Below are 144,179 nucleotides of genomic sequence, written 5' to 3'. Positions count from 1 at the left end.
AGAAATGGTGTCTATTAGACACATAAATCGAGTTAAATGGGTAATTTTGAAATGCGCATATTAGCTGTAAGCTAGGTGTATAGATGAAACTAAAGGAAATCAAAAGGTCGCCATATGGGAATGAACTAGGTGCTGGAGTGTTAATTAGATGAGAAAGTTTTTATTAGATAACAGAAGAGACTACTCTGACTAATGACATCAAATAAAGGCTAAATTACATTTTTATCAAAACTGTCAAGTTGAGAGATGAGCGTCAGAAAATATATTCCGGTTGATTGGAATAAACACTGTTATAGCTGTCTATCTCATGATAGTTCATAGTTCCTCGAGAGGGACTGACAGGGGAATAGAAGGAACGAAGGGGAAAATTAGGAATATCTCATAAGGGAACTATACACAAATAAATAAATACGAAAACATCATGTCTCACTATATGTGATTAAAAGATAAATAGCACTAATTAGATAATAGCATTTTCCCAAGGAGTAGATTCATTCAATCCTTTTTCACAACTGTCTAAGGTGAAGATCAAAAAGACTTCTAGTTTTTTCCTAATTTTGTGATCTTCTATCTGTCCAGATTTATTGATCTTTCCAGAACTGTCCAAGAGAGGTCATCCACTTTGTGTCCATGTTGTTTCCAATGTAGGACTAATGGGGCACTCTCTTTGTCATTGCGAATATTAGACATGTGTTCCAATATTCTTATTTTGACTTCTCTCCCTGTTTCGCCAACATATAGTAAAGGGCAAGGGCAACTAATCAAGTAGATACAATTAGCTGTTTTACAGTTGGTCATATCAGCAAGTTGGCAAATGCTGCGTTTCCATGGGAAGGAGTCGCCCACAATTGCTCTAGAGCAGGCTTTACAGTTACCACATCTATGATTGCCTTTGATCGGTTGATTCCCACATATTGATTTCTGACAAAAGTTGTCATTTTTAGGTAAAGAGGCTCTCACTAATTTGTTGGAAATATTTAGTTTTTTCCTAAAAGATAAGAGAGGGCGTTCCAATGGGGCTTGATTGGGGTTGCTGTTGAGGATGTTCCAATTAGAGATAATTATTTTTCTGATTTTTTCATTCAAATTGGAATGTTGGATTACACAGACCATAGGAGATGTGGACTTTTTGTTTTGTTTCTCAAACATACTGGTCCTGTTGTAATACTTGGCTCTTTTATAGGAATCTCTGACAAGTTTTTTAGGGTATCCTCGTAGAAGAAATTTCTGTTGTAAGATGTGGGCATGATATTCAAAATCATGTAAACTAGAACAGTTTCTACGGACCCGTAGAAACTGACTGAAAGGTATCCCTTGCTTTTGGCTGATAGGGTGGAAACTGTCAAAATGAAGTATTGTGTTTCTAGCTGTCGGTTTAGTGAATAGCGACATCTCAAGTTGAAAACTATTGTGGCCGATCCAGATGTCTAGAAATTCAACTTTGTTTCTGCTAATATGAATGGTAAATTTAAGGTTGGGATCACATAAGTTGATCCACTGGCTGAATTCTAGAAGAAATTCTTATTCACCTGTCCAGATAAAGAAGATGTCATCTATAAATCGTGACCAGGAGTGAATATTTTCAAAGAATGGCGCCATCTCATTGTAGATGTGAGTTTCCTCAAAGGAGCCTACATAGATGTTAGCCACACTAGGAGCGCAAGCGGCCCCCATGCTGACTCCTTTCTTTTGTTGGTACATCTGTCCGTCAAATTCAAAAAAGTTTTCTCGTAACACGATGTCCAAACACTGTAGAATGAAAGCAGAGTGTTCTGTCATGCCTTCCTTTTCGAATAGCTGGGCTACTGAGTGCCAAGCTTCTTTTTGGGGAATATTGGTATAAAGTGCTTCAATTTCCATCGTGACTAGTAGCTGGGTATTTGGATTAAAGGGAGTACCTTCCAATTTGGCAATGATGTGGCTGGTGTCTCAAATGTATGCTGGGAGTTGAGCTACCCTAGGGTTCAAGAATTTCTCTACGTATTAAGATAAAGGTTCTGTCAAGGCCCCTATTGTAGAAACTATGGGTCGCATCGGAGGATCTACCTTGTTTTTATGTATCTTTGGGACTCCATAGAATACAGGGGTCCTAGTCTTCACAGGGTTCAAATATTGAAATTCTTTTTGGCATATAATCCCTTTGTCCAAGGCCTCACTGCTTATTTGTGTTATCTCTCTTTTCACTCGTTGCTGCCAATTATTCCCTGTTCTTTGATAGTATTCGGGTTCATTCAGCATGGTCTGGATCTTGAATTTATACACTTCAGTGTCTAATAACACTATGCCCCCTCCTTTATCTCATGGTTTAACTGTAGTGTGCTTATCTTTTTGTAGTTTATGCAGGGCCTGCTGTTCTCCTTTGTTTAAGTTGAAATAGGGCTTGGGAATTGTAGGAAAGTACCATCTTGCCTGGCATGTTACCCCCATTTTTCACTGTATATATGTTGTTTTAGTTGTATGTGTCACTGGGACCCTGCCAGCCAGGGCCCCAGTGCTCATAAGTGTGCCTGAATGTGTTACCTGTGTTATGACTAACTGTCTCACTGAGGCTCTGCTAATCAGAACCTCAGTGGTTATGCTCTCTCATTTCTTTCAAATTGTCACTAACAGGCTAGTGACCAATTTTACCAATTTATATTGGCTTACTGGAACACCCTTATAATTCCCTAGTATATGGTACTGAGGTACCCAGGGTATTGGGGTTCCAGGAGATCCCTATGGGCTGCAGCATTTCTTTTGCCACCCATAGGGAGCTCTGACAATTCTTACACAGGCCTGCCACTGCAGCCTGAGTGAAATAACGTCCACGTTATTTCACAGCCATTTTACACTGCACTTAAGTAACTTATAAGTCACCTATATGTCTAACCTTTACCTGGTAAAGGTTGGGTGCTAAGTTATTTAGTGTGAGGACAAGCTGGCACTAGCCAAGGTGCCCCCACATTGTTCAGGGCCAATTCCCCGGACTTTGTGAGTGCGGGGACACCATTACACGCGTGGACTACATATAGGTCACTACCTATATATAGCTTCACAATGGTAACTCCGAATATGGCCATGTAACATGTCTATGATCATGGAATTGCCCCCTCTATACCATCCTGGCATAGTTGGCACAATCCTATGATCCCAGTGGTCCCGGGGTTCCACTGCAGCTGCTGCTGCTGCTGCTGCCAGCCCCTCAGACAGGCTTCTGCCCTCCTGGGGTCCAGCCAGGCCTGGCCCAGGATGGCAGAACAAAGGACTTCCTCTGAGAGAGGGTGTTACACCCTCTCCCTTTGGAAAATGGTGTGAAGGCAGGGGAGGAGTAGCCTCCCCCAGCCTCTGGAAATGCTTTCATGGGCACACATGGTGCCCATTTCTGCATAAGCCAGTCTACACCGGTTCAGGGACCCCTTAGCCCTGCTCTGGCGCGAAACTGGACAAAGGAAAGGGGAGTGACCACTCCCCTGACCTGTACCTCCCCTGGGAGGTGCCCAGAGCTCCTCCAGTGTGCTCCAGACCTCTGCCATCTTGGAAACAGAGGTGCTGCTGGCACACTGGACTGCTCTGAGTGGCCAGTGCCATCAGGTGACGTCAGAGACTACTTCTGATAGGCTCCTTCAGGTGTTGCTAGCCTAACCTCTCTCCTAGGTAGCCAAACCCTCTTTTCTGGCTATTTAGGGTCTCTGTCTCTTGGGATTCCTTAGATAACGAATGCAAGAGCTCATCCGAGTTCCTCTGCATCTCTCTCTTCACCTTCTGCCAAGGAATCGACTGCTGACCGTGCTGGAAGCCTGCAAAACTGCAACAAAGTAGCAAAGACGACTACTGCGACCTTGTAACGCTGATCCTGCCGCCTTCTCGACTGTTTTCCTGGTGGTGCATGCTGTGGGGGTAGTCTGCCTCCTCTCTGCACTAGAAGCTCCGAAGAAATCTCCCGTGGGTCGACGGAATCGTCCCCCTGCAACCGCAGGCACCAAAGAACTGCATCACCGGTATCTTGGGTCTCCTCTCAGCACGACGAGCGAGGTCCCTTCATCCAGCAACTCTGTCCAAGTGACTCCCACAGTCCAGTGACTCTTCAGTCCAAGTTTGGTGGAGGTAAGTCCTTGCCTCCCCACGCCAGACTGCATTGCTGGGAACTGCGACTTTTGCAGCTACTCCGGCCTCCGTACACTTCCGGCGGAAATCCTTTGTGCACAGTCCAGCCTGGGTCCACGGCACTCTAACCTGCATTGCACGACCTCCTAAGTTGTCCTCCGGCGACGTGGGACTCCTTTGTGTGACTTCGGGTGAGCACCGTTTCACACATCCTTGTAGTGCCTGTTTCTGGCACTTCTGCGGGTGCTGCCTGCTGCTGAGAGGGCTCCTTGTCTTGCTCGATGCCCCCTCTGTCCCCTGACACAATTGGCGACATCCTGGTCCCTCCTGGGCTACAGCAGCATCCAAAAACACTAACCGCACAATTTGCAGCTAGCAAGGCTTGTTGGCGGTCTTTTGGCAGGAAAACACTTCTGCACAACTCTCCACGGCGTGAGGGATCCGTCCTCCAAAGGGGAAGTCTCTAGTCCTTGTCGTTCCTGCAGAAACCTAAGCTTCTACTGTCCAGTAGCAGCTTCTTTGCACCCACAGCTGGCATTTCCTGGGCATCTGCCCATCTCCGACTTGCTTGTGACTTTTGGACTTGGTCCCCTTGTTCCACAGGTACCCCGACTGGAAATCCATCGTTGTTGCATTGTTGGTTTGTGTCTTTCCTGCAGAATTCCCCTATCACGACTTCTATGTCCTTTGGGGAACTTTAGTGCACTTTGCATTAATTTTTAGGGTCTTGGGGTGGTCTATTTTTCTAACCCTTACTATTTTCTAATAGTCCCAGCGACCCTCTACAAGGTCACATAGGTTTGGGGTCCATTCGTGGTTCGCATTCCACTTTTGGAGTATATGGTTTGTGTTGCCCCTATCCCTATGTGTCTCCATTGCATCCTATTGTAACTATACATTGTTTGCACTGTTTTCTAATACTATTACTGCATATTTTGGTATTGTGTACATATATCTTGTGTATATTTGCTATCCTCATACTGAGGGTACTCACTGAGATACTTTGGGCATATTGTCATAAAAATAAAGTACCTTTATTTTTAGTATATCTGTGTATTGTGTTTTCTTATGATATTGTGCATATGACACTAGTGGTACTGTAGGAGCTTCACTCGTCTCCTAGTTCAGCCTAAGCTGCTCTGCTAAGCTACCATTATCTATCAGACTATGCTGCTAGACACCCAATACACTAATAAGGGATAACTGGGCCTGGTGCAAGGTGTAAGTACCCCTTGGTACTCACTACAAGCCAGTCCAGCCTCCTACAGGAACAAATTTCAATAGAGATTGCATCTTGTCGGATACAATATTTTCAAAGATTTTGACTTCAGGGCCTACCATGTCTAAATAGGGTGTAAAGGTAGAGACCGGTTTAAGGCCTGATAGATTCAATTCTCTGGTATCGGTTTTGTTTTCAAAGTACCTGGTAAGTCTGATTCTCTGAAAAAAGGCATGAAGGTCAGAAAGGAGGTCAAATTTATTGATGGAAGTGGTGGGAATAAATGACAGACCTTTCTTAAGTAGGGATTCAGTGTCTAAATCTATAGGCGTGTCTCTTAAATTGAAAACAGGTATTGCTTTTAATCCCTCCCATATTGTTGCCTCCGTGTTTGTAGAATATGTGGTGGATTGTCTGCATTCTGGAATCTGCCTCTCTGATAGTTCCTGTATCTCGTTTGGGGTCTTCCTCCCCTGGATAAAAAAGGATTAGAATGACTGGGGCCTTCATTAGGGCCTGACCTTACACTGTATTGTTCGAACTGATTAGAGTTTCCTTCTCCTTCAGACTCAGGAGTATCGGAAAAGGTAACAATTTTTTTGTTGGTCCAAAATTGTCGATCTTGTTCTGGTACATTTTGTTGTTGGTTTACATAGTATTTCTCCGATAAATACGGATATGCTCGCTCTTTAGTAAACCATCTGATGTCCTTTCGTAGCTTGTCTGTCTTTCTCTTGACTAAATATAAGTTAAAGGATTCAAGCTCTTGGTTGATGGCCTCTATCTGTTTCTTTGCTTCTTGCAGTGAGTCTTGTGTTTTCAATTCATCTTCTAGAGACTGGATTTCTTTCATGAGGGCTTCCATCAGTTCTCTCGCAGTCTCTACTATTAGGATCATCCAATCTCGCGAACAACGGTTGGAGATTAGAGACCATTTTTCTAAAAATTGTCTGATCTTTACGAAGAGGTCTGGGATGTTTCTTACTCTTAGACCCGTTGGAATAATCCCTGCTCTAAGGTATTCTAAAATATAGTCAGCATGTAATTCTGTACGTTTAGCTTTTTTCTTTAATTCTAACAATTTGTACCAGCCTTCTTTAGGCTGGTTCATAGAAATCGATGTACCTGTTCCCGATCTAGGCTGATCCAATAGTTTAGCCAGATCTTCTTCACTGAATCCAAATGTTTTAATGGACTCCATATTGGGTCAAAGCAGATGGCAGGGGGAATTTTTTTCACACAGACTATGAAATGGAAAGAAGGAATGGTGGTATAAATCCCGTGTTAATAGTGAAAAGGCCTAGAGTACTAACACCATATGCTATCTTCGTAGATACTGAAATTGAGTATTTCATGCAAGTTGTGATAAAAGATATAGGGGGTGATTCCAACCCTGGCGGTCGGTGATAAAGCGGCGGCCAACCCGCCAACAGGCAGGCGGTAAAAAAAAATGAATTCTGACCCTGGCGGGAACCGCCAACACAGCCCGCCACTTTAACACTCCGAACGCCACGGCGGGACAGACAAACAGCGCGGCGGTCACCGCCAACAGGCAGGCGGCAGACAATGTACCGCCCACCCTATCACAACTCACCAATCCGCCACCTTTTCCGGGGCGGGAGCCCCGCCGATAAAAACACGGCGGAAACAGACTACGGACGGGAAAACGCTCACCTCTAAACACTCCACGAGGAATCTGGACAGCATGGAACCCGAATTGAACATCCTACCAGCTATTGTCTACCTGCTCATCTACCACGAGTACGAACGCCGGCGCAGACGACAACGTTGTGTACTGCACCTACGACACAGGGGAGGGGGGACGAGTAAAGGTTACGGGCACACACATACGCTACACGACCCACCCACCCACCCCCCCCAACCATCTACACACCAATGCAGAGCAACAACTCAGAGTGACACCCCCCAAACCCCCTGGAAAAATGCAAAGACAAAATAAAAATGATAATTAAAATTTATGTATAAAATAGGTTCATTGAAGTCATGGAAAATTATCTATATGAAATATAAAAATAAAAAATATGAACAGTGCGAAAGCTATATACATAGTCAATAAGTCCTGCTCAGTTTGTCAAAGTTCCACAGGCGGTGGGCCAATGTCCACAAACACATGGGCAAAGCCCACACAGGAGACCAGATTCCGTTGGAGAGAACACTGCTGGGGCATCAGATTAGAAAACTACAGGCACCTCAGGGGGAAGGGAAGGGGGGGCACCTCAGCCACATGAGTCCACGACGCCAGATCCACGAGGGGCCTCCATGCCCACTGTACCATCCTGGGGAGTGCAAAGCCACAGTCTCACAAGTCTCTACAGTGGGTGGATTGCCCACTGCGCCATCCTGGGGAGTGCAAAGCCACAGTCTCACAAGTCTCTACAGTGGGTGGATTGCCCACTGCTGCATCCTGGGGAGTGCAAAGCCACAGTCCATCGGATGGATACCCGACTCCACTGGTATTGGAGGAGGCAGGGTGCCCAGAGTGCAGCGTGAACACCAGCTCCACACAGAACCGGCACTGTCAATGGGCCAGCGGTGCTTGACAGGAAGGGCCCAGTGGAGCGGTGCTTGAGATGGCGGGGCCCAGCAGAGCGGTGCTTGAGACGGCGGGGCCCAGCGGAGCGGTGCCTGACAGGAAGGGCCCAGCAGAGCGGTGCTTGACAGGAAGGGCCCAGCGGAGCGGTGCTTGAGACTGCGGGGCCCAGCGGAGCGGTGCTTGACAGGAAGGGCCCAGCGGAGCGGTGCTTGACAGGAAGGGCCCAGCAGAGCGGTGCCTGACAGGAAGGGCCCAGCAGAGCGGTGCTTGAGACGGCGGGGCCCAGCGGAGCGGTGCTTGACAGGAAGGGCCCAGCGGAGCGGTGCTTGAGACGGCGGGGCCCAGCGGAGCGGTGCTTGACAGGAAGGGCCCAGCGGAGCGGTGCTTGACAGGAAGGGTCCAGCGGAGCGGTGCTTGACAGGAAGGGCCCAGCGGAGCAGTGCTTGAGACGGCGGGGCCCAGCGGAGCGGTGCTTGACACGGCGGGGCCCAGCGGAGCGGTGCTTGAGACGGCGGGGCCCAGCTTAGCGATGCCTGACAGGAAGGGCCCAGCGGAGCGGTGCTTGACAGGAAGGGCCCAGCGGAGCGGTGCTTGAGACGGCGGGGCCCAGCGGAGCGGTGCTTGACAGGAAGGGCCCAGCGGAGCGGTGCTTGACAGGAAGGGCCCAGCGGAGCGGTGCTTGAGACGGCGGGGCCCAGCGGAGCGGTGCTTGACAGGAAGGGCCCAGCGGAGCGGTGCTTGACAGGAAGGACCCTGTTCAGCGGTGCCTGTCTTCACGGCGGGGCCCTGTTCAGCAGTGCCTGTCTTCACGGCGGGGCCCTGTTCAGCGGTGCCTTTCTTCACGGCGGGCCCTGTTCAGCGGTGCCTGTCTTCACGGTGGGGCCCTGTTCAGCGGTGCCTTTCTTCACGGTGGGGCCCTGTTCAGCGGTGCCTGTCTTCACGGTGGGGCCCTGTTCAGCGGTGCCTGTCTTCACGGCGGGGCCCTGTTCAGCGGTGCTTGTCCTGTCTTTCAAGGGAGCCAGACCTGGCCAGGACTCCCTGCTTAGTCGCCCTCCGACCGTACGTTTGCTGGCCCCTCCTGTGATGGAGTCCTGGGCCCGTGGGTGTCCTCCGTCACTCCCGGTATGGGGCTGGTGGGGCCCTCCTGGTCCGCGCGCCTGCTGGCTGACTTCTCCGCCCTGCTGCCCTTGCCCTCCTTCGATGAGGCTCTCTGGCCCTTGCCTCCCCTTGATTTTGTGGCAGGTGACGGCCCACGACTACGCTCCTTGGTGGCAGCCGTGTCAGCCTTCTCGCGCCGGCCCTTTGTCTTTCGGGTTCTCTTCCCAGGGGGTGGGCTGGCTGTCCCCATGCTGCTGGCTGATGTATCTGCACTGGGAAAAGGTGGACTCCAATACCCGTGCACAATGTTCGCCCTCGATGCAGGGCTGGTGGTGGCTGAGGTGCTCTTAGGACTCTTACCAGATGGAGGGGGTGGGTCAGTGCTTGGAAAGAGGTCAAGGTTGGAAAGGAAAATCAATTTGGAAAGACAGGGACGGGTAGGTGTAGTGGTAATGGGAGTGGAGGAAGAGGATGTGGTTGTAGGAGAGTCAGGTGTGCTGTCTTTGGGTGCAGGTGCTCGTGACGTAGGCTGTCGTGAGGTGGATGGCTGTTGGGTGGGTGGCTGCCTGCGTTTGTGTGTTTTGGAAGAGGGGGTGACAGACACACTGGGAGAGGACAGAGGGGACGTGTAAATGGCAGTGGGGTTGGTGACTGCACATTGCGGACTGTAATGGAGGGTGTGCTGGTGATGGAAGTACTGGCTGATGGTGGTGTGCATGCAGGTGTGAGTGGAGACGTCACAGGGAGGGAGGAGGGAGACGAGGAGGAGGGGGACACAGAGGTGGTAGTGACTGTTGCCATGTCTGCATCTGGATGTTGCTTGGGTGAATGCTTGTGGGATCTGTGGTGCTTATGTCTGGATGAGCTGCCCTTGGGTGTTGAGGTGTGTGCAGGCTGGTCAGATGGTGTGGATGGGATAGGCTGAGGAACAGGAGACTGGGACTGGGTGGAGGGAGTTAGAAGAGGGAGGCTGGAAACAGGGACAATGGCTGCCGTCAGTGCTGAGGCCAGAGCATTGAACGATCGTTGATGGGCAGCCTGACCCGAATGAATGCCCTCCAAGTATGCATTGCTCCGATGCACCTCCCTTTCTACACCCTGGATGGCATTCAAAAGGGAAGACTGCCCAACAATGAGTGTCCTCAGGAGGTCAATGACCTCCTCACTGAGGGCAGCAGGGGTAACTGGGGCAGGGCCTGAGGTGCCTGGGGCGAAGGAGATGCCCGCCTTCTTGGGCGAGCGGGCACGGAGCGAAGGCTGAGGGGCTGCTGGGAGGGCGGGGCTGGTGCGCTGGGTGGCGGCTGTACCTGTTGTGGCGGGGGGCACGGATGTTGCCGCCACCGCAAGGGAGCTCCCTTCCGAGGACGTGTCGGTGTCGCTGACGTCTCCACGGGTCCCCGTTGTGGAGCTCCCTTCGCCCTCCGTATCACTGGTGACCTCGGTGTCTGTAGCATGGCCCACCGGGGCCATGTGAGTTGCAGCTCCCTCGTGCTCCGATGCCAATTCTCCTCCGCCTGATGATGCTAATGCACACATGCACAAGAAGATAAAGAACAAGGGTGGGGGGAGAAATAAAGACAGGTTGAGTGCATGCATTGTCAACACCGTTGTCGGAGAGGACAGACAAAGGAGCCTCCTGCACTACGCCGCGCAATCGGGGTACACTTCTCAGTACTTGTGACTAGGCCTACAGGTCTATGGACAACAAATGCACACATGGATGATGCTGGACCATGGATAGCTGTACTTGGCACCCTACAGAGGTGGGGGGCGGGGCACAGGGCCATGCCTAAAGGAGGGGACTAGACTACAGAAAGCGCCCTGGCATAAAGTCACCCACAGCCCTCCTTCCCAACCCAGACACCTCCACTACGCGCAAAGATAGCAGAATGTGCTGATACTCACCCCCTTGTGTCTGCCATGATGTCCTCACGCGCCCATCCAAATCGGGGTATGCCACTGCCAGGATCCGGGACTTCAGGGGGGTCAAGGTACGACTGGCACCCCTCCTACATTGGGAGGCCATCCCCAGCAGTGACTCGGCGGTCTTCCTGGTCCCGCGGCGGATGTCCTCCCACCTCTTTCGGCAGTGGGTGCCCCGTCTGTTGTGGACCCCCAGGGCCCAGACGTCCTTGGCGATGGCACGCCAAATGTCGATCTTCTGATGGGCGCTGACCTATTTGACATGTACAGGGTGGGAAAGGAAATATTATCAGTTTTCTGCATGTTAGATGTGATTGGCCCCCCCTCCCCAACCTTGCCATGTGGCACATGCTCTCATCTGTCGTGCGTTGCACTCCTCATTCGCTCCCCTCCCCACCATCTTACATCCACCCTACTCAACACAGGCATAGCCCATTCAACGTCCACCCAGTGTACTTACCTGTTGGTCTGGAGGACCGTAGAGTAGCGCATACTGGGGGAGGACCCCATCCACAAGTTTCTCCAACTCTTCAGAAGTGAAGGCAGGGGCCCTTTCCCCAGTCGCAGCAGCCATTGTATCTTCCAGACCGAGGTCACAGCAGCACTTGCAGTATAGGTCCTCTCCTGTGGATGATCAGGTCTCGAGTGATTAAGCAGATAGAAAATGGCGGTCACGCCCGCGGCGGTGCGTACCGCCGCGGTGCGTACCGCAACCGCCGGCGCACATCGTCATTGGCTAATGAAACCCATAGGGTTCAATGTTAACCAATGCGCCTTCGCACCGCGGTCTTCGAACGCCTACCGCCACGGTGTGCCACGCCAGCGCATTGACCTCACATCCCACTGTCACACTTCTCAGGTCAGGCAGCCGCCATTTCAAGGGCCCACATGGCTTAATTTCTACTGCGTCACACAGGCCTAGGCCTTGCATTGCCACTCATACAAGCCTTTCACTGCATAGCGATTCATTTACTGAGCAAGCTGTGTAAACGAACCTGTGGGTTGCTTGACTCTGTACTCCATGTTGTCATTCCTAGGCACCGTCCGCTGGGACTTGCGAGGAGAAGGATGAATCCTCCTGTGTACCGACCGCTGGTGGAATTGTCGACAATGGAAGAACGACATATTATACTTCGATAACGACTTGACAGAGCCACTATTCATTAACTGTGTGCCCAACTGGAGCCAGACCTGATGTCCCCCATCCGCCAACCCACGGGGATTCCCCCTCTGGTGCAGGTTCTGTCAGTACTCCATTTTTTAGCAAGTGGGTCTTTTCAGACAACAGTGGCCATGTCATCAGGGATGTCTCAGCCTATGTTTTCTAAGGTTTTGTCCAGAGTGTTGTCTGCCCTGATGAAATACATGCGGAGCTACATTGTTTTCCCTGAGGAGGATGATTTGGCTACAGTGAAGGGTGATTTCTATGCCCTTGGACATATCCCCAACATCATTGGTGCCATTGATGGGACCCATGTGGCTCTGGTTCCCCCCAAAGACAGTGAGCAGGTGTACAGAAACAGAAAAAGTTATCATTCGATGAATGTCCAGGTGGTCTGTTTGGCTGACCAGTACATCTCCCATGTAAATGCCAAGTTCCCTGGGTCAGTGCATGACGCGTATGTCATGCGAAATAGCAGCATCCCGTATGTGATGGAACAGCTACAGAGACACCGTGTGTGGCTAATTGGTGACTCTGGTTACCCCAACCTGTCGTGGCTACTGACCCCAGTGAGGAATCCCCGGACCAGGGCAGAGGAACGGTACAATGAGGCCCATGGGCGAACTAGGAGGATAATAGAAAGGACCTTCGGGGTCCTGAAGGCCAGGTTTAGGTGCCTGCATATGACAGGTGGATCCCTAATGTACTCACCAAAGAAGGTGTGCCATATCATCGTGGCCTGCTGTATGCTTCACAATCTTGCATTGCGACGCCAGGTGCCTTTCCTGCAGGAGGATGCTCCAGATGGTGGTGTTGTAGCAGCTGTGGAGCCTGTGGAGAGTGAAGAGGAGGAAGACGACGGGGACGACACGGACAACAGGGACACAGTTATACAACAGTATTTTCAGTAGCACACAGGAAAGAATCACCCACGCCATTTTACATTTACTTCAGGCCTCCTGCATCTCTACTTTCTGTGTCCCAACCATTTCCTCTTAACTGAATTGTGACTTTCCATTCACTTTTCAGGGCTGTTTGACCAACTGCGTGACTTCTGCTTTGTTTGCCCATGGACTACACCTTGTTGTCATTGGTATGTTGTCATCACAATGTCACACTACATAATAGCACCGTTATGTGTGATACATAATAGTAAAATATAAGCAGACTCCTGTTATTGTACGTGCAATAAGTGATTTATTTCAATTGCTACATATAGGTCCATGATAGTAAAACGGTGATGGGTGGGGGTGGAGTAATGTCCATGGCAGAGTCCCGTTCTCAGTCGCACAGGTGCATTGTCCATATGCCTGTGGAAGGATGGAGCAGGGGCAGTTTAAGGTTGGACAGGGTGACAATGTGGGACAGTGGGATGACATCAGGGGGTATCTTGAGCTGCCGGGGGTCTTGGCATCCTACTCTGTCTTCTTGTGTGATCTCAGGTTCCGCTTGCGGGGTGGTTGTTCTTCAGCAGGAGGTGAGGTTCTGGGGGCCTGTCATTGTGTGGGGGCCTCCTGTCCACTAGCGCCGGCGGAGGTGGTAGGCTGTTCCTGGTCCAGGCTAGTGACAGGGGCCCTTTGTGGTGCCACATGGTCCCGCAATGTGGTGACTATCTGGTTGAGGGCCAGGACTATGGTCCCCATTGCGGAACCAATGTTCCTCAGTTCATCTCTGAACCCCATGTACCGTTCCTCCTGCTGTGCCTGGATCTCCTGGAACCTGGCCAGTACCGTCGCCATCGTCTCCTGGGAGTGGTGGTATGCTCCCATGATGGTGGTGAGGGCCTCTTGGAGAGTCGGTTCCCTTGGCCTGTCCCCCCCCTGTCGCACAGCAGCCCTCCCAGTTCCCCTGTTTCCCTGGGCCTCTGTCCCCTGGACGGTGTGCCCACTACCACTGCCCCCAGGTCCCTGTTGTTGTTGGGGTGGTGGGTCAACCTGGGTGCCCTGTAGTGGCGGACACACCGCTGATTGACGTGTCCTGGAGACAGAGGCATGGGCCCGCTGGGTGGGAGCTGTGCTGGTGTTCCCAGAGGGGGTTAGGTCTGCTGTAGCCTGTGGCTGTGTGTGGGGAACCGACTGTCCAGAGGTCCCCGATGGGCCGGGCTGGTCATCTGGGTCCAGGTCAACAGAGCTGCTGTCATCACTGGGGGCCTCTTCTGGGGGTGGGATGGACATCTCTGTACCCTCCGTGGCAGTGTGGTGGCGTTCGGGTCCTGCAGGGGTATAAGGGTATGGTTATTGGTTCTGTGTGTGGCATTTCGTGTGATGGGTGGGTGTCCGTGTACCCAAGTGCAGGCATTCCCTTGTGGGGGCTTTTGTGAGGGTGGCTTGTGGGGGTGATGTGTGTGTGCAGTGGGCATGCTTTGGTGATGGGTGTCCATGCTTTGTGGCCGCATGCAGGTCTAGGTGTTGGGATGGGTGAGTTGTGATGGTGGTACATTTGGAAGGAGTTGGTGTGATGGGGGTGGGGGTGAGGGTGGGGGTATGTGCTGGCATGCAGATGGGGTGGGGGTGGGAAGTAGTAGTTAAGATTTGACTTACCAGAGTCCATTTCTCCGCGTACTCCTGCGAGGCCCTCAGGATGCAGGATGTGCAAGACTTCCTCCTCCCATGCTGTGAATTCTGGGGGAGTAGGTGGGGGTCCACCGCCAGTCTTCTGCACCGCTATGTTGTGCCTTGATACCATGGAACGCACCTTCCCCCGTAGGTCGTTCCATCTCTTCCTGATGTCCTCCCGATTGCGTGGATGCTGTCCCACCGCGTTGACCCTGTCGACTATCCTTTGCCATAGCTCCATCTTCCTAGCAATTGTGGTGTGCTGCACCTGTGCCCGAAGAGCTGGGGCTCTACACGTACTATTTCCTCCACCATGACCCTGAGTTCTGCGTCAGAGAACCTGGGGTGTCTTTGGGGTGCCATGGGGTGGTGTGGATGAGGTGAGGAATGTTGTATGTGTTGTGGAGTGTGATGTGTGTGGTGGTGTATGGTGTTTTGTGCGTTGTAATTGTGTGGGTGATGTTGTGTTTAGCCTCTGTGTTATGGTCTACTCTAAGCTGTGCAGTGTCTCTCTGTCCTTGATTCGCAATTGTTGACGTAAGGGTTTGTGGGTGATGTGGGTGTGTGTTTTATATTGTATTGGGTGTGTGGGAGTGGTGTTAGTATGTGTATCAGGTGTGTGTATTTCAAATTGTCCAATGTGGTTGTGTTTTGTAAGGGTGTGTGTATTTTGAGCGCGGCGGTGTGTACCGCCAATGGAATACCGCGGTTGAAAGACCGCCGCGTGGATTCGTGGGTCGTAATGGCATGGGCGTATTTCTGTTGGCGTGGCGGTGGAGGTTTGGTCATCGCCATTTTTTCGCTGACCTTTGGTGTGGCGGACTTGTGTGGATGTCGGGTTTTTGGCGGTTTGCCAGTTGCGGGTCAGAATGACCGTGGCGGTTTACCGCGACCGCGGCGGTGTTGTGGCGGCCTTCTGACCGGCGGTAAGCGCCTTTTACCGCCGAGGTCAGAATGACCCCCATAGTTTCCAGGGTGACTTCGGGGGCTAGCAGACAAGGGGTATATAGTATTAATTCATGACTACAATAGACATAAGTAATAATAAAAAAATATATGACAAACAACTGGAATAAACCAGACCCCAACGACAAAGTGTCGTAACCATAGGAGAATAGCTATTGAGGGGTTCCCTAATAAGATGAGCGTAGCTCAAACAGGGAAATAATCAATGTAGAAAAAACTACTAAACGAGCTACAATAATGGGCCTGAACTCAGTGCTGGAAGACCCTGTTGGTAGTCAAGTATGCCTAGAGTAAAAGGCTTAGAAGCCTTTACAAGGTAATTTCTGTAATTTTCTGCCACATCTCCACTGACATTTGAGCAGGAGCTCCTTTTTCTGATCCTTGAGTGGCCTATTCACTCCTCTTTCTTCCCTTCAGACTCTATCAAAACACAGTACACCAGCTAGGGCCCTGAATGGTACTCCATTGCAACATGATCAAAAGTCGCAACCATAACAAAAAATGACTCCAGTATCCTTTAAACTTTGCGCCTGAAATGTATGTTTGTTTTTTCTTTCCACATTGGGCCTTAAGCTGTAGTTTGGCCTTTCCTGCCACTGTTCCCTTCACACTTTCATAACACCAGGTGGCTCTACTGATGCTCTTACTGGCCCTTCCTAATCGCATGACACAAATTTGTGTAATTGGGACTAGCGGTAACTCGAGCAAACTTTAATCCCTTAACCCAGTGATTTCCCCCCTTTTTGTTTTTCCTCTAATGGCATACTAATGTCCAGGGTAGGCGCTAGGCATGGACAGAATGGGCAGCTGCTCAGAGCCCCACGCTCAGCCCACCAACATGGGGACTCACACCAGTGTTCCCCTTGTCCTGGGCCTTGCACCTATGGTACAGCACTGCATTGCGAGGGCCAGGGGAGGAGCACCACTCTTCTGGGCCGTGCAGGCATGTGTAGCGCTGCGATGAATAAGGTAGAGGGCCCACCTCCCTTGGCCCTCAAAGCAGGAGTATACTACAGCAGCACTACTATTGCTGCAAGGCCCATAAGCATCCAGCAGGTTTGGCCTTCAATTTATATCAATCCTACCTACTCAAAGGCACTGCGTGATGGCAATTGTGGTCCCACAGCACTTAAACTACTTGAAAGATATTCAACACTCACGATTTCAGCCCTTTATGAGTTGTGAAAGGAATGCTTGTCAGTGGCAAGCAGGGAATGTGGTACAGCACAGGAGGGGTCCTAAACCATGCAGGTTCAGGAGCACCTTCAGTTATTAAAATGCAAACAGCCTTGAGTGAGGTAGTGAAATACTTTTTTACATTTATTTTGCAGTTTTTATATAGGGCAAACTCTACCTGAAGGTATTGGAATGCTTTATATGAGCACCAGATAGATTATACAAGGATGTATTTCAAGGGCCACTGGAAATATGCAGCAAGGGAAGACCAAAATATGAGGCAAGGTTTACTAAATTATGCAGCAATAAAATGAAAAGTATGTAGTATAGTGCAACATATTTTGAGATAGTATCAGTTCATTAGTTTGTCATTTTTAACAAACTCATTTTGAGTTTGCCTCCCCCATTCTGCTTGTAGGCCACCGAAATCATCTGCGGCGTACCCCAGGGTTCGTCCCTCAGCCTGACCCTCTTCAACGTCTACATGGCTCCGCTCGCTAACATCGCCCGATCCCACAACCTTAACATCATCTCATACGCCGACGACACCCGGCTGATCCTCTCTCTCACCAAGGACTCTGCCAAGACCAATCTCCACAAAGGAATGAAGGCCATCGCCGAATGGATGAAGAGCAGCTGCCTCAGACTCAATTCTGACAAGACCGAAGTCCTCATCTTCGGCTCCACGCCTCCGCATGGGATGACTCCTGGCGGCCTGCCACTCTCGAAGCCGCTCCGACTCCCACCGACAATGCATGCAACGTAGGATTCATCTTGGACTTCTCATTATCCATGACCCAGCAAGTCAATGCCATCTCCTCCTCCTGCTTCAACACACTCTGCATGCTCCAAAAGATCTACAAATGCATCCCCAAGGAAACCAGAAGAACAGTGACCCAAGCCCTCGTAAGCAGCAAACTGGACTACGGCAATGCCCTCTGCGCAGAAACCATGGCCAAACTCCAGAAGAGGCTGCAACGTATCCAGATCACCTTTGCACGCCTCATCCTGGACATCCCCCGCCACTGCCACATCACAGGCCACCTGAGAAACCTGCACTGGCTCCCAGTCAACAAGAGAATCACATTCAAACTCCTCACTCACGCTCACAAAGCACTGCACACCGGACCAGAATACCTCAACAGACGGCTCTCCTTCTACACCCGACCCGACATCTCCGCTTCGCCGACCTCACCCTCGCAACTGTCCCACGCGTACGCAGAACTGCAACCAGTGGTAAAAACACTGCAAGCCTAACTCACTAACCAGCCCATTTTGTTAGGCCTTACAGAGCTGGACTATAGTTGCAAGGCCCAGGGGAGTGAGGCCAGGCCTCTAGTGTTGTGCCTGGTCAGTATGTTATTACCATGGTCAGCACTTTCATGTCTACAAGAGAGCAAAACAGCAACATCTTAACAGGACTTCTTAGGATATAAAAACAAGAAATCCTTGCCTCATCAACAAAGTAAAAAAAATCTAATTGGATGTGTGTAAAACAGAGACAAATTGTGTAGCGCTAAGGTCTGCACATTGGGTGTAAGCACTCCTCTGGTGGACCTCAATTGATTTCAAGGGGCACCAGCCTCCAAGGAGGATAGACATTTTACTATGCTGCAATGTAATAGAGACAAACATCATGCTGATTAAAACAGTGCAGTGCTTTTAGTGAGAGGAAATAGTGACAGTATCATACAATAATGGACCACCAATTTATTTAGTTATTTTTTATATTTGTACTGGGATCTCACCCAGCGGTGGGTCATAGCTGGGAACACTTGATGACAAGAAACAATCCCTAATTTCTAAAAGTCAAAAACAGGCTCCACCTTACCCACGCCTTCCTAGGGCTTCCTCCTCAGTACGGAAGTCAACTTTCGATAATTACATAGCAGAGCATTTAACTATTCTTGTGATTTTACCAAGAACATGTTTATATGGAGGTTACCAATAAATCACTGAGTTCATTTTGGAGTTTTCATCCAATTACACAATTTTTAAAATTAGACCCCCTATTCTCTTGAATAGATAAAGCATATGAAACAAGCAGTCCTATGTTGAACTATTGGTTCTCCTACTTTACCAAATTGTTGGCTTTTGGGCAAATCATGTTCTTCATCGACCCTTTCAGTATTATCTGCCTGTCATTATCTCCTTGGCTGACTGGACTTTATCTTAAAGTAAGGATTTTAGGGTGAGTGTAGCACCCCTGATGGTAAACATTTTAATAACGTTGCTGTGTAGGTCACTTCTTGTGATATAAGTTCAACTTCCCAGTTACCATGTTAGCAAATGCTGCCCCTCATGCAGCTCTGCACAGTGGTTGCTTCCAGAGTCAGTGTTGGGGCATCCTTCTGGGCAGTGCTGCTCCAGGTTTCCAAGAAAACTCTGTGTTTTACATCACCTATTGATTAGCCTGCTTGCCTTCATCAGTCTCTTGGCAATCAGAAAAAAGTTGAACATTTGATATCCTGCAGGATGCAGGACAAACATCTAAAATGAAGAACACTCCTGCACTATTCTTTGGTCGGCTTTGTAGCACTGGACCACAGGTGGGGGGTCCAGGGGAAAGGAGACTTCTCCTGGCCCCTGCAGCACTGGATCATGACTGTGAGACCCAGGAGTTTGGTGTGGCAGGGGTGCCATAGGCCCTGATGAAGAACTATAAATGGGCCTTTCTCACCCCCTCCCCTGGCAGGGCATAAATTACATCCATAAATTGTTAAATTGGGCCCATACCACCCCTGGGCTCCAGTGCTATTATACCTCCTGCACTATTCTTAGCTATGCCCCTGAGAAGGGCTCATGCTCCTGGGTCTCACAGCCATGGTGTTGTGATGCAAGCCTTTCATCCCCCCACAACTCCTGTAGGCCTTGCAGCAGAGAACCAGGCTGTGATCCCAGGAGAATGGAGCCTGTGGTGTATCAATGGTGCAATGACCCATGGCTGACTGGTTAGTAAAATACAGCCATAATTTGGGTGCAGTGGACCCATAACCCAACAAGGCTATGGTCCTACTGCACTTGCTACACAACTGATAGCTATCCCTTCAGAGGGACCTGGACATTGCAACCATAGACCAGTGCTGCAAGCCCCATGGCAGCAGGCTTCCTTCCATGGGACTCTCAATACTGTATGGCTGTAAGGCCTAGGGGATATGGGCCTTTCCTGTGTTTTGCAGCTCTCGATCATGGCTGTGTACTGCATAGGAGAAAATACCAATTACATAATAATGTTCACTTGGGCCAAGATGCAAATAAATTGTGTGGCTCCGCAAAACACAGTCACAATCTGGGTGCATTGGGTCCCTAACATCCATAAGCCCTACTGCCAGTGTACCTGCTGCACTACTGACAGCTACACCCAGAGAGCACCCCCCATGGGCTTCACAGCCATGGTCCAGGGCGGCTAAACTCATGGGGAAGGTGGGGGAGGAGAGGGATGAATCCTCCCCCGAGTGTCTAACCATGGCTGAGGGGTCAAGGGCAGGGAGGGCCTCTCCCACGGGCCTTAAAGCTCTGGAACATGACTGTGTGGCCCATGAAACAGGGGCAATTAGCACAGCAAGTGTGCAATGGGTCCTGGTGAAAAATAAAAGTGTCTCCTTACCCTCATCCACTAGCTCCACAGTAAAATAAAGCCAACATTTGGGAACACTGGGCACTAAGTATCCTGGGCCTGGTGCCACTGCACCTGATGCATTACTTATTTCTATGCCCCTGACTGTGCCCCAGGACCAGAATACCTTAACAGCCTCATACACTTTCACCAACCTACCAGACACGTACGCTCTGCCTCACTCCTGCAAGTTTCCTGCATCTGCAAAAGAAAAACTAGAAGTCGCTCATTCTCCTACATCGCACCCAAAACATGCAGAAACCTCCCTCAACAAATCAGAGCCTCCTCCTCACTTCTTGAGTTCCACAAAAAGCAGAAGCCCATTAAGGATTAAGGAAGGGAGCCCACCATCCACAGGCCTCACAGCATTGAACCATGGCTACGAGGCCCAGAGAAGAGGGTCTCTCCCCAAGGGCTTGCAATGGTACACCATATCTATGAGGTGTGGGGTAGGGGCCTCCACTCCCATAAGCCTCACACCATGATCTTATGCTGAGAGGCCCAGAAGAGGGTACACAGAATATGTAAGCCCTCTTTCATGTGCCTTGCAACAATGACCTAGCCCTGGACCATCCCACTATGATCCAAAGCTTTAAGGCACAGTGAAGAGTTGTCCCATTCCCTGGGCCTCACATCCAGGGTCTGATGCTGAAGGACACAGCTCGGGAGAGTCTCCTTCCCTGTGGGCTCACAGTTATGGTTCTCAGCCATCGCTGCAAGATCCAAGTAGGGTGGCCAATATTCCATTATCACTTCACAGGTCAAATTTGTGCCTTTGGAGACACCTGCACATTTGGAGACATATTGGCCCATATTTATACTTTTTGACGCAAAACTGCGCCAACGCAGTTTTGGAGTTAGTTTTGCGTCGAAATTGCGTCAAAAAAACCGACGCAATTCCGGCGCAAACGGAGTATAAATATGCCCCATTGTTTGTGTAGAGATATCTGAAGATGTTTGTTGGAGAGCAGAGGAACTATGAGGCGCAGACAAAATTAGGGGGTTCACCACAATCCCCCCTTTAAAGCAGGCCATAATCAAGATAACTCAACTGGAGATTAAGTTTATCAAGTGTGAGTACCCACTGTCTCATGACCTGGTGCAGTGAGTACATTTCAGCTATGGAACTAAAATATTTCACATCTAATCTCAGGTTTATGGTGAAAAAACACTGTGTTGTACAGCGGGGTAGGGCTCACAACAGACTGACAATTCCCTGGAAGGGACAGCCCACTGACTTTCCATCAGAATCACTTTGACCCCAGTTGTAGTCTATCGGACTAGTTGCAAATGTGTATCTAGGAGACACAGCTTTTAATCCTGGCCTCCCATTTGGCCACATTGTGTTCTCTTGGGTAATCACTTTTCTGAACTTAGTGCTCTGCTGCTCCCTTTTTAGTATTTTGTTTCAATGTGAAAAAGGCTAGACTGATTTTAGAAAACTGGACTCAATATTACCTTGGAAGAGAGAGGTGTCTAGTCACATGGTATAGTCACCTAAAAACAGTAAAGTTGTAAATATTTTTCCTTTGTACCAAATAGCAGTGCCTTGCACTCAAGGGTCTACTACTTTAACCAACTGATTGATACTGGGCAAATAATGCTATCACTGTGCCTTGTTCACTGATCTGACAATCTGGCAGTACTTTGAAACAGACTTAATGTAAGAAATAGGCGTACTCCCCGAGCAGGTCCTGAGCATGAATGGAGGAGGGCAAAGGATGTGGTGTTACAGCCAGAGCCGCCAACTTGGAACTCAGGAACCAGGTTCAGTCTCAGTGTCAGAACAACATCCTGTGATACTGGGCATATCACTTTGGGGGTGATTCTAGACCAGCTCTTCGGGGCACAGGTGCAGCACACCACAATTGCCAGGAAGATGGAGCTATGGCAAAGGATAGTGGACAGGGTTAACGCGGTGGGACAGCATCCACGCAATCGGGAGGACATCAGGAAGAGATGGAACGACCTACGGGGGAAGGTGCGTTCCATGGTATCAAGGCACAACATTGCGGTGCAGAAGACTGGCGGCGGACCCCCACCTACTCCCCCAGAATTTACCGCCTGGGAGGAGGAAATCTTGCACATCCTGCATCCTGAGGGCCTCGCAGGAGTAGGCGGAGGAATGGACTCTGGTAAGGCAAATCTTCACTACTGCTTCCCACCCCCACCCCACCTGCATGTCAAATCATACCCCCACCCTCACCCCCTCCCCCATCACACCAACCCCTAGCAAAAGGCTCACCATCACAACCCACCCATCCCAACACCAAGCCCTGCATGCGACCACAAAGTATGGACACCCATCACCAAAGCATGCCCACTGCACACACACATCACCCCCACAAGCCACACTCACAAAAGCCCCCACAAGGAAATGCCTGCACATGGGTACATGGACACCCACCCATCACACGAAATGCCACACACAGAAGCAATAACCATACCTTTATACCCCTGCAGGACCCGAACGCCACCACACCGCCACGGAGGGTCCAGAGATGTCCATCCCACCCCCAGAAGAGGCCCCCAGCGATGACAGCAGCTCTGTCTCCCTGGAGCCAGATGACCAGCCCGGCCCATCGGGGACCTCTGGACAGTCGGTTCCCCACAGACAGCCACAGGCTACACCAGACCCAACCCCCTCTGGGAACACCAGCACAGCTCCCACCCAGCGGGCCCATGCCTTTGTCTCCAGGGCACGTAAATCAGCAGTGTGTCCACCACTACAGGGCAACCAGGTTGACCCACCACCCCAACAACAACAGGGACCTGGGGGCAGTGGTAGTGGGCACACCGTCCAGGGGACAGAGGCCCAGGAACACAGGGGAACTGGGAGGGCTGCTGTGCGACAGGGGGGGGACAGGCCCGGGGAACCGACTCTCTAAGAGGCCCTCTCCACCATCATGGGAGCATACCACCGCTTCCAGGAGACGATGGCGACGGTACTGGCCCAGTTCCAGGAGATCCAGGAACTGCAGGAGGAACGGTACATGGGGTTCCGGGAGGAACTGAGGAACATCGGTTCCGCAATGGGGACCATCGTCGTGGCCCTTACCCAGATCGTCACCACATTGCGGGACCATGTGGCACCCCAAAGGGCCCCTGTCACTAGCCCAGGCCAGGAACAGCCTACCACCTCCGCCGGCGCTAGTGGACAGGAGGCCCCCACACAACGACAGGCCACCAGAACCCCACCTCCTGCAGAAGATGAACCACCCCGCAAGCGGAACCTGAGATCTCACAAGAAGACAGAGTAGGATTGCAAGACCCCCGCCAGCCTAAGATACCCCTGATGTCATCCCACTGTCCCACATTGTCACCCTGTCCAACCTTGAACTGCCCTTGCTCCATCCTTCCACAGGCATATGGACAATGCACCTGTGCGACTGAGAACTGGACTCTGCCATGGACATTACTCCACCCCCACCCATCCCCGCTTCCCAATCATTTACCTATATGTAGCACTTAAAATAAATCACTTATTCCACTTAAAAAAACAGGAGTCTGCTTGTATTCTTAACAAATGTATTACACATAACGGTGAAATAATGGCCAGTTACCTTGTGATGACAACATACCAATTTCAATAAGCATTAGTCCATGGGCAAACAAAGCAGAAGTCAGGCAGTGGGTCATACAGCTCTGAAAAGGGAAGGGAAAGTCACAAATCAGTGAACAGGAACTGGGGGGAAACACAGACAGTGGAGACGCATGAGGCCTCAAGTAAATGTAAATTGGGGTGGCTGTTCCTTACCTGTGTGCTACTGAAAGTATTGTTGTATGACTGTATCCCTGTTGTCCGTGTCGTCCCCGTCGTCTTCCTCCTCTTCACTCTCCACAGGCTCCACAGCTGCTACAATACCACCATCTGGACCATCCTCCTGCAGAAAAGGCACCTGGCGTCGCAATGCAAGATTGTGAAGCATACAGCAGGCCACGATGATCTGGCACACCTTCTTTGGTGAGTACATGAGGGATCCCCCTGTCATATGCAGGCACCTAAACCTGGCCTTCAGGACCCCGAAGGTCCTTTCTATGATCCTCCTAGATCACCCATGGGCCTCATTGTACCGTTCCTCTGCCCTGGTCCGGGGATTCCTCACTGGGGTCAGTAGCCACGACAGGTTGGGGTAACCAGAGTCACCAATTAGCCACACACGGTGTCTCTGTAGCTGTTCCATCACATAAGGGATGCTGCTATTTCGCATGACATACGCGTCATGCACTGACCCAGGGAACTTGGCATTTACATGGGAGATGTACTGGTCAGCCAAACAGACCACCTGGACATTCATCGAATGATAACTTTTTCTGTTTCTGTACACCTGCTCACTGTCTTTGGGGGGAACCAAAGCCACATGGGTCCCATCAATGGCACCAATGATGTTGGGGATATGTCCAAGGGCATAGAAATCACCCTTCACTGTAGCCAATTCGCCCACCTCAGGGAAAATAATGTAGCTCTGCATGTATTTCATCAGGGCAGACAACACTCTGGACAAAACCTTAGAAAACATAGGCTGAGACATCCCAGATGACATGGCCACTGTTGTCAGAAAAGACCCACTTGCCAAAAAATGGAGTACTGACAGAACCTGCACCAGAGGGGGAATCCCCGTGGGTTGGCAGATGGGGGACATCAGGTCTGGCTCCAGCTGGGCACATAGTTCATGTATAGTTGCTCTGTCAAGCCGGTATGTAAGTATGATATGTCGTTCTTCCATTGTCGACAGGTCAACCAGCGGGCGGTACACGGGAGGATTCACCCTTCTCCTCGCAAGTCCCAGCGGACGGTGCCTAGGAAGGACAACATGGAGCACAGAGTCAAGCAACCCACAGGTACGTTCACACAGCTTGCACAGTACACGAATCGCTATGCATGGAACGACTTGTATGAGTGGCTATGCAAGGCCTAGGCCTGTGTGACGCAGTAGAAATCATGCCATGTGGGCCCTTGAAATGGCGGCTGCCTGACCTGTGAAGTGTGACAGTGGGATGTGAGGTCACTGCGCTGGCGTGGCACACCGTGGCGGTAGGCGGTCGAAGACCGCGGCGCAAAGCAGCATTGGTTAACATTGAACCCTATGGGTCTCAGGAGCCAATGACGATGTGCGCCGGCGGTCGCGGTACGCACCGCCGCGGTACACACCGCCGCGGGCGTGACCGCCATTTTCTATCTGATTAATCACTCGAGACCTGATCATCCACAGGAGAGGACCTATACTGCAAGTGCTGCTGTGACCTCGGTCTGGGAGATACAATGGCTGCTGTGACTGGGGAAAGGGCCCCTGCCTTCACTGCCGAAGAATTGGAGGAACTTGTTGATGGGGTCCTCCCCCAGTATGCGCTACTCTACGGTCCTCCAGACCAACAGGTTAGTACACAGGGTGCACGTTGAATGGGCTATGCCTGTGTTGAGTGGGGTGTATGTAAGATGGTGGGGAGGGGAGCGAATGAGGACTGCAACGCACGAAAGATGAGAGCATGCGCCACATGGCAAGGTTGGGGAGGGGGGGGCCACTCACATTGACCAGGCAGAAAACTGATGCGATTTCTTTTACCACCCTGTACATGTCACATAGGTCAGCGCCCATCAGAAGATCGACATTTGGCGTGCCATCGCCAAGGACGTCTGGGTCCTGGGGGTCCACAACAGACGGGGCACCCACTGCCGAAAGAGGTGGGAGGACATCCGCCGCGGGACCAGAAAGACCACCGAGTCTCTGCTGGGGATGGCCTCCCAACGTAGGAGGGGTGCCAGCCGCCAATTGACCCCCCTGATGTCCCGGATCCTGGCGGTGGCCTACCCCGATTTGGATGGGCACGTGAGGACATCACAGCAGACACAAGGGGGTGAGTATCAGCACATTCTGCTATCTTTGCACACAGGGAAGGTGTCTGGGTGGGGGAGGAGGGCTGTGGCTATCTCCAGGCCAGGGCGCATTCTGTAGGCTAGGCCCCTCCGTTAGACACGGCCCTGTGCCCCCGCCCCCCACCTCTGTAGGGTGCCAAGTACAGCTATGCATGGTCCGGCCTCACCCATGTGTGCATTTGTCATCCATAGACCCGTAGGACTAGTCACAATACCTGAGTAGTGTACCCCCATTGCGCGGCCTAGTTCAGGGGGCTTCTGTGTCTGTCCTCTCCGACAACGGTGTTGCCAATGCATGCACTCAACCTGTCTTCATTTCTCCACCCCCCCCCATTTTATTTGTCTTCCTGTTCATGTGTGCATTAGCATCATCTGGCGGAGGAGAAGTGGCATTGGAGCACGAGGGAGCTGCATCTCACATGGCCCCGGAGGGCCATACAACAGACTCCGAGTACACCAGTGAGACGGAGGGCGAGTGGAGCTCCACAACGGGGACCCGTGGAGATGTCAGCGACACCGACACGTCCTCGGAAGGGAGCTCCCTAGCGGTGGCGGCAACATCCGTGCCCACCGCCATGACAGGTACAGCCGCCACCCAGCGCACCAGCCCCGCCCTCCCAGCAGCCCCTCAGCCTTCGCTCAGTGCCCGCTCGCCCAGGAAGGCGGGCATCTCCTTCGCCCCAGGCACCTCAGGCCCTGCCCCAGTTACCCCTGCTGCCCTCAGTGAGGAGGTCATTGACCTCCTCAGGACACTCATTGTTGGGCAGTCTACCCTCTTGAATGCCATCCAGGGTGTAGAAAGGGAGGTGCATCGGAGCAATGCATACCTGGAGGACATTCATTCGGGTCAGGCTGCCCATCAGCGATCGTTCAACGCTCTGGCCTCAGCACTGACGGCAGCCATTGTCCCTGTCTCCAGCCTCCCTCTTCTGACTCCCTAACCCAGTCCCAGTCTCCTGTTCCTCTGCCTATCCCATCCACACCATCAGACCAGCCTGCACACACCTCTACACCCAAGGGCAGCTCATCCAGACATAAGCACCACAGATCCCACAAGCATTCACCCAAGCAACATCCAGATGCAGACAGGCCAACAGTCACTACCACCTCTGTGTCCCCCACCTCCTCACTCCCCCCTCCCTCCCTGTGACGTCTCCACTCACACCTGCATGCACACCACCATCAGCCAGTACTTCCATCACCAGCACACCCTCCATTACAGTCCGCACACGTGCAGTCACCACCCCCACTGCCATTTACACGTCCCCTGTGTCCTCTCCCAGTGTGTCTGTCACCCCCTCTACCAAAGCACACAAACGCAGGCAGCCACCCACCCAACAGCCATCCACCTCACGACAGCCTCCGTCACAAGCACCTGCACCCAAAGACAGCACACTTGACTCTCCTACAACCACATCCTCTTCCTCCACTCCCAAACCCACTACACCTACCCGTCCCTGTCCTCCCCAAGTCCTTTTCCTTTCCAACCTTGAACTCGTTCCAATCACTGACCCACCCCCTCCATCTGGTAAGAACAAAAAAAGCACCTCTGCCACCACCAGCCCTGCATCTACTGTGACCATAGTGCAGGGCTATTGGAGTCCACCAGATCCTAGGGCAGGAACATCGGCCAGCAGCAAGGGGACAGGCAGCCCCCCCCCTGGGAAGAGGACAAAGAAGAAAAAGGCCCGGCGCGACAAGCCTGAGACGGCTGCCACCAAGGACAGTAGCCTTGCCCCGTCACCTGCCACATCATCAAAGGGAGGCAAGGGCCACAGAGCTCCAGTGAAGGAGGGCAAGGGCAGCAGGGCGGAGAAGTCAGGCAGCAGGCGAGCTGCCCAGGAGGGCCCCACCAGCCCCATCCCGGGTGTGACGGACGACACCCACGGGCCCAGGACTCCATCACAGGAGGGCGCCGCGACCGCAAGTTCGGATGGTGAATGAGCGGGAAGTCTTGCCCAGGTCTGGCTCCTTAGACACACAGGACAAGCACCGCTGAACGGGCCCCGCCGGGGCAAGAACCGCTGAACGGGCCCCGGCGGGACAAGAACCGCTGAACAGGGCCCCGCCGGGAGGAGCACCGCTGAACAGGGCCCCGCCGGGCCAAGAACCGCTGAACGGGCCCTGCCGGGACAAGAACCGCTGAACAGGGCCCCGCCGGGAGGAGCATCGCTGAACAGGGCCCCGCCGGGGCAAGAACCGCTGAACGGGCCCCACCGGGACAAGAACCGCTGGACGGGCCCCGCCGGGACAAGAACCGCTGAACAGGGCCCCGCCGGGAGGAGCACCGCTGAACAGGGCCCCGCCGGGGCAAGAACCGCTGAATGGGCCCCGCCGGGACAAAAACCGTTGAACGGGCCCCGCCGGGAGGAGCACCGCTGAACAGGGCTCCGCCGGGGCAAGAACCGCTGAACGGGCCCCGCCGGGATAAGAACCGCTGAACGGGCCACGCCGGGAGGAGCACCGCTGAACAGGGCCCCGCCGGGGCAAGAACCGCTGAACGGGCCCCGCCGGGACAAGAACCGCTGAACGGGCCCCGCCATCTCAAGCACCGCTCCGCTGGGCCCTTCATCTTAAGCCCCGCTCCGCTGGGCCCCGCCGTCTCAAGCACCGCTCCGCTGGGCCCTTCCTGTCAAGCACCGCTCCGCTGGGCCCCGCCGTCTCAAGCACCGCTCCGCTGTGCCCTTAATCTCAAGCACCGCTCAGCTGGGCCCTTCCTGTCAAGCACCGCTCCACTGGGCCCTTCCTGTCAAGCACCGCTCCGCTGGGCCCCGCCGTCTCAAGCACCGCTCCGCTGGGCCCTTCATCTCAAGCCCTGCTCCGCTGGGCCCTTCATCTCAAGCACCGCTCCGCTGGGCCCTTCCTGTCAAGCACCGCTCCGCTGGGCCCTTCCTGTCAAGCACCGCTCCGCTGGGCCCCGCCGTCTCAAGCACCGCTCTGCTGTGCCCTTAATCTCAAGCACCGCTCCGCTGGGCCCTTCCTGTCAAGCACCGCTCCGCTGGGCCCCGCCGTCTGAAGCACCGCTCTGCTGGGCCCTTCATCTCAAGCCCCGCTCCGCTGGGCCCTTCATCTCAAGCACCGCTCTGCTGGGCCCTTCCTGTCAAGCACCGCTCCGCTTGTCCCCGCCGTCTCAAGCACCGCTCCGCTGGGCCCTTCATCTCAAGCCCCGCTCCGCTGGGCCCTTCATCTCAAGCACCGCTCCGCTGGGCCCTTCATCTCAAGCACCGCTCCGCTGGGCCCTTCCTGTCAAGCACCGCTCCGCTGGGCCCTTCCTGTCAAGCACCGCTCCGCTGGGCCCCGCTGTCTCAAGCACCGCTCCGCTGGGCCCTTCATCTCAAGCCCCGCTCCGCTGGGCCCTTCATCTCAAGCACCGCTCCGCTGGGCCCTTCCTGTCAAGCACCGCTCCGCTGGGCCCTTCCTGTCAAGCACCGCTCCTCTGGGCCCTTCCTGTCAAGCACCGCTCCGCTGGGCCCCGCCGTCTCAAGCACCGCTCCGCTGGGCCCTTCATCTCAAGCCCTGCTCCGCTGTGCCCTTAATCTCAAGCACCGCTCCGCTGGGCCCTTCCTGTCAAGCACCGCTCCGCTGGGCCCCGCCGTCTCAAGCACTGCTCCGCTGGGCCCTTCATCTCAAGCCCCGCTCCGCTGGGCCCTTCATCTTAAGCACCGCTCCGCTGGGCCCTTCCTGTCAAGCACCGCTCCGCTGGGCCCTTCCTGTCAAGCACCGCTCCGCTGGGCCCTTCCTGTCAAGCACCGCTCCGCTGGGCCCCGCCGTCTCAAGCACCGCTCCGCTGGGCCCTTCATCTCAAGCACCGCTCCGCTGGGCCCTTCCTGTCAAGCACCGCTCCGCTGGGCCCTTCCTGTCAAGCACCGCTCCGCTGGGCCCCGCCGTCTCAAGCACCGCTCCGCTGGGCCCTTCATCTCAAGCCCCGCTCCGCTGGGCCCTTCATCTCAAGTACCGCTCCGCTGGGCCCTTCATCTCAAGCACCGCTCCGCTGGGCCCTTCCTGTCAAGCACCGCTCCGCTGGGCCCTTCCTGTCAAGCACCGCTCCGCTGGGCCCCGCCGTCTCAAGCACTGCTCCGCTGGGCCCTTCATCTCAAGCACCGCTCCGCTGGGCCCTTCCTGTCAAGCACCGCTCCGCTCAGCCCTTCCTGTCAAGCACCGCTCCGCTGGGCCCTTCATCTCAAGCACCGCTGGCCCATTGACAGTGCCGGTTCTGTGTCGAGCAGGGCTTCAGGGAGCACTCGGGGCACCATGCCTCCTCCAATCACAGTGGAGTCGGTAATCCATCTGATGGACTGTGGCTTTGCACCCCCCAGGATGGGACAGTGGGCATGGAGGCCCCTCGTGGATCTGGCGTCGTGGACTCATGTGGCTGAGGTGCCCCCCTTTCCCTTCCCCCTGAGGTGCCTGTAGTTTTATCATCTGATGCCCCTGCAGTGTTCTCTCCAATGGTATCTGGTCTCCTGTGTGGGCTTTTCCCATGTGTTTGTGCACATTGGCCTACGGACTATGGAACTTTGACGGAATGTGCCGGACTTTTTGCCTATGGATATCTTGTTGACTATGTTCATTCCTTATTTTTGTATCTTTTAAATGGCATATTTGCCATTCCTTCAATGGAGCTATTTATACATATATTTTATCGAACATTTAAATTGTGTCTTTGCATTATTCCGGGGGGTTTGTGTGGTGTCACTCTGACTTGTTGCTTGGCATTGGGGTGTAGGTATTTGTGGTGGGGGGAAGGGTGTATGGCGCATGTGTGTGCCCGTAAGCTTTTCTCCTCCCCCCTCCCCTGTGTCGTAGGTGCAGTACTCACCGTTGTCGTCTGCGCCGGCGTTCGTACTCCTGGTAGATGAGCAGGTAGACAATAGCTGGTAGGATGTGTAATTCGGGCTCCATGCTGTCCTCCTTCCTCGTGGAGTGTGTATAGGTGAGCGTTTTCCCGTTCGTAGTCTGTTTCCGCCGTGTTTTTATCGGCGGGGCTCCCGCCCCGGAAAAGGTGGCGGATTGGTGAGTTGTGATAGGGTGGGCGGTACATTGTCTGCCGCCTGCCTGTTGGCGGTGACCGCCGCGCTGTTTGTCGGTCCCGCCGTGGCGGTCGGAGTGTTAATGTGGCGGCCTGTGTTGGCGGTTCCCGCCAGAGTTGGAATACCATTTTTTTTACCACCGGCCTGTTTGCGGGTTGGCCGCTGCTTTATCACCGACCGCCAGGGTCAGAATGACCGCCTTGATTCATTCCCTACATTTAACTCTTGATACTCATTGTGCACGACCATTTCTTGGCATTTGCATGGTGGCATCCGAATCGGCAAGACGCACGATTCATTCCTTGCATTTAACTCTTGATACTCATTGTGGGCGACCATTTCTTGGCACTTGCATGGTGGCATTCGAATCGCCAAGACGAGCGATTCATTCCATGCATTTAAATCTTGATACTCATTGTGTGCGACCATTTCTTGGCATTTGCATGGTGGCATTAGAATCGGCAAGACACGCAATTCATTCCCGCATTTAAACCTTGATGTTCAGATCGCTTACAGAGTGCACGATCATTTTATGGTATTTGCATATTCTTGTTGGTATCAGCAGTGTGCGCTATTCGTTCACGCATTTAAACCTTGATGTTCAGATCGCTGGCATTTGCATATACATGTTGGAATCGGCAGTGTACGCAATTCGTACCCGCATTTAAACCTTGATGTTCAGATCGCTGGCATTTGCATATACTTTTTGGAATCGGCAGTGTGCGTGATTCATTTCCTGCATTTAAACCTAGGTGTTCAGATCGCTTACAGTGTGCGCAATCATTTCATGGCAATTAAAACCATGATGTGTAGTGTTTTCCTGAAGTGCACACAATTATCCAGGGCCTTTGAACTTTCTACAAAGGTGCTAAAGTCAAGATATTCCATTCTTTGTCCAAATTAAGGCCTAGTACAGTTCCTATTGTTTTCCAGGGAATGTTTCATATTACTTTTTGTTCTCATGTAAAGATGTAATGTTTATTCTGAAACATTATTCTAGAAGGTTCTTATATTCATAGACAGTGTGTAACTATTCATGAAAAGTTCATATGAAACATTGTATTAACCATTCTTGATTCCTTTCCAGGTACCCAGACTTCTTGAGTTCTAGTTTTAGTCCTTTCTTAAGTTATTCATGGTTACAGTTTGACAACGCTTAGAACCATAGTCTAGTTAAAGTCAATCCTGATTTTGTGTTGTTTAACCTTTTGCTTCCTACAGGTCTCCTTCCCAGCTGTTCCCTACCTAATCCCCTTTTCCCACGCCTGGACTCTCTCAGGCTCTGTGATATTTCTGTCTAGTGGTGGACATGTTGGGAGCGTACGCATGCCCTGAGGATCTGGTCTCCATGACAGAAGCACTCCAACACCAATAGTGTTAGTGGGCATCTACTACTGGGCAGGGTCCTGTGGGTTTCAGGTGTTCAGCTAATGGCATTAGGCATTGTACCCCATGGCCTGGTGACTAGCAATGTAACTGGTAGTGCATGGCCGAGTGCATTGGGCTGCCCTGTGTGTTGTGTACGCCAACAGTAGTGTTGTTGCTGGCATTGACTAAGTGTATCCTCTGCCCCCCCCTTTTGTTTTGTCACCCTGTCCTTGTGTGCATTAGCATCATCTTGTGGAGGAGCAGAGGCACCGGCGACGGAGGGAGCTGCATCCCACATGGGCCTGGAGGCCGAATCCAATGGGATGGAGGGCGAGGGGAGCACAACTACGGAGACAGGAGGGGACACAACTGACAGCGACTCCTCTGATGGAAGCTTCCTGGTGGTGGTGGACACCTCTGTACCCACCCCAACAACAGGTACAGCCACCACCCCCGTACCAGCACCGCCGAACCAAGCTGCCCCTCAGCGTGTTTCCTGTGCCCGCTCACCCAGGAGGTTGGGCATCTTCTTTGCCCCAGGCACCTCAGGCCCTGTCCCAATCAGCCCTGCTGCTCTCAGTAAGGAGGCTATTGACCTCCTGAGATCCCTCACTGTAGGGCAGTCAACCATACCGAATGCCATCCGGGGTGTAGCAGGGCATTTGCAACAAACAAATGCATACCTGGAGGGCATTAACTCTGGCGTGGCGGCCCAACAGACAGCATTCCAGGCTCTGGCCTCCGCACTGATGGCAGCCATTGTCCCTGTCTCCAGCCTCCCCTCTCCAACTTCCTCTACCCAGTCCCAATTCCCTCAACCCCAGCCTATCCCAAGCACTCCTTCAGACCAGCAATCACCCAAATCAACACACAGAAGTGGCTCAGCCAAACACAAGTACCACACTTCATCTCACAGGCACTCACACAAGCACCATCCCCATGCAGGCACACCAACATCCGCTGCCTCCACTGGGTCCCCCTCCTCCTGGTCGTCCACCTGCCTGCATGCACTACATCCTCATCCACTACGTCCATCACCAGCACGCCTATCACTACACGGCCCTCACTGCCAGTCACCACCCCCACATCCATGCACACGTCGTCAGTGTCCTCTCCCACTGTGTCTGTGACCCCTCATCACAAAGTACACAAACGCAAGCACACACCCACTCAACAGGCATCCACCTCACAACAGCATCCAGCCCATGTACCTGCACCCAAACACAGCAGACTGACACCTCCTACAACCACTCTCTCTTCCTTCACTCCCAAACCTTCACCCTCTTTCCCCCAGTGTCCCTAATAAGCTTTTCCTCACCAACATTGACCTATTCCCTACCCCTCCCCCCCGTCCTTCACCTCAGGCCAGGGTGGCCAGAACCCAGCCCAGCACCTCAGCCACCCAGTCCACGGCCACTGTGGTTTCTGCAGCTGTGAGAGGCTCCAAGGAGGCACCCGCCAGCCCAGCCAGTGTGACAGCAACATCTACCAAGGCCAAGAAGGGTCCGCCACCTGGCAAGGGCAAGAAGGGGACAGCAGCTAGCAAGGGGAAGGAGGCACAACCAGCCAGGAAATTCAAGTCAAAGACTCCAGCTGGCAGAAGCAAGGAGAAACCACCATCTGCCAAGGGCTAGAAGAAGACCAGAATACCAGTCATGGCACTTCAGCCATCAAAGTCTGCAGGTGAAGGCCTAGAGGCTACCACCACAACTGCCAGCAATGCCATCTGCACTGCGGCCAGCACTGACACCTGCCCCGCCGCCAGAAGCACCACTGCCAGCAGCAGCAGCCCCAGCGGGCAGGCGTCCGAGGCTGCAGGTGAAGGCCTAGAGGTCACCACCACAACTGCCAGCACCGCCACCTGCACCGCGACCAGCACCGCCACCTGCACCGCGGCCAGCACCGCCACCTGCCCCGCCGCAAGCAGCACCACTGCCAGGGCTGCAAGGCTGCAGGTGAAGGCCTGGAGGCTACCACCACAACTGCCAGCAACGCTACCTGCAGCGCAACTGGCATATACTGAGCAGCCATCACCGCCAGAAAACAGTGTGTAGTGGTGACTACATGGGCTGCAGTGCGTCCTGGCCCCTGCAGAAGCTGTTGTTGTGACACTCAGGTCAGAGACTGTGACCTTGCACTCCAAAACATCTGCATCACAGGGTACAATGCCCCCGCTAGACCCAGTGGAAGAAGGCATCCACTCAGTCCCTCCTTGCCAGGATGTAGCACACTGGGCACAAGGTCCCCTCCAGAAGCAGTGGAGAAGCTATCCACTTCAGAAACTGTGGCTTTGCACTCCCCAGGACCAAGCAGTAGGCAAACCACCCACTTGAGAGACTTGAGAGACTGTGGCTTTGCTCTCCCCAGGACCAAGCAGTGGGCAAACCACCCACTTGAGAGACTTGGGCCTTGCACTCCCCAGGACCGAGCACTGGGCAAACCACCCACTTGAGAGACTGTGGCTTTGCACTCCCCAGGACCAAGCATTGGGTAAACCACCCACTTGAGAGACTTGAGAGACTGTGGCTTTGCACTCCCCAGGAGCAAGCAGTGGGCATGGAGCCCCCTCCAGGAGCAGTGGCGTTGTCCCATCTTCCGGCTGAGGTGTCCCCCATTCCCCTTCCCCCTGAGGTGCCTGTGTGTTTTTGACCTGATGCCCCTGCAGTATTCTCTCTGTATTGAGGCAGGAGTCAAGTGTGGCCTTGGACTATGTGTTTTGGCCCAGTGGGCCACAGACATTTTTTGAGTTGGCATTGTATTGTTTTACATACTGTTTTATCTTTGAACGTATTTCTACGTATTACTGATATTAGACTCATTTTACTCCATTCCCTTTCTCCTTGCGTTATTCCAGAGGGTTACAGGGTGTATCTGTAATGTTGTTGCATGTGTTTGTGTGTATGGTGTTGGCGGTGGGGGTGTTGCGTGTTGTGTGTGTGTGCCACTCTCTTTTGCCTCCCCCCTCCCTTGTGTGCTAGGTGCAGTACTCACCGTGGTCGTTGTCGCTGGCGTTCATGTTCCTGGTATATGAGAAGATACACCAGGATGGGAAACACCTGCAGCTCGGGCTCTGGTTCTTCCTTGAGTGTCGAGAGGTGAGTGGTTTCCCTTCTGTGTACTGTTTCTGTGGTGCTTTTGATGGCGTTGGTACCGCCCCGTAAAAAGCTGGCGGATGGGCGTGTTGTAATGCAGTGGGCGATACATTGTCTTCCGCCTGACTGTTGGCGGTTACTGCGGCGGTGTTTGTTGCTACCGCTGTGGCAGTCGGAGTGTTAAAGTGGCTGTTTGTGTTGGCGGTTTCCGGCGTGGTCATGATTCCATTTTTTTTTACCGCCGGCCTGTTGGCGGTGTTACCGCCGTTTTATCACCGACCGCCAGGGTTGGAATGAGGGCCTTAGTTTCCTGTGGATTAGAGAACATGTTCATTTTTTTGATTCCCTAGCAACTCATTGGTTTAGAGTGTGAAACCGAGCCGTTTCTTTCAAGTCTCGTGAACATCACTCTCATGACACAGATGTAATTCCGGGGCGAATTCATGTCATCATCATTTATTTATATCTTGGGAAATGCAAAGACAGTGTCTGCTGCAAAGCATGCCTCTACCGTCTATTGTAATTCCTTCTCAACCTATTCCTCATCACACTGTGCTTGGAACTGCGAGACTACTGTAGAACGCCAAGCTTCTGATAAGCCATACTATTTCCACTTTAAATGAACAAAGTTCTGGCGAATACATTCCAAGACATAACAAAAGGGAAAATGTTTTATTCGATAGTGGCCCGGGGCGTTCTCATCCGTCTGACCTCGCTTTATGAACTACAAATGACCTCGCCGAAAAACTACAGAGACCTTTCGTCGCCGTGGGCTTTCTCATGGTCCCAGCTATTCCTTCAGGTACTAACTGCTCTTTTTACAGGCATAAGAAAAAGAAGAGAGAGAGAAGAGAAACACTTAGCGGATGACCAAAGTCCCCCGCAGGCCCAGTTATTTCTTAGTTCTACCAGCGCTCTATTAATAACGGACAACATCTTCATTAAACGATGCACTTTGCCGCTCCCGGTTAGGCCTCAGTTTTCGGTACAGATCATTACAAGCATTCCCAAGAGATCTGATTCAAAAGCATTGTCTTCACAACAGAGAGAAGGGCTATCTCTTCGTCCTTGCGCACGCCGTATGCTGCGCCGCTCCAGAGCCTGGCAAGGACCTCATAACCTACAAGTGAAGAAGGCAACAAAGCGGGGTCTCAATTTTTTTCCTGTAAGATAAAAGCCTCTCCGATTCGAAGTTCTTAATGCAGATAAAAAAGGTCCTCCGCCTGCCTCGAATTTCAGGGAGCCGACTTATTTTTAGGAAATTATCCCAGCATTTCAGGGCGCAGTAAACTAAACTAATGTGTTAGAGATTGCTTTAGCATCCGTGCTTAGCCGGAGAGCTGTTCAGAGGTCAACGAAATCCTGCACTTTAAGAAGAAAAGACACTGCCCTTCTTAAGTTTTAAAGGCTTGTTGAATTACTTGTATTTCCTTTAAGTGCCACATGCCAAAGGATCAAAACATACTCTTTTTCAGTTTTTCTTTCTGTTTTCCACAAAAAAGAAAGTCTTATTGTCATAGACTGGAGTATTGTAGCTAGGAATCGAGTGGGGTAAAGTCGACTGTAGTAGTGTTTCGTACAGTGTAGCACAGTGTTATCTGGTGTAGTGTCTCATCTCGTATAGTGGAACTAAGTACTATAGACTGGAGCAGGGATTTGTACAGTGGAATGGCATGTCGAGCAGTAGAGTAACGTGTTATAGACTGTCATAGAGTGAAGTAGAGTGTTTTAAAGTGGAGTAGGGTGAAGCAGAGTGTCACAGAGTGGAGTATCATCGAGTGGAGTGTCATAAAGTACTGTGGAGGAGAGTATCATAGAGTGAAGTGCCATGTCATTTAGAGAGAAGTTGTGTGGCATGTCATTGAGTCTCATATAGTGTAGTACAGCGGCAAAGAGTGGAGCAGAGTGACACAGAGTGGCAAAGAGTGTAGTACAGTGTTATAGAGTGGAGTAGAATACAGTGGCATAGAGTGTCAGACAGTGGAGCAGCACAGAGCGGAGTACAGTACAGTGACATAAATTGGGATAAAGTGTGGTAGGTAGAGTGGAGTATAATGGATCAAAGAATGCCAGGGCACACCATAAGCAGTCCGAAAATCCATTCCAAAGTGGAAAGAAGAGTTAATACCCTGTTCACTTCTTCCTCCTGTCGTTTTGATAGGTACTTCTCCATATCTCTTGCATAAAACTTCTTAATATAATCACCACAATGCCTGTTTCTAGCACTGATTACTAACACTACATGGCCCATGGCCACCATACTAAGGTGGTCATTACAACTCTGGCGGTCGGTGTTAAAGCAGCGGTAAAACCGCCAACTGGCCGGTGGAAAAAAAATTGAATCACGAACGTGGCAGAATCCGCCAACATAGACAGCCACTTTAACACTCCGACCACCACGGCGGTACAAACAAACACTGCGGCGGTTACCGCCAACAGACAGGCGGAGGACAATGTACCGCCCACACTATTACAACCCACCAATCCGCCACCTTTTCCGGGGCGGATTCACCGCAAACAAAAACACGGCGGAAACAGGACTTCGAAGGGAAAACACTCACCTCTTCACACTTCAGGGCGCCATGGAACCCGAGCTTCAGATTCTGCCAGCCTTTATCTTCCTGCTCCTCTACCAGGAGCACGAATGCCGGCGGCGAAGACGACGGTGAGTACTGCACCTACGACACAGGGGAGGGGGAGGGAAAAAACAGTGACACACTCACGCAACATGCAACACCCCTACCCCCACTCTCACCCACTACAACACACGCTAATACATATTGATACATAACAGCTACACCCCCCAACTCCCCTGGAAGAATGCAAGGACAAAAGGAAATGATTCGAATAATTGTGATATATTCAATTACATACATCAAAAATATTTACAAATATATACATTTATACCATATACAATTATATACACGAAGAACACAAGTCCAAGGGATTCCACCATCATAGTCTGTGGATCACTGGGCCCAAACAGCATGGGCGAGGCCCACACTCAATACCAGACTCCAAACAGAGAGAACACTGCAGGGGCATCAGTTAGAAATAAAACAGGCACCTCAGGGGGAAGGGAATGGGGGCACCTCAGCCGGTTGAGTGCACGACGCCAGATCCACAAGGGGGCTCCATGCCCACAGTTCAATCCTGGGGAGTGCAAAGCCACAGTCTCTCAAGTCTCTCCAGTGGGTGGTTTGCCCACTGCTTTATCCTGGGGAGTGCAAAGCCACAGTCTCTCAAGTCTCTCCAGTGGGTGGTTTGCCCACTGCTTTATCCGGAGGAGTGCAAAGCCACAGTCTCTCAAGTGGATGCCTTTCTCAACTGGTTCTGGAGGGGGCTTTGTGCCCAGAGTGCTTCATCCTGCCAAGGACAGAGGTAGTGGATGTGATACTCCACTGGTTCTGGAGGGGGCTTTGTGCCCAGAGTGCTTCATCCTGCCAAGGACAGAGGTAGTGGATGTGACACTCCACTGGCTCTGATACTCCACTGGTTCTGGAGGGGGCTTTGTGCCCAGAGTGCTTCATCTTGCCAAGGACTGAGGTAGTGGATGCCTTTCTCCACTGGTTCTGGAGGGGGCTTTGTGCCCAGAGTGCTTCATCCTGCCCGTATCGGACTCAGTAGCGTCAGAATCATTGGCGCTCACTGACCTGCAGTGCTGCTGGCGGCGGTGTCCTGGGCAGCGGTTCAGCTGGTGGCGGTCCTGTCTTGGGCAGCGGGGCTGCTGGCGGTCATCTCCTGGGCAGCGGGGCTGCTGCTGGCGGTCCTGTCTTTGTCAGCGGGCTGCTGGCGGTCGTCTCCTGGGCAGCGGGGCTGCTGCTGGCGGTCCTGTCTTTGGCAGCCGGGCTGCTGGCGGTCATCTCCTGGGCAGCGGGGCTGCTGCTGGCGGTCCTGTCTTTGGCAGTGGGGCTGCTGGGGGTCGTCTCCTGGCCAGCGGGGCTGCTGCTGGCAGTCCTGTCTTTGGCAGCTGGGCTGCTGGCGGTCCTGTCTTTGACAGCGGGGCTGCTGGCGGTCGTCTCCTGGGCAGCGGGGCTGCTGCTGGTGGTCTTGTCTTTGGCAGCTGGGCTGCTGCCGGTCATATCCTGGGCAGCGGGCTGCTGGCGGTCTTGTCTGCCGTGCTGATCTTCCCAGACTTGCTGGTTTTACTGTGCCCCTTCCCCAGCTTGGATGGAGTCGCAGCTGTCTCCACACTCCCAACTGTACCCCTGGGAGTGGCTTTGGTGGCTGATTTCTTTCCCCTCTCCCGCCGGGCACTGTCCAACTTTTTATGCTTGACAGGTGGGGGACTGTCCGTGCTGTGGCTCCTTGCCACATTGGCTGCCCTGCCTCCTGGTGCACTCCATAATCTGGTTACTACTGGCACCACTGGTCCCGCCAATGTTGTGGCTGAGGTGCTAGGTTGGGACCTGGAGAGTCAGGCCCTAGGATACTGAAGGGGTGGGGGAGGTGAGGGAAAGAGGTCAAGGTTGGACAGGAAAAGTTTCCTAGGAAACTGGAGGGGGTTTGGGAGTGGAGGAAGAGGTTGTGGTTGTAGGAGGTGTACGTTTGCTGACTTTGGGTGAAGGTGCATGGGCTGGAGGCTGTCGTGAGGTGGATGTCTGTTGGGTGGGTGTGTGGCTCCCTTTGTGTACCTTGGGAGGTGGCCTCACAGACACAGTGGGAGAGGACACAGGGGATGTGTGAATGGTAGTGGGGGTGGTGACTGCACGTGAGCGGGTGTGTTGGTGGGTGTGCTGGTGATGGACATAGTGGCTGAGGATGTAGTGCATGCAGGTGTGAGTGGGGACGAGACTGTGAGAGAGGAGGGAGACGAGGAGGAGGGGGACACAGTGGAGGCTGTGGATGTTGTTGTGTCTGCATGTGTGTGATGCTTGCGTGAGTGCCTATGAGATGTGTGGTGCTTATGTTTGCCAGAGCTTCCCTTGTGTGTTGAGGTGTGTGCATGCTGGTCTGATGGTGTGCTTGGGATAGGCTGAGGTACAGGGGTGTGGGTCTGGGTGGAGGAAGTTGGAGGGGGGAGGCTAGAGACAGGGACGATGGCTGCCATCAGTGCTGAGGCCAGAGTCTGAAAAGCTTGCTGAAGGGCTGCCTGACCAGAGTGAATGCGCTCCAGGTATGCATTGGTTTGTTACAACTGCCTCTCTACACCCTGGATGGCATTCAAAATGGTAGACTGCCCAACAGTGAGGGACCTGGGGAGGTCAATAGCCTCCTCACTGAGGGCAGCAGAGGTGACTGGGGTAGGGGCTGAGGTGCCTGGGGCGAAGGTGATGCCCACCCTCCTGGGTGAGCGGGCCCGGGGCAAACGCTGAGGGGCTGCTGGCAGGGCAGTGCTGGTAGGGGGGGTGGCAGCTGTACCTGTAGATGTGGGTGGCACAGATGGGGCCGCCACCGCAAGGGAGCTCCCATCAGAGGAGGAGTCTGTATCACTGATGTCAGCTCCTGTCCCCGCCGTGGAGCTCCCCTCGCCCTCTGTTCAGACTCCGTAGTGTCGCCCTCCAGGGCCATGTGGGATGCAGCTCCATCCTGCTCCGGTGCCACTGCTCCTCCGCCTGATGATGCTAATGTACACAAGAACAGGGAGACCACAAAAAGGGGGGGGGGAGACAGAAGAAAGACATGTTCAGTGCATGCAATACAGCTACCGTTGGCGGTCACAACAGACACAGAGCCCCCTGCACTACGCCATGCACTTGGGGTCCACTATTCAATCCCTGGGACATGGCTTACAAGGCTATGGCCGATTTCTGCACACATGGATGTCACAAGAGCCTGACTAGGTGTAGTTGGCACTGTACACAGATGGGGTGGGGTGCCACAGGGCCTGCCTGAAGAAGGGAACTTAACTACCAAACTCGCCCTGGCCTAGGGGAACCCACAGCCCACCTCCCCCACCCAGACACCTATAATGCACGCTGAATCAGCAGAATGAGAGTGTACTCACCCCCTTGTTGCTGCTGTGATGCCCTCAAGCGCCCATCCAACTCCGGGTACGCCACCGCCAGGATCCTGAACATCAGGGGGGTCATTGTGCGGCGGGCACCCCTCCCATGTTGGGAGGCCATCCCCAGCTGGGCCTCTGCTGTCTTCTTGCTCCAGCAGCGAATGTCCTCCCATCTTTTCCGGCAGTGGGTGCTCCGTCTGTGGTAGACCCCCAGGGACCGGAATTCCTTGGTGATGGCATGCCAGATGTCCTTCTTCTGGTGGGCGCTGACCTACAGGAATTGTACAGGGGAAAAAGAGAAGTAATTATCAACTGCACCGTCACAGTTATTGGCCCGCATCCCTACCCTTGCCATGACGCACATGCACTCACCGTCATTTCATGCACGCCTCATTCTCACTCCCCCATCTTTCATCCAGCCCACTCCACACAGGCATTGCCCATACAGCATGCTCACAGTGTACTTACCTGTTTGTCTGGAGGACCGTAGAGTAGCGTGCACTGGGGAGGACCCAATCCACAAGTTTCTCCAACTCCTCCATGCTGAAGGCAGGGGCCCTTTCCCGAGACACACAAGCCATTGTCTCCTCCGGACTGAGGTCACAGCAGCACTTGCAGTGTAGGTCCTCTACTGTCGAAGATCAGGTATCGAGTGACTGAGAAAAAATGGTGGTCACGTCCGCGGCGGTGCGTACCGTCACCGCCGGCGTACATCGTCATTGGCTCTTGGGACCCATAACCAATGCAGAATTGAGCCGCGGTCTTCGACCGCCTACCACTACAGTGTACAACACCAGCGCAGTTACCTCATATGCCCTTGTTCCACCTTACAGGTCAGGCAGCCGCCATTTCAGGGGCCCACATGGCATTATTTTTGACTGCGTCACACATACCTAGGCCTTGTCTAAACACTCATACAGCAAATTTTGATTTATGAATATTTTCAGAGTAAGCTGTGGTTACGTACTTCAGAGTTGGTTGACTCTGTGCTCGCTGTTCTCCTCCATAGGCACCGTCCGCTGGGGCATGTGAGGACATGGCGGCATCCTCTGGTGTACAGACTGGTGGTGGACCTGTCGACAATGGAGGAAAGACATGTGATCATCACCTATAGGCTTGATCGTGCCACAATCCAGGAACTGTGTGCCCAGTTGGAGCCAGACCTGATGTCAGCTATCGGCCATCCCACAGGAATCCCCCCTCAAGTGCAGGTGCTGTCAGTACTCCATTTCCTCGCAAGTGGGTCTTCTCAAACAGCAGTGGCCATAGCATCAGGGATGTCCCAGCCTATGTTTTCCAATGTGTTGTCCAGAGTGTTCTCTGCCCTGCTGAAACACATGCACAGCTACATAGTTTTCCCTTAGGTGGAGGATTTGCCAACATCATAGGTGCCATTGATGGGACACATGTGGCCTTGGTACTCCCTGCAGGAGTGAACAGGTATACAGAAACCAGAAGAGTTACCATTCCATGAATGTGCAGATGGTGTGTTTGGCAGACCAGTACATCTCCCATGTTAAAACTGGTGCCTTTTCTGCAGGATGGTGGTCCAGATGAAGGTGTTGTGGCAGCTGTGGAGCCTGTGGACAGTGAAGATTAGGAAGCAGAAGAAGAGGACATCGACAACAGGAACACAGTGATCCTGCAATACTTCCAGTGAGACACAGGTAAGAAGACAACACTGCATTGCTACATCTAATTTAAATCTGATACCTCTCTACTGTCTGTCTTTTTCACTCTGAGTTGTCACTTTGTGGGTCCCACTGTGTGACATCTGCTTTGTTTCCTCATGGACTATAGCTGTGTGACATAGGTATGCTGACATTACATTTGAAAGAGCATTTTGGCACTGTAATTGCTAATACAATATTTTGAAATCACAGACAGACTCCAGATTGTTTTGTGCTTTAAGGGAGTTTATTTAAGTGCTCAATATTGGAGGGGGTTGTTAAATGGTGAGAGGTTATGGTGGAGGAATGTCCAAGGCAGAGTCCAGTCTATTAGTCTAAAAGGTGCGTTGTCCAAAGGGACATAGGTAGTGGAGCTCGGGCAGTATAAGGATGGACAGGGTGACAAGGTGGGACAAATGGATGACAATCAGGGTGGTCTCATTTCTTGGCTGGGGTCTTGGCATCGTTCTCTGTCTTTGTCCTGGATCTCAGGGACCGTTTGCGGGGTGGTTCTCCCTCTGCAGGGGGTGGGGTGATGGTGTGGTGGTCCTGTGGCGGTGCCTCCTGTCCACTAGCGCCGGCGGAGGTGGTGGGCAGTTCATCGTCCAGGCTAGTGTCATGGGCCCCTTGTTGTGCCACAGTGTCCCTCCTGGTGTTGGCGAGTTCCTTCAGCACCCCTGCAATGGTGCCCAGGGTGGAATTGATGGATTTGAGTTCCTCCGTGAACCCCAAATACTGTTCCTCCTGCAGCCACTGGGTCTCCTGAAACTTGGCCAGTACCATTGCCATCGTCTCCTGGGAATGGTGGTAGGCTCCCATGATGTTGGAGAGGGCCTCGTGGAGAGTGGGTTCCCTGGACCTGTACTCCCCCTGTCGCACAGCAGCCCTCCCAGTTCCCCTGTGTTCCTGGGCCTATGTCCCCTGAACCGTGTGCCCACTGACACTGGGTTCCCTGTAGTGGTGGACACACTGCTGATTGACATGCCCTGGGGACAGAGGTATGGGCCCGCTGGGTGGGTGCTGTGCTGGTGTTTCCAGAGGGGGGAAGCCCTGTAGTGGCTTGTGCCAGTGTGAGGGGAACCGACTGTCCCGAGGTCCCAGATGGGCCGGGCTGGTCTTCTACATCCATTTGGACAGAGCTGCTGTCATCACTGTGGGCCTCTTCTGTGGGTGGAGTGGACATGTCTGGACCCTCCTGTCCGGTGACGTTGGGTAGGGGTCCTGCAGGGGTGTAAAAGCATGATTATTGCATCTATGTGTGCCATGGTGTGCAATGGGTGGGTGACCGTGTACCCCAGTGCTTGCATTCCTGTGTAGGACCTTGTGTGATGATGGTTTACGGGGGTGTATGGGTATGTGCACTGGCCATGCTTTGGTGATGGGTGTCTATGCTTTAGTGTTGCATGCAGTGCTTGGTGTTGGGATGGGTGGTTTGTGATATTGGGACATGTGTGAAGAGTAGGAGTGATGGGGTGAGGGTGGGGGTCTGTGATAGCATGCAGGTAGGGTGGGGGATGAAGTAGTGAAAGATTTGACTTACCAGCGTCCTTTCCTCCAGCTACTCCTGCGAGGCCCTCAGGATGCAGAATAGCCAAGACCTGCTCCTCCTATGTTGTTAGTTGTGAGGGAGGAGGTGGGGGTCCGCCGCCAGCCCTCTGTACCGCAATGTGGTTTCTGGAGACCACAGAATGCACCTTCCCCCGTAGGTCGTTCCACCTCTTCCTGATGTCATCCCTAGTTCTTGGGTGCTGTCCCACTGCGTTGACCCTGTCCACAATTCTTCGCCATATCTCCATCTTCCTAGCTATGGAGGTGTGCTGCGCCTGTGATCCGAATAGCTGTGGCTCTACCCAGATGATTTCCTCCACCATGACCCTGAGCTCCTCCTCAGAGAACCTGTGGTGTCTTTGCGGTGCCAGGGGGTGGTTTGGCTGATGTGTGGGGTGGTGTGTGTTGTGATGTGTGGGGTAATATTTAGTGGTGTGTTGTGTGAGGTGCGTGGATGTTATGTGGGTGATGGTGTGGATGCTCGTTTGTAGATGGTGCGGTCTCTCTTTGCCTTCAGTCGCAATTGTTGTCGTAGGGGTTTGTGGGTGATGTGGGTGTGTGTTTTATATTGTATTGGGTGTGTGGGAGTGGTGTGTGCATGTGTATCAGGTGTGTGCATTTCGAATTGTCCAATGTGGTAGTGTCTTGTAAATGTGTGTGTATTTTGAGCTCAGCGGTGTGTACTGCCAATGGAATACCGCGGTTGAAAGACCGCTGTGTGGATTAGTGGGTTGTGATAGTGTGGGTGTATTGCTGTTGGCGTGACGGTGGAGGATTTCTTATCGCCAGTTTATCACTGACCTTTGGTGTGGCGGACTTGTGTGGGTGTCTAGATTTTGGCGGATTCCGGGCTTTGGGTGATAATGACCGTGGCGGAATTTCGCGGTCGTGGCAGTGTGTTGGCGGTCTTCTGCACGGCGGTAAGCAGCTTTTACCGCCAATGTTGTAATGACCTCCTAAATGCTTTAACCGAAACTTAGCTTTTCCAATATGGCGCCCAACGTCTATCTTTCCACTCGCTCTTCTTCACTCACTGTCCCTTTTCTATTTCTCTGGGACTATTAATAGGACGGCTTCGTAAGCTTCATGCACTACTTCTATTCGTACTTTCCTGTCGCGTGGACCGACACATTTGAGGTAAGCGTCCATAATTCGAGAGCGCCTTTGAGATACAAAGTAATTTTGTATATATACATGCTTACCGCGTTTTGATCTGCGGTTTATTTTTTTCTGAGCGCATGTGGCGCTCGTTATGTGCTTACACTGTCCCGCATGGGTTTAATCTGCCTTTTTCGCGCTAGCGCAATGTGGTCTGCGACCTATATGGCGCTACCTACCCCCCACTTGCCGACCGCTAGTACTCTAATTTTATGTTCACTTTTTTCTCCACACCCACTCGTATGGCCTAAAACCTTATAAACTCCTGGACGCCAAGGCAATTTGGCTTCTGTATTTATTTTGGTCTTAGCACAGGTTCGCTTGCCGCAACTTTTCATTTTGAATGAACGCCGGTAACTTCAATACATTATCTTTCTTTTTCCCTAATGTGCCCGGCCTTATTGTCCATGCGCGCCCACGATAATGCAGCAGTTCACTAATCATCTACTCCCTCATTCTTATTTTTTAGGAGTTATGTCATGCCATTTCATCACTTACCTGATCACTTTTCCCTTTTTTAGATAATCATAGGCAACCTACTACTCCGTAATCACTACGGTTACTGTGTCCCATTTTTTTAAACTTTTTGTGTCCCTTTAGCATCTCAATCTCAAAACACCATCTCTTTGCAAAAAAAAAAAATATTTTTACAGACACAATTTTGTCCTTTAAGTAACGTTTTTTTGTATTGACATATTTTATTTCAGCTCATCTTTGGTTTATCACGGCCCTTTTCTCTACTTGATTTCACATCTATGATCTCAGAGACTCCTTGCTCGGAAATTATTTGTCACAACAGCATCAGTACATGGTACATCCTTTACCAGATTTACTTTATTATTTTTTGGGATTCTTGGAAACTATCCATTTTTCTCCATGAGAACTACCCTCATTTAGAATCCTGGTATGTTCCTTCCTCATCCCAATGGCATGATTTACACAACTTTTTCATTGGGTTTTATTGCCTGCCTCACATTCTGGCCTGCTATAGACATCAACAAGCAGACCAGCTGTGTATCTTCACATCGGTTTTTCACTTTTCATCTTTTATATTGAGGATCCCACTCACCTCCACTCTCTCTTCTCTTACGATTTACAATATGTGTACTATTCTCCACCCTGGTTTCCACGAATCACGGCGATTGGCTTATCTCTTACTTCCACTCGCTCTTACATCTCCCTCCTCACTTTGAGGCACTTGAATTTTAGTATAACATCTTTACCTTCTCATAATATTTCTTCTATTTATCTTCCTTTGGTTCACCTATTTTTCCCTACTTTCCTAATCATATTTCTTTCTTAAACTCTAGTTTGAGGTTGTTAGTTTCCTGTCATCATATATTACCATATTTTGATTGTACTGTTCTGTGTCCATGATTCTTGACCTACAGCCTTGAAAAAGTCCTTGTGATGAAACACGTGTTGGCTGTTTGCAGAATGTACTTTATCCACGAAGAATAAAATCTCATCAACCTCTACATTGTGCTTGGACTTTGGACTCTTCTTTGCACTTTGGAATTGGTTTTTGGACTTCTTATGGCATTCTTTGATGTTGCTCTAGCACAGGTTAATTGTTTTTGATCAGTACATCAACACCCGTAGGGGTTGGGTGTTCTACCAGGTTGGCACCCACAATAACGTTATTGAACTTGAATCTACTTGTCATAAATCTGAATGCGGATGTACGAACATAAAGCATCGACCACCAATTTTTGTTTTGTCTTATATATGGAGTCTAATGGAGTTACGTACATTGCAGTGGGGTGGTGTAGAGTGGAGCAAAGTGTCAGAGAGTGGAGTGGCATGTCATAGACTATAGTGGCGTGGAAAGCAGTAAAGTGGAGTGATAACATACAGTTGAGTAAAGAGTCATAAATTGGAGGCCAATGTTGTATAGTAGAGTGCAGTGGGGTGATCTACAGTACTGGAACATCATGTAGACTACAGTAGAGTAGAGTGGGATACAGTCTAGTTGATTTTTGTAAAGTGAAATGGTGTACAGTATAGCATTGTTGTCTGTGGTACAGTGGACCCGCATACAGTGTTATAGAGTACAATGGCACTGAGTGGCGTACAGTGGACTGGCATACAGTGGAGTAGAGTGGAGTGCTGTGCCAGAGTAGAGTACAATCAAGTGGGATGCAGTGGCATACAAAACCTTGCACACAGTGTTGTACGTGGACTAGAGTATTGTAGAGTAGAGTGTTGTATAGTGGTATCCAGTATAGTACAGACTTTTTCATTGGTGTGAAGAGTTATAGAAAGGAGCAAAGTGTTGGAGAGTGGCATACAGTGTAGTAGAGTATTGTAGATTGGAGTTGCCTAGGGGACAGTAGTGTGTGAAACAGTGGAGCTCCATCAATCAATCAATCAATATTTTTAAACCGTGGCTACTCACCCGAGAGGGTCTGAAGGCTCTGGCGGGGGGGGGGGCGGCCGCATCTGAAGAGCCACGTCTTGAAGTTCTTCATGAAGATGGTGAGTGACGGGCTTTGTCTGCGGTGCGGGGTGGTTGTGCCAGCACTTTGCTGCAGTGTAGGTGAAAGATTGTCCTCCGGCGGTGGTTTTGCAGATGTGAGGGACGGTGGCCAGGGCCATCTGGGCGAGCGGAGTGATCTGGCGGGGGCGTGGAAGGAGACGAGGTGGTTCAGGTAGGCTGGTCCTTCGTTGTGTATGGCCTTGTATGTGTGGGTGAGAAGCTTGAAGGTGATTTGCTTTTTGACCAGTAGCCATTGGAGGATCCTAGGGTGTTGGGAGATGTGTTCTCGGCCAGGGAGGTCCAGAATGAGTCTGGCAGCAGCGGCATAGAATGAATTGTTGTAAAGTTGCGTAGAGTGAGGTGAAGTCTTGTAAAGTGTAGTAGAGTTGAGTGAAGTGGTGTAACTTAGTGTGGAATAAAGTACAATAGAGTGTTTTGGTTTGTAGAGTGGCATACTGGGATTGCAAAGGTAGTAAACTGTTATAATCTGGAGTGGGGTTTCGTGCAGTACAGTGGAGTGCTGTGTCATATAGAAAAGTGTTGTATAGTGGAATAGTATGTTGTACATTGGAGTGTACAGGCATAGAGTGGAGTATAGAGTTGGACAGTGGGATGTATGGGGACAGAGTGGAGTAGAATATCATAGGGTGTCATTAAGTGTGGTAGACTTCTAGAGTGGATTAGAGTATCATGCAATGGAGCAGAGTGGAGTGGAGTGGCATACACTGTAGTTGCGTAGACTGGCTTATTGTAAAGTGGAGTAGCATGCAATGGAATAGCGTACAGTGGAGTACTGTGCAGTGGAGTGTAGAAAAGTAGAGTGGCAAAGAGTGAAATTGCATAGAGTGGAGTGGTCTACAGTAGAGTAGAATAGAGTGAAGCAGGGCAGAGTGGATTAGCGTAGAGTGGGGTGGCATACGTTGAAGCGGCATAGCAAAAAGTTGTGGAAACTGTCATAAATTGGAGTGGCGTCTTATACAGTAGAGCTGAGTGCTGTGTTGTACAGTGTTGGGAACCATTGTGGAGTGGAGTCGAGTGTTGCACAATAGAGCATATGGGCAAAGAGTTGAGTGCAAATTTTGACAATGGAGTGTACAGGGATATAGTGGAGTAGAGTCTAGTAGAGTGGCGTAGAGTGTAGTGAAGCTTTTGTAGAGTGGAGTTATATAGAGTAGAGGAGAGTATACTTGAGTGACTTATAGTGCAGTAGCATACAGTGTAATGGCATAGAGTAGAACAGCATAGAGTGGAATAGCGTACACTGGAGTGGCGTAAAGTGGAGTGGAATAGAGTGTAAAAGTGTATAGTGTAGTAGCATACAGACGAGTGGCATAAAGTATAATAGCATATAGTGTAGCCGCATACAGTGGAGTGGCATACAGTGAAGTGGTTTAATCTGGAGTGGTGTTTTGAGAGGTGGGGTAGAGTGTAATAGCATACAGTGAAGTGATGTAGACTGGAGTGGTGTACAGTGGTGATGTGTACAGGGTAACAGCGTAGAATAGAGTGGCATAAAGTGGAAACTCGTACAGTAGAGAAGTGTAGAGTGGAGTGGTGTAGAGTGAAATAACATATACTGGAGTGGCTCCAGTGGCCTGGCATATGGATGTACGTGAAATTGATCAGCAATGTAAATTATGATGTGCAGAGAATCTCAAAACAGTGAGTTGCCCTGGCTTGCATTTCTCCAGATTTACCAACCAAAGCAGGGCCATTCATGGTGACCTTGCGTTCTTTTGTAAATCTGACTCAAGTATTGCATTTCACATGCAACACAATGACAGGAAGGCCTTTGTTATATTTTGTGCCATGGTATACCGAGATAACATTGCAGTATATTGTGGTACAAGAAAATGACAAGCCAGTACATAATTGGGTAATGACTATTTTTGATGAATGAAAAATACAGTTATATTGTTTTTACTAGACTATGGCTGTGTTTAGTGTTGGGGCCTTAGATATAGGTTAATAGTAGGTCCCTACCCATTATTACTTGTTAAAGTGGTAATGGGTAGGGACATTTATTTATATATTTTTATATAATTTTGAATATGTTTACGCCATCTACCACAGTAGTTTCACAAAACGTAGTGAAATTCCAGGAAGGTACTGCGGTGACAGATGTCACTAAGTTTAAATGCCTTATAATTTACAAAATAACCTGCTTAATTGCAGGACCCAAAACACATATTCTCTGCACCATAATGTTTAATTCTGCCATATTTCATGTAAATTCATTCAACCATTTTCACACTACGTCAAATACAATAGTCTATGGAAAATGCATTTGTGACCCTCTTTTATCTTTGAACCCCTTAATGATTCACCACAAACAGTTTTAGTTGTTATTTTAGTAATTGCAAAACTTTACATATTACAATACATATTAATTTTTGGGCTTCCTTGCCACTTTAAGTAGGCTTGTGCTTCATATGAAGTCCAAAGTGAATGAAAGCCAATCGATGTTATAAAAATTAAGATTATTGCATTTTTTCCTAATGGCCAATCATCATATCTTCCATATAGTAGTTTGTATAGCTCACTGCTATGTCATTTTCCCATTTTGTTGGACGGGAGTACAGTAAGAAAGATGGTGTTTGTTTGGCTTGTTGGGCACAGTTTTATTTTGTGAGCCAGAGAGCATGCAAAGAAAATTTATGTAGATTAAGATGTATTGTATTTGTTATGCATTGTTTATAGGTTTCCCTTAGCATGTGGCCATAAATGGATCTTTCAGTTGTTCGTGTAGTAAATCTGAAACTTTACATATGCAGTCGAGTTTATTCTTTGGGCTTCCTTTCTACTTTTAGTAGGTCCTTGTTACTTTTAGCAGGATTTTGCTACACATGAAGGACAAAGTGAATGAAATACAATCACTGTTATTCTCATAAAGATTGAGAATTTTTTTTTTTCTAGTGGCCAATTGTCAGCCAAATAGTAGTTTGTGTGTCTCACTGCTAGATCATTTCTTTTCATTTTGTTGCACAGGGGTGCCTAAGGAAGATTTTGGCTCACTTTAATTTTTTGAGCCAGAGAGCATGCAAAGAAAACTTATGTAGATTAAGATATATTCTATTTGGTATGTATTTGTTTACAGGTTTCCATTAGTTTGTGACAAAAATGGGCCTTTCAGTTGTTCATGTAGTAACTCAGAAACTTTACATATACAGTCTAGTTTATTTTGCAGGTTCCTTGCTACTTTCAGTAGTGTTGTGCTACAAGATATCACTAAGTTGAAAAACCTTATAACTTAACAGTTACTTACTCTACTTACCTGCAGTACCCACAAAATCATTTGTGCCCTCTAAAATGTAATACTGCAAAATTTCATAAAAAATCCAGCTGACGGTTTTTGAACTATGCAAAATTCAAAAGTTTATGGAAAAGTCATTGGATTTGAAGCCCATTTTGGGACCCCCTTTTTTTCTTTGCACCCCCTTGAAAAAACGGCTTGAAACTTTCAGTCCTCTCAAAATGAAATTGGGGCAGCAAGTCTTCAAAGTTTCACGTACATTCGTCGAACAGGTGCAAAGTTACAAAGGGACACAACTATGAAAATCCCTACCACTGGGTAGTTATTATTAGGTCAGCTGTTCCATAGGAAAAGCAATTTTTGAGTTGCTAATAACTTTGAGACCATTTGACTAATAGCCACCAAACTTTCCAAAAAGGTGCTACGTTTTAACATGTGCATGGACAGTTTCAGGGTGATCCGTCAAGCAGGAGATGAGAAAAAAGGAGGGTCCCAAAATGCAAATCTATGTGCATTTTCCATAGACTTCTTTAGACAGGGCTACAGCAAAAACTCCTGAACAGAACTAGATCAAATTTGGCAGGAAGCTAGTTCGTGGCATGAGGTTTGTGCTTTTTGTGAATTGATGGAAATCCAGTAGTTTTTGTGAAAGTTGAGTTAAAAAAAAACAGATATCTGGATGGTTGGGTTCGAGGGTATCTCTCAGGAGTCCCTGAAACCCAAATGTAAAAAATAGAGTGTTCTGATTGGCACAAGGAGCATTTTATTCCATGAGCCAATTCTTCCTGCAGGAGTCAGACTGCCACAGAAGCAAATTCTGATTGGCTGCCAGCAGTATGAGTAAAATGTTGCTGGCAATCATTACAGGACTCGGGGAATTAGCCCCGTGTCCTGAAGTAAACAAAAAAATAATAACATAAGGTGGCATGATAGGGATACCCTGCCCCTGCAGCCTCATGTGGGGACCTAGAAGGATCCCCCTGGAGTCAAAATAAAAACAAATTGGCAGTTTGTGCCGCGATTCTGTGGGACTTCAGTGGGATCATAAAAAAATAAATTAAAAAATGGCAGCTGGTGCTGATTTCTTTTAATAAAGGGAGGGGGGGGTGCAACCCCATCTCCTAGCCATCACAGTCACTAGGGAGCCCACCCTTGTGGCTGAAATGTGTCCAAAGGGGAGAGGGGCTGTACAGCCCCTCTCTTCTACCCTCTAAGGGCCCTGGGGACTCCATCCCAGGGGCCACTAAACTAATTAAAGCAAAGAGGGGCTGTGTTGTCTGCTTCCCTGAGCCACTAATGGACCAAGGGTGCATTCCAGATTTACCATTAGTGGTAGACCTGGGAATGTGTCAAAATGCTACACCTCCCCGGTAAGGCGTAATGAGAAGAAATATCATTATTTCTCCTAGTTGATTCCTATTTCTACTTATGATGCATTATGCAGCACACATAGAAAAAGGAAAATGCCTATTTGGATTATTTTTTGTGCAGGAAGGTGTCGCTTCCTGCACAACAACAATCTTGCCTACAATGTAGGTACCCATGCAACATGACCCAAGGGTGCCTGAGTTGGTGCTAGGCAGTCCAAAGTGCCCCAGCACTAGGAAACGACAGTTAGACAACTTATATTTGGAGATACAGCACATTCCTACCCTTTCCTTTTAGTACAGGGCAACAAGGTGACTTGCTGCGTTAGACTGTTTGGAAGATCATTAAAACTGTCGCAGAATCTATTCTGAGGCATGGGGATCAAAAGGCAATCAAAACTGATAACAATTAATGGCTGGAGGCCATAGCCATTCAGGTCTTGAGAGAATTGGCCACGTGACAATGGAGAGCTAACTCGGAGCACTCATCTAGTTCCAGCTCATGTATTGTGGGAGTGAGGACGGAGAGTAGTGAAATACATAGCCCCTGGTGTCTCTGGAAGAAACTAAGCTTCAAATTAAGAAGCAGTAAAACGATATCACAAGTATGTACAATGATTGGTGTAAGACTTTATCAAGTGTTTCTGGATGTTCAAGTGAAACCCTTGTGTAACAAGTAAATGTTGTGGTCACAGGGAAGGAATGATGAGAATACGTTAATCTCTTAATGGCAGGCAGATCCACGTTCCAGTTAATGTGAAGTGCAGAAAGTGGGAATAGGGTCATAAAATACTAGGCTAAGCTGGATGGATATATCACATCATCAGCATCCAGTTGATCATGGAGGGCAAGTCTCCTACAAAGCCTCTGGGCATTGTGGTTGTAAAGAGACAAATATTAGAACAGAAAATTCCCCTCAGAGCGGCAGGGAGAAGGGCCACAGAAGTATATGTGAATTGTCCTTTATAAGCAGATTCACTGTTGGGACAAATTTCACAAGAGGTACCTATATTTCTCTGAAACCACTAATGATCAGTGGGAATTTAGTTGTTTGCATTTACATGCTTGTTGCATGTAAGATAGAGCTTCCTGTGACCATTTTCAAATAAAAAAATATTAGTTTGCTCAAAGTGTTTCGGTCGTATTTAAAGACATGTAAGCTGATAGCTTTGAAGCTTTGACCATTTAGGCCCTCATTACAACCCTGGTGTTCGGTGATAAAGCGACGGTAACACCGCCAACAGGCCGGCAGTAAAATAAATGGAATCATGACCACGGCGGAAACCGCCAATACAAGCAGCCACTTTAACACACTGACCACCACGGCAGTAGCAACAAACACTGCGGCGGTAACCGCTAACAGCCAGGTGGAAGACAATGTACCGCCCATAGCATTACAACACGCCTATCCGCCAGCTTTTCCGGGGCGGTACCAATGCCATCAAAAGCACGGTGGAAGCAGAACACAGAAGGGAAACGACTCAACTCTCAATACTCAAGGAAAAACCACAACTCCATGGAGCCCGAGCTGCACTTTTTTCCGATGCTGGTGTACCTTCTCATACACTAGGAACATGAACGCCGACGAAGATGACCACGGTGAGTACTGCACCTAGCACACAAGGGAGGGGGAGGAAAAAGAGAGTAACACATACAAGCAACACGCAACACCCCCACCCCCAACGCCATACACACAAACAGATGCAACAACATTACATATACATCCCTTAACCCTCAGGAATAACGCAAGGACAAAATTAATTGATTAAATTCAGTGTAATATTATAAATTTAGAAAAATATGTTCTTAAAGCAATAAACAGTATGTACAACATATACAAAGTGAGGGACAATGCCCCCTCTAAAATGTCTGCGGCTCACTGGGCCATAACACATAGGCCAAGGCCACACTTGACTCCTGCCTCAATACGGAGAGACCACTGTAGGGGCATCAGGTGGAAAACACACATGCACCTCAGTGGGACGGGGAATCGGGGGGCACCTCAGCCGGAAGATGGTACAATGCCACTGGCCTGGAGGGGGCTTCATGCCCACTGCTTGGTCCTGGGGAGTACAAAGCCACAATCTCTCTAGTGGGTGGGTTGCCCACTGCTTGGTCCTGGGGAGTGCAAAGCCACAGTCTCTCTAGTGTGTGGGTTGGCTACTGCTTGGTCCTGGGCAGTGAAAAGCCACAGTCTCTCAAGGGGATGCCTTCTTCCACTGGTTCTGGAGGGGGCTTTTTGCCCAGTGTGCTTTATCCTGGCAAGGAGGGGGTGAGTAGATGCCTTCTTGCACTGGTTCTGGAGGGGGCCTTGTGCCCAGTGTGCTTTATTCTGGCAAGGAGGGGGTGAGTAGATGCCTTCTTGCACTGGTTCTGGAGGGGGCCTTGTGCCCAGTGTGCTTCATACTGGCAAGGAGGGGCTGAGTGGATGCTTTCTTCCACTGGTTCTGGAAGGGGCCTTATGCCCAGTGTGCTTTATACTTGCAAGGAGGGGCTGAGTGGATGCCTTCTTTCACTGGTTCTGGAGGGGGCTTTGATCCCAGTGTGCTTCATCCTGGCAAGGAGGGCTGAGTGGATACCTTCTTCCACTGGTTCTGGAGGGGGCCTTGTGCCCAGTGTGCTTCATCCAGGATGGGGCAAGGTCACAGTCTCTCACCTGTGTGTCACACCGACAGGTGTTGCAGGGGCCAGGACACAATGCAGCCCATGTAGTCACCACTACACGATGCTCGCTGGCGGTGATGGCTGCTCAGTGGATGCCAGTTGCGGTGCAGGTGGCGGTGCTGGCAGTGGTAGTGGTGGTGGTAGCCTCCAGGCCTTCACCTGCAGCTTCGAACAGCTGCCCACTGGGGCTGCTGCTGCTGGCAGTGGTGCTTCTGGTGGCAGTGCATGTGGCGGTGCTGCCCGCGGTGCAGGTGACAGTGGTGCCAGTGATGGTGGTAGCATCCAGGCCTTCACCTGCAGCCTCGAATGGCTGAAGTGCCATGGCCGGTGTTGTGTGCCCCTTCCTGCCCTTGGCAGATGATGGTGCCTCCTTGCTTCTGCCAGCTGGTGTCTTTTTCTTGCCCTTGCTGGCTGGTGGTGCCTCCTTCCCCTCACTGGATGGTGTCCCCTTCTTGCCCTTTCTAGGTGGTGGACCCTGGATCTGTACTCACCCCCTTGCGGCTGCTGTGATGCCTTCAAGCGCCCATCCAACTCCGGATAGGCCACTACCAGGATGCGGAACATCAGGGGGTTCAGGGCACGATGGGCACCCCTTCCTCGTTGGGAGGCCAGCCCCAGCTGGGCCTCCAAAGTCTTCCTTGCCCAGTGGCGCATGTCCTCCCACTGTTTGCGGCAGTGGGTGCTCCGTCTGTCAAAGACCCCCAGGGTCCACACCTCCTTGGCAATGGCATGCCAAATGCCTTTTTCTGATGGGCGCTGACCTGCAGAAAAAATACAGCAGAAAAGGTATTAGTCATACCGTCCGGACTGTTATACTCGTGGCCCAACATATCCCTCCCATCCCCTTACGCACATACATTGACCACCATAAATGCAGCACCCTGCCCAGGACCCCTCAGACCCCTCCACACGAGGCTTACACGCACAGCAATCCACACATTCATTCCCCACGCTTCATTCTCACAGTGTACTCACCTGTTTGTGTGGAGGACCATAGAGTAAAGTGTACTGGGGTAGGACCCCATCCACCAGTCTCTCCAATTCCTCCGAAGTGAAGGCAGGGGCTCTTTTCCCAGACAGTTGAGCCATTGTCGCTTCCAGACACAGGTCACAGCAGCACTTGCAGTGTAGGTTCTGTTGAAGGTCAGGTAGCAAGTGAGTGAACAGATAGAAAATGGTGGTCACGTCCACGGCGGTGCATACCGTCACCGCCGGCATACATCGCCATTGGCTCCTGGAACCCATAGGCCCCAATGATAACCAATGCAGTGTTGCACGGCGGACATCAACCGCAACAGCGCACAACGCCAGCGGAATTACCTCATTTCCACTTGTCCCTCCTCACTGGTCAAGCAGCCGCCATTTCCGGTGGGCACAGGCCATGGCATCTAACTGCGACACAACATTGTCTGGTTGACTTATGAGTTCACATACTGTTTCTGTAAAGCAAAAATTGCATGTTAATGTTGAAATCTGTGTGAATATGACCTTCTGTGCACCGTTTTTCACTCGAGTTCAACCCATGAGGGTGAATGGGAATTGGAGACATCCCCCGTGTACAGACCCCTGGTGGATCTGGCGACAATGGAGGACAGGCACATTATCCTGACCTACAGGCTTGATAGGGCCACAATCCAAGAACTGTGTGCCCAATTGGAGCCAGACCTGATATCTGCTATCCATCACCCCACTGGGATCCCCCCTCTAGTGCAGGTCCTGTCAGTGCTCCATTTCCTGGCAAGTGGTTCCTTCCAAGCGATAGTGGCCATGGCATCAGGTATGTCACAGCCTATGTTCTCAAACGTGCTGACCAGAGTGTTGTCTGCCTTGCTGAAACACATGTGCAGCTACATCGTATTCCCCCAGGTGGAGGATTTGGCCACTGTGAAGGCTGACTTCTATGAACTGGGACATATCCCCAACATCATTGGTGCCATTGATGGTACACAAATTGCATTTGTCCCCCCCCGGAGAAATGAACAAGTGTTCAGAAATAGAAAAAGCTTTCACTCTCTGAATGTGCAGATGGTGTGTTTGGCGGACCAGTACATCTCCCATGTCAATGCAAAGTTTCCTGGCTCTGTGCATGATGCCTTTATCTTGAGAAATAGAAGCATCCCATATGTGATGTCTCAACTCCAGAGGCACCGGGTGTTGCTAATAGGTGAGCCCATGGTCCCCACCCAGCTGATGTAGGTATATGGGTGTGGGTTTGGCTCTAAGGGTGAGTGTGTGGCTAACAGGTCTCCGTTGATATTTGCAGGTGACTCTGGTTACCCCAACCTCTCATGGCTACTGACCCCAGTGAGGAATGCCAGGACAAGGGCAGAGGAACGTTACAATAAGGCACATGGGCAAACAAGGAGTATCATTGAGTGAACCTTTGGCCTCCTGAAGGGCAGATTCCGGTGCCTCCATCTTACAGGTGGGTCCCTATACTACTCACCCTAGAAGGTGTGCCAGATCATCGTTGCATGTTGCCCAACCTGGCCTTGAGACACCAGGTGCCTTTTCAGCAGGAGGATGAGCCTGGGGATGGTCATGTGGCAGCGGTGGAGCCTGTGGACCGTGACAAAGAGGAGGCAGAGGAAGAAGATGTGGACAACAGAACTACACTAATTCAACAGTAGTTCCAGTGACACACAGGTAAAATACTGTAACTTCACCTTCCATTGCAGTTTTGTGTTTCACATTGAACATGGCGGTCTGATTTCCCTATTTCTATGTCCACTTACTGTACCCTTTGGCATCTCTATTTTCAGATCTGTGTGCCCCACTCTGGCTCCTGGTGTGTTTACTGCTGCCCACTACAGGTCATACCTTTGTAAATATTACAGTACATTTGAATTGCAATGTTTACAGTTGTGAAACTAATACATGTGTCAAACAATTGACAGACTCCATATTTGAATTTGTTCCAAGGGTGTTTATTTAGGTGCTGATAAGTGGAGGGGGTATTGCAATGGGCTGGGTTGCTGATGGAGGAAAGTCCAGGGTAGAGTCCAGTCTATTTGTATCACAGGTGCGTTGCCCAAGGGGGCATAGGAAGTGGATCAATGGCAGTTCAAGGTGAACATGGTGACAGAGTGGGACACAAGGGTGACAATCAGGAGAGTCTTATTTCCTGGCGGGGGTCTTGGCCATGTTCTCTTGCTTCTGCCTGGATCGCAGGGACCATTTGCGGGGTGGTACTCCTTCTGCAGGGGGTGGGGTGCTGGTGGCCTGTTGGTCCTGTGGGGGGGGCCTCCTGTCCACTAGCGTCGGTGGAGGTGGAGGGCTGTACTTCGGTGTGGCTAGTGTCAGGGGCCTGTTGGTGTGCCTCTGCCTCCCTCATGTTGTTGGCCATGTCTGCCAGCACCCCTGCAATGGTGACCAGGGTGGTGTGGATGTCCCTAAAGTCCTCCCTGATCCCCAGGTACTGTCCCTCCTGCAGCTGCTGGGTCTCCTGTAACTTGGCCAGTATCTGGCCCATGGTCTCCTGGGAATGGTGGTATACTCCCAGGAAGTTGGTGAGTGCCTCGTGGACAGTCGGTTCCCTGGGCCTGTCCTCCCCCTGTCGCACAGAAGTCCTCCCAGCTTCCCTGTTGTTCTGTGCCTCTGTCCCCTGAACTGTGTGCCCACTGACCCCAGGTTCCTGATCATCCTGTGTTTGAGGAGTTGCCTGGGGTCCCTGTAGAAGTGGACACACTGCTGATTGACGTGTCCTGGGGACAGAAGGATGGGCCCGCTGGGTGGGTGCTGTGGTTGTGTTTCCTGAGGGGGAGGCTCTGGGGTGGGTTGGGACTGTGCCTGGATAACCGACTGTCCAGAGGACCCTGATGGGCCAGGTTGATCATCGTAATCCAGGCGTGCAGAGCTGCTGTCATCACTGTGGGCCTCTTCTGGGGGGGGACTGGATGTGGCTGGCACCTCCTCTCCAGTGACGTTGAGTGGGGGTCCTGTGAGGATGTAAATGCAGTGTTATTGTTTCTGCGTGTGCCATCTTGTGCATGGGTATGTTTTCCTCTATGGTTGTTGTTAGCAAGGCAGCTTTGGCTTGTGTGAGTTGTGATTGGTTTGGCTAAGTGATTGTCACTAGTATGCGTGCTGTGGTGATGGGTGTCCATGCAGGTCTGTGATGGGGGTTCTTGCATTGGTGTTGCATGCAGGGCTTGGTATCGGGATGGGTGGGTTGTGATGGTGGGGTATATGTGAGGTGGTGGGGTGATGGGGGTGAGGGTAGGGGTTGGTGTTTGTGATGGCATGCCAGTAGGGTGGGGGCTAAATTAGTAAGGAGTTGACTTACCAGAGTCCAATCCTCCTGCTACTCCTGTGAGGCCCTCAGGATGCATGATCGCCAAGACTTGCTCCTCCCATGTTGTTAGTTGTGGGGGAGGAGGTGGGGGTCCACCGCCAGTCCTCTGTACTGCTATCTGGTGTCTTGCAACCATGGAACGTACCTTCCCCCGTAGGTCGTTTCACCTCTTCCTGATGTCATCCCTTATTCCTGGGTGCTGTCCCACGGCGTTGACCCTGTCCATGACTCTCCGCCATAGCTCCATCTCCCTTGCAATAGATGTCAGCTGCACCTGTGATCCGAATAGCTGTGGCTCCACCCGGATGATTTCCTCCACCATGACCCTTAACTCCTCCTCTGAGAACCTGGGGTGTCTTTGTGGTGCCATGGGTGTAGTGTGAGTGGTATGTGTGAGGGTGTGTGGGGTGATGTGTTGGGGTGTTTGCTGTGAGGTGCGTGGATGGTGTATGGTTGATGGTGTTTTGTGGCTCAGATTCAGTGGGTGCTCCTGGCTTGTCTCTCTCTCACTTTCCAAAATCTTTGGGTCATAAAGGGTTGTGGGTAGTGTGTGTGTGTTTTATATTGGTGTGGGTATTTGGGTGTGGTGTGTGCATGTGTGTCAGGTGTGTATAGCTTGAATTGTCCAATGTGGTGTAGTTTTGTATTTGTGTGTGTATTTTGAGTGCGGCGGTCTGTACCACCAATGGTTTACCACGGTTGAATGACCGCTGCGGTGATTTGTGGGTCATGATGCTGTAGCTGTATTTCTGTTGGCATAACGGTATGGGTTTTGGTACCGTCAGTTTATCACTGACCTTTGGGCTGGCTGACTTGTGTGTGTGTGTGTCTGTATAGTGGCGGATTTCTATGTGTGGGTCATAATACGGGTAGCGGTCATGGTATGTTGCGGCAGTCAGCATGGTGGTAAGCGGCGCTTACCGCCAATGTTGTAATGAGGGCCTTAGACTGGTTTGGCATATGGTATTAGGAGCTCGTGCCCTTCTGAATTAGATCCATCTGGCTCATATCTTGCACAGAGTTGTTTCATTACACAAACATGGGCCCTGTGTAATAATGGCTGCAGTCTTTAACACCAAGAGGCAAATGATGTTTCTATGTAGACTATTTCATTATGCATACATTTTTGTATGTGTTTTCTCATCCTGCCCCTTTCCAGCCATGCCTCTTCTGCTTGCATACGTACCGTAAGAACAGGCTGGCTTACCGATCTAGTTCATGCCTCCCTATGACTCCTGGTTTTCGCTATTATCCTCTTTATCTACAATTCAGCAGCAGCAACATGGGCAGAGCTGAGGTACTCTCCTTAACCCCTTCTGTGCCCAGGACGTAATGGTTACGTCCTGAGGCACAGTGCTGCTGTGCCCAGGACGTAACCATTACGTCCTGTGCACAGAGCCCAGAGGGAGCGCTCTCGCTCCCTCTGTGGGGTTCCCCTCCACCCCCCCAAGTCAGGGATGGAAGGGGAAGCCCTTCCCCTCCCACCCCCGACCCCCCCAACCCCCCCTGTGACGTCAGTGCGCGAGCGCGCGCTGATTAGTCACAGGGTCTCCCCCATCGCGCTGGAAGCAGAGCTTCCAGCGCGATTGAAAAAGAAATGCTTTTGCATTTCTTTTTCAATCCCATGGGGGAGGCCCCGAGAGGCTTCAAAGGGAAGGAAATGAATTTCCTTCCCTTTGAAGTCTCTCACAGGTTTCAAAAGCCGGATTACTTGCAATCCGGCTTTTGAAACCCCACTAGACACCAGGGATTTTTTTTTTCTTCTTGAAATTGGCAAAAGGGAGCGACCCCTTGGGCAAGGGTCGCTCCCAGGGGGGCATTTTTTTAGGAAGGCCTTTTCTGCCCCCCCTGGGGGCAGATTGGCCTATTATTAGGCCGATCTGCCCCCAGGGGGGGCAGAAACCTCTAGGCACCAGGGACCTTTTTTTTTTTTTTTTTTTTTTGATGAATTCTTTTTTTTAGGTGGGGAGCGATCCCTTAGGCAAGGGTCGCTCCCCTACGGGGCAATATATATTTAGGCCATTTCTGCCCCCCTTGGGGGCAGATTGGCCTATTTTGATAAGGCCAATCTGCCCCCAAGGGGGGCAGAAACCATTAGACACCAGGGAGTTTGTTTTTGCGCGCGAATGTCAGGCAACAAAGCGACCCCTTTGGCAAGGGTCGCTCCCAGGGGGGGCAATTTTTTGGGAAGGCCTTTTCTGCCCCCAGGGGGGGAAGAAACCTCTAGGCGCCAGGGCAAATTTTTTTTTTGTGTTTTTATTTTTTGTTCTTTTTTTTTTTTTAGAGATGGGGAGCGACCCATCAGGCAAGGGTCGCTCCCCTGGGGGGCAAATTGTATTTAGACCATTTCTGCAGATTGGCCGATTTTAGGTCAATCTGCCCCCAAGGGGGCAGAAACCACTAGGCACCGGGGATTTGTTTTTTGGCGCCAATGTCACGCAAGGGGAGCGACCCCGTAGGCAAGGGTCGCTCCCGGGGGGGGTGGGGGTTGGGGGGGCAAATTTATTTTAGGCCATTTCTGCCCCCCCGGGGGACAGATCGGCCTATTATTAGGCCGAACTGCCCCCGGGGGGGGGGGCAGAACACTCTAGGCGCCAGGGCAATTTTTTTTTTTTTTTTTGTTTTTTTGTTGTTTCTTTTTTTAGAGATGGGGAGCGACCCATCAGGCAAGGGTCGCTCCCCTGGGGGGGCAAATTGTATATAGACCATTTCTGCCCCCCTGGGGGCAGATTAGCCAATTTTAGGTCAATCTGCCCCCAAGGGGGCAGAAACCACTAGGCACCGGGGATTTGTTTTTTGCCGCCAATGTCACGCAGGGGGAGCGACCCCGTAGGCAAGGGTCGCTCCCGGGGGGGGGGGGGGTTGGGGGGGCAAATTTATTTTAGGCCATTTCTGCCCCCCCGGGGTACAGATCGGCCTATTATTAGGCCGAACTGCCCCCGGGGGGGGGGCAGAACACTCTAGGCGCCAGGGCAATTTTTTTTTTGTGTTTTTTATTTTTTGTTGTTTCTTTTTTTAGAGATGGGGAGCGACCCATCAGGCAAGGGTCGCTCCCCTGGGGGGGCAAATTGTATTTAGACCATTTCTGCCCCCCTGGGGGCAGATTGGCCAATTTTAGGTCAATCTGCCCCCAAGGGGGCAGAAACCACTAGGCACCGGGGATTTGTTTTTTGGCGCCAATGTCACGCAGGGGGAGCGACCCCGTAGGCAAGGGTCGCTCCCGGGGGGGGGGGGATGGGGGTTGGGGGGGGCAAATTTATTTTAGGCCATTTCTGCCCCCCCGGGGGACAGATCGGCCTATTATTAGGCCGAACTGCCCCCGGGGGGGGGGGAGAACACTCTAGGCACCAGGGCAATTTTTTTTTTGTGTTTTTTTTTTTTTGTTGTTTCTTTTTTTAGAGATGGGGAGCGACCCGTCAGGCAAGGGTCGCTCCCCTGGGGGGGCAAATTGTATTTAGACCATTTCTGCCCCCCTGGGGGCAGATTGGCCAATTTTAGGTCAATCTGCCCCCAAGGGGGCAGAAACCACTAGGCACCGGGGATTTGTTTTTTGGTGCCAATGTCACGCAGGGGGAGCGACCCCGTAGGCAAGGGTCGCTCCCGGGGTGGGTGGGGGTTGGGGGGGCAAATTTATTTTAGGCCATTTCTGCCCCCCCGGGGGACAGATCGGCCTATTATTAGGCCGAACTGCCCCCGGGGGGGGCAGAACACTCTAGGCGCCAGGGCAATTTTTTTTTTTTTTTTTTTTTTTTTTGTTGTTTCTTTTTTTAGAGATGGGGAGCGACCCATCAGGCAAGGGTCGCTCCCCTGGGGGGGCAAATTGTATATAGACCATTTCTGCCCCCCTGGGGGCAGATTAGCCAATTTTAGGTCAATCTGCCCCCAAGGGGGCAGAAACCACTAGGCACCGGGGATTTGTTTTTTGCCGCCAATGTCACGCAGGGGGAGCGACCCCGTAGGCAAGGGTCGCTCCCGGGGGGGGGGGGGGTTGGGGGGGCAAATTTATTTTAGGCCATTTCTGCCCCCCCGGGGTACAGATCGGCCTATTATTAGGCCGAACTGCCCCCGGGGGGGGGGCAGAACACTCTAGGCGCCAGGGCAATTTTTTTTTTGTGTTTTTTATTTTTTGTTGTTTCTTTTTTTAGAGATGGGGAGCGACCCATCAGGCAAGGGTCGCTCCCCTGGGGGGGCAAATTGTATTTAGACCATTTCTGCCCCCCTGGGGGCAGATTGGCCAATTTTAGGTCAATCTGCCCCCAAGGGGGCAGAAACCACTAGGCACCGGGGATTTGTTTTTTGGCGCCAATGTCACGCAGGGGGAGCGACCCCGTAGGCAAGGGTCGCTCCCGGGGGGGGGGGGGATGGGGGTTGGGGGGGGCAAATTTATTTTAGGCCATTTCTGCCCCCCCGGGGGACAGATCGGCCTATTATTAGGCCGAACTGCCCCCGGGGGGGGGGGGAGAACACTCTAGGCACCAGGGCAATTTTTTTTTTGTGTTTTTTTTTTTTTGTTGTTTCTTTTTTTAGAGATGTGGAGCGACCCATCAGGCAAGGGTCGCTCCCCTGGGGGGGCAAATTGTATTTAGACCATTTCTGCCCCCCTGGGGGCAGATTGGCCAATTTTAGGTCAATCTGCCCCCAAGGGGGCAGAAACCACTAGGCACCGGGGATTTGTTTTTTGGCGCCAATGTCATGCAGGGGGAGCGACCCCGTAGGCAAGGGTCGCTCCCGGGGGGGGGTGGGGGTTGGGGGGGCAAATTTATTTTAGGCCATTTCTGCCCCCCGGGGGGACAGATCGGCCTATTATTAGGCCGAACTGCCCCCGGGGGGGGGGCAGAACACTCTAGGCACCAGGGCAATTTTTTTTTTGTGTTTTTTTTTTTTTGTTGTTTCTTTTTTTAGAGATGGGGAGCGACCCATCAGGCAAGGGTCGCTCCCCTGGGGGGGCAAATTGTATTTAGACCATTTCTGCCCCCCTGGGGGCAGATTGGCCAATTTTAGGTCAATTTGCCCCCAAGGGGGCAGAAACCACTAGGCACCGGGGATTTGTTTTTTGGTGCCAATGTCACGCAGGGGGAGCAACCCCGTAGGCAAGGGTCGCTCCCGGGGGGGGGTGGGGGTTGGGGGGGCTAATTTATTTTAGGCCATTTCTGCCCCCCCGGGGGACAGATCGGCCTATTATTAGGCCGAACTGCCCCCGGGGGGGGGGGGGCAGAACACTCTAGGCACCAGGGCAATTTTGTTTTTGTGTTTTTTTTTTTTTTTTGTTTCTTTTTTTAGAGATGGGGAGCGACCCATCAGGCAAGGGTCGCTCCCCTGGGGGGGCAAATTGTATTTAGACCATTTCTGCCCCCCTGGGGGCAGATTGGCCAATTTTAGGTCAATCTGCCCCCAAGGGGGCAGAAACCACTAGGCACCGGGGATTTGTTTTTTGGCGCCAATGTCACGCAGGGGGAGCGACCCCGTAGGCAAGGGTCGCTCCCGGGGGGGGGTGGGTGTTGTGGGGGCAAATTTATTTTAGGCCATTTCTGCCCCCCCGGGGGGCAGATCGGCCTATTATTAGGCCGAACTGCCCCCGGGGGGGGGCAGAACACTCTAGGCACCAGGGCAATTTTGTTTTTGTGTTTTTTTTTTTTTTTTGTTTCTTTTTTTAGAGATGGGGAGCGACCCATCAGGCAAAAGTCGCTCCCCTGGGGGACAAATTGTATTTAGGCCATTTCTGCCCCCCTTGGGGGCAGATTGGCTGAGTTTAGGTCAACCTGCCCCCAAGGGGGCAGAAACCACTAGGCACCGGGGATTTGTTTTTTGGTGCCAATGTCACGCAGGGGGAGCGACCCCGTAGGCAAGGGTCGCTCCCGGCGGGGGAGGGTGGGGGTTGGGGGGGCAAATTTATTTTAGGGCATTTCTGCCCCCCCCCCCTGGGGCCGGCTGAGCTACAGGCCAAACACCACAGGTAGGCACCTTGCAAAAAACACCTCTGTTTTCTGTGAAAAAATATGTTGTGTCCACGTTGTGTTTTGGGCCATTTCCTTTTGTGGGCGCTAGGCCTACCCACAGAAGTGATGTACCATTTTTATCGAGAGACTTAGGGGAACGCTGGGTGGAAGGAAATTTGTGGCTCCTCTCAGATTCCAGAACTTTCTGTCACCGAAATGAGAGGAAAAAGTGTTTTTTGGGCCAAATTTTGATGTTTGCAAAGGATTCTGGGTAACATAACCTGGTCAGAGCCCCGCAAGTCACCCCATCTTGGATTCCCCTGGGTTTCTAGTTTTCAAAAATGCACTGGTTTGCTAGGTTTCCTCAGGTGTCGGCTGAGCTACAGGCCAAAATCCACAGGTAGGCACTGCTTTTTATAAAAAAATGTGATGTGTCCACGTTGTGTTTTGGGCCCTTTCCTTTTGTGGGCGCTAGTCCTACCCACACAAGTGAGGTATCATTTTTATCGGGAGACTTGGGGGAACGCTGGGTAGAAGGAAATTTGTGGCTCCTCTCAGATTCCAGAACTTTCTGCCACAGAAATGTGAGTAACATGTGTATTTTTAGCCAAATTTTGAGGTTTGCAAAGGATTCTGGGTAACAGAACCTGGTCCGAGCCCCGCAAGTCACCCCTCCTTGGATTCCCCTAGGTCTCTAGTTTTCAGAAATGCACAGGTTTGGTAGGTTTCCCTAGGTGCCGGCTGAGCTAGAGGCCAAAATCTACAGGTAGGCACTTCGCAAAAAACACCTCTGTTTTTTTCCAAAATTTAGGATGTGTCCACGTTGCGCTTTGGGGTGTTTCCTGTCGCCGGCGCTAGGCCTACCCACGCAAGTGAGGTATCATTTTTATCGGGAGACTTGGGGGAACGCTGGGTAGAAGGACATTTGTGGCTCCTCTCAGATTCCAGAACTTTCTGCCACAGAAATGTGAGTAACATGTGTATTTTTAGCCAAATTTTGAGGTTTGCAAAGGATTCTGGGTAACAGAACCTGGTCCGAGCCCCGCAAGTCACCCCTCCTTGGATTCCCCTAGGTCTCTAGTTTTCAGAAATGCACAGGTTTGGTAGGTTTCCCTAGGTGCCGGCTGAGCTAGAGGCCAAAATCTACAGGTAGGCACTTCGCAAAAAACACCTCTGTTTTTTTCCAAAATTTAGGATGTGTCCACGTTGCGCTTTGGGGTGTTTCCTGTCGCCGGCGCTAGGCCTACCCACGCAAGTGAGGTATCATTTTTATCGGGAGTCTTGGGGGAACGCTGGGTGGAAGGAAATTTGTAGCTCCTCTCAGATTCCAGAACTTTCTGCCACAGAAATGTGAGGGACATGTGTTTTTTTAGCCAAATTTTGAGGTTTGCAAAGGATTCTGGGTAACAGAACCTGGTCCGAGCCACACAAGTCACCCCTCCTTGGATTCCCCTAGGTCTCTAGTTTTCATAAATGTACAGGTTTGGTAGGTTTCCCTAGGTGGCGGCTGAGCTAGAGGACAAAATCTCCAGGTAGTCACTTTGCTAAAAACAGCTCTGTTTTCTGTGATGTGTCCACGTTGTGTTTTGGGGCATATCCTGTCGCGGGCGCTAGGCCTACCCACACAAGTGAGGTATCATTTTTATCGGGAGACGTGGGGGAACGCTGGGTGGAAGGAAATTTGTGGCTCCTCTCAGATTCCAGAACTTTCTGCCACAGAAATGTGAGGAACATGTGTTTTCTTAGCCAAATTTTGAGGTTTGCAAAGGATTCTGTGTAACAGAACCTGGTCCGAGCCACACAAGTCACCCCTCCTTGGATTCCCCTAGGTCTCTAGTTTTCAGAAATGCACAGGTTTGGTAGGTTTCCCTAGGTGCCGGCTGAGCTAGAGGCCAAAATCTACAGGTAGTCACTTTGCTAAAAACAGCTCTGTTTTCTGTGATATGTCCACGTTGTGTTTTGGGGCATATCCTGTCGCGGGCGCTAGGCCTACCCACACAAGTGAGGTATCATTTTTATCGGGAGACGTGGGGGAACGCTGGGTGGAAGGAAATTTGTGGCTCCTCTCAGATTCCAGAACTTTCTGCCACAGAAATGTGAGGAACATGTGTTTTTTTAGCCAAATTTTGAGATTTGCAAAGGATTCTGGGTAAAAGAACCTGGTCCGAGCCCCGCAAGTCACCCCTCCTTGGATTCCCCTAGGTCTCTAGTTTTCAGAAATGTACAGGTTTGGTAGGTTTCCCTAGGTGGCGGCTGAGCTAGAGGCCAAAATCTACAGGTAGTCACTTTGCTAAAAACAGCTCTGTTTTTTGTGATATGTCCACGTTGTGTTTTGGGGCATATCCTGTCGCGGGCGCTAGGCCTACCCACACAAGTGAGGTATCATTTTTATCGGGAGACGTGGGGGAACACTGGGTGGAAGGAAATTTGTGGCTCCTCTCAGATTCCAGAACTTTCTGCCACAGAAATGTGAGGAACATGTGTTTTTTTAGCCAAATTTTGAGGTTTGCAAAGGATTCTGGGTAACAGAACCTGGTCCGAGCCCCGCAAGTCACCCCTCCTTGGATTCCCCTAGGTCTCTAGTTTTCAGAAATGCACAGGTTTGGTAGGTTTCCCTAGGTGGCGGCTGAGCTAGAGGCCAAAATCTACAGGTAGTCACTTTGCTAAAAACAGCTCTGTTTTCTGTGATATGTCCACGTTGTGTTTTGGGGCATATCCTGTCGCGGGTGCTAGGCCTACCCACACAAGTGAGGTATCATTTTTATCGGGAGACGTGGGGGAACGCTGGGTGGAAGGAAATTTGTGGCTCCTCTCAGATTCCAGAACTTTCTGCCACAGAAATGTGAGGAACATGTGTTTTTTTAGCCAAATTTTGAGATTTGCAAAAGATTCTGGGTAACAGAACCTGGTCCGAGCCCCGCAAGTCACCCCTCCTTGGATTCCTCTAGGTCTCTAGTTTTCAGAAATGCACAGGTTTGGTAGGTTTCCCTAGGTGGCGGCTGAGCTAGAGGCCAAAATCTACAGGTAGTCACTTTGCTAAAAACAGCTCTGTTTTCTGTGATATGTCCACGTTGTGTTTTGGGGCATATCCTGTCGCGGGCGCTAGGCCTACCCACACAAGTGAGGTATCATTTTTATCGGGAGACGTGGGGGAACGCTGGGTGGAAGGAAATTTGTGGCTCCTCTCAGATTCCAGAACTTTCTGCCACAGAAATGTGAGGAACATGTGTTTTTTTAGCCAAATTTTGAGGTTTGCAAAGGATTCTGGGTAACAGAACCTGGTCCGAGCCCCGCAAGTCACCCCTCCTTGGATTCCCCTAGGTCTCTAGTTTTCAGAAATGCACAGGTTTGGTAGGTTTCCCTAGGTGGCGGCTGAGCTAGAGGCCAAAATCTACAGGTAGTCACTTTGCTAAAAACAGCTCTGTTTTCTGTGATATGTCCACGTTGTGTTTTGGGGCATATCCTGTCGCGGGCGCTAGGCCTACCCACACAAGTGAGGTATCATTTTTATTGGGAGACGTGGGGGAACGCTGGGTGGAAGGAAATTTGTCGCTCCTCTCAGATTCCAGAACTTTCTGCCACAGAAATGTGAGGAACATGTGTTTTTTTAGCCAAATTTTGAGGTTTGCAAAGGATTCTGGGTAACAGAACCTGGTCCGAGCCACACAAGTCACCCCTCCTTGGATTCCCCTAGGTCTCTAGTTTTCAGAAATGCACAGGTTTGGTAGGTTTCCCTAGGTGGCGGCTGAGCTAGAGGCCAAAATCTACAGGTAGTCACTTTGCTAAAAACAGCTCTGTTTTCTGTGATGTGTCCACGTTGTGTTTTGGGGCATATCCTGTCGCGAGTGCTAGGCCTACCCACACAAGTGAGGTATCATTTTTATCGGGAGACGTGGGGGAACGCTGGGTGGAAGGAAATTTGTGGCTCCTCTCAGATTCCAGAACTTTCTGCCACAGAAATGTGAGGAACATGTGTTTTTTTAGCCAAATTTTGAGGTTTGCAAAGGATTCTGGGTAACAGAACCTGGTCCGAGCCACACAAGTCACCCCTCCTTGGATTCCCCTAGGTCTCTAGTTTTCAGAAATGCACAGGTTTGGTAGGTTTCCCTAGGTGGCGGCTGAGCTAGAGGCCAAAATCCACAGGTAGTCACTTTGCTAAAAACAGCTCTGTTTTCTGTAATGTGTCCACGTTGTGTTTTGGGGCATATCCTGTCGCGGGTGCAAGGCCTACCCACACAAGTGAGGTACCATTTTTATCGGGAGACTTGGGGGAACATAGATTAGCAAAACAAGTACTATTGCCCCTTGTCTTTCTCTACATTTTTTCCTTCCAAATATAGGAGTGTGTGTAAAAAAGACATCTATTTGAGAAATTCCCTGTAATTCACGTGCTACTATGGTCACCCCGGAATTCAGAGATGTGCAAATAACCACTGCTCCTCAACACCTTATCTTGTGCCCTTTTTGGAAATGCAAAGGTTTTCTTGATAGCAATTTTTTACTCCTTATATTTCAGCAAATGAATTGCTGTATACCCGGTATAGAATGAAAATGCACTGCAGGGTGCAGCTCATTTATTGGCTCTGGGTTCCTCGGGTTCTTGATGAACCTACAAACCCTATATATCCCCGCAACCAGAGGAGTCCAGCAGACGTAACGGTATATTGCTTTCGATAATCTGACATTGCAGGGAAAAGTTACAGAGTAAAACGTAGAGAAAAATTGATGGTTTTTTCACCTCAATTTCAATATTTTTCTTTTTCAGCTGTTATTTTCTGTAGGAAACCCTTGTAGGATCTACACAAATGACCCCTTGCTGAATTCAGAATTTTGTCTACTTTTCAGAAATGTTTAGGTTTCTGGGATCCAGCATTGGTTTCATGACCATTCCTGTCACTGACTGGAAGGAGGCTGAAAGCACAAAAAATTGCACAAATGGGGTATGCCCCAGTAAAATGCCAAAATTGTGTTGAAAAATTGGGTTTTCTGATTCAAGTCTGCCTGTTCCTGAAAGCTGGGAAGCTGCTGAGTTTAGCACCGCAAACCCTTTGTTGATGCCATTTTCAGGGGAAAAACCACAAGCCTTCTTCTGCAGCGGCTTTTTCCAATTTTTTTGAAAAAAACGAAATTTTCACTGTATTTTGGCCAATTTCTTGGCCTCCTTCAGGGGAACCCACAAAGTCTGGGTACCTCTAGAATCCCTAGGATGTTGGAAAAAAAGGACGCAAATTTGGCTTGGTTAGCTTATGTGGACAAAAAGTTATGAGGGCCTAAGCGCGAACTGCCCCAAATAGGCAAAAAAAGGCCTGGCACAGGAGGGGGAAAAGGCCTGGCAGCGAAGGGGTTAAACTTGCACATGGTTCTCTCAGTGCCTCACTGATCATCTCTGCACATCTTGATCAAACAATGGATATGGCTAAAGGACTAATGCACCCGATTAGCGTTCGGCTGTCACAGGTTCAAGTCCATGTTTCTTTATTAGCATTATTTGTATTGTTGGGCAAACCATTCAGTGTACTTATTTGCGAGCTGGACAGCTTTCAATTGTAGAACAAATAGGCCACAGCACACAGACTATATTGTCCAATCATATGGTGGGGATGATAGATCCCTGGTAGTGCGTTTGAAGGTTTAGAAGAAGTAAACGGTAAAGAGAAATCTTGAGTCTTGTAAGTAGACGGTGTCCTTTATTTGTAGACGTTAGAAATCAAAGTGTCATCATGAAAAAACAGCCAACACGTGTTTCGTCACACAAGTGACTTCATCAAGGCTGGGCCGTGCGGCCAGAGTAGTAGAGAATAATCAGCTAAGTAGGCTGAAATAAAGAAAAGAATATCTTGTTAGGAAAATGTAACTAAGGGTAATGACACTGCCCGAGCAGCAACGGGTAGGTTGAGTGTTGATAGCGTAGGTTGATCTCGTAGATTGATAAAAGTATGAGAAGCCCTGATAAGCCTTAATGAGATCATAAAACTAAGGGAAAAAATGGGGGGCTGCAAGAGCAGTAACGGGTAGATTGGGTGTTGATCACGTAGGTAGATACAGGTATGTGAGGCCCTGATAAGCCAAAAGTAATGCCTGGTAAGCGTCTGTACGGGAAGCAGTTAAGGAGCGCTTTCAATTGTATTTGATGTAGTGTCAGTTGATGCAGAAAGACTAACGCATTGTGGAGTCAATGTGGAAAGCTTCCATGCTGTGGGATGAAAGGTGACTTTGCTAATCGCACAGTCCTCTGGACATATTGTAAAGAAAACTTAATGTATGTGGCCAAACACAAGATATGAAGCTTCTTTCGAGCTCGAACATGTAGCGTTTCCTCCTCATTTTCTATCCCTAACTCTTAGTTCCATATCATTAATTACCTAGCAAAAGACCAGACCAGTAGTTTCTTTCTATTGCTTTTTTCCGTTTTTGTTGCGAGATTGCTCAATTCATTACATAATGGATTTAGAACAGTTGCAAATGTATTTGTCATGATGTATGCTAAGGTCAGGCACCATAAATACATGAAAGTCTTACCTTAATTGTTCAGTCCCCAATGAAACACTTGGGCTGTCAAATGCATGAAGAGCTGGATTAATTCTGTGACACCACAGGCGACCTACATCTAGGACACATTCTATTCTGGGATCTAATACGACAACCGCTTCTTTTATTGCCAAAGGAAATAAAAAAATGTGAGATACAGAACTATTCGAGACATTAAAGATGTGCTTTCAACTATTCAATGCTGGACTACTGGACGTTAAGCATTAAAGAGTGAAATAAAAAGGAAGGGATTGCGCTAGGATGCGGGGATGACTGGATCTCTACATATACACCCTAAATGTAATCCCCTCTGTTATCACCTGAATCTCCACCCTTTGTGTCTGGAGACAAAGAGCTCTAAATGGAAATCCTAAATTGCCCGACAGCCCTTTACCTTTGAAGGCCATATCGGTTTTTGCCGAGTGTGAAAACATGGAAGCACTTTGAGTTCGAAACAGTGCTTCTGTTTTACAGACAATTAGCTCTACACTGAGGTAGCATGCCCTTTTCTAGCTGCTGAACATAGGATTAAGCATTTCACAACCGGGAAAGTGAAATATAGACAACAGCATCAGTGGCGTAAAGAAACTTGAGCCCTCCCACCCCCTTAAAGTATATGGAGGGGGGTCCCTCCTTAGACCCAGTGCCGGAGCTCTCATGCCAGGGGCCCACCGCCCATGCACAGTGCAGGCCATTGCGTGGTGCGTGATTGCATGCATGAGCGTATACTGTGCTGGAGGGGCCCCTTGGAGCTCGGGGTCCCCCACAGAGTGGGTGCTTGCCGGGGTTAATGTTAGGTCACCGAACAGCATTGATGTAAAAAGATGCTGTATAAATAACTAAATTAACAAAATACATCAAATGAAAAACAAACAAAAGTTAAAATAACATGGTGTATTGTAATATCAACTCAGTGTAGCAAAGGGATAAGAGTAAAGAAATGTCATATATGAGAAACATAATTGTTAGACCTATCAGCCTTAGGGTGGTCTTCCACCAAACTTTTTATCTTACTCCTCCATTTTTTGCTGATCTTGTTCTGTTTGGCCTTATGACTTATGACTCTGTGCACTTTACCACCACTAGCCAGTGCGAAAGTGAGTGAGCTCTCTCCTCCGAGCATGGTGAAAATGGCTTACACCCAATTGGCATAATTTTTGTACTTGTAAGTCCCTAGTAAATTATTACTACATGTAACAAAGGACTGTACATTAAATGCTACTAGTGACCCTGAAACACTCATTGTGCCACCCACTTAAGCAGCCCTTCCAACCTGTCTTAGGCCAGCCAGTGCAGCCCCTGCACACAGTTTTAAACTGCCATTTCAACCTGGGAAAATAGGCCTGTTCTCAGGCCCAAACCCCCCTTTTTAGGTTCGAGCCTGCACATTGCAACTTGTATGCAGACACTGTTAAGATCAGTATAGGGCTTGGAGCCCACCTGTCACTCACCATTTGTTAGTTTGTGTGGCACTCTTCTTTACAGCCTCGTAATTTGTCAAGGCATGTCTTGCATCATTTCCGTTCCTCGGTGTGAAGCAGGAATCAAGCACTAATTGATTTAAACTTAATTAGTGCCCGCCCGCTGCCCCGACATAATCAAGGTACTATTTTGCTCTAACTTTGAATGCCCCATTAACAAAAGGCTTGTGACTGGCAAAAAACTAGCCCTGCAGGCACAACATTGCAAAGTTCTATTTTTTAAAGCTAACTTTATTTGGCTAACTCATCAGTTTTCACTTATGTTTTTTTTGTTTTTGCTCGTGGGCGCTGTTGTCAAAACATGTAAATTAACTTGTTTCAAATATGCGAGACCTGTTGCATTGCAAATGCTTCTTAATACATCTGTAACCTCTACGTTAGGCACTACACAGCCCATTAGGCAGGGCAAAGTGTATTTAAAAAGTTGAGCATATACCTATAAGTTTTACATGTTCGGGTAGTAAAAAACGTATAAATTAGTTTTTCACTACTGTACGAAGACAATGCTCAGCAGTTCATGTTCAGAATGTTGTTTCAGGGCTTTCCTGAATTGATGAACTGAAATCTCACTGTGGATTGTAGGACAGAGCTGTTTTACGTTGATAAAAAATCATAGGATAATCTTGTTAGTTGCAAAGAATTGCAGAACTCCAATTGGTGCACAAACTCATCTAACATTCATTTTAGTACAATGAAGCCCTCTAAATTTTATAGATGAGGACCCAATGATCAAAACAGACAGCCAAAACATGTTTCACCCCTTCTGGCACAAAAACCTGGGGCTTTTTCAAGGCTGACAATCCATAAAGTTGTGTATCACAGGAAAGGTAAATGGAACCTGCAAGAAGAGGAGTACAGTATCCAGCGAGTACTAAAAGAAGGAGAAACAAATCTCTTCTTACAGTAAGCAAGGTAGCGGTGAGAGACGGTGAAATGCTGTGTGTTACTCAGGTCTGAGTTGAAACTGTAGAAAGCCAGAAGTAGCACAGTTACTTAAGAAGTTAAAAAGGCTGAATTAATGGAGTCGAGTGGAAATGGGAGAGCCAGGGGATGAGGATAGCCACTAGGGACCCATCAAGGTGGTGCAAATCCGACATACCTGGGTTAGAAGCAGTCATAGGATTTTTGGAAACATGGAGTCAATGGGCTACGCAGTCCCAAAAATCTAGGGAACGTTTTAAACGGATAGCAAGTTAGGGCATAATCGCCTGGAAGTCCCTAATGCAATAGTGGCCAAATGGTCAAAGCAAACACCTGCAGAATCAGGGCCCAGGGTTACCTGTAAAGTCCCCAGGTGTCAATCGGTCTTGTCACAGTCTCTGGAGGGCTAGAAAAGACGTGAAGTAGAAGGTGTTAAAAAGGTGCTTCTGGGTGTAAGTCAGACTGCTCAAGCACAACTCAACGTGTGGGGAGTAGACACATTATTAGCAGATTGTAGCTTGGCATAAAGAGACAATCACATGGGTGGCAGAAAAGCGTCCCTACAGTTCGAAACTCTAAAATAGAGCTGCATAAGATTCATAAGGGCAGGAATAAGAAATTGTTTTGTGCAAACAATTAAAGGAATAGCTAATCAATCAATCAATCGAGGAGTTTGTAAAGTGCACTACTCACCCGTGAGGATCTCAAGGTGCTGGTGGGGGGGGCGCTGCTACTGCTCGAACAGCCAAGTCATGAGAAGTCTCCTAAAGGTAAGGAAGTCCTTGGTCTGATGCAGGTGGGTGGGAAAAGTGTTTCACGTCTTGATGGCGAGGTGTGAGAATGTTCTACCGCAGGTTGTAGTTCTGTGGATGTGTGGGATGGTTGCAAGGGTGAGGTCGGTGGTGCGGAGATGTCAGGTCGGGTGTAGAAGAAGAGCCGTCCGTTGAGGTATTCTGGTCGGTGTTGTGCAGTGCTTTGTGAGCGTGGGTGAGAAGTTTGAAGGTGATTCTCTTGTTAACAGGGAGCCAGTGCAGGTCTTTCAAGTGGCCTGTGATGTGGCAGTGGCGGGGGATGTCCAGGATGAGGTGTGCAGCGCGTTCTGGATGCGTTGCGGCCTTTTCTGGAGTTTGGCCGTGGTTCCTGCGTAGAGGGCATTGCCATAGTCCAGTTTTCTGCTTACGAGGGCTTGGGTGACTGTTCTTGTGGTTTCCTTGGGGATCCATTTGTAGATCTTTTGGAAAATGCAGAGGGTGTTGAACCAGGAGGAGGAGATGGCATTGACTTGCTGGGTCATGGATAGTGAGGAGTCCAGGATGAATCCCTGGTTGCGTGCGTGGTCGGTGGGAGTCGGAGCGGAGTCGAGTGTGGCAGGCCTCCAGGAGTCATCCCATGTGGAGGGGATGGAGCCAAAGATGAGGACCTCAGTCTTGTCAGAATTGAGTTTGAGGCAGCTGTTCTTCATCCATTCGGCAATGGCCTTCCTTCCTTTGTGGAGGTTGGTCCTGGCAGAGTCCTTGGTGAGGGAATGGATCAGCTGGGTGTCGTTGGCATTTGAGATGATGTTGAGGTTGTGAGATTGGGTGATGTTAGCGAGCAGAGCCATGTAGATGTTGAAGAGGGTCGGGCAAAGGGACGAACCCTGGGGCACGCCACAGATGATTTTGGTGGCTTCAGAGTGGAACGGAGGGAGGCGGACTCTCTGAGTTCTGCCGGTGAGAAAGGAGGTGATCCTGTCCAGGGCTCTGTCGTGGATTCCTGCATTACTGAGGCGTGTGCATAGGGTGTGGTGGCAGAAGGTGTTGAACTCGACTGAGAGGTCCAGGAGGATGAGGTCCGCTGTTTCGCCGTTGTCCAGTATGGTTCTGATGTTGTCAGTGGCAGCGATGAGGGCAGTTTTGGTGCTGTGGTTGCTGCGGAATCCAGATTGGGAAGGGTCCAGAGTGCTGTTCTCCTTGAGGAAGCGGGTCAGTTGTCTGTTGACAGCCTTCTTGATGACTTTTGCGGGAAGGGGAGCAGGGAGATAGGCCGAAAGTTCTTGAGGACCTTTGGGTCTGCCTTGGTTTTTTTGAGGAGGGCATTGATCTCAGGGTGTTTCCAGCTCTCTGGGAAAGTGGCAGACTCGAAGAGCTGTTGATGATCTTCCAGAGTTAGGGTGCAATGACAGAGTTTGCTTTGTTGAGAATGTGGTGAGGGCAGGGGTCTGATGGTGACCCGGAGTGGATGGTGTTCATGATTTCGATGGTGTCACTGTCGTTGGCGGGGGTCCAGAGAGCAGGAGGCTGTTTGGTGGTGAGTCTGTGGTGTTGGTGGTTGCCAGGGGGTCTGAGTGCAGAAGCTGTTGTGGACGTCAGCGATCTTGCAGTGGAAGTAAGAGGCTAGGGAGTCGCAGAGGTCTTGTGATGGTGGGATGTCATTGGCGTTGGAGCTGGGGTTGGAGAGTTCCTTTACGATGTTGAAGAGCTCCTTGTGGCTGTACGCGTTGTTGCTGATGCGTTCTTTGAAAGCGGTTCTCTTGGCAGTTCAGATGAGTTGGTGGTGTCTGCGGATGGTGTTTTTGAAGGCTGTGTGTTTGTCCAGTGTCTGATTATGGTGCCACTTCTTTTTGAGTCTTTGGCATGTCTACTTAGATTCTTAGAGGTCAGCGGTAAACCAGAAGGCCTTTCTGTCTGTGCGTCTGTTGGAGGGATTTTTGATCGGGCGAGAGTGTTGGCACAGGTTTCGATCCATTGCCTGAAATTGCGGGCAGCTGTGTCAGTGTTGGTGGTGTCGATGGGTGGGTTCCGGGAGAGGGTAGTGATTAGTTGGTCTTCGGTAACCTTGTTCCATCTGCAGTGTGGAATCTGTTTTGGGTGATGGTGTGTTGTGGGTTTCTCGAAGGAGAAGTGGATGCAGCAGTGATCTGTTCAGTCGAGTTTGGTGGTGTGGCTGAAGAAGATGTGTTTGCTGGCGGAGAAAATAGGGTTGAGTGTGTGTCCTGCAGAGTAGGTCAGTGTCGTGACGAGCTGTTTGAGGCTGAGGTTGGAGAGGTTGTCGAGCAGGGTGGTGGTGTTGTTGTCTTTGGTGTTCTCGAGGTGGAAGCTTAAGTCCCCAAGGAGTATGTTGTCAGTGGATGCGAGAGCATGTGTGCTGATGATGTCGTTGATGGAGTCACTGAACTGCTGTCAGGGGCCAGGGGGGCCTGTAGATGAGGGTCCCTTGGAGGGTGGTGTTTGGGTCGGTGTGAATCTGGAAGTGGAGGTGTTCGGCAGTGCTGAGGGTGTCTTCGGTGCTGGTTGTGATCCTGAGGGTGTTCTTGTGGACGATGGAGATGCCTCCTCCTGGTTTGTTGGCTATGGCGATGTCACGTGCTGAGGAGGGGTTCATCCAGGTCTCGGTCAGAAAGGCGTCGTCTGGGGAAGCTAGGTCAAGTAGATTCCATAGTTCTACTGCGTGCTTGTGGATGGAGCGGGTATTGAGAAGGATACATCTGAGATGGTTGCATCCTGTCTTGGTGGGTGGGTCGTTGACGTGGAGACTGGTGAAGGTGAAGTTCCGGCAGGAGAAGGGTCTGCGGGTGATCTGCGGGGAGGCTTGAAAGCAGGCTAGTGGGAGCCAGAGTCAATGCCCTGAGTGGTGAATGAGCACTATCTCTTGATACACAAAACAGTCTGGTTGGCGCCAGGGGTACCAATATTGATTTGAAGGGATTCATTCAGAGTCCTGATGCCTCTTCAAAGCATCACAGATGGTGGAGACTATGTGGGCCAGAGGTGACTGGGTTTGCCAGGTAGAGAAGAACCTTGTCCACATAGAGTGCTGTGCGGTCCTCATGGTCCCTGTGCTAGCCCCATCCCTTAATGAGAGGATCGCTCCTGACCAGTCGTTCAAATGGCTAAATGACCAGGGCAAAAGGGAGAGGGGAGAGAAGGCAGCCCTGATGGGTCCTGCAGCAGTTGGGAATGGTGTGGGAAAGGGTACCATTAATCTGGACAAGAGCCATGGTGTTGACATATGAAGCCTGCACAAATCTACGAAAGCAAGGTCCCAGTCCAGCCCATCTCATAACCAGTTGCAAACACTTCCAGTCCATCTATTGAATGCCTTCTCAAAGTCTACAAAGAGAACTGCAAGATCACCTGAAGCCGACGGACACAATGTCGCCTTCTGCAGTTTTCCATAAACCCACATTGGTCTGGGTGGACTAGAAGTAAGGGCACTCATTTAAGATGGGTTGCAAAATTGTGGCATAAATAGTGACATCTCCGTTAATAAGTGATATGGGGTGATAATGCGTGCAGGCCCTGAAGGCAGGATTGGCCTTTGAGATAACCACTATGTTGTCTAATCGGGTGGGAAGGCACCAGTGTGGTTAACTTCACCATAGAGGGCGAGTTGTTTGGGTGTTAAGATCTCTTGACATTCCACATAATATTTGGCAGGGAAGCCGTCAGGACCAGGAGCTTTCCTGGAGGCAAGAAAGGAGACCACTGAGGTTATTTTGGTGCTCATAATATGTTTGTTCAGTAAGTCTTTCTCTGGTAAGGGTATCCTGGGGAGGGGTACCTCTTCAAGAAATTGGGCAGAATAGCTAGGGTCGACAGCTGGAGATGCAGCATAAAGCGACTGGTAGAATCCAGCAAACACTCCAGCCACCCCTGGGAGTGTTGTTACATTATTACCCTCTATATCTACGATTTCAGGCACAATTTTGGACAACTGATGATGGGAGAACAGCCAGTAAAGTAGTTTCCCATTCTTGTCCCCCAGCCATATACTCGGGCTGTAGAGGTTCACCATAGATATTTGGCTGCCTCCATTGATTAATTACGTATTTCCTCCTGTATCAACGTCAACTGACGAGAGACCATTTCCAAGGGATGTGTTACCAAGGTTATTTCAAGCAGGAGAGGCTGGGCCTCTAGTTTGTGTCATGCGTGCTCGCCCTTGGGAGTGAATAAAACCTTTGGCAAGGCCTCTTATCACTACCTTACTGGCAGCCCAGAGGATTTCCAGTGATGAAACTGAGGCAAGGTGACTAAGGGAGGAGGCCGAGGAGGGGTCACTATCTTACTCACCTGGTTTTTACACCACGCGGTCGAGGCCTCCAAAATCCTCCACCCTATGCTGCTATGCCTCCAGCGATGCGTGACCGGGCCGGCACGGCGTTTCAGATGCCAGTCACCATTTTCTACCACGGTAGGGGCAACAGGCAGGAAAGTGCCCGCATTTGGGAAGTCCCAGCACTCCCACTTGTCTGTTTAGGGCTGAATGCGGTCTTGGTGCCCTCAAGAAGCTTCAACATACCGGGAAATCTAGCAACCTGGGTGCTGATTAAGGCAGATGACCGAGGGGTCTAGAGCACTCCTAAAGTGTGACTGCTATCTTGACGCCTCAGCCACACCCCCCAAAAGCATGAAGCTTTTAGCATTAATTTCAGATTAAAAACAGAACTTCCCATAAAGAGAGGTTCCAGAAACTCAGTACTCAGAGCAGCACAGATTCAGCCAAGGGAAAAATAGGTCTCTCAGAATGAATCTGAGAGCAACAGCAAAGGGTCTGGGTCGATAGATAAGTCCAAAGAGTATCTTTCCTTCTATTCTAGGTTAACGCATTTATAACACATTGAAGGGGCAGATTAATGAAAAGTGGCACTGCACCTAGTGCAGTGCCACTTTTCCTGCGGCCCTTAGTGCCCCCCTAACACCACCATGTGTGCGCTGTATTTAAAATACGGGGCACTATAATGGCAGTTTTATGCTAGTCCAGCGCTTTGCAAGATTAGCATAAAAAATGTTTACACTAATCTTGCAAAGCACCCAGAGGACCGTTAAAAACAATGTGAGCCTCCCTTTAATACCTGCTTCTAGCAGGCATTAAAAACATCGATAAAAATGACGCAAAGAAATCTCTTCGATTTCTTAGTGCCATTTTTTCAGCCTCCCTAACGAGGGAACGTCCCCTTTACATACATTATGCCTCGCGCAGGCATAATATGGTGCAAGTTGTTACAAAGTGGCACAATGCAAGCATTGCACCACTTTGTAAATACGGCACAGCGTTTTTGGCCTTCCAATGCCACATTAGTGTACAAAAAATGACACTAATGTGGTGTTGGAATGGCGCTAGGCCCTCTTAAATCTGGGCCTTTGTATCAGCAGTTCACTACAATATGTTACCATTTCTCAGTACCTTGTCCAATCAGGCAGCGGTGTCATCATGGGAACAGGACAGCTCTGTCTTCCAAGCAGTCCGTAGAAAACAACTCTCAAACATTTCACTTTTGACAAATGATATATTAGTTACAAATTGCTAGATGGAGTTTGATTCCCACCATCCATTACTGCAAGACAAAGAACAGTTTATGGTTAGGATACTAAGGGGCTGATTACGAGTTTGGAGGTCTGAAGATGGGCCATGTTGATGGTGGGGGTCATACCGCCAACGGGTTGACAGAGTGGACCACCGTATTATGAGTTTGACAGTCGAGCAAACAGAAGACACTAGAGGTGTGCCGCCACCACCAGACAGCACAGGCCACTACGGTGTCCTGGAAGCATAAACAAGCCGGCATAGACCATGTTTCCGCCAGACCTATTAAAAAGTTGTACACCACCAATGTGACCGTGGTGATCTAACCACTACGTAGCAAAAGGTGGAAGCGGACAGTATAAAGGAAAACACTCACCTACAGACAGTCATACATGTCCGGAGGCACCATTGAGCCATTCCAAAACGTCATGCAGCTTCTCCTGCTCGCCGAAAGACAACGGATTCAATGCTGAGATGGACAACAGCAACTGTAAGTACAAACACCTACTTGTATTATTTATATCACAAAAAAAGTACTGCTAGCAAACACATCATAGAGGTGGATGTCACAGGCAGCAGCTCCACCTAATATTTAACACACACTCACATACTGCATCAAGGACACCCACATAGTCACAACACACACACTTCTCCCAGCACACACACTGCAAAGCAACACTACATATGTATGCACGTCTACACAGCACAGGCTCAGGAACACAGAAGGCCACACAATATTCACACACACAGCAACAACAACACAACTACTGCGCATACACAAATACATTCCACACATTCACACCCAACACTGGCCAGCGACTGCCCACACACACAACACACATATACATACATGTACCATGGCGCACACACAACACCACCATCAAACAGACACACACATAGCACAATGGAAGCACAATGCCATGCACGATGCACACGGAGACAAATAGACAAAATACACAAAGCACATCACCACAACAATACATGAACTACTTGGATAAGAGCATCAGGACCATAGATGAAAGGAGGATGCACTGGGACACATATCACTTTGTACAGGGCCACGGACATTATGCTCAAAGGAATTGGCACTAATTGGGTCTCAGGGACAAGCAATACACGTACCAATTGTCATGCACAGTCACACAGTGGGTAAGGGCAAGGCAACAAAGCACACACAAACCACATTCCATGGGACGTACCTCTAAACCAACCAGCTGTGAGGGACACACATCTAAATGGACGCATGCACACTAAATGCAAAGCGAAATAGCACAACACAACACACACTATGGGGGTCATTTTGACCTCGGCGGTCTTTTTTGAAGACCGCCGAGGGACCGCCGTGCAGGAGACCGCCATTGGTGGCCGTTTGCCGCTCGGCCTATTACGACCGTTGCCAGCTCTCCGTCCTTTTACGGACGGAGAGCCGCCAACAGCCATACTGGCGGGAGGCGGGGAAGTGGAGGTTGCTCCACCTCCACTGCCAAACCAACAGAACACCGCCCAGCGAATCACGTCCTGTGATTCACCGTGGCGGTGTTCTGTTGGCGGTGTGGTATCGGTGGATCTGCCCCCATGGCTCCCGTCCCCTCCCGGAGGATCGTCGGACCAGGTAAGTCGATTGTCCGTGAGGGGAGGGGGGCAGGGTGTGTTGTGTGGGTGCATGGGGGTGTGCGTGTGTGTATGTAGAGGGGGTGTGTGAGTGCGTGTATGCCCGCGGGGGTGTTGTGTGTATGGGAATGAGTGCGTGTATGTCTGTGGGTATGTCTGTATCGATGTGTGCGTGTATGTTTGAATGTGGGTGTGCGTGTATGACTGTGTGTGTGGATGTAGGCATGTATGTCGGCGTGTGTGCATGTAAGTATGTGGGTGGTGCCTGCGTGCGTGTCGTGTGGGTATGGGTGAATTGATGTTGGGGGTCGGGTGGGGAGGGGGGCCCTGACACCTTTGGGGGTGGCAGGGGTGGTGGGGGGGTAGGGGAGGGAGTTAGGGTGGGGGTGGGAGGAGACCCCTATCAGTGCCAGGGAAGGAAATCCCTGGCACTGATTGTGCTTACCGCCATGGATTTCATGGCGGTTCAAGCCGCTGGAAATCCACGGCGGTAAGCCGGGTCCAAATACCGCCGGTGGTATAGTGACGTCCGCCGTGCTGGAGACTCAGGTCTCCAGCCCGGAGGGCGGAACGGAGAACCGGAAGATGACCATGGCGGTAACCGCCATGGTCATAATTCCACAGAGTAAGACCGCCAGCCTGTTGGCGGTCTTACCGCCGGTTCTCTGCCTTCCGCCAGGGTTGTAATGACCCCGTATGTCTGCACTGACAAAACTCAAGAACATAAACACCACATGTAGACAATAGCCATATGAGGGGACAAGTCCTAAACCATAAATATCCTCAGTGCACAACACAAAAAGAAACACATACCACAACAAACACAACACAATGCCATTATACCAACACTGCAGCTACAGACACATAACCACCACACAACAAACACCCTTCCCTTGGGGGACAACACCACTGCACACAAACTCACACACTGCAAAAAACACCACATGAAGCAGCAAGAAGTCCTAACACACACAACTACAGGCACACAACCTATGTCACTTAGGAACAACAGAAAGCTAAAGGAGGAAATGCAGGACAAAGGTGTATCCAATAAACAAACAACAGGTTGGCTTTATGAATAAATAAGATCTGTAAATAAAAGTCCAAGGCCAAAGGCCAGCCAAAAACACAGTATTGGGCCAAAAGACACATTGTTGGGCCCCTACCTAACTCCTGACTGCCATGTAACCTCCACAGGTAGGGGCATCATGGGGGCAGGCAGGCATCTCGGGGATGATCTGGGTGGAGACTGGGGGGTTGGGTTTGGGCTTGGGAGGAGGAACCTTCGGGAAGGGAGGGCTTCTTCTTACGGGGGAGGGGCATGGTTCCTTCCACAGAGAGCAGGGGAGGACTTAGAGGTGGAAGTGAGGGACTTTGGGAGGGAAACTATCCTTTTGGGGGTGGCACGTGGGCAAAAAGGGGTAAGGTCATGCCATGTTGGTTAGGTGGGTGTCTGTTGGGGTGATGGCTGCAGGTATGGTGGATGTGCTGCATGTAGGTGTGTCTGTGGCTGCGGTGTCTGTGGGTGTGGTGACTGGGGTGTTTGTCTGAGGGCCTGCAGGGGTGGTGTCTGCGAGTATGATGGGTGTGGTGGCTGTATCAGTGACTGTTGTGGTGGTGTCTGTAAATGCGCCAGATGTCATGTGTGTGATACTGGAGGTGGGTGGGAGTGTCAGGGCATGTCGTTACAGTTTCTGTATCTGTGGGTGGATGTTGTCTGTGTGCATGCCGGTGTGTATTGTGGTACTTGTGTATGTGTACAATACCCTTGTCGGTTGAGGTGGATGCATGCAAGTCTGTCTGTGTGCTTTGGATGGGTCGTGGAAGAGGGGTTTGGACTGGGAAGAGGAAGGTGGAGGGGGGATGGAAAACATGGGTTACTGGCTGCCAATAGTGTGGATGTCAGAGCCTGAAAAGATCTCTGTAGGCCAGCTATTGCAACATGAATGCCCTCCAGGTACTTATTGCTCTGTTGGAATTGGGTTGCCAGTCCCTGGATGGCATTCACAATGATGGACTGACCCACATATATCAACCTCAGGAGGTCAATAGGCTCCTCACTGAGGGCAGCAGAGGTGACAGGGGCTGGGGCAGACGTGCCTGCAGCAAAGGAGACACCAACCCTCTTGGATGATCAGGCATGGGCAACTGGGTGGGAAGCAACAGGGAGGGTGGTGATAGAACAGGGATGGCAGGCAAAGATGGTACTGGGAGGATCCCCAATGGTTCTGCTACAACTCAAAAGTGGCCACTGGAGGAGGAATCCCATGATGATGAAGAATGTTTGTTCTTCCCTGTGGTATTCCCTTTGCCCTCCAGGCCACTGGGTCCCTCTGTGATGGTGGTGTCATGACCAGACGTCCCATGGCCAGACACTTCCCCACTCAGCGCGGCTCCGTCTTGTTCACCTGCCAATGCTGATGATGCCAAGAGAAAGTAAAGTAGGGTCATGCATGGACATGAAAACACTTCAATCAAAACATACAATCATGTCAAGTAGCCACTGCATGAAGTGCCTGCAAAGTGGCACCATCATGTGCCAATACCAAACCATGCATGCCATCTGGAATTACAAAGGTAACACATGAGAAAAACCTGGCCTCAAACAACTACAATAGCATGAATGAAGTCTAGCTTCCACACTAATCATAACACAACTAGGTGACCACTACACCCCAAACCTGTGCCACATACAGTACACCCCAGTGAACCATAGGAAACAACTGTATCTCGTTGCAAGGTGCCCTGCCAATTACACAGACACAAGCCTGTGCACACGTCCAACCTGATCTGATGTAATGTACCAACAATAACAGATGTTGCTAAGGAAATTCAGACAACACTGGTACAAACATGCCACACCTGGATTAGGAGACATGGAAAGATCCATGTCACTATGGACACATCTCAACAATGTACACTCCTACAAGTGACACCCGCCCAAAAAAAGCCCAGGAGGTCGTAGCAAGGCCACTCAGACGTGTCCCACATGTGGTGTTGCAAGGAACAACAATGACATCAGGTCCTAACCATCATGGAGATATGTCTCCTGAAGACACACAAGAATGGTCCTGTAACACCCATGATAGCCCCCACCAAGGTCTCACACCCATTCCCATCTTTACTTCTGAGAGTGTTTGTAGTAGACAACTGTACTGTGCAGGAAGGAGGGACACAAACCTTGCAACCACTAACTGTAGGACACCAAATTCTTGTACAATGAAAAGCTACATCACTACCCACCTATCAGACATAGCAAGTATGCATCTGTCTGTGGATGAATCCTTGAGCCCAAACACATTACTGCAAGTCAATCCATGGTACATCCCAAAAAGTCAGTGCACAATTCCCAAACAACACACAGGTGCTGTGACCTACAACCAACATTCTACATCAAGGGTACAAATGGTCATGAAGTGGATCCACACCCTGCCCCTACCTGGCATGTACATCATGGCTACTGCAGATACAAATGACAAATGACATACAATGAGCCATGAATGTATCTGTCTGACAATACATGATGATGCCACAGTCCTGTTTGGGGTATCACAGTAAATGGACAACCATTGCACATGCACCTTTACGGCAACAGGACACCACAGGCATATATGTTGGAGATTCCAGACATCATCCCATCTGCATAGCTAGCACATGCCTACATCTAATGCATAGTCATGTATCCTAGTGGGAATAGATCACAGCAGACACGTAGGCAACTGGAATGTTGGCTACTCTGATGACACATCACCCGTGACAATGCACCATCCCCACTTACCAAGGGAAAGTGGCATGTTACAGCTGCCAATATTTTGCCATGTAAGTCATGCCATATGCATGATGGGCTCCTATACATCACAGACTGCTTTGAGACAACAGCACCCAACATACAAAGGAGAAAATGTGCACAAGGTTTTCAGATGTCAATCTACACATATTCCCAGACACATGGCAGTGGACAGTGAGCCACATCCTACCTACCTTTGGCCTGTGACATTTGGGAGGAGTGATCTGTTGTTGAAAACTAACACCCACCAGAGTAGGTAAATCAGAAGAATTGTACACTAAACATAGTCAAGTGTGCTCTCTGCTATGCAATTAGACTGAGGGTGCCCTACAGTTTAGTCCCAGGTCACAGCTCCAAAAGGTTGAGCATACCAGTTGGAAACACAGGGCCCCTCTACACCAATTTGAACCCAGATGAACTGTGACACACAACACATCCTACATTGTCAGGGGGAGCAGTCTGTCCCTCACTCAATCACCTGTCAAAGGGTCAGGCATGAATGTGCCTTGTACTCACCCCCTTGTGGCTGCTGTGCTGCCCACTAACACCCGTCTGACTCCACCGCCAAAATGAGAGCCATTATGGGGATCATGATCCGATGGCACCCAGTCCTTATTGGGAGGACAACCCCAACTGGGACTCTGCGGTCTTCTTGGCGATGGTTCTCCAAATCCACTTCTTCTGATGGGCGTTGACCCGCATGGATGCAAAGGATAAGACAGCATATTATGTCCACAAGTCCCATAGAAAATGACTGAGTCACATGTCAGTGCACCAAGCTAATAACATCCTGTCTTGAGCATCCTGTCCGCCTGTGACACATAGCAGTCCTTGGACACAGGGACCTGAGTACAAACACTCCCCCATAGGGTGCCCTTTTCATCCCCCCCCCCCCGAGCTCGGCCCTGCACTCATGAGGAAGGCCAACTCTGGCTTTTGTGGGACATGAGCTAGCCACATTACATTGATCAGGGACACAATGGAGCACATCACACAAAGTGGCAAGTGACATGTACACCATCCAGCAAAGAACGTGCACAAACATCCACTAACTATGATTGTCATCCGCTGCATACAGTCCCTCCAGGTCACAGCCAGCCTAAATACTGACCCATTGTGCTTGGACCTCAATGAAGGGAGTGACATGTTGAGCACACAGAGGGGCATATTTCAGAAATGTGGCACTGCATCCACTGCAATGCCTCTTTTTTAGTGCCCCTTAGCGCCCCCCCATCACCACCATGTGTGCGCTGTATATAATATACAAATATATATAAATACAGTGCACTATGACGCAAGGTAGGGGCAATAGCATCAATCATTTTAATAAATGGTGTGCTTCCGTTTAACGCCTGCTTTGAGCAAAATGCAGCTATAAATAGCGCAAAGAAAACTTTTAGATTTCATTACCCCATTTTTTTGGCTCCCCTAATGGGGGAACGCCCCCTTGAATACATTAGGGTTGGCACAGGCATAATGTGGAGAAAGGGGTTACAAAGTGGCACAATGCATGCATTGTATCACTTTTTAAATATGGCCCAGCGAATTTTTAAAGCCTAAAACAACGTAAGTGTAAAACAAATTACGCTAATGTGGCGCTAGAGCTTCTTAAATCTGGGCCAAAGAGTCAAGCCTGTCCATAAGTGGACATTTGCAGATAGAGATGCAGGTACCTGCTACTTCAGGGGTGGGGGTCTGTGTGTCACATCAACATAACAATTCACGCTTCAACATGTGAGTTCACAAAACCTAGAGTACCTCAAGCGAAACCTGGCCGTGCATTGTACATGGCCAGCTTTATGCCCAAACCACAGAGTCCGATATCATGACAAATCAGTTAACAACACACTGTTTGCAGATGTGCAACGTCCGAAGTGCAAGGAGCATAGACAGGACACATCAGAGCTGGATGAAAGCAACAACAGGGCTGTGGGATCAAGGGTCTTGTCAAGGCTATGTGAGACAAATTGTCAGAGTTGAAAAGAACGCATCATTCACAGATCATCAGCCTGCCCCCAGTGCAATTCCCATATTAATCAGTGGACAGAGGCTCAGTAAGCTACATATTGGCAGTGAGGCATGATTCAGCAACATCACATGCTGTGCAGAGGTACAGGGTGTGGGCACAGTGTCACACTTGAATTGCAAAAGGGATTCAATACAAGACCAGATTTTGACTTTTGCTGTGACTAACGATAGACAGGCCTGAGTCTCTGCAGGCTGAGTAGACAGACCTACACAAAAGACCATATCTGACAAATTACCTGCATCACAGTACATCTTGTAGCCTGTAGCCAATTGCCATTGGTTGTCTATGTACAGAGCTGAGGGGCATTATGAGTCATTAACTGGCTTCAGAAGAACAGTACTAGGCCAGATGTGGCCAGAGATCACTGTACAAACACAGAAAGAGCTCAAATAGTGCTCAGCTGACACATACAACATGCATCTACACCTCCAGCTGTCATGCAATCACATGTGACCACACATGATACACATTTCATGGAAAGAGTTGCCTCGGGATGGCTGTCATGACAGCTCACCTAGTCCTGTGCATCCAACACAATATTGGTCAGGGAACACCCAATAAAGGGTTACCACATTGTCTCAGGACTCCAAAACTGTCACTTGACATAGATACATGCACAATAATTATTGCACACTGTGAGCTCCTACATGGCTTTGAGGACACAATCTGACACACTGGGCCTTAGCCTAGGCTGACTAAATATAAGATGAGTAGAGGTTCAAAGAAAATTATGCACATGGGGCACTTACCTGCTCCTCTGGTGTACCATGGAGCTGTTCATAAAGGGGTAGGACCTCATCCACCAGCTTCTTAAGCTCTTGTCAAGTTCTTTTGGAAGAGGCATGATTGCACCCAGAGGTGGTACACAGCAGCCCAGGCAGTGGAGGTCTTGCTGGCAGCAGTGTCAGGGGTCATATGAGGGATTCAGGGAAAGATGGCAGACACGTCCGCCACGCACCCGAACGTCACCACCAGCGGACACTGCCATTGGCCCAAGACAGCATCTGCCTACAGCCATGACGACTTCCGCCGGTGGTCGAAGGCAGTTACTAATGTCCAGTGGATTAGTTCAGGCAGCCCCCATTTTAGAGGCATACAATGTAATGTAATGCAATTTTAGATGTGTCACAAATTTGAAAAGTTTTGTCCTGGCGAATCCTGAGTGCTGGCCTTGTCCTGTATTGTAGGTCAATTGTTTCAGTGCACATATTGGTATGTGGTCCAGCACATATAACAACATAATAGGGGAAAGAGCCACCACCATCCCCCCCATGGGCTTTCCAGGATTTTGTGCATTGAATCACAGTCAGAATTGCAAATTATATGCATGTATTATTGCTGTCCAGATAGAGGATGTGTACATATATGTTTAAAAGCAAGAGGGTAACGTGTTCCAAAATGATACAATGTTAGTCTTGATGAGTGCTGTGTATCATGCTTTCACATGTCATGCCACAATTTCTATATGACATGTATTATGTAATATGTAAGGTACACCATGAAAGATGGCCACAATTTCCTTTTTTTCCCACACAGTTACCCTGGGAGGAGAAGGATCAGACAACCTCCTGTGTACCATCCACTAGCAGACTTTCAGGCCATGGAGAACAGACACGTCATCCAGATTTACCACCTGGATAGTCAGACAATCATGATCTTTGTCATCAGTTGGAGCCAGGTCTGATGCCATCCATCTGTCATTCAAATAGCATACCACCCATTGCACAAGTCATGTCAGTGTTGCACTTCCTAGCCACAGAGTCCATCCAAAATACAGTGGGCCAACTTCTGTATGTCCCAGCCTATGTTCAGTCTGGTCTTGAAGGATGTTCTGTCAGCAATGTTGAAACACTTGGACAGCTACATTCGGTTTCCTCAATGTGAGGATTTTGGCCATGTGAAGGCAGAGTTCCTTAGTTTAGCCCACATTCTGCATGTTGTGGGAGCCATTGATGGTACCCATGTAGCCTTGAGTCCACAGCATGACACTGAACAGGTTTATCGTAACAGGAAGAACTACCATTCCATCAATGTCCAAGTAGTTTGTCTGGCGGACCCCTAAATTTCCTAAGTCTGCGCCTGGGATCCAGGTTCAGTCCATGATGCCTTCATCATGCAGAACAGTGCAATTCCACAGCTGATGACATGACTGTACCCAGAGAGGGCCTGGCTGGTTGGTAAGTAGCATATGTCATATCTGTTTGTATGCTATGTCTGCTGCTAGTGAGACAATGCTTTTGACTCCTGGTAGCACACATGTCGCATTCTCTTACAGGGGACTCAGCATACCCAAATCGTCCATGGTTTTTGACACTGGTGAGGAACCCAACTACGCCAGGGGAAGTCCACTTCCACAGGGCACATGGAAGAATACAGCGTGTGGTGGAGCGGGCTTTTGGGCTCCTGAAGGCAAGATTATGGGCCATTCACAAGACTGATGGAGCCCTCCTCTACTCACTCGCAAAAGTGTGTAAGATCATTGTGGCCTGCTGCATGCTTCACAACCTTGCCCTGAGGAAAAACATCCTATACATCCCTGATTTGGGGAAGCTAGCAGTGCCACCAAGTGATCCTCCTGAAATGCCAGTGGGGATGACAGTGATAAGGATGAAGATGGAGACATGTGGGCAGATCTCATCAACCAATACCTCACTTGAGTGTAAGTATGTGATGTTCTGTGATTAGTGTCACTGCATGGGATACTGTAGGGGGTCACTGTTTGTTGAGAATGTGTTTCCTCATTGCAGGCCAGTGCGCCTGCACCACAACACTGAAACAGGTTTGTGACATACCACCAGGTGCTTGTTATGAGAAGGGCCTGGCCTTAGGCTCTGTTGTACTGCCCTCTGTCTGCACCATAGTGTATGTTAAGTTGGCAGGCCTAGTTTTGTTATGTGATAAGGGTCAAACTGGAGTCAAAATCCGAAACTCTCTTTATCTAACCTACAGGACAGGGTCTTACAGACCCTTTCTGGTGTGGTCTGGTACACATTGGTCATTGGATGTATGGCTGGGATGTTCTTGGCTATGGCTGTACAGACATTCTTCATAGCTTATGTGCAATACAGTAAAATAAAACTTTTGATGTGACCAGACACCTGTGATATTGTGTTGTTAGCCTTCCTCAGCATGACACTACCTTAGACAACTCTTAATGTCTAAAGCATGTACATTACATGTGATTAGCATTCAACATTCCAGACAGATAAAAAGAGAGGCAGTAGGCAGTTTTTTAGTGATGGGTGTGTTTATTTACATTCGAACAAAAATGAATAGTGATACTGGATAAAAAACTGTACTTCGGGAGAAGGGATCAGTCATGGTGGATGCAATCCATAGAGTAGAGGCCACAGCATTTGGGGTCCAGAGTCCAGTGTCCTACTAGCATAGCAAATGGAAAGTGGTCAAGGAACAGTCAACAGAGGGAGTCCGTGGCACGCATAGGAGTGAAATCAGGAAGTGGTCACTTGCTGGCAGTGGTTGGTGTCTTGCCATCGCAACTCCTGGATGCTTGGCTGGACGTCCCCACTTTTGGGGGGATGCTCAGTATCTACACAGGCAGGGGTGTCTGAGGTGGGATGCTTCCCCTAGAAGGGCCTCCCTTCCAGTGGCTGGCATCAATCAAGGGCCTGGTGTGGATGCTCCAAAGGAAGGGGTGTGATGTCGTTGCCTATCCCTGCTCACGGTACTGTTAATGTCCTTCAGCTCCCCTGTTAGGGAGGCCATGTTGGAATTATGGGCCTCCCACTGTTCCCGCATCTCATAATGGAAATCCCTCTGTAGCTCCTTGATTTCCCTGAGTTCGTTCAGTACCTGGCACAGCACACCTTGGGAAAGTTGGTAGGCAGCCACTACCTGGCTGATGGTATCCTGGGCAGGGGCATTACCAGCAGCCTCTTGCCGCTGGCTACACCATTTCTCCCATGAACCCTACCCCACATGCCTGTGCCCTTGGTGCAGTCTGCATCTTTTCAGTGGTTCCAAGTTCATCATTGTCAGGGTTAGCAGGTTGAGATTCAAGAACCTGGACTGGGGGGGCACAAGATGTAGGAGACTGTTATAGGGACACAGGTCTGGGGGTGACTTGCTTCCTACAATGTTGAGGCCATTTGGCTGCGAGGAGTCTGTGTGGTCAGGCTGAAGCTGACCAGTGCCATCTCCCCAGGTTGGCTGGATGGGACAGAAGTGTCATTCGCGTCCAGCTGGCAAGGAGTGTTTGCTTTACTGAGGGCTTCATCCATGGGGTAGTGGCAGTCCCCTCTGTGGTATTGGTGATAGCATTCCCAGTTGCAGTGGTGGCACAACCTGTTGATGTGGAGAGATTATGTTAGTGGTTGTATTGTGACGTCTACCTCCAATAGTTGAATGTGACATTGGGCTAGGGCCACGTTCACATTGTATTTGATGATTTCCCACATATTGTCATTTGTAGTGAGTTGACATGATAGCCACAAACCAATTCCTGTTTAGTGATCTAGCCTCAGACTGTCTGGAATCTTTAGCTGTTGGAGGGATGGTAATAGACGCATGTGTTGCCAGCAGTGCAGGCAGGATTTTGGCTGGGCAGGATATTGTTTGAGACAGCTTGAAAGCTATTTGTTTGTCATGTAGGCATTGTCAGGACCTTAAATGATGTGTGATAGTTGTCATCCTGTGGTCAGTGCATTGTGGGTGTGATTGCTGCCAATGGCTTAAGACAGACACATTTTGGGGGCTTTGATCTGTGTAGGGAGTTCCTAACAGACAATTTGAGCTGTCTTTACTGCTTACACTATTGTCATTTTGGCATGTCAGCTCTAGATGGATCTGGGCGTCCTACCACATCAAAGGGTGTACAATGACCTGTATTCTTGTCCCTCCCAAGTGTGTCACATTTATTGTGGATTCAGAGACCATGGCACAATATCATCTGGACCGTGGTATGGTGTTTGGGGCTGCATATGCTGGTCCTCCTGGAATTTATTCTGACATTGCTCTTGATACAACTCACAGTTCACATTGTCCATCCTCTGAAATGTGTGGACTTACATAACAAGTATACCAACAGGGATAATTAACCATATGCAGAGCGGTTCGGGTAATTGGATTTCGTAGATATAGCCTCCTGGCCTCAGCATGCAGTGTTTCAGTTAGACTCTCCCAGGTGTACACACGTCATGAGTGTGTTTTCAGGTAAGTTTATTTTTACAGTTGTACAGTGTACTGTTGCTTGGATTGTGAGTAAGGGATCGTTCTATAAGTACTAACCATTTCCATCCCTGTATTCCACACACTGTAGAGTTATTTTCCTGTCAGGTGAGTATAGTTGTATGGCTGAATACTCGTAGAACGGTCATAGTAGCAGAGCACACAATTGTGGCAGAGTGTAGGGAGAGATCCAGTGCCTCCTGGCCTTAGCAGTCCTTTCAATGCCTGTACTACACACACACTATACAGTTGTGATCCCCTCAGGTGTGTACAGTTGTATGGCTTACCACATCAAAGGTTGTAAAATGAGGTAAAATGTCACACACAACAAAGAGAACTGCATCTCTTTTGTTAACTGAAAGGAGACACTCTGGAGCTATAACACAATTGATTATATAGACTAATATGCTAGGCTAATATGTTTGAATATCCCTGCCTGCCTCACACACTGCCATGTATCAAGGTGGGGACAGGAAAAACAGGAGTATACTGGGATATGGTAATTTGTTGTTTTCTTTTTCTGAAAATCTCGAACCAAGCATTAGCAAGAACAGTAACTAAGGAACCGAAATTTGGCTCTCGTAAAACTTGAAATATAAGATGCTCTGGTTTTTTGTCCTTTCATTAAGGTAACATTGACCAAAAAGCTTTACTAACTGAAATGTCACAGAGGGTTATAAACTAAGCAAACTATAAAAACTATTTCTTTATTTGCGAATATTTAAGTAATAAGTAGGATATTCTGTGTATTTAAGATAAACAGTTGCATTATGGGGACAGATTTCTTCTTAAAGAGTTTAGGGCTAAAGAGTATTGGGTTGCTTCTCACACCTATATATTTAGGATATAGCCATGTCTCACAAATACACCTTTGAATCCACCGTCAGATGAGTAATCTTTCAAGGCCCTATAAAAGGTTTGACAGATGATTACTGATGAGTTTGCATAACCTTTGCAAGAACTGAGTATTGAATATGTAGATCTTTTTTTCCAAGTTTTAAAGATTTCATAACTTGCCAAGACATTCAGCAATCTTCCAGTCTCACCAATGTTGTCATGCTGAAATATGTGCTGTTGGAAAAATGCTTAAATTCTCATTTTTCTAATCCTTTTGAGATAGACTTTTGAGAAATGTGTAAGGCATTTATCAGTACCAAAACAGTTAAAAAATAGAAAACACAACAAAAAATACAATGCATAGATGCACAATATTTCAATGAACAAAATGAGACCAAAAGAACAAAAATCCAATAAGGGGATCTGGAGATAAACATTTGCGAAGTTTGAATTAAGTTTTACCACCAAAAAGCACAAAGCGGCAACCATAAGAAACACCGTCTCTCTAGACTGTGTCAAAGTCAAAAGTTAAGGCCAACTTCAAGCGGAGAGGGCTGATTTGACCTGGTCAGATGTTTTTCTTTGCCAGGTTCAAACTGGTCAGATGTGAGGGCCCCATTTAAAAGTTGGTGGTAAGCAGACCCTGCCAAAAAGAACAACGGAGTGTGCTTGCTGTCAACAGTATGGTCTGACTACTGAATTTAAAAGCTGGAGGACAATAGTTTGACCATAGTGGAGACTATTCTGTCTCTGCCATTCTGCTCTGATGACCCGATGGATTAAGGGCAGAAGGAGAATTGGCTATATGTCTGTTATTCAATTAGAATGAGTGGACAATTAGCCATCTTTTACTGCCCGTCACCACCAAGCTAACCCTGGTGGCAAGGGGCAGCAAAAAAGAAACAAAGAACACTCTCCGAAAACGACTAGGAGATATGCTTTCCAGAACATGAAAAGCACGACAGGTGCTAGTTCACCCTACGCACTGCAACATTGCTGCCAGCTCAACTATGAGCATGTGTCCATGTTGTGGGGTGTTTCCTGCTGTACCAGGAGGCGGAAACTGTGTTTCTGCCCGCCGACCCAGAGGGAAACTCATAATAGGGGCCACGGGGAGGGGACCTCACTAGAGGTAACCTGACCGCGGGACTTCAGAGGATGGCTTTTTCCATCCGCTGAGGTCGTAATTAGGGCCTGTATGTCAGAAACCATTCTGCTGATCAGAGTGCGTTAATACAAACCTGAACACCATATGCACATAGTAGAAGACAGTTTTCGGAAAAAAAGTAAATGAGAACAATTGAGAATAACCTCTAAATGTATATTCAAAGAGCACTTAGGGAAGATAAAAAGTGGTCACATCAATTGTGAATTTAAATTTGGCCCTCTGAGTTATGTTACCACCATTTCTGCGTTTTGGTGAAAAATAACCTTTTCTTGCAAATCTTTCTCAATTTTTAAGACTCTCACAATATCATGGAACTCTTCTAACAATTCCTGCTTTAATTCCCTGCTTAAAATACATGCTCTGGCTGCTGTGATTCATCATCTAAAGTCATATGACCCCCAGCTACAAGTCTGGATGAAAAGAATGAAGTTCCATCAAGTCTCCCTTCATTCTTAGGACTGCCCTTGAACCAATTCCTGGAAAGGGTATAATGTTGTAGAAGAAAATGCATCTTGAATTACCTGTGAATACACCTACTACCAGAGACATAATACAAAATGATGAGACCACACTGCAGAATGTGATGAGGGGCCCCTGAGTCTCCCCTATTTCACAGATGTACATTGGCCTTGGGCTAAATTGCCCCCCCCCTGAAAATTCTGTGGCCCTTAAAAGGTTGGAGCCTCCCTGTGAGAATTTGTGATTGTCATCACACAACTCACTTTCTGTTCCTCATAGCTTACTCCCTGTACTTGTGGAGCATACAGAGGGGGTATCTCAGCAAATGACCAAAGTTGCAACTGGTGACTTATGTTTGGGTCTGGTAGAACTGAGAACCTGAACGCTTGTAATACAGCATTATCCATCATGAACCTTGCCTGCCTCTATCCACAAGCCATCCCGGTTAGTAGTACTCCAGAAAACCAGATCCATGTAAAGCCAAATGCCTCTCCTTCCACATCACCTACACATCACCTACACTCTCCTTCATCCTCATCAACACCAGTGGTGACCTCAGCAACGCTCACAGAACAGCCAGTGTTCACTATCTATATTACATCTTTACAGCCATACTCATCTCCAGAACCTTGGCTCAATGACTCTAAATATGCCTCTAACTCTTCCAGCCCTCCCTATCTATAACAACAATCTTCTTTTCAGTTTCTCTTACCCTATTTCATAACTCTCATCTCCACTGCCAAGGAAATATATCTAGGCGCCTGTAAGTGGCCTGACTTTCCCATACCAGATCAATTTTGGAATATTTTCGAACACTCACCCCATTTAATCCAAATTACCCATGGCCAAGCATAACCTCAGGTACAATCCTGTCATCATCCTCTCAGCAACCCTTGGTGCTCTTTGTCTACAAATCTCATGATTTCACTTGAATAACCACTTACCTTTACTCTTCCATAGAAAGAAACTAAAGAAGGGGAGAAGAAAGAAAGAGGAAGAAAACAGTAACAATGTTGAGGAAGAAAGGGTAAGAAGAAAGAGAATACATTTGAAGCAAGCACAAAGAGAGAGCGAGAAGTCTGAAAAAAGACTGAAAGAAGAAATAGCAAGAACAAAAAAACTGAGTGTAAACGAACAAAGACCGAGAGAATTATATTGGCCACCCTCGAGTATTAAGAAGGCCCCGTCATAAGGTGGTCATCCTCTGCTTAGTATCATGCAGGCAAGTTCAGATAGATTGGTGCCCATCTCTGGAAAATGGTATCTGTTCCTGACCTCTGGTGAGTAACGTTGAATGAGAGATTTAGTGGCTACCACTCATATATTATGTGCATTGATGGCATGTGCTTATAAGTCAGATTGTGACAATGTGGGACAGTAGTACATGTCAGCATTTTAGGAAAACTGCAAGGTGGTACTCGGAGGATAACATTTTGGGCTTCTGCAATTGGATTACCGGAAAGTTATTTAAAAAAATCGTCTGAGAACATTGAGTTAATTGACTAAAACGAAAAGCTGACATTCGAGACCAAGGCCCTCATTACAACATTGGCAGTAAATCCTGCTTACCGCCGTGCAGAAGACCGCCAACACACCGCTGCAGCGGCAGAATTCCGCCACAGCTATTACGACCCACAGGCCGGAATCCGTCAAAATCCAGACACCCACACAAGTCCGCCACACCAAAGGTCAGTGATAAACTGGCGATAAAACCAACACCGTCACGCCAACAGGAATACACCCACACTATCACGACCCACGAATCCACTCGGCGGTCTTTCAACTGCGGTATTCCATTGGCGGTACACACCGCCGCGCTCAAAATACACACACATATACAAAACTCAACCAAATTGGACAATTCAAAATACACACACCGGATACACATACATACACCACTCCCACACACACAATCCAATATAAAACACACACCCACATCACCCACAAACCCTTACTACCAAAAATTCCAAAAGAAGCACACAGAGAGACACCACCATCAACAATACTAGCATCCACAGGCACACAACACCATCACTCACACAACATCCACGCACCTCAGACAACACACACAAACACATCCCCTCACACATCATAATACACACCACCCCACACATCACCCACAACACACCATGGCCCCGCAAAGACACCCCAGGTTCTCTGAGGAGGAGCTCAGGGTCATGGTGGAGAAAATCATCCAGGTAGAGCCACAGCTATTCGGATCACAGGTGCAGCACACCTCCATAGCTAGGAAGGTGGAGCTATGATGCAGAATCGTAGACCGGGTCAACGCAGTGGGACAGCATCCAAGAACACGGGATGACATCAGGAAGAGGTGGAACGACCTACGGGGGAAGGTGCATTCCATGGTCTCAAAACACCAGATTGCAGTTCAATGGACTGGCGGTGGACCCCCACCTCCTCCCCCACAACTAACAACATGGGAGCAGCAGGTATTGGCTATACTGCATCCTGAGGGCCTCGCAGGAGTAGCAGGAGGAATGGACTCTGGTAAGTCAAACTTTACTATTATATCCCCCACCCTACCTGCATGCTATCACATACCCCACCCTCACCCTCACCCCCATCACTCCAACATCTCACATATACCCCACTATCAACCCACATATCCCAATACCAAGCCCTGCATGCAACAACAAAGCATGGACACCCATCACCAAAGCATGTCCACTACAGATACCCACACAGACCCCAAACCAATTATCACACAAGGTCTTACACAAGAATGCAAGCACTGGAGTACAGGGTCACCCACCCATTGCACACAATGGCACACACAGATGCAATAATCATGCTTTTATACCCCTGCAGGACCCCTACCCAACTTCACCGGACAGGAGGTTCCAGACATGTCCACTCACCCCACAGAAGAGGCCCACAGTGATGACAGCAGCTCTGTCCAACTGGATCAAGATGACCAGCCCGGCCCATCTGGGACCTCGGGACAGTCGGTTCCCCTGACACTGGCACATGCCACCACAGAGCCTCCCCCCTCAGGAAACACCAGCACAGCACCCACCCAGTAGGCCCATCCCTCTGTCCTCTGGACACGTCAAGCAGCAGTGTGTCCACCACTACAGGGAACCCAGGCAAACCCACCAACCCAAGAAAATCAGGGACCTGGGGGCAGTGGGCACACGGTTCAGGGGACAGAGGAACAGGAAAACAGGGGAACTGGGAGGACTGCTTTGCGACAGGGGGAGGACAGGCCCAGGGAACACACTCTCCAGAGGCCCTCTCCAACATCATGGGAGCGTACCATCATTCCCAGGAGACAATGGCAACTGTACTGTCCAAGTTTCAGGAGACCCAGCGGCTGCAGGAGGAACAGTATTTGGGGATCAGGGAGGAACTCAAGTCCATCAACACCACCCTGGTCACCATTGTAGGGGTGCTGAAGGACCTTGTGAACACCAGGAGGGACACTGTGGCACAACAAGGGGCCCCTGACACTAGCCTGGATGATGAACTGCCCACCACCTCCGCCGGCGCTAGTGGACAGGAGGCACCACCACAGGACTACGACACCAGCAACCCATCCCCTGCAGATGGAGAACCACCCCACAACCAGTCCCTGAGATCCAGGACAAAGACAGAGAACAATGCTTAGACCCCCGCCAGGAAATGAGACCCCCCTGAATGTCATCCTTCTGTCCCACTTCGTCATCCTGTCCATCCATCAACTGCCCTAGCTCCACTTCCTATGTCCCTTTGGATAATGCACCTGTGAAACAAATGGACTGGACTCTGTTATGGACAATCCTCCACCATCACCCCTGCCCATTTTACAACCCCCTCCCCTATTTTGCACTGAAATAAACGCCCTTGAATCACAAAACAAGCTGGAGTCAGTCTGTGCTTTCACAAATGTTTATTTGCAATAACTAAGGAAAATACCAATGTTGATTGTAATGTCAACATACCTATATCACACAGCTCTAGTCCATGAGGTAATATAGCAGAGGTCACACAGTGGGACCCACATCTGTGAAATGGAAAGGCAGAGACAAGTCAGGTTCCATACACTGGGTGAAAGTGACAAACATATGATAGGTCTAACAATTGTATGAGATGTGTGAGCCAGTGACATCTTCTTACCTGTGTCTCACTGGAATTATAGCTGGATAACGTTGTTTCTGTTGTCGATATCCTCTTCTTCTGCTTCTTCTTCTTCACTGTCCACAGGCTCCACAGCTGCCACAAGACCTCCTTCTGGACCATCCTCCTGCAGAAAAGGCACCTGTTGTTGCAAAGCCAGGTTGTGCAGCATACAGCAGGCCACGATGATCTGGGACACCTTCTTTGGTGAGTAGTAGAGAGAACCACCTGTCATATGGAAGAAAAGGAACCTGGCCTTCAGGAGGCCGAAGGTCCTTTCGATCAATCTCCTAGTTCACCCATGTGCCTCATTGTAGCGTTCCTCTGCCCTTGTCCTGGGATTCTCACTGGGGTCAGTAGCCATGACAGGTTGGGGTACCCAGAGTCACCTGCCAATGTCGAGGGACCACTGTTAGACACACACTAACCCTTAGGGACAACCCCAGACAACTATTCACACGTTATAGGGTCCTTGTCCTCACCTATTAGCCACACACGGTGCCTCTGGAGTTGCCCCATCACATAAGGGATGCTGCTATTCCTCAAAATTTAAGCGTCGTGCACTGAGCCTGGAAACTTGGCATTCACATGGGAGATGTACTGGTCTGCCAAACACACCATCTGCACATTCATTGAATGGTACCTCTTCTGGTTTCTGTACACCTGTTCACTCCTGCGGGGGGTACCAATGACACATGTGTCCCATCAATGGCACCTATGATGTTGGGGATATGTCCCAGGGCATAGAAGTCACCTTTCACTGTCGGCAAATCCTCCACCTGAGGGAAAACGATATAGCTGCGCATGTGTTTCAGCAGGGCAGACAACACTCTGGACAACATGTTAGGGAACATTGGCTGGGACATCCCTGATGCAATGGCCACTGTAGTTTGAAAAGACCCACTTGCCAGGAAATGGAGCACTGACAGGACCTGCACTGGAGGGGGGATTCCTGTGGGATGGCGGATAGCTGACATCAGGTCTGGCTCCAACTGGGCACACAGTTCATGGATTGTTGCACGTTCAAGTCTGTAAGGGACTATTACATGTCTCTCTTCCATTGTCGACAGGTCCACCAGCGGTCTGTACACCGGAGGATGCTGCCATCTCCTCACCTGCCCCAGTGGATGTGCCCTATGGAGGAGAACAGCGAGCAGAGAGTCAGCCAACACTGAGGTATTAAAAAAATAATTATTGCACACATTTGTCAATCCGCAATGTGCCTGTCACTGTGTGTATGCAAGGCCTAGATAGGTGTGACGCATTTAAAAATAATGCCATGTGGCTCCTGAAATGGCGGCTGCCTGACCTGTAAGGTGGTACAAGGGGATATGAGGTAACTGCGCTGGCGTTCTACACCGTCGCGGTAGGCGGTCGAAGACCGCGGCACAATCCTGCAGTGGTTAACAATGGACCGCCGGCGGTGACGGCACGCACTGCTGCGGATGTGACCGCCATTTTCTGTCTGTTCACTCACTTGATACCTGGCCTTCGTCAGGAGAGCACCTACACTGCAAGTGCTGCTGTGACCTCAGTATGGAAGCGACGATGGCTCAAGTGTCTGGGGAAAGGGCCCCTTCCTTCACTTCGGAGGAGTTGGAGAAGTTAGTGGATGAGCCCTCCCCAGTACACGCTACTCTACGGTCCTCCAGACAAACAGGTGAGTACACTGGGAGCATGCTGTTTGGGCATTGCCTGTTTGGAGTGGTGTGGATGGAAGATACAGGGGATGGACTGAGACCTGCATGAGCGGACGGTGAGTGTATGTGCGTCAGTGCAAGGTTGGGAACGTGGGTCAATGACTGTGACGGTCTGGACAGATAAAGATTTTGCTTTTCCCCTGTACTATTCCTCTAGGTCAGCGCCCACCAGAAGAAGGCTATTTGGCGTGCCATCCCCAAGGATGTCCAGACCCTGGGGTCCACCACAGACAGAGCACCCACTGCCGTAAAAGATGGGAGGACATTCTAACTGGAGCAAGAAGACGGTGGAGGCCCAACTGGTGATGGCCTTCCAATGTGGGAGGGGTGCCCGTCGCACCATGACCCCCCTGATGTTCCGGATCCTGTCAGTGGCCTATCCGGAGTTGGATGGGCGCTTAATGGCATCACAGCAGCCACAAGGGGGTGAGTACACTCTCATTCAGCTGACTCTGCACGCATTACGAGGTGTCTGGGTCGGGGAGGTGGGCTGTGGGTTCCCCCTAGGCCAGGGCGAGTTTTGTAGGCAAGGTCCCTTCGTGAGGCAGGCTATGTGGCACTCCAACCCCACCAGTGGTAAGAGCCAACTACAACTAGTCAGGCTCCTGTGACTTCCATGTGTGCAGCAATTGGGCATAGGCCTTGTACCCCATGTCCCTGTGATTAATTAGGGAACTCTAAGTGCATGGCGTAGTGCAGAGGGCTGCTGTGTCTGTAGTGTCCGCCAACGGTAGTGGTATTGCATGCACTGAACATGTCTTTCTTCTGCCCCCCACCCACTTTTTGTGGTCCCCCTGTTCTTGTGTGCATTAGCATCATCAGGCGGAGGAGCAGTGGCACCGAAGCAGGAGGGACCTGCATCCCACATGGCCCTGGATGGCGAGACAACGGAGTCTGAAGCCACCAATGGGACGGAGGGCGAGGGGAGCTCCACGGTGGGGACAGGAGGTGACATCAGCGTCAGCGACTCCTCCTCTGATTGGAGCTCCCTTGCGGTGGTGGGCCCCTCTGTTGCCCCTGCATCAACAGGTACAGCCTCCACCCCCCCTACCAGCACCGCCTTTCCAGCAGCCCCTCAGCATGTGTCCCGTGGCCGCTCACCCAGGAGGGTGGGCATCTCCTACGCCCCAGGCACCTCAGGCCCTGCCCCAGTCAGCCCTGCTGCCCTCAGTGAGGAGGCTACTGACGTCCTGAGATCCCTCACTGTTGGGCAGTCTACCATTCTGAATGCCATCCAGGGTGTAGAGAGGCATTTGGAACAAACAAATGCATACCTGGAGGGCATTCATTCTGGGCAGGCAGCCCAAAAGAGAGCATTTCAGGCTCTGGCCTCAGCACTGATGGCAGCCATTTCCCCTGTGTCCAGCCTCCCCCCTCCAACTTCCTCCACCCAGACCCAATCCCCTGTAACTCAGCCTATCCCAAGCACACCATCAGACCAGCATGCACACTCCTCAACACACAAGGGTGGCTCTGGCAACCATAAGCACCACACATCCCACAGGCACTCACACAAGCATCATACCCATGCACACATACCAACACCCACTGCCTTCACTGTGTCCCCCTCCTCCACGTCTCCCTTCTCCCTCCCTGTCTTGTCTCCACTCACACCTGCTTGCACTATATCTTCAGCGCTACCTCTATCACCAGCACGCCCAACACCACACACCACTCATGTGCACTCACGTGCACTCACCACCCCCACTACCATTCACACATCCCATGTGTCTTCTACCAGTGTGTCTGTGAGCCCTCCTCCCAAACTACACAAATGCAGCCACACACCCACCCAACAGCCATCCACCTCACAACAGCCTCCAGCCTATGCACCTTCACCCAAATTCTACAGACGTACAGCTCCTACAACCACTACCTCTTCCTCCACTTCCAACCCCCCTCCATCTACCCATCCCAGTGTGTCTAAAAAGCGTTTCCTGTCTAATATTGACCTCTTCCCTACACCTTCCCCCCGTCCGTCGCCTAGGGCCAGACTTTCTAGGTCCCAACCCGGCACCTCAGCCACCACATCACAGGGCACAGAGGTGCCAGAAACTGCGGGCTTTTAAAATGCGCCAAGCTACAGGGCTGCCAGTGTTCCACGGAGCGAGGGCAAGGACATTCCACCACCTCCAAAAGTAAAAAAGTTGCCCACATCCCAGAGGGAGAAATGAAAACACCTGCCACCAAGGGCTCAGGCAAAACAAAAGTGGATAGTGGCAAGACAGTTGTGTCACCATCCAAGGTGGGGAAGGGCCAGAAAATCAAGGGGAGGTCCACGTCGACGCCAACCTGCACGGCGGACAAGACCGCCACCAGCACCGCAGTCACTGAGCCCACCACCAGCACCGCAGTCACTGAGCCCCCAGCCAGCACCGCCGCCACAGAGCCCGCCGCCAGCACTAATGCCACCGAGGCCGCCACAAGCACCGATGCCACTGACACCGCCGCCAGCTCCGCCAGCAGCCCTGCAACATCCTGAGCCAGTGGCACCACCGCAGACATTGATGCCATCCTCAGTGCCACGGCTGGTGGTCAGTTCCAGGAGCCTGGGCAGCTTGCATGTTGCACCACCGTCTGTGGAGTATCACGTCCACTACCTCAGTCCTTGGCAGGATGAATCTCTCTGGGCACAAAGCCCCCTCCAGAATCAGTGGAGTATCACATCCACTACCTCAGTCCTTGGCAGGATGAAGCACTCTGGGCACCAAGCCCCCTCCAGAACCAGTGGAGTATCACATCCACTACCTCAATCGTTGGCAGGATGAAGCACTCTGAGCACAAAGCCCCCTCCAGAACCAGTGGAGAAAGGCATCCACTACCTCAGTCCTTGACAGGATGAAGCACTCTGGGCACAAATCCCTCTCCAGAACCAGTGGAGAAAGGCATCCACTACCTCAGTCCTTGGCAGGATGAAGCACGCTGGGCACCAAGCCCCCTCCAGAACCAGTGGAGAAAGGCATCCACTACCTCTGTCCTTGGCAGGATGAAGCACTCTGGGCACCAAGCCCCTTCCAGAACCAGTGAAGTATCACATCCACTACCTCAGTCCTTGGCAGGATGAAGCACTCTGGGCACAACGCCCCCTCCAGAACCAGTGGAGAAAGGCATCCACTACCTCAGCCCTTGTCAGGATGAAGCACTCTGGGCACCAAGCCCCCTCCAGAACCAGTGGAGACTGTTATCCAGTTGAGAGACTGTGGCTTTGCACTCCCCAGGATAATGCAGGGGCAACCCACCCACTGGAGAGACTTGAGAGACTGTGGCTTTGCACTCCCCAGGATAATGCAGTGAGCAACCCACCCACTGGAGAGACTTGAGAGAGTATGGCTTTGCACTCCCCAGGATAATGCAGTGGGCAAACCACCCTCTTGGGAGACTTGAGAGACTGTGGCTTTGCACTCCCCAGGACAATGCAGTGGGCACCCACCCACTGGAGAGACTTGAGAGACTGTGGCTTTGCATTCCCCGGGATAATGTAGTGGGCAACCCACCCACTGGAGAGACTTGAGAGACTGTGGCTTTGCACCCCTCAGGATACAGCAGTGGGTATGGGGCCCCCTCGTGGAGCTGGCGTAGTGCAGTTATCCGGCTGAGGTGCCCCTCTTACCTTCCCCCTGAGGTTCCTGTTTCATTTCGATCTGATGCCTCTGCAGTGTTCTCTCCGTTTGAAGTCTGGTTTCGAGTGTGGGCCTCGCCCATGCATTTTGGGCCCAGTGGTCCACAGACTATGAATGGTGCACTATTCGGACTTGTGTAGTTGGTGAACATATTTGTTTATACTGTATTTCAAGTTTTGACTAATGGATTTTTATTTATTACAATCGTTCAACTCATTTCCTTTTGTCCTTGTGTTCTTCCAGGAGAGGGGTGGGTGTGTAAATGTAATGTTGCAGCATGTATTTGTGTGTATGGTGTTGTGGGTGAGGGTGGGGGTGGGGGTGTTGCGTGTTGTGTGTGTGTGTCACTCTCTTTTCCCTCCCCCCTCCCCTCTGTTGTAGGTGCAGTACTCACCTTGGTCGTCGCCGCCATCTTTCATGCTCCTGGTAGAGGAGCAGCAATACCATCGCAGGGAGTATTTGGAGTTCTGGCTCCATGGCCTCCTGTTTCCTTGTGGAATGTGTAGAGGTGAGTGTTTTCCCTTCCAAGTCCTGTTTCCGCCGTGTTTTTGTTCGCATTGGTTCCGCCCCAGAAAAGGTGGGGGATTGGCCTCTCATAATAGTGTGGGCGGTACATTAACTTCCGCCTGTCTGTTGGCGGTTACCGCCGCAGTGTTTGTTTGTACCGCCGTGGCGGTCGGAGTGTTAAAGTGGCTGTCTATGTTGGCGGTTTTCGCCATGGTCATGATTCCATTTTTTTTTTCCGCCGGCCTGTTGGCGGTCTTACCGCCACTTTAGCACCGACCGCCAAATGTGTTCCAGTCAGGAAATGAGAAGCCGATGTTGGAAAACAACAAGACAGCACTTTCAAAATAAATGTAAAGCTTTCTCATGAGTAATAATTCATGTCAGTTTCTGGGAGCTATCCGTTGTGATAAAGTGATAAAACAATGGGCCGGATATATCATACATTTTCGTGATCGCAAACAGACCAACGGCCCGTTTGCGATCGCAAAAATGCATTTTGGTATGTATGAATCTCAATTTGGGATTTGGTAACTTGTTACCAAATCACAAGTTGGAATTGCAACTACATACCGATTCGGTATTAGGAAGGGGAGTGTCAAGGGTGTCCTTCCCAATTCCGAATTGCAGAGGTATGGAGGAACGTTTTGTGACCGAAATGCAGTCGCAAATCATTCACATTTTACCACCTACTTCAAATAGGTGGTAACTCATTCACAAACGGGAAGGGTCCCCGAGGGACCCCTTCCCCTTTGTGAATGCATGCAAAAATATTTTTTACGTTCAGGCAGTGGTTTAAATGCAGCCCGTTTTCCTTTGAGGAAAACGGGCTGCATTAAAAAAAAAAAGATTGCTTTATTTAAAAGCAATCACAGACATGGTGGTCTGCTGAGCCCAGCAGGCCACCATCCCTGTGGTTGTAGCCATTTACAACGGGTCGCAAATTGCGATCTACCGCATGAATATTAATGAGGTATGTTGATTTTGCGAGCTGCAGAAAATCGCAATAAGGCAATCACTATTAGGAAAGTTATACATCTGGTCCAATATTCTTTAACCTAGAAAACTGAAAAGAAGTTTTCATTTTTATGTTTTACTCACTTCGTTTCTCTACAATTTGTTGGGCAGTTTTGCAGCTTCTCAGTGCATAATTTGAAACATAAAAATCGCCAGGGCCCAAGCATTTGCTCAGAAGCCAACACTACCAAAGGCTGGGGTGCAGAATACCAAGGCTGTATTGTTTTAATTCCACCTCATGTCCCTTTAATCCACTACCAGGATGGATCAAAGTCTGTGTAGCAAAAACAAGTGCCCGTCCCCAAAAAAGAATATTGAGGGCTCCCTGTGTAACCACAGATACAAATCAAGCACTATCCTGAAGAATGTGGTTAAACATCCACCAGGCATTTCTTTCACCACAAAGAGCGGAGGTAAGTAGCCATGTATTCCATGTGAAAAATATATTCTATCTCTTTCTCATCTCTTCCATTCTTCTCTCCTTTCCTTTCCATGGTTGTGTCATTATCTTACAGAGGTGCCATACCTGTCCCTGTTAACATTACAAAAATAGGAACTCAATAAGTACCCAAACATCTTAGCCAATGTTTCTCAACAATAAAGTCTTAGGGTCATATTTATGGCAAAGAGGCGCAGCACAGCAAGTCACCTTGTTGTACTGCACTGCATCACTGGAAAGGGCAGGAATGTGCTGTATTTATTGCATATGGTACATTTCTGCACTTTCCTCCTGCGCTGGCACACAATGGGCTACTTAGGACCAATACAGGCACCCTGGCACTGTGGTGCAAAGGTGCGTGTGTTGCATTCAGGATTGCCCCTTCCTGCACAAAAACCATCTTTAGAAGCATATTCCTCTATATGTGCTGCAGAACGCAGCACACATAGAAAGAGGAAGTAGCAAGGAGGAAAAAACATATTTCTCCTCACTAAACCTCTTCTGGGGAGGCGTACCCCAGGTTTACCAGGTTTAGTAAAACTGGGAAAGCTTAAAAAACCATAAGGGTTGCATGGGAACACCCATGCAGTGTCCATGCACTGCCTCCCCTTGTGCAAAGTAATGTAATGCAGTAGATGTTTCAGGCCATTCAGAATCACTCAAAGTGGCTTTGCGTATGACAACAAGTGGCTTTGGAAGACAACAACCTGCTCGACCCCTCACAAACCGGATTCCGAACCAACCACAGCACTGAAACCGCCCTCATCTCAGTCACTGACGACATCAGAACCCTGATGGACAACGGTGAAACAGTCGCCCTCATTCTGCTCGACCTCTCGGCTGCCTTTGACACCGTCTGTCACCGCACCCTAATCACCCGCCTCCGCTCCACCGGGATCCAAGGCCAGGCCCTGGACTGGATCGCCTCCTTCCTCTCAAACCGTTCCCAATGAGTTTACCTCCCTCCGTTTCGCTCAGAACCCACCGAGATCATCTGCGGCGTACCCCAAGGCTCATCACTCAGCCCGACACTCTTCAATGTCTACATGAGCCCCCTCGCCAACATCGTACGCAAGCACGACATCATCATCACCTCCTACGCCGACGACACCCAACTTATACTCTCCCTCACCAAGGACCCCACCAGCGCCAAGACCAACCTACAAGAGGGTATGAAGGACGTTGCAGATTGGATGAGGCTCAGCCGCCTAAAGCTGAACTCTGAAAAAACGGAAGTCCTCATCCTCGGCAACACCCCGTCCACCTGGGACGACTCCTGGTGGCCCACGGCCCTCGGCACCACACCGACCCCTGGTGGCCCACGGCCCTCGGCACCGCACCGACCCCCACAGACCACGCCCGCAACCTCGGCTTCATCTTGGACCCTCTTCTCACCATGACCAAGCAAGTCAACGCCGTGTCCTCCGCCTGCTTCCTCACCCTCTGCATGCTCCGCAAGATCTTCTGCTGGATCCCCGCCGACACCAGAAAAACCGTGACCCACGCCCTCGTCACGAGCCGTCTGGACTACGGCAACACCCTCTACGCCGGGACCACAGCCAAACTCCAAAATCGCCTGCAACGCATTCGAAACGCCTCGGCCCGCCTCGGCCCGCCTCATCCTCGACATACCCCGCAGCAGCCACATCTCCGCACACCTGAGACACCTGCATTGGCTCCCTGTCAGCAAAAGGATCACCTTTCGACTTCTCACCCACGCACACAAAGCCCTCTACGACAAGGGACCGGAATACCTCAACAGACGCCTCAGCTTCTACGTCCCCACCTGCCTCCTCCGCTCCTCTGGCCTCACACTCGCTGCTGTCCCTAGCATCCGCCGCTCCACGGCGGGTGGGAGATCTTTCTCCTTCCTGGCGGCCAAGACCTGGAACTCCCTCCCCACCAGCCTCAGGACCACCCAGGACCACTCCGCTTTCCGGAGACTCCTAAAGACCTGGCTGTTCGAACAGCGATAACCCCCCCCCTTTTTCCCCTAGCGCCTTGAGACCCGCACGGGTGAGTAGCGCACTTTATAAATGTTAATGATTTGATTTGATTTGATTTGCGTGTCTTCAAAAATCTGACTTAGAGGTTTGCCTCATGCATTGAACTCCCTTTGCGTGGAACAAGCATGATGCAAAGCTCTCAAAAGTATGCCTGTTAACCTTTCCTGCATTTATGGAAATGTTTTATTGATTAAATCAAGGTGTGGGTTTTTTCCTCCTTAGAGAATACCTCTTACATATTCATTACCTAGCCTTAATTTGGTTACTTGGAGGGCCTTTTGCTTACCTGTGTCCACAACCCAGCTACAAGATTTGAGCTTGAGTATGTAGGCTTCTTCTCTTGTGCATGGGAAACTACCACTTTACTTCTTCATATCCACTGTAGTAGGTGTATTCCCCATTGCCTCAGGTCCACCAGGTGGTTGCTGTGTCATTTTGTTGTCATTCAAGTCGGCCCTTACTGCTCTATGGTAATGTACAATAACATGCTTATTCTCCTTAATGTTCTCTCTGAAATCTGAGTCCTCCATGTCTCTTCCACCTCTGCAGTACTCCTCTTCTTATCTTTTTTGTTCTTCTTAGTTTCAACATCCTCTTTCCACTTTATTATTTCTCCTTCTTCTTTGCTGCCTCCTTTATCCTCCTTTCCTTTATTCTCTCTTTTCTTTTCTGGCTTTTTGCAACTTGTCTGTCTATGATGCTGCCTCTCACTTCCTTCACTTCTCTTTTCAAGTCCCACGTTGTCACATCTGCATTTTTTATTTCCAATCGTTGTTCATTGTCTCACAGAAAGTCGGGTAAGTACTTCACTTTCTCTCAGGCACACCTTACTAACACTACATCTTTAGACGAGAGGGCACTTGCTGTTAAAGCTGTTATTTCATCATTTGTGTGGGAGCAGTTCTTATGATGTTATAATTTCCTCCACACTGTGCCATCCAAGTATATTCTTTGCCCTTGTGTATGATGTAAAATCTAATTGAAAACTGAAAGAAATTAAAAGAAAGTGGTGGTGAAAGGTAGAATTGAAAGGGGGTATGTACACCTTAAGATTTTCAAACTACATACAATGAGTGCTCAAATGTTACATTAAATTGGGTTGAAGAACTCTCAATTTTAGACATATATGTCTAGCAAATTCTTAGCGGATTAACACTGCAGTGCTTGAAGGAAAGAATGACCAATGTAATTCAAGAGTGCCCTTCCAAAATTGTGGATAAATCGTATGGATTTAAATAATTTGCATTGTACGACCCACAATGATTACATTCAGGATCCTTGCAGACAGGGTTTATTGAATCTTTTGTGTGCATTTGCAATGATTACCTATATGGACGTACAGACCTGCTTGTTAGAGGGATAAAATGAATATTTAATAATTGAACTAGAAAAAATGGCTTTGGCTAGTTAACATTGTCCTCTGATTGCATTGAATGTGGCAAAGGCGGTATAGACTAATTTTTGAAGTCAAAAAATAGAGCTTGGCTGAAGTCAACCTTGATTCTTTGTTGCTATTTATTCGGATCATGGGGATGACTGCTGTTTTACGAGGTTCTGTTACAACATGTTGTTTTGTGTGTTTCTTATTTACAAATAATAAACATAATATAATGAAAAGTATTGTGTTACTGCTTCTTACTTTGGTAATATGTCTGAGATTTAGAGATCATGTCTCCATCCAGAGGGCATACATGCATATCCTTCTGCAAAAGAAAACTGTTGTTTAAAGAACAGTATTCACCTCAGCCCTTGTATGGTAGCTGTGCCATGCCTCTGTCAAACTCACTCTTTGATGCTCCTATCATAACATTCCCTGTGGAGGTATGTCCAGTTCAGAACGACACCTTGGTCTGTGACTCTATTACCAAGGCCTCGAGACCCTCACGGGTGAGTAGTGCACTTTACAAATCCCTGATTGATTGATTGATTGAGGGCCACAGATATAAGTCTGATGAATAAACACCAGTACGTGGTATGTCTGACTGACCCTTCTAACCTCCTAGCCTGCAGCTGTCTGCTCTGACATGGAGCCACAGCCTTCACTGTAGTTCATGGCTGTTGACACCTTAGATTTCTCTGGTCTAACTGAAGCATGCCTTTAAGCACAGTTTGCTGTTACAAGGCAGAGTGCTCCTTTTAAAGGTACTTGATATTGGCACACAGAGTTCTTGGAAAAAAATATATTTATACATTATCATATGTAAATATTAGATGTGCTTTCTTCTGGGTGTTTAATACACATCAAGATGGAGGAAGAAAGGACATTTTGTTTGGAAAGAGGTTCATTCATAATCCCTAAACATATAAATTAACTGTGGTCGTCTAGACACTGTCAAAGACCGGGCTAGTATATGGAGTATTTGGTAAATGAGTACATATATATATATATATATATATATATATATATATATATATATATATATATATATATATATATATATAATTATTGATTTATTTATTTAATTTATTTATTTGCATATTTAGTTATGAAATTGAGAATTTTAGAAAAGCGTGCGTGCTTCTTTTTTGTCACTTCAGAGTGCCAAGACAGATTCTCATTGTGAAGATGACATCAGTTCCTCTTCTTGAAAGTCCATCACATTATAGCTTTTTTAAGAAGATAGCACTAGATGACCACTTAATTCTGGCGGTGCTTGTAACGAATGCTACTGCACAACTAACAGCAGATTCCAGGTAACACTTTTTTACTTTCAATTGGAAAACTCTGCTGCTGAAATAAGGTGAAATCTCTGGGTGAAACCCAAGGGCAAAATAAAGAATTACGGGGGAATTTGGACCTGGAATAATTGATTCCCGTCACTAATTCCTTATTCCTCCGTTTCCATTAACTTCACCCATCTGTATTTACTCGTACCCCATGTACTGGTATCGCTGAAGGTCGGCAGACTTAACAAGGAATTATGCGGGGATCTTGTAATGAGGGTATGCGAATTAGGAGAGTTAGAATAATTGTATACAGACTCTTGGTGGTGATGGTACTATGTAAAGACAAGCAAACCACTGCACTAGCACCATAAAGTTACAAAGAGTAATATTAGAGTAAGATGATGGAGCACTAAGAGTAATGCAATGCTAAGCATGCATCCTAGGCCTATATATTTCTTGTAGCATATATACGTGCTACCCAGTAATCGGTGTAAAACATCTTTTTCAAAATTAGGTTTACTCGGAAATAGATGATATTCCATTTGCATATGAAGTTAGAGTGCAGGCTTCACCTTTCCCACTCAAACATGATACATTTCCCCTATTAGAGGTCTTTGAAATGCGCAATCAATACTATTTTGTCTCATATTTTCTTTGTCCATTAAGCATTACCAGCACTCATGTTTAAACAGGAAAACAAGATATTCTGTTGCAGTGCGTGGAGTGCTTCTCTGATTAAGTCTTTTATAGTGAGGTATGTCATTATTGTTCCATGGAGACTCGGGGCACACACGGCCCTATTCTGCTGGTCCTTCAATGCATGTATCTTGCCTTTTTCTGCTCTACCTGTCTGATAGCATCAATTACAGATACCATTTCCAGGTTTTCTGATCCTGAGTGTAAAGGATGCTCAGTAAGTGCCAATAGCCTTTCAAGTAGAAGAGGGTCTCAACTTTGCAAGAAGGGGCTCCGCAGGGTCCCCAGCCAGGAGCACTTGGCAAGCTTGCTTTGAAATGGTATGTTGAGCAGGGCTCATTCCCGAGACCATCAGGACGGCAGAGCTTGGAGTGTCAAAGTGAGTTGGCACTGATGTATTACACCTTTATCATATTTGTCATATTTGCCATATTTGTCATATGCCAGCTAAGTCTGACGGGTGCCATCTTGGGCTTGCCCTATGCACCTCTAACCACCCTCAGGAGGAGTTTTTGTCTGAACAAAATCTCAACTACCTCCTTAAGAGTCCAGGCTTCAAAGGCTCCTTTTTGTCTGCGTTCAAAACCCCGACAACACTCTTATAACCTGAGAAAGAAGGAACTGTCAGAATTTTAGCAGAGGAGTCTTACCCTCGATCAGACTAGATGTGACTGTAAGAACAATGTACATAGAGTGAGTTTAAATAGAACGTATTCACATTATTAGTAGTTATTTTGATGGTCTCATATGAATTTGGCTCTCTTGAACCCACGATGTACATGTCCAGTTTAGGATTTTTAGATACTTGCTGCATACCTAAAACGTTTCAGTCTATTGAGTTAGTCTGTTCTCTTATGGCTATTTTGTTATGTAGGCAACATGACATTTTCTAGCACCGCAGTTTCTACTAATATAGATACAGCAATTATTCAATTACCGTTCTGGGCTGGATTCTTGAACATCACAGCTCTACTTCACAATTGTGGTGTGAGAAAATTGTTCAACATCTAAGCATAATATAGTCATGAGTTTTATTCAAAAAATTTAAAGGGTGCCAAATTTATCGTACCCTGGATGAAAACATGCACCACTGTGCAAAGATACATGTTCAAGGTGAAAGGTTTGGTAAGGCAAACAGGATTCACACCTGGTTCCCCCATCTTAGGATCACTTCTGCGCCATGTCTTGCTAAATCTACAGGATTCGACCGAGAGACCTATTTCTGCTTTATTGGGTCAATTATTTTCAGTGCTCATTTCAGATTTGAGTTTTCATTACTGCCTATGATGCTGCAGCACAGTTTCTATCCAGCTTTTGTATTTTGACCATTTAGATGAGTGATTCCAAGCCACTTTAATGTGATTGATGTGAGTTCCTAAAGGCTATGACTTCGACAGCATAATTGAAGACATAATTGATGACTTTGGCATCCTAAATATATACAAAATCTACCATCATACGCATATATTTGGAGGACCTGTCGGATGGCCAGAATATGTTTTCTTCAATTATTTCATTAAACTTTAGCAGTCTAGTTAAGCTATGTTGTCCCAAATTAGAAAGAAAGTTTCTGGGGAACCAGATGGTGAAGCTGGGCTGATGTCAAACAGAGCTGGTGTGACCTGCTTCAGAACAGCTGCTGTATTACACTGGTAAAGGGGAACTAACTTTTGGGTCTGATGCCACACCGATTGTAACTATTTACTGGATTGACCTTTTAAGTCAGACAACCCTCACCCACTGCAGCTCTGGTTGATTTTTAGGTCTTGGCTAGACAGAGCATGAGTTGTCTTGAAGAAATATGTTGTATACATGTTGTGGGCTCCGGCCCACCCATAGGCTTCCCATTTTCTGGCTCCATCATCGCTCTCATATTCTTTTTACCCATTTTGTCTATGGCTTGCATTTGTCATGCCTCTTCCTATGTTTACCCATCCCTGACAGCATGGACCAATTACAATATCCCTCCACTCCTCTCATTTTAGAATCTGTTTTAGGAACTACTTTTCTTTTTGTTGAAGAGTACTTCACTCAAGCACTGTGTTTTCACTTGCTCGAGCTCCTCTGTAAATAGGTCTGTAAATCTTGTTCTTATCACACTACATTTGCTGTGCATACAAAGACCGAGGTCAAATGTCAGACGCCTGTTAACTTTTCTTTTTTCTGACTTCTGACAGAAAAAAGCCATCTCGAATGCCATTAACAAATTCTTGTTTGTAATCTGTTTCTTTAAGTAAAAATTGTGTTTCATTAAATAAAAACTATCAGCAATTGTACTTATAATTTCTATACTTAAAAAATGTGCCAATGAGTTTCCAGAAGGTGGAATCGCACAATTAGTTGAGACTCTAAACATTTTACACATTTTTCTTCTTTCTGTCTCTCTGAGCCTTCGGCTGGCACTTTATAGCGCCTTCTCCTAGATAACACTGCAGACAAACATAGATGTTTACTCTTTCCACAGGTGTATTCATCTGATTTACACATTCCACCTGGTAATTCTTTTTTTACTAAAGAGGAGGTGCTTTTCCCCTGGCATCCTGCTGTAGCGAGCCCCATTTTATACCTCAGTTTTATGTGGAGTGGAGTGGGTGCCCAAACTCTCACAATGTGGCACCTCTAGTGATGCGCCAAGCAAGCAAAGCTAGTCTGCTAACTCCAGTGTTAAATATGATGCATAGAGAGACCTAGGCCCATATTTATACTTTCGTAGCGCCGCATTTGCGTCATTTTTTGACGCAAAAACAGCGCAAACTTGCAAAATACAATTGTATTTTGTAGGTTTGCGCCATTTTTGCGTCAAAAAACGGCGCAAATGCGGCGCTTAAAAAGTATAAATATAGGCCCTAAAGTCTTAGATTGCACTGGCAGTCTGCAAAACATTGAGGGTCATTCTGACCCTGGCGGCCGGTGGCCGCCAGGGCCACCGACCACGGGAGCACCGCCAACAGGCTGGCGGTGCTCCAATGAGCATTCTGACCGCGGCGGTTCAGCCGCGGTCAGAAGCGGAAAGTCAGCGGTCTCCCGCTGACTTTCCGCTGCTCTTTGGAATCCTCCATGGCTGCGGAGCGCGCTCCGCAGCCATGAGGATTCTGACCCCCCCTACCGCCATCCAGTTCATGCCGGGAAAGCCGCCATGATTAGGATGGCGGTAGGGGGGGTCGCGGGGCCCAGGGGGCCCCTGGGGGCCCCTGCCGTGCCCATGCCAATGGCATGGGCACGGCAGGGGCCCCCGTAAGAGGGCCCCGAAAAGTATTTCAGTGTCTGCCTTGCAGACACTGAAATACGCGACGGGTGCCACTGCACCCGTCGCACCTTCCCACTCCGCCGGCTCGATTACCAGCCGGCATCCTCGTGGGAAGGTCGTTTTCCCCTGGGCTGGCGGGCGGTTTTACTGGAACCGCCCGCCAGCCCAGGGGAAAACTCGTAATACCCGCCGCGGTCTTTTGACCGCGGCGCGGTAATTTGGAGGGCGGGATCCTGGCGGGCGGCCTCCGCCGCCCGCCAGGGTCATAATGAGGCCCATTGTGTCTAAAGTTCAGGTACTGGGCTAATTACACTTGAAAGTTATTTCCAGGAAAGTCTATTTAATTTTAATTAATCTCACTTGTATTCATATGGGGTAGCAATCAGCTGAAGATGGTAATTGAATACATATCGTAACATGTTCTGTTTGCTGCAGCCTGAGTACGGACTACACAACATTGCATCTTCCATTCTCATGTAGAGCAAAACAAGCTTAAATTCTAACCTCAAGGTTACTCCAGTGTAAATTCAACAACCATGTGCATACTGGTCTTAACATACTCTCGCTTTGCTAATCTGCCACCTTGTCTAATGGAATTCGGTGGAAAAGCTGATCGAAACCCCACAGTCTAGTCAACTCACTCAGGGTGCACACTGATTACAAATACAGAGCAATAAAAATCCAATTGCAAATAAGCATTGGCAGGGTCAATAGGTCTAGTCTATGCTGCAGGAGCTACTACCTTTGTCAATGTGTTTTAGCTGTATTGTACAGCAGTGTAGTGCATGGTTAGTGCAGATAATGGCATGGCGTTTTTTTTTCTTTACTTGCAGCCATGCTGAGCTGCAGTACAATATAGCTAAATACATTTACAGAGGCACAAGCTCCTGTGGCATAGGCAAGACCTATTGGCTTTGCCATTGCTTGTTGTTGTGGAGTGCTGTCCGCCCAGCTCACAGTGATGATGATCTTGGCCTGTGAACACAGTGTGTCACACACTTCTTCTCCCCCTTTTACCACTGGGCTGGGCTCTTCCTCATTCCTGGCTTTGGAGCTTCCTCCTGTGCCTGCTTCAGAGGATGCTGGAGTGGAGAGGAGGGCTGTGCAGCGCAATGCGTGGAAGGTGGGGGTGTTTGAGCTAAATTGGATTTACAGGCAGTTATGGCAGCTACACCAGATCATACATCATATTGCTATGATGGTAGAAAAGGAAACAGAGAACGAAACAGATCCTGGACCAGAGACCATCACTAATATGTTCAGATAGCTGATGCAACTAAAGAGGTGCTTGCATTTCATAACATGACTATGAGGGTCATTCTGACCCTGGCGGGTGGCGCGGATGCCATTCTGGCTTTCCCGCTGGGCCGGCGGGTGACCGCCAAAAGAGCGCCCGCCGGCCCAGCGGGAAAGGCCCTGCAACAAGGAAGCCGGCTCCGAATGGAGCCGGCGGAGTTGCAGGGGTGTGACGGGTGCAGTTGCACCCGTCGCGATTTTCACTGTCTGCTAAGCAGACAGTGAAAATCTTTATGGGGCCCTGTTAGGGGGCCCCTGCACTGCCCATGCCAGTGGCATGGGCAGTGCAGGGGCCCCCAGGGGCCCCACGACACCCGTTCCCGCCATCCTGTTCCTGGCGGTAAAAACCGCCAGAAACAGGATGGCGGGAAGGGGGTCGGAATCTCCATGGCGGCGCTGCTTGCAGCGCCTCCATGGAGATTCAGCCCATGCAGGGGAAATCCGGCGGGAAACCGCCGGATCCCCTTTTCTGACCGCGGCTTTACTGCCACGGTCAGAATGGGCTGGGAAGCACCGCCAGCCTGTTGGCGGTGCTTCTGTGGTCCCCGGACCCCCTATATCTTTAACTCCTGACAATTGCTACTACTTAGGAAAGTCTTGAGAAGTTTCTTTCCAGTATAAGCAAGCAATAAAAGCATGGTGCATAGGCCCTCTCATCCGGCGATGCCTGGTCCTGTGTCCAAGCATACAATTCTGTCATATGTCCCAACCAGTAGATAATGGCAGATCTTAGACTTCTCATAACAAGGGGTAATTTTACTCCTCTAAACTCATGTGGTGTTGAGCTCTTTGTAAGGTCAGACTTTTGCCATTAAACCGTGGGCCATCACTGGAGGCTGCAAAACCTGATACCTGCTTTCCATAAGGGAGGAACCACAGTTTCTGGTTTTGAAACAGCAAATGTATGCATCAACCACGAAGGTCAAATCTATTATTCGCAGGATCCAGTTAAGGCACATGACTTACTTAATGGCAGGACAACAAAGGAGGGCACTAATTGCTAGTATAACATCATGACTAAGATGAAACATCAGTCAGGGGAGAGGAGGTCCCTAAAAATAAACTGGATGGGAGGAAGGGACTTTTAGCAGGTGGTGGGATGTTTTGTGACATTTATAAGTCACTACATCAAACAGTTCTAAAAGCAGACATCCGTTGTCGTGCATGATGATATTACATATACATTCCCAATTTTGTCAATTTGTCTCTCCATAAGTCATCTTTGCTGGTGTCCCTAGTAGTCCTTCATGTACTGGCAGCTTGAAGCTTTTATTGCATGAGTGCCCTAGGGCTACTAGACAGGTCTTTTAGTTCCTTATTACTTCAAATTTGGAAAGGAATAGGGGTTAGCAGGCATAGGATATGAGGTTAGAGGGTGGTATTCTCCAGATGAAGGATTGTGGTTGCCTGGGGAGTGTTTTTTGGTTGGACAGGCTTTAAGGTTTCCCAAGTGCCAATTGTGAAAACAAGTAAAATACCAAATGTTTGAAACAACTGTTGCTTCGTAGACATAACCTTCATAATTCTTATGGCTAGTTCTGTACAAATGCGAAACCAGGCTTGATCCATATTTAGCTGGAATATTAGGGGATGAAATCACCAACTGAAATGAAATATCTCAATGAAGAACTCAGCATGTTTAAACCACAAATTATCTGTCTTCAGGAGACTCATCTTACACTGCAAAAATCCCATCAAATTAGAAAGCTTGGTTATAAGGTACTTTCAATATCTGGTTATAAAACACTAGAAATTGGTATTGTGCTGCTTGCTTGGAGAGTCGACTGAGTCTAACCCAAAGTTAAGGAAGGTAATGCTGGTGGCTGGCCCTTTATTGGTAAAAATAAGGGAATGGCTAAGTTTACCATTAGCCACATTTATGGCCCCAATGTAGGTGTCCCCTCAGTATCTTATTTCTTACTGGGGGAACTACACCACTGGCCGAAACCAATTGTGTTTTGTGAAATTGTAATTTAATAAGTCAAGCTGGTCTTGATTCTACTTCAGTAGAAGATTGTTTTTTTTTTTAAGATCTCTTTTATTGCTTTATAATTGCATGAACGCATACAAAAACAAAATAACTTTCCATCTTTTTGTAACTCCCCCTCCCTCTCCCCTTTCGCACTTCCCATCAATTATACAGAGGTATTTGTTCGGTTCACAAATGAATCACTTATTTGGTCTCTTGTACGATCTTCAACAGGAATGTCTTGAACAATTATACATGATCTGTTTCTGGTAAATCTGCCTCCGCATCAGAGTTAGAAGTGTCAGGTGTTCTAAAATTCTCCAGTATCATGTTCCAGTGCTGAGCATTGTCTCTAGTTCCTAGGCCCCTGAGTGTTTCCCTTAGTAATACTGTCCCTTCAGTTTCCGCCCACTTGATTAATGCATTTCTCCAACGATTTATCTGTGGTCCCTTCGGATCTTTCCAGTGTGAAGTTATTTCTCTCCTTGCAAGTATCAAAGCCAGGTCTATGAATCTGTTTGTGATTTTATGCTTGCTGGGGCGAGGGAAATCTCCCAAAACCGCCACCATGGCTGATCGGGATAATTTTCTGCCCGTGCAAGTGGAGAGTGCTTCAAATATCCCCATCCAGTAGTCCCCGATTAGTGGGCAACTCCAGAGCATGTGCAGCAACCCTGCTGCTAGTTCTGCACATCGGGGGCAGCTGGCATTTTCTACACCATAAATCTTTGATATCATATAGGGGGTTAAGTAAGCTCTGTGATAAACATATATGTTTATTAATTTAAACCTGGCATTTCTGGAAACTGTATATATGTGTGTGGTTATTCTGGTCCACTGTGTGTCATCTATTGTAACATCCAGTTCCCCCTGCCATTTGGTCTTAAGTTTATTTAAGGGAAGACATATGCTGGTTAGTAGAGATGTATATATCCCTGAAATCAACTTCCCTTGGTCTCCTATAGTGCATATTTGGTCACAGGTGTAATGTCTGGGGTGCTCTTCTAGTCCTGTACCCCATTGTCTACGAAGAGTCCTAGCAATTGCGTTAAAGGTTAGGAACAGCCCTGGTGGTATCTGGAACCTTTGCTGCAGTTCTGCATAAGTGCACAGTTTCCCGTTATTATATAGAGCCCCTATGGTGTCGATCTGAAGTGCCATGAATTGGGTGATACCCCTTATTACATGATTACCTGTGACGGTTCCTATACAGATCAGGGGGGCCTCTGGCGAGTACGGTGTTCTGGTGTGTGTTCATTTTAGATATTGTTCCCAGCAGTGACGTGATGCTTCCCATTCTATCGGAAGTGTTTTATTCTGTTTCTTGGGGTTTAGTAGAATGCCCAGAATTCTATCACGGGGGCAGTGGAGAGGGGTTCTCAGTGCTTCCCCCACTGGGGGCGCTGTGATGAATCGCGCCAGCCATTGGAGTTGGCTCGCCCAATAGTATAATTCAAAGTCAGGAAAAGCCAAACCACCCTCTGCTGTTGTTCTCTGGAGGGTGCGCAATGCTATCCTTTGTCTGTTGGTTCCCCATATAAATCCTGTAATCAAGGACGAAATTGTTTTAAATACCACCCTCAGTATAATGAGTGGGATGGTTGCAAAATAATATAACATTCTAGGTAACACTATCATCTTAATCAGTGCAACTCTCCCAGTAACCGCTAGCGGGAGTGTCTGCCAGAATATCATGCTGTTTTTGATACTCCTAATTGTGCTCTGAATGTTCCCTTCTAGTAAATCCTCAGCGGAGTGATAGATATTGACCCCTAAATATTTGAATGTGGACGGGGACCACGGAAGACCCCGATTGTCCATTGGTTCTTCGATACCCGTAGCAGCTGGAAAAATGGACGACTTCCCCCAGTTTATCCGGAGTCCAGATGCGGCTCCAAAGTTGTCTAACATTGTCATTGCTCCTGGTAGATCGGTCTCTGCGTTCCAGAGGAAGAGTAACATGTCATCCGCATAGAGAGCAATATGATGCGTCCAAGCATTGATTGTAATGCCTTCGTAGAATCTCTGGGACCTAGCTGATTGGGCGAGAGGTTCAACTGCCAATGCAAAAAGCAAAGGTGAAAGCGGGCATCCCTGTCTTGTACCCCTACCTATGGCAAAGGAAGGGGATATTGTACAGCCAGTGCGTACTCTCGCTGTGGGGTTTGTGTAGAGAAGCCTCGTCCATTTGACAAATCCTTCTCCTAGTCCTAGCTGCAGCATCACTCGTTCTAGGTAGTCCCATCGTAGGCTATCAAAAGCCTTCTCGACATCTATCGAGATGATTACTGCTCTATTTGCGTCAGGGGGTAGGGCATGAAGGAGTGAGATCAATCAACGGATATTTTGGGCAGTGCTTCTCTTTGGGATGAATCCCGATTGGTCCTGATGGATTAATGAGGACATATATGGTAGAAGTCTATTAGCTAGTACCCTGCTTAGTATTTTATAATCTAAGTTCAACATTGATAGTGGGCGGTATGATCGAACTTCTGTGGGGGGTTTGGTAGGTTTCAGAAGGGGAATCATTATTGCCTCTGTAGTGGAAGGAGGTAAGCTGTTGTTATTCCATGCCTCTGCATATAAGATGCTGAGCTGGGAGGTTAATGAGTCCTGATATATAAGGTAGAACTCCAGAGGGAGACCATCTGCTCCTGGTCCCTTGCCCCTTGCTATACTCTGGATTGCAGCCTTTATTTCTGTAAGTGATATGGGAGTCGCCAGGGCTATTCTATCTTCCCCTTTCAATGCTGGGAGGTTGAGGTTCCCCAGATCTTGTAATTGAGCGTCGCTGAGTATTTCGGAGGGAGGCGCATACAGCTCTTAGTAATATTTAAGAAAGGTGGTATTGATCTCCTTCTGTCCATATACTTTTATACCCGGGGTGGTCTCCAACTCCACCACTATGGTTTGAAGTTGGGGCGGTTTGGCCTGCCATGCCAGTAGGGCGCCTGCTCTGTCGCCCTCTGTATGTTGCTTCTGCAAGAATTGTTTGTAATCGAAACATGACAATCTAGTGTTAGTTTCTATTATTCTAGTCCTTGTCTCTTCTAGTTGTGTTGAGAGGTCGGGTTGTGATGGGTGCTTACGTTCGAGTTCCCTAAGGGAGTTCTCGAGATCGGTTAGTTCTGTCTCTAGCACTTTCCATACTCCCACAGTAGTGCTAATACAATATCCCCTGATCACTGTTTTAAAGGATTCCCATTCGACAGATCTGGAGGAGGCAGTTCCAGCATTGTTCTTGAAGAATTCCGTAATCTGCGTGCCCAGTTGGGTTCTAAAAGCTTCGTCTTCAAGTGACTCTGCTCTCAGGTGCCAAGTGGGAATCAAAGGTCTTTCGCCGCACCAGGCCAAAGAGATCAATAAGGGATTATGATCTGAGATGGTGCGGCCAAGATACTCGGCCTTCGCCACCACAGATTGCACCTCTGGAGATGCCAGAACGGTGTCCAGTCGTACATGCAGGTCGTGAACTGCTGAATAAAAAGAGTATTCTCTATTGGGGGGATTAAGTTTGCGCCAACAATCCGTTAGTTGCCAGTGTTTTTGCCACTGCTGGAAGTGCAGTGCTGTTTTTTGAGTTACGGATTGTGACAATGGTGGGTGCGATCTATCCATTGCGGTATCCACTACACAATTAAAGTCTCCTCCTATTAATGTAGTGCTAGTGAGAAGTGTGCTCATGGTCAGTGATAATCTGTCTAGGAATTTTCCCTGTTCGTGATTTGGGGTGTATAGTCCTGCAAGAGTTATCTCTCTCCCGTCCAATCTACCAGATATTACTACGTATCTCCCCTCAGTGTCGATCAAGGTATGAAGAACCTGTAATGGAACGCCTGGTCTGATCCATATCAACACTCCCCTCGCAAATGCTGAGTGGTTAGTGGCGAATATTTGTCCCCTCCAGCGCTTTTTCAAGGCCTTGATCTCCTGCTCCAACAAGTGAGTTTCTTGTAAGATAGCTATGTGCAATCCCCTTCGTTTAAGAAAGCTGTGAACTTTGTACCTCTTGGACATGTTATTTAGGCCCCTGACATTCCATGTGATTATCTTGTATTCTGTGGTCATAGTTTAGGGAGGGGTGTGGAGGCGGTCCGCTAACACCGCTCTATTACTACTACTGGACAAACCTATTGAGTCTCGTAATCTAAGGTGTGAACCGTTTGGGCTGTGAGATAGATGTGCTTGATAAACCCTGAAGACAACACAACCAATATCAAACCCCCTTTGTAACTCCCTCTCCCCAGGACCGGTACCTACAACTCTCCCCGTCCAAACCATTACAACTATTGTAATCCTAATTATCAACCTATTGGAGGGAGGCGTGCCAGAGACCAAGAGGCAGCGTCCCGGACTCTCCCCCAGGCCCGATTATATGTAATGTGCCGGTTAAGAAATGACATCTAGGTTCCTATAGCTCTATATTTACGGTTGGGTCTTATCAATGTCCCTAAACAGATTGAGATTCCCCCACAATTGTCCGCTCACTTGCCAACTTGTTCTTTTAGCGAGGTCAGTTAATCTCGTCTGCCGTTCCTGGGGTGATCAAAGGCAAGCCGACAAGGGTGTCCTGGGAGGATATTGAGGACTGTTCGCAGTTTGAGTCAACGTCTGATGTAGCATCTGGGGTCCGGCGTGTGTGGAAGTCTCCCCCGCTTAATGCTGCTGCTGTTTCCACTGCATCACGCATCTCCTGTTGTGATTGACGTTTCGATGGAGCCGCTTCTGTGGTCTTTTTCCGGGATCTGCTACGTTTCTTTCCGGGCTTTCGGAATGTCCGGTCGTGGGTTGCTCTGCAGTGGATGTTCAGCGATTCAAGCCATTCCATCGCCAGCTGAGGTGTGAGAAAAAAGTGGGTTCTGTTATCGTATTCCACTCGGAGTTTTGCCGGAAAGAGCATGGCATATTTTATACCATGCTCTCGCATGGTTCGTTTTACTGCGATGTAGGATGCTCTTTGTGCCTGTGTTTCTCTCGTAAAGTCTGGGAATATCATAACCTTTTGGCCATCCAATTGAATCTCACCTAGCTGGCGGGATTGTGACAGTACGTAGTGTCTATCTTTGTGGTGGAGTAATCTAGCGATTATTGGCCGTGGCCTGACTCCTGGTGGGGGTGGTCCGCCAGGGATCCTGTGGGCACGTTCAACCGCAAAGAATGGTGAGAAGCCCTCTGATGCTATCGTGTCTCTGAGCCACTGTTCTAGGAATACTTCTATATTAGCTGCGGAGGCCTCCGCCCCCTCCGGAACCCCCACTAATCTGATGTTGTTCCGTCGGGCTCGGTTTTCTGCATCCTCTGCCCTAGCCTCCAATGTTTTCAGCCGGGTGGTCAGGTCTTTGATTTCTGAGGATGAGCCTTTGTGTCCCGCTAATACTCCTGTCAACGTGGTCTCGTGCAAACCCACCGTTTCTTTTAATTTACGGTGGTCGTCTCGCAAAAGGGAAAGATCTGTGGTGAGGTTATCGATTTTACGCTCAAGCGCTTCCCGGGAATCTTTAATAGCCAGTAGCACAGTGTCCAGAGTTGTTTCTTGTTGTTCGTGCCCCGTTTGTGATTCTCTGGCGGGCGTTGGGGGTGGATTCTCAGTGTGCGGGGAGTCCCCCGCTGGTGATTTGTCTTGCTTTTTTGGTTTTACCATTGTAACAGGTCTCAGACGCTTCTCTTCACTTTTTGAGATCTTAGGTTGTTATTATCGCAGTATCTAAGCTTTGGGCCTGGATTGTGGCCCGAGGGCGCTGCCCTACACTGTATTCACTGATGTTCCGTACTGTTGCTCTCGTCGTTAGTGGCAAAAGTGACTGAGTCCTTTGCGCTCTTCAATGGATCGAGGGCCGCGGCTGTAGCTGATTTCCTGCTCCGTCGCGGCTGCCATTTTATGTCGTGGCAGCCGCGAACTTGTCAGGGGGAGTTTTTTTGGGGCGATCTCTGCCCCAAAGTGGAGCGCCGCGGTTCCTACTTGTGCTGTATATTCTCCGATCTCTTCTCTACAATTTTTAAGACCTCCGGTCGTTATTATGGCAGGATTTAAGCTTCGGGCCTGGATTGTGGCTTGAGGGCGCCACCTTACTCGCATTCGCTGATGTTCCGCTTCGTAATGTTGTTCTCGCCGTTGGTGGTGAAGGTGTCTGAGCCCCTTGTATTCCTCGATGGATGGCGTGAGGGTCCCCACCTCCACGAGACCCTCGTGTCCTCACAACCGAGGGCCGCGGCCGCAGCGAGCTCTCTGTTCTGTTGCAGCTGCGATTTTGGGTTGCGGCAGCCGCGAAGTTTTCGGGGAGAGCTTTCCGGGTGATCACTGCTCCAGGGTGGGGCGCCGCGGCTCCTACTTATGCTGTATATTCTCCGATCGCTTCTCTTCAATCCCCAAGACCTCCGGTCGTCACTATGGCATGTTTTAAACTTTGGCCTGGATTGTGGCCCAGAGGCCCCACGCTATGCCGCTTTCGCTGATGTTCCGCTTCATACTGTTGCTCTCGCCGTTTGTGGCGAAGGTGTCTGAGCCCCTCGTAGCCTCCAAGGAATGATGTGGGGGCCCTCACCTCCACAGGACCTTCGTACCTTCTCAGCCGCGGACTGCGGCTGCAGCGGGTTCACTGCTCTGTCGCGGCCGCCATTTTAGGTCACGGCAGCCGCTGAGTTGTCGGGGGGAGTTTTCTTGGTAAACTCTGCCCCAAAATGTATCGCCTCGGTCTCTACTTGTGCTGTATATTCTCCGATCACTTCTCTTCAACTTTTAAGACCTACGGTCGTTATTATGGCAGGATTTAAGCTTCGGGCCTGGATTGTGGTCCGAGAGCGCTGCACTACGCGTGCAGCTCCATTGGTCCCAGGCCACGCCCCCCCTACTTCAGTAGAAGATGTTGTTCAATCATGCATGAAGAAAGCTAGAGCGATCCTGAGACAAGCTGTTGAATAATATGCCATAGCAGATGAGTGGAACATCTGTCATTTATGTGAACATGGCTTCACGGTTTTCTCTGCACCTCATTATTCTCATTCTCGAATATATGTTTTTTCCTAGTCACTTTAGGATCACTCTTAGACCTTAACTTTAATCTTTGGATCATTCTGCTCAAAATGCATGAATATTAAGAATGATTATTTTCAATTGTTTGCTAAGCTGCCTCACTGGAAATTCGATCATAAACTACTCTCGGAAAGCTCTTATATACGTTTTATGGCAGACTATCTCAGAGAGTTTATTGATATTAATTGTGGCAGCTACAACGGTGGATTGGGACACTCTGAAACTTGCAGGCATGGTTGCACCTTTTGTTGCGCCATACCTAATGGTAAGGCAAATAGTAAACTAGAGGCATACTTATGGTCCAAGCTTCTTCAGCTAGAATCGGAGTACTCATTTTGCAAAAGCGTCAAAGCCTTGGCTCAAAGGGGTTGCCTTATTTTTGACCACCTGATAATAACCCAAATGTTCTATTGAGACACCTAGATGAGGATGTATCCTCATTTTCTACCAGTTTCTGAATAATATTAAGGATCATAGGGCCTGGTTTATATTTTAGCAGTTGGGTCATTGTTCCATCAGGGAGATGGAATAAATACATCAGTTTCCTTGATGGAGGCCCTGACGTCCAAATTTATAAATGAAAGCCAAGCTGACAGTCATTTATAAAGCATTGGCAGGGGTCGCCACAACAGCAGTTCCTGAGGCTGCATATCACTGTTCAGTGCTGGATTGCATCAACATGACACAACCCTGCACCAAACAGTTTTTTTAAAAATAATGCTCCTCTCACCATGGGAGTCATCTCCCATGATCTCCCATGGTGGAAAGAAAGGTTATTATCAACATTTTACTGTCCCGCAAGGGTTTGCCTGGCAGTGATGAAAGTAAAAAATGCTACATGCTTTCCATTCTGAAATAGGCAGGTGGACATGTAGCAATGTCTCTGATGGTCCATATTCTGCTGGGCCGTTGGAGAAGTTTGGCCATGGCATAGACCAGGGGTATTCAAACTGGGGGCCAGACCCCCATAGTGGTGCCTCAAGTGATCCCAGGGGGGCAGCCAGTTTCTGGACAAAAGAAGATTTATGCAGATAAAAGTGCTTTGTTTTAAGCAGAAAAAAAGAATTATTGCATTTTTAAAAAGATGACAGAACTTAACTGCAGTGTTTAAATAAGTCTAGACATATTTAAACATTGCCAACTTATGGAATAATTGTGGAAAATTTTGAGGGGGGACCAATGATTATTTTTTTCTCCACTGAAAGGGCAGGTCATTAAAAAGTTTGAAAAACACTCTCATAGACAGAGTTTCCTAAGCCATGGTCAAACTGATGATCCCTCCGAAATTACGTTATGCAGACGGGCCACTATGTTGGTGAGGAGGGAACTCAGTTATGGTGGCAACAGAGTTCCCTTTCCATCTACATATAAAGCAGGCCCATAATTTTGATAACATGGGTGCCAAGTGGGCTTGGAACATGTGTATAATCATTTCACAGGATGATATTAAAATTAGCTTTCAATTAGCAAAATTCACCTTAATATATCTCAAATCAAAGCCCTTCATTTTAAAGGACTATAATGATTTATATTATACTCCTTACAGATTGTACACATAAAGCCTTTGACACTCATCAAAGTGTTTCTTTTGTAATTCTATTAAAGCAGATACTATCCGTATTGTTGCCACTTGTCACATAACTAGATCTTATTATACCAGGTATTTTAGCAACTGAATCAATAATTAGGACTGAGATTGTCTGGGTTAGCAATAATATGTCACTTGCTCTTGATATCTTTGTCTAGAGTGGATGTTTTACTTTTTTGCTGTTGCCCTGGGAAGGCTTGTAACTGAATGCTCCTGACTTTAAAAGCATCCTCCAGATGATAAGTCTTGGTGATGTGAATTTGTTTTTCTTTGTGGTTTGTAAATCTAATTTTTTCAAAGTAGTCCACGACAGTGCAAGCTCACAGAAATCTATCCAGTCATAGAGTGAATGATCTCTCGTAATCTTGGATTTACGCCAGAAATAATATGAAATGAAGGTTATTTTAAGTATGTTTACACAGTACCTTGCTTTGTGAATCACTTTTTTTAATTTACGTCATATTTTTGTAGTGAAACGCCTTTATCTGTTTCTATTAGAAAATGCATTTTTGATACTTTCCTAATAAACACAAACAACCATAAATAGGAGGCTTCTTCATTTAATAGCATGTGAACTCCAGGGAAACCTAAGTAATAGAAACTCTGTTGCTATCTTACATTCTTTTCATCTTTATGTTGGTGCTGCTTTTACCTTATATTCTTTCAGTCTTTATTTTGATGCTGCTGTTATCTTACATTCTTTCAAGCTTGATTTTGGTGTTGCTGTTTTGGCTTAGGAAAGTTCAACTGTGAGGTCTAGTTATCTTGTCTTACTAGAACTGAATAAGCACTCTCTCGCTGTTTTCAATATCTCGCAGTTTGGCCATCTTCCCCGTCTCTGTGTACTCCTTCTGCTTTCTTTTTGCAAATACAGAGCAGGCTCTTTAAAAAAGTCCCTGGGCCTTATTTAAGGTTAATTTGACGGGGTACTCCATCACAAGTTTAACGGAGTGTGTTGTCCACCTAACACTTGGTTCGTCCACCCTATGCAGATTTGGGTGGATTGCCAGCATTCCATCAGCAGTGCCCCCATTGACTCTACTGATGGAAAGCTTACTCCGATTAAAAGCATCAAACTGCCCACCCTATTTACAGTTTAATGTCCTTTTTTCTGTCCGTCACCACCAGGGAAAACCTTGCAGTGACAAATAGAAAAAATAAAATAATGACCCCCACACTCAGAAAACAAATCCTTTGTTTGTGGAGTCATTAGTTATATGTTTTTCAAAACCAAACTTCCAATTGGGGAGTTTATGCTTGAAAAGCAAAAAGTTTGGTGGACAGCCGTCAAAAACCAACAGCACTCATCCACCAAACTTTGGTACCCTCAGATGAACCACCATGACGGCCGTTCCTCTGAAGGTAAACAGATCACTGATGGGCTGGTAGTGATATATAGTAGTGGCAGTCGTATGCCCATCAAAGTGGCAGACATAGGTGGTCATTCTGACCCTGGCGGTCTTTGACCGCCAGGGCGGAGGACCGCGGGAGCACCGCCGACAGGCCGGCGGTGCTCCAATGGGGATTCCGACCGCGGCGGTAAAGCCGCGGTCGGACCGGCACCACTGGCGGGGTCCCGCCAGTGTACCGCGGCCCCATTGAATCCTCCGCGGCGGCGCAGCTTGCTGCACCGCCGCGGGGATTCCGACCCCCCCTACCGCCATCCAGATCCCGGCGGTCGGACCGCCGAGATCCGGATGGCGGTAGGGGGGGGTCGCGGGGCCCCTGGGGGCCCCTGCAGTGCCCATGCCACTGGCATGGGCATTGCAGGGGCCCCCGTAAGAGGGCCCCTACATGTATTTCACTGTCTGCTGCGCAGACAGTGAAATACGCGATGGGTGCAACTGCACCCGTCGCACAGCTTCCACTCCGCCGGCTCGATTCCGAGCCGGCTTCATCGTGGAAGCCTCTTTCCCGCTGGGTTGGCTGGCGGTCTGAAGGCGACCGCCCGCCAGCCCAGCGGGAAAGTCAGAATTACCGCCGCGGTCTTTCGACCGCGGAACGGTAACCTGACGGCGGGACTTTGGCGGGCGGCCTCCGCCGCCCGCCAAGGTCAGAATGAGGGCCATAATGTCCTCCTGCAGCCTGACAGATAGACTAAGAGCTCCCTACTATAAATGAGACCCTTGGTTTTAACCATCTAGGAGCCCTTATTGGAACGCTTCCAATAAGAGCGACAATGAATGAGGCTGATTTTTGATGGCATAAGCCTGGCTGGGACTAAAGCTGTAGGGATCTGGATAGTGAAAGTATCGTAATGTTGTCCCATGAATTAGGAGGCTAATTCCTTGGTTTGTGGAGTAAAGGCTTAGGCTGAGGGTGTACATGGTCCCATTTTATTAGAAACACACAAATATGTTTTGCTAATGAGCTTTTACTTGCTTCTAGCTCTGATTGGGTAATAAGCATTCATAAGGAGAAACATACTGTCTGTTTTCAGGTCTGACCTAGAGACAGCTACAGATGTCTCCCCAGCGTCATGTAATTAAAAAAAAAAAACATTTATGGAAATACTTACATATAAATGTATGTAGAGGGGCTTTGGGTCAGGCATCTTCATCCACTGGTCTTCTCAACTTTAAATCACGTTTTGTTTCCACCCACCTCATCATACTGCATGGAGCAAAGGTCAGTTCACTTCATCCATCAGCTCGCTTGCATGCTGACTGACAGCATTTTACTTGATCACTTGCGTTCATCTACCTAAAAAGTGCACTTCAGTGGCAATGTGGCTAGAGCAATACTATTATTTATTAATATTTTTTGTCTTTTCATTCTTTATCTTTTTTATTTTTTGTGATCAGTGAGTGTTTCGTTTATCTCCTAAAAGGGTTTCTATACTTATCCCAAGGCCACCTGACTGCTAAGAATTATCTGTGTTGTTCTGTCACAGATATATATATACTTTTATTACATTTACAACGTTAATTGCAAGGATATTGCCACCACATTTAGGCATGCACCAGGACAGCATGTTTCCTTTACTTATTTCTTCTTTATATTTTTGAGGCACAAGTTTGCAATACGAAGTTGAAAAATACTCATAACACCACTTTGTTAAGGCCATACTTATAGGCTTTGCCAGTGCTTGTTTATCTGCTACATGTATGCTAGCTGAGTTTTGCATTTTTTAGAGTCAACCTGGCGTCAAGGCAGCCTGGTATTGATCATGGTGCCATTACTGGGTCCTAGATGATGACGGTGATGTCGTAGACAGTTCTGCAAAACGCTAATTAATTGTAGAGGGTCGGGTTAACATTAGTTTGAAAGTGTATGCTTAAATTGTCATGTGGCTAGTAGTTTAGGCCTTTATCAGAGTTTACTGGATCACCAAAGAAATTACACCCTTAACAATGAGAGGACCTCAGCCCATGACATGATCCCAGATGGAAAGGTACAGGTCATGTGCTACTTTTGTCTCAGTTTAAATGGTAAGGGACATGCAGTGGAGGTAGGAAGGTGAAATAATGAGTGTATCCCCCTTGTGTCTTTTGTGATCCCGGGTGAGTTCTGGAGCTCAGCCTCATTCGCTATACATAGAGAGATCAGCAAATTAATGAACCTTGTACTGATGTGCTGAAATACAATTTCGTAGTCAAGCAGTAATCCACAATGTCATACATTCCTTCCACTATAAAGGATATCATTGTGAGACATTGTACCCTTTGACCTCTGATGACATGACAGAAACTACAGCTGGGAGCCATCATTGCACAATAGGCAATAACCACAATGAAAAGGATAAAGGAATCGAACAAAAAAATGTATTATAGTTAGGATATTTAAAAAACATCACCAACGTAAGTAAATGTTGTTGCAGTTTTCATCTAGAAGTAATTTATAGAGCAGCCATGATATACTATGGCTACATCGATGAAATGCAAGAAGGATAGCTATTGTGTGTCAGGTTACTTTCATATTTCATGCCTCTGCAATCACATGCCAACGGAATACAAAAATACATTATTTGCATTGCAATATTATAAAGGCTCTGGCATGCGTAAAGTAAACATATGCTTCATATGGTTTCATAGGAGAAGGTAGTGGCATCATATATTATGTACAACAATGCTATGCAAGGTAATTTCCCTCATATACTAGGGTACTACAAACTCATGTCGGGTAAATTATTGTCACATATTACATAGCGTTGACTTAATTACCATGTGCTACTAAAGGGGACACAACAGTAGTAGAAAAACTACACAACTGTGCAATGCAATATATAATTCAATAGTCCATGGCACTCGTTCTAGAGTGCCAGGGACATCATGTGTCAGAATACAACCATAGCATGCAAAGAAACATTCCAGTATGCCATAATACATCCAGTGTGTCCCAGGTACAAACATCATATGTCATTGGTGTAATTTCATTAATCCATGTAATTATATGCCAGGTTACTGCCATCGTATTACAATTATGACTGTCATATGCCAGATTATTGCCCCCCATGGACTAAGAATAGCTACCATAAACCAAAGTACTGCCATCGTTGGCCAGGGCATTGCTGTGCAATGCAAGGTCACTGGCATCTTACTAGAGATACTGCCATCATATGTGAGCATACTGATGTTATATTTCACACTTAATTACTGTTGCAAATGGGTTCTGCTCATTTAATCCACTCGGATTTCTCATTCTTTTGCTCACATGGTTTTTGGACTTTTTACTGTGGGTGAGTCTCACTACTTGTGTCTCACCCACTACAATCAAATAGTAAAAGGACTGCATGTGTTACCACCAGTGTCTGCCTCTTAAAATAAGTCCGCTCGGACGCAGCTAGGGTAAGGGGCCCTTGCCTGGGTACGCATGAACACTTGTGCACACATGCATGCACACTTGTGTGGATTGCACCTGTGAGTCTACCGCATTAAACAGTCCAGTAACTGTACACAGGTCCCTGGCACAGAAAGGACTCTGCAAGGTTAGATGTTGACCTAGGATAGGCCTTGAGATATTAGTGGGCACTCATAGGTAAGATCAGTAGGGTTTGTTTATACAATACTCTATAACACACTGTCTTAAAGTGCAGTTTTGCTTCCTTTGGGCCTACAAAGTCCAGTAAGATATCACACTGGGTGAAACATGCACACAGAATGGACTATCCAGGTCCCAAGAACCTACCTGTACACCTTATGAGGTGTCCAGAATTGTCATATTTGTCTGGCACAGCCCATGATGAGATTCTGTTACTTTTGTCACCTTGCTTGGCCAAGTTAATTACTCTGTGTTGAAAATGGCCCTTTTTGCAGGGATATCCCCAACCTTTTTGCCTTCTTCCTCCTTTATTTTCTGACCTGTGTTTTGTTGGTTTCAGGATTCTGGGCACTTTACCACTGCTAATCAGTGCTAATGTGCAAGTGCTATCTGCCTAAATGGGATTGGTGATTGGTGTATCCATGATTGACATATTTTATTCGCCTGTAAGTAGCTAATGTAGTGCCCCAGGTGTGCCAGGGCCTGTAAATCAAATGCTACTAGTGGACGGACCTGCAGCACTGATTGTGCCACCCACATGAGAAGCCCTGCAAACATGTCTCAGGCCTGCAGTTACTGAGTGTACAGTTTTAAACTACCATTTCGAACCTGGCAAGTGCACCCTTTTACTAATGTAAGTTACCCCAAACGCAGGCCCAATGCAGAGCCATGGGCAGAGTGCAGTGTATTTAAAAGGTAGGATATGTACTGGTGTGTTTTACATGTCCTGATAGTGAAATACTTCTGAATTCCATTTTCACTATTACAAGGTCTATCTCTCCCACAGGGTAACATGGGGATTGTCTTGAAATATCTTTTAAGGTGAATTTCCTATCAGGAGCAGTTAGAGATGTGGAGTTTGGGGTCTCTGAACTCATAATTAAAAAATACATCTTTTGGTGAAGTTGGTTTTTGAATCGTAAATTTGAAAATGCCACTTTAGGAAAGTGGGCATTTTCTTGCTTAACCATTCTGTGCCTCTGCCTGTCTGCTGAATACACATCTGGGTTAGGATGACAGTTGGGCTGTTTGTGCATTCACTCCAGACATCACACAAAGGGAGCTGAGGTCTGCCCTGCATATTCTGTTGGCCCATCACCAGGCTGGTGGGTCTTCCTGAGCTACAGTGGTGGGAGGAGCTGACACTTGCACCTGAATAAGGCTGTGCAAGTTCTCACATAAAGCAGTCTCTTCACCCTCCTAAATGTGTCTGGGGCCAGGGCAGGGAAAGGCAGGGTCAGGTGCACTACAAAGACTTCTCTTTGAAGTTTGCCTACTTCAAAGACAGAAATGAGTATAAGTACTGGACCTCTGTCAACTCATTGTTATACCACTTCTGGACTGATGACTTCTTTCAGGAAGAAGAACTGGATGCTGTAGGAGGGACTGCCACTCTGCCTAGCTGTAGCTTTACTGTGCTGGTCTGCTGCTTGCTGCTTGCTGCTTCTGTCCTGGGAGTGAAAGGACTGGACTTGATTTCCTACATCCTGCTTCCAAAGGTTCTCCCAGGGCTTGGACTGAGCTTGCCTCCTATTAAGAAGTCTTGGGGACTTCTTAACAGGAGAGACTTCACCTGCCAAGGCCTGGTCTCTATTGTTGAGAGCCCTGACATGCCAAGTGGTAACAAATCCAGTTCCTGGGCCCTTCGGATTGAGTTCTTGTGTATCATGGAAGAAACAAGCACATCGACTGCAGAGCGACTTAGGAACCGGTGCTGATGTCTGACTCTGCGCCTCTGATTGCACTGGAGCCGTTGTCCCCGCTGAGTGCAACAACAGCAACTTACACTACATACCTGACACCACTGCAGCGCCTTCGAAGCCCCGCCACAGCACAAATCACTGATGACAGTGGCACCCATGTCAACAATGTCAGTGGCACCCGACTCAGACTCTGATGCAGCACCTGTGGCCTGTGGGGTATTGGGTGACACTGTGAAGTCGACGCTTCACCTCTTGACCTGCTGGATTCATCAACCCCACCTTGTCCTAAGGAACCGACGCCTCACAACTGACACATCTCACCTCCCCTGCAACCGTAAGGAACCAACGCCTCACCTCCCCTGCCTAGCAGTAAGGAACCAACGCCACACCTTCCCAGCTCCGTGCAACATTTTTGTTTCCTCATCGTTTTCAAAGGTACTATACCCAGAGACTATGCAACTCCATGACGGGTTCGCACTCCCTCTCGAGTGGTGTTAGACTGTTGGAGGCAACTCTGTTAAGACATTGTGATAGCCCCAGTTAGAGCTATTGTGTTTCGAAGCACTATACTAAGATTCAGTCTTTGTAAATTTGTATCTTTACTTCTGTATGTTGGATTTTTGTTGTTTTGGTTCTGTTTTCCTCAGATAAATATTGGTTACTTTTCTAAACTGATGTGGAGTACTGTTGTGGCATTTTCACTGTGTTACTGTGTGTGGGTGTGTGTCCATTGCCTCTTCAATAAGCCTCACTGCTTGTGCCAAGCTATCAAAGGGGTGAGCAGGGCTTATCATAGCTGTGTGTCTCCCTTACCCTGACTAGAGTGAGGTCCCCTATTTGGACAGGGTACAGACCACTGCCAATTAGAGACCACATTTCTAACAATATCTATGTTGTTATTAAAAATATTAATTAACTATTAGTAGTCAAATTATTGAAGAAAAATATGTGCATGGAGGCCTCACTAGTTATAGTTACGTTAGGGCAGCTGCTGAATTTCTAAAGTGTTGTACAAGTTCATTTAGAACCTAACTATAATGTCCCTGTGATTGGCCTGCAGACATGGGGTCAATGGGTCAACATCACGGAGGTTACAGTACCCTCCTCTGGAGCAAGGTTCAGTCTTAGAGGTTCGTTTCATTGTAGGAGTGAGTTTGTGGTCTACATTTTGCAGTGTACATGCCCCAAAATGTACGTGGGCAGCACCACTTTGCAGGTGCATAGAAGGAACCCCCAACACATCAGAGTGATCAGTAATAAGGACCCATGTTACCCAGTTGCCCATCACTTTGAGGAGACACATAATAGCAATGAGACTGTCCTGAGTTACTTTGTTATTGATTCTGTGCCCAGTAACATCAGGGGCGGGAACAGTCAGAAACAACTGAAATGGCTTGAGTCGAGATGTATTTGGAGATTGAACAGTATAATTCCAAAAGGGCTGAACACCGATGAAGAACTGAGCATGCATCTTTAGCAAGGGAAATTGGGAAGATCCCACCCCATCATCCCAAACCCAGTCACTAGGACAGACCATCAATTGTAGGTATTGGTGCTGTTATGGCACTTCGTTAAATAGCAGGGGAGGAATGTATGTCGGAACAACACATGCTGGAAACACGCATGTCTGAACAGTGCAGTCGGAACAATGACCGCATTGTTACCATTAATGCCTTTACCACGAATGCCTTAACAACAATTTTCTGTTGTAAAGGTATTCCTGGTAAAGGTATGCATGGAATGGCATGCATGGTTCCAGCATGCAAAACCCCGACCTCCCACCGCGCCCCTAAAACTACGGGGACCCCCACCCTTGCCCCTAAAATCTAAAACTACCTCGACCCCCCAACCCACCCTTAAAACCTAAAATTACCCCAATCTCCCACCCCTACCCCTAAAACTACCCTGACCCCCCACCCCGCCCCTAGAACCTAAACTACCCCAAACCCCCAACCCAGACCCTAAAACTACTGCAACCCCCCACCCCGCCGCTAAAACCTAAAATTACCCCATCCCCTCACCCCACCCATAAAATCTAAAAATACCCCCACCCCGCCCTTAAAACTACCCCGACCCCACACCCCACCCCTAAAATCTAAAATTACCTGACCCCCCACCTTCGCCCCTAAAAACTAAAATCATCCCCACCCCTAAAACTACCCCCCAACCATACCCCAGCCCCACTTACCTGACCGCGTCCTCTCCAATCCCGAGTCTGTTTTCCTCTGCCTTAAACACACATGTTCATTGTTCAGACATGCGTGGTTAAGGCAGAGGAAAACAGGGTTGTTGTTTAGGAAAGTGTTGTTCCGCTTTCGTGGACAACGACCCTCGTTGTTCCGGCATAATTGTTCAGGCTGCTTCCCACAGGGGAGAGCTTCTGATTTTGAGAGTGACGTATTGGTAGGTTGCAGGAATGTATTTTTATCATATGTCATGTGGGCAGGTTATGAATTTACATTGGGTTACCCATTTGGGGATTATCCATGATTGTAGTTTGAGGCTTCATTAATTTATTGTAAAAATTCACTGTGATCACCAGATGCATGACCAGCTAGGTTTCTAGGTGTATTTTACGCACAAAAGGTGCATAAATCATGATGTTCAGCCTAGCATTATAATGAATGAAAGTGCATTGTGCTTTTAATCTGATCTATTGAGGTGCAGCACTTGGGAGATTAATTGTGATCACAGGGTTTACATTTGCATACTTCATTTATTTATTTATTTTATTTCATTTTGTCCCATTCTCCTTGGATCAAAGATCGTATCACATGCAGAATATTGTTTGAATTCTGTTGCATAATTCATAATGAACAGCATAAACGCACGCTAAGGAATGGTTTGGTAGTAGCTCTTACATGTTTATCAGTTTGTTTGCTCATGAAATGTACTTGAAACATTCCAAGAAGGTGCTATTTTTTTACTACTTTCTGCGTTCAAAGATCCATCAAGTGGGGTCTGAGAAAAATTGAGGATCCCAAAACACAAAATCCCGATGCATTTTCTATAGACTTCTACAAGAAGGGCAACAGCAAAAACTGCAGAACCACATTACACCAAATTTTGCAGGAATCTAGATCTTGGTCTGCATTCATTATTATAAATCCCAGGGAGCCCACCCTGGGGCCATATTCAATAAGGAGAGAGGGCCATGTGGCCCTCCTCCCCAAGCTATTAAAAGCCCCAGAGAACCCATCCCCGGGCCTGAAATATGTGTATATGGGCCCTGGGGAGCCCACCCCTAGAGCTAATATTAATTAAAGCACAACTCCCCTCCCTAAGGCATTAAAGGCCCTAGTGAGCCCATTCCTAAGGGCCGATTGCTTTATTGGAAGGGGCATACAGCCCCCCTCTCTGAACTGTTAATGGTCCCAGGGACCTCATCTCCCAGGGCTGCCACACATGCTATGTTCCGAGGAGCCCACCCCCGGGACATAGGGGTTTCCCTGCCCATGCCGGGTGCGGGTGCCTGCGGGTGGAGGAGGGCCTCGAACTTCTGTCCAGACGGCAGTCAACTAGTATCAGGGGCACGGGGGCAGGCTGGTGGAGCCAAGTGAATCTCCTGGCCAAAGACGGTCAGGGAGTTTACCTGCCTGCGCCTCATCCCTGGTGCCTAGTGGTAGGCTTTTCCTGCTGCCCTTGCGTGAGTAATTCCTTTTGTGTTTGCCATTATCTGCTTCTGTGTTTTATATTGCCGCTAGTTTTTGCCGTGTTCAGTGTTTTATATTGTGCTTCTGTGTTTTATATTGCCGCTAGTTTTTGCCGTGTTCAGTGTTTTATATTGTGCTTCTGTGTTTTATATTGTCGTTAGTTTTTGCCTTTTGTTTTTGCCGTTAGTTGTTTTTCGTGTTGTTCAGAGCATCTCTGCCCCCCGCCCTCCCCTGTTTTAGCTCTCGTTTGTTTTCCTGGTTCTCACCGCCCGTTTTCTCTGCGCCGGCTCCGGCCGGTCTCTGTTCCCCTACCGCTGCCTCCCCTGCGGCCCTGCCCCCTGCGCACACCCATTGGCCCCTCCCTCCTCCCAGCTGCAACAACCCCCACCCTCTTTATGGCGGCCGCTGTGCGGCCCCGCTGCTGGCGCTCCAGAGGCAAGCACGTCTGTGCCTGGACCGTGCCCAGCACCAGTCCCCCTGGTCCCCCTAACCCAGACCCCCCCAGACAACACTACTCTACAACCACACTCCACTTACTCAACCCAGGACCACACCCCGCCTGCACCCAAGCCAACCCAACACACACACAGGGACCTTTCACCTGCTACGCCTGCCACACTCACCTGACATCGTCTTCCTCAAGGAAACCTGGACGAACCACTCATCTGAGCCAGACATAGCCACAGCCACCCCTGATGGGTACAAACTCCATCGCAGAGACCGCTTAAACCAGGAGGTGGCATCGCCATTCTGCACAAAGACACCATTAAGGTCACCACCAACACACACAACACCCTAGACAGCGCAGAACACATGCACTTCCTAATTCACATAAACAACAACACCACCCTCAGAGGAACACTCATATACAGACCACCAGGGCCTCACCCCCCCTTCTGTGACGCAATCGCTGACAACATCAGCCCTCACGCCCCCGCCTCCACAGACTACATCCTCCTCAGTGACTTTAACTTTCACCTGGAGAACCCGCACAACCACAGCTCCTCATCCCTTCTAGATAACCTCACGAACCTCGGACTCAAACAACTGGTCACGACACCCACCCACTCAGCAGGGCACACACTAGACGCAATCTTCACCTCGAGCAACCATATAACCTACACTCACACCACCGAACTCCACTGGACTGACCACCACTGCGTCCACTTCTCCTTCTCCAAACCTCCCACACACCACCACCAACACAACACACCCTAACGCATGTGCGACAAGATCCCCACAGAACACCTGAACTCCCAACTTGCGCAGAACCCCCCCACACCAACAACACCAACATTGCTGCTCACAACCTCGCACAATGGATCACAACCTGCGCAGACTCACTCGCCTCCCTCAGAAGAAACATCACCACCCGCAACATCAAGAATGCCCCCTGGTACACCACTGAACTCCAAGCGTAAATGCTGCCAAGCAGAGAAAGCTTGGCGACAGGAACCCTCAACCACCAACTTCTCCACCCTCAAAACCTCCATTCGCAATCACCACCAACTCATATGCACGACCAAAAGAGCATACTACAAGGAACGCATAGACAGTAACTCTTACAACAGCAAGGAACTCTTTACCATCATCAAAGAGCTCTCCAAACCCAAAGCCAGCAACATAGACCCCACGCACACACAACTCCTCTGCGACTCCCTCTCAAACCATTTCCACCGCAAAGTCTTAGACATACACAACAGTTTCAAACCACATGCACCCGCCACACACACCTCCGACTCGACCAACATAGACCCTCCACTCACCCCCCAACCTACTAATCACCTGGGCCCCTACCACCGACGAAGTAACTGAGAAAACAATGAATTCCATCCACTCAGGCTCCCCCTCTGACCCCTGCCCCCATCACATTTACAACAAAGCCAGCCCCATCATCGTCCCCAAGCTTTGCAACATAATCAACAGCTCTTTCGACACCGCCACCTTCCCAGACCCCTGGAAGCACGCAGAAGTCACCGCACTTCTGAAAAAGCCCAAAGCTGACCCTGACGACCTCACCAACTACCGCCCTATGTCTCTCCTCCCCTTCCCCGCCAAGGTAGCTGAGAAACACCGGCCTGTCCTACTTCCTTGAAGAAAACAACACACTCGATCCCTCCCAGTCTGGGTTCCGCAAGAACCACAGCACTGAGACCGCCCTCATTGCATGTACTGACGACATCAGAACCAGAGTCGACAAGGGCGAGACCGTCACACTCATCCTCCTGGACCTCTCCGCTGCCTTTGACACTGTCTGCCATCATACACTCAGCACACGCCTCCACAATGCAGGGATTCGACACAAAGCCCTAGACTGGCTCACCTCCTTCCTCACCGAAAGAACCCAAAAAGTCTGACTCCCTCCCTTCCACTCCACAGCCACCAAAATCATCTGCAGAGTCCCCCAAGGGTCCTCCCTCGGCCCTACCCTCTTCAACATTTACATGACCCCACTCGTCAACATCCGCCGACCACATGGAATCACCATCATATACTACGCAGACGACACCCAGCTCATCATCTCCCTCGTCCGTAACCCTACCACCGCCAAAACCAACCTCCACGCTGCACTCCTTGACACCGCGACATGGATGACAGCAAACCACCACAAGCTCAACTCCAACAAAACCGAAATCATAATTTTCGGCCCCAACAAAACCATATGGGATGACTCCTGGTGGCCCACCGCCCTAGGCCCCACACCTACCCCTTCAAACCACGCACGCAACCTCGGCATCATCCTGGACCCCTCCCTCTCCATGACCAAGCAAATCAGCGCCGTCACCTCCTCCTATTTCATCACACTCCACATGCTGCGAAAAACCTTCAAATGGATTCCCATAAAGACCAGAAAGACCGTCACCCACGCACTCATCAGCAGCAGGCTGGACTACGGAAACGCCCTCTACGCCAGCACCACACTCAAGCTCAAACGCAAACTCCAGGGAATCCAGAACGCAGCCGCCCGCCTCATCCTGGACCTCCCTTATCATGAACACATCTCGCCACACCTCAGATCCCTTCACTGGCTCCCTATCGACAAGAGGATCACCTTCAAAATCCTCAACTACGCACACAAATCCCTCCACAACACCGGACCAACCTACCTCAACAAAAGAGTGAACTTCCACACTCCCACTCGCCACCCCCGCTCCTTCGATCTCCCAGGAGGCAGATCCTTCTCCTGCCTTGCCCCCAAGGCCTGGATCTCCCTCCCCACCAACCTCTGCAAGACCCAGGACCTCCTGCTTTTCAGAAAAAACCTCAAGACGTGGCTGTTTGAACAGTAACCCTCCTCCCCCTTGCCCCCCCCCCAGTGCCTTGAGACCCTCACGGGTGAGTAGCGCGCTCTATACATTTTTTGATTGATTGATGAGTATGAACATTACACATGGAACCATTGCTCTTTGCTTCTTCTCCAACAACTACTTTTCTTTTTCGTCTCATGTGACAATGATGAGATGAGCTCCCATCCTTTGTGCCTCAGAAAGATGCTCAGCAGTTGATAGAGGGCTGCTGAGGGGCTAAGGAATGTAAATGGCCAGCTCTGATGCCCAGGGATGGTGTAGAAATCCAGAGGAATAACAGGGGCAGCATATATAAAGGTTTCCAAATGATGTCACTGGTTCAGCATTGAAAGAAATACACATCGGAAACTGTCACACTCACAAATTAATAAACCAAAAAAAATGTATACATCAATATCTACGTAGGAACTCTAGTATGAGTGTATAGTTATTGGGAGCTTTTTGTTCTTAATATCTTTCTCTTTTTCATGGATAGTGCAAACAATTTTATGAAAATACTTTGATATTCCTCCTAATAAAACAAATCTCTATATTGAATATAATTGTATGTGTTGATATCCTGTTGTGTTGAGAAGATTATTAGCTTATAAATACCAGGGATTTGGATAAAAAAAAACATTTGCACATCTTTGTTGAATTTAAATATGCACATGGCATAATTATTTTAGTATAAATTTACTTTCACAATTCTCAAAAAGCAAAAACTCACACTTGTAAATTTAGATTCTTGTCTTATATAGCATGTATAGCAGCAGTGTGGTGTAATATGACACAGGAGTGCTTCTGCTCCCAGGGATGGGAAGTCCATGTACCACAAGGCTGTACTATCCGTACAGGGCATTGGGCATTTCCCTGGGAGGCTTGAAGGCATCTTTTGCTATTGGTGGCCGGTTATGAAGAAATTCAGCAGTTTTAAAAGCATTGCACAGTCCTTTGTATAACCAACAGTTTTCAAGCAACAATGAAAGTGGCAGGATAACTCAGTGATTAATATACCTGCTGGAGAGAGATCAGAGTTTTGTCTTGTGGCAATTTTGACTCATCTAAGATAGCGCAGAGGGTTAATATCCCTGCTGCAAAGAATGTGCACTATGCAGATAACAGAACAGTATTTTATGTGCAATGCTCAGAGGGATACTGCTTTTGTCACAGAGATCTTTTGTTGCTGTGCAGTCCATAAGTTACAATCATAATCGAGTGCAGAGAGCTAAGATGTACCATCAAAGAGCTGCATGCAAACTGCATGGTACAGGTTAGAAAGATATGTTTTTGTCCCAGTGTTTGAAAATCCTAATTTTGCTAAAAATGTTTTGTTTGGGCAGAAAAAAACTGATATTAATAAAGTCAACCCTTACCACTGTGCTGCATTCTTAATCCTGAGTTTATGCTTCCTCAGACCAAGCACTCTTTAAAAATAACAACCATTTTGGATGACATGTCAATCCTACACCTTGTGGCCCCTTTACCTTATGTAACATTTTTTATAAACTCGTTTACACATGCGTAATAAATTGTCTCTGTATGTGTGTGTGATGTAAAGTGCTCCAACATCCTACACTGGTAAGAGAGGCGCCATAAAACAAATGAAATACATGTGAGAAAGGGGCTATGGAGAGAGGAGAGGAGCTGTTAGAGGGTGATGGTGAGGGAATCATTGAGGAGCCCCAATAAAGATTGACATATCCTTGTTCACTGTAAGATCACCATTTACTATGCTTTAAAAAAAATACAATTGAAAATATAAAGAAAAATGCATTGTAGAATGCACTGCTTTTTTCCATTTTATTCCAAATGTTCTTGGCGGGGGAACGCCCCAAAGCCCCTTTGTAAGGGTCAGGCTCGCACGCTATGCAGCCTATGGGGCCTGTCTGATAAAATGTGCCAGGGCTACTTTGGTTTCCCAGTCCGGCCCTGGTGTTCCAGTACAGGAATGCCTTGGAAATTTTGTAGAAACCTACAGACTCTTGCTCCTATATCGTATTTGAAAACTCTTCTAAGGCACATTCTCATCCAAGGCATGGTAAGAGATTTGCTGCTATCAGGGTCAAGTACAATTCCATATAGGGTAAGAACGGGATGACAAAACTCACAAATACTGTGTAGCTATAGAGCAAATTGTTTCTTCAAGGACAAAAAGCTCTATAGAAGAAATGTTAGGATGTCTAATGTAGATTTTCCAAATAAATTATGATGGAAAGTCTTTTATTAAAGACACGGAGGCGAGTATTATGCTTACTTTTCCTGCTTTAATATCAATAGCAGCAGCAGTCAAGAGTATTAACTAATCCCAGAAGGTTAGCAGAACAAGCTA

This window comes from Pleurodeles waltl, chromosome 3_1 (genome assembly GCF_031143425.1).
Source record: "Pleurodeles waltl isolate 20211129_DDA chromosome 3_1, aPleWal1.hap1.20221129, whole genome shotgun sequence".
Taxonomy (NCBI): Eukaryota; Metazoa; Chordata; class Amphibia; order Caudata; family Salamandridae; genus Pleurodeles; species Pleurodeles waltl.
This window is presented reverse-complemented; position numbering follows the sequence as displayed.